The sequence below is a fragment of the Choloepus didactylus genome, chromosome X, assembly GCF_015220235.1.
Source record: "Choloepus didactylus isolate mChoDid1 chromosome X, mChoDid1.pri, whole genome shotgun sequence".
Classification (NCBI taxonomy): Eukaryota; Metazoa; Chordata; class Mammalia; order Pilosa; family Megalonychidae; genus Choloepus; species Choloepus didactylus.
In genome coordinates, this window is record NC_051334.1 from 159,543,932 (window position 1) to 159,674,133 (window position 130,202).

Consider the following 130,202-nt stretch of genomic DNA (forward strand, 5'->3'; position numbering starts at 1 on the left):
TAGGCCCTGTATTATATGGTCTAAATTACTACCTCTGAAGCCCCATCTCCTACTACTCTCCCCTCCCATCAAGTACATGAGTCTTGTTGCTGTTCCTTGAGCTAGGTATGATCCCAATTCGGGGCTTTTTTTTCTGTCTCATTATGAGGTTAGCTGTATATTTTTATTAGGTTAGGTTAAGGACGTTTCCTTCATACTATTTTTTAATTGAGATTCATGTAAAACCACCATTTTAAAACAATTCAGTGGCATTTAGTGCATTCACAATGTTGTGCAACCACCACCTCTTTCTAGTTCCAGAACATTTTCATTATCCCCAAAGGAAACCCCATTCCCATTAAGCAGTTGCTGTCCACCTCCTCTTCCCAGTCCCTGGGAAGATCAGACTGACAAACTAAAAATTGTTAGTAACAACCAATCTGCATTGTCTCTATGGATTTACTTATTCTGAATACTTACTATAAGTGGAGTCATGTAATACGTGACCTTTAGTGTCTGGCTTCTTTCACTTAGCATAATGTTGAGGTTCATCCAGGTTGTAGCCTGTATCAGCACTTCGCTTCTATTTATGACTGACTATTCCATTGTATGTATATACCACAATTTGGTGACAAATTCATCCATCGATGGACATTTGGGTTGTTTCCACCTTTTGGCTATTGTGAACAATGCTGTTATGGATGTGCATGTGTATGTATTTGTTTGAGTACCTGTTTTCAATTCTTTGGGGTACATACCTAGAAGTGAGATTGCCGAATCATATGGTAGTTCTATGTTTAACTTTTTGAGGAACCATCAAACTGTTTTCCACAGTGGCTGCACCATTTTATGTTCCCACCAGCAATACATGAGGGTTCAAATTTCCCACTTCAGGGCTTTTGCACTTGTTCCCTCTCCCTGGAATGCCGCTCTGATAGATATCCAAGTGGCTCACTTCCTCATCTTCAGATCTATATTCAAATGTCATCTTCTCAATGAGGCCTACCCTGACCACACTTTAAATGGCAAACCCCCAATCCCATACTCACTATCCTTCTTCCCTGATTTATTTTCCTCCATAGTATTGATCACCACCAGGCATAATGTGCCAGTTTGAATGTATTGTGTCCCCCAAATGCCATTATCTTTGTGGTCTTGTGTGGGGCAGACGTTTTGGTGCTGGTTGGATTTGCTTGGAATGTGCCCCACCCAGCTGTGGGAGATGATTCTGATGAGATGTTCCCATGGAGGCGTGGCCCCACCCATTCGGGGTGGGCCTTGATCAGTGGAGCTATATAAATGAGCTGACTCGGGGGGGGGGGAGGAGAGTGCAGCTGGGAGTGATGTTTTGAAGAGAAGCAGGCTTGCTAGAAAGGAACGTCCTGGGAGAAAGCCGTTTTGAGGCCGGAGCTTTGGAGCAGACGCCAGCTGCCTTCCTAGCTAACAGAGGTTTTCCGGACACCACTGGCCGTCCTCCGGTGAAAGTACCCGATTGCTGATGTGTTGCCTTGGACGCTTTGTGGCCTTAAGACTGTAATTGTGTAGTGAAATAAACCCCCGTTTTATGAAAGCCTATCCATCTCTGGTGTTTTGCATTCTCCAGCATTAGCAAACTAAGACACATACTATATAATGTTCTTATTTGTTTTCTATTGTCTGTCTCCCACCACTAAAATGTAAGCTCGCCGAAGGCAGAGATTTCAGCGTTTTCCTAGCACCTAAAACAGTGTCAGGTACATAGTAGATGCTCAATAAGTATTTGCTGAATAAACAAATGGGGCCCAAAGTGGGGTCTTGCAAAGATGTGACAAAAAAGGGGCAAGAATCTAAGTTCTGTAGTTTAGTGGTTATTTTTCTAATAATGTTCACAAACTGAGACTGAACCAATCACACCTTTTATTCAGCTGTAACCAAAAACACACATGCATGAGATGGGTACTTCTGAATTAGGTGAATGAACTATTTAGAATAGCTTGAAGGTAAAGGGGGATCAGACTGACAAACTAAAAATCATTAGCAACCAAATCCAACCAACTGCCTACAATAAGCAAGTTTAGTATAGACAGTCTGAAATATTTTATTTAAACTAAATTTAAAAATTATGTTACAGGAGACAGAACTTTAAGAGTAAAATACTTTAAGAAAATGAACTTGATGCATACTATAATAGAATCCTATGAAGAACCCAAAGATTACCCCTACCTAAAATATTGCTATAGCAAGAAAATACCTGTAAACTGAAAAGAATGAATTTTTAAAATGACAAGGAGTTATTTATGGGCAAAAGACTGAAACTTAAAAAAAAAAAAAAACCAAAACAAAAAAACCTGCAGAAAGAGGGTGGATGACAAAATATCCTAGAGACAGATAAAATGAACTTGTCTCTATCTTTCAAGGGATGATTATGTGCTATCAGTATTTGGCCACTGGCATTTAAGTCCATGGTAGAAAGAAAATAAAGAATAGATTATCACCAATTTACCAATTTCACTTCTAAGAAACAAAACCCTTTTGGAGATTTTGTAAATCAGTTTAGAAAATGAAAACTAATGGACTCAACTCTTTTGAATATGAACTGCAAAAAGCATGCTACAAAACAAAGTGGTCATTGAAACTGGCTTTCAATCTACTTCTAAGTACAATTCAAGAGGTTCTGATTTTAGAGTAAAAAAGCACTAATGATTGAGTCATAACAACTTCAGAGCCTGCCTGTCTTCATGGCTATTACGATCAAAAAGGAAATTTTGCTACTCTTTAAAAGTCAAGAAATTGTAAAACATAAATGGTGAGCTTTTAATTGCATTAGAGGAAAAAGTGCAAAATGCACTAAGCAGATGAAGCTCTTAGTCTGATCAGGCCTCTGTGCAATAAGCAATGCAATGCTCCTATTTATATGATAAAATCTACAGCTTTTATATGAAGTTATTTATTAGAAAATAATTCCCGAGTCACTTCAACAATACAAATTTTATTAAAAAAATAAGTAATAACATCAAAACCGGTCAGCAAATCTATATTCAATGTAACCAAAATAAACAAACACCAAATTAAAAAAAATATACATCTATACATATGGGCAAGAAACAAGTGCATTTTTGGTCCCAATATTTTTGAATATATTATCTTTATCCAAATAATGGCTAAGAAGATATTATGTATCAGATGTACAGAGACATAACTTTAAAACTTGTTTTAAGGTCTGCAGAAGTTTTTTTTTGCTAATTCTTTATAACTTTGAACTTACAATCATTAAGATAATGTTAATGATGATAGTCCCAAGACAGATGGAGGATGTAAAAATGTCTAACGGTCTGAATGATTGCCAAATTAAGAAGCTACCAATAGGAAGCTACATGAAATCTGTAGAGGATTGTAAGGACCCAGAGTTTTTAACAAAACAAAACAAAACAAAAGTTTTTAAAGAAAAATGTATAAAATAGACATAACAAAATGGACATCAATAAATCTGGAGAAGAATAACAAAACCAAACTACCAAAATTAAATTAAATTAAAAAAAAAATCTGAATACTAGTATTGCTGAAAATTCCTAGGGTTAATACTGGATAAAAGTTTAAATGACAGTACAAATAACTATGACTTTGGAACTGAATTTTTAGAAACTTGTTTCAAGAACATGGACGTAACCTTGGTTCCCTACACAACCAGAGCTTTTATATTCCTTGGACTGCATGCATGCTAGAGGAAAGTTAAAGGGCAACAGCCAAAGTGATTAAACTGCAACTCAGATGTTAAAGTATTGATCTGATGGGCTTTCTTGGTCAGAATTGACCATTAAACTTAAGATAAAAAACCAAAGCCCCCAGTGGGAAGTTGTGCTCAATTTGGTGGGCCTTGAGGTCATCTCTGGCCAAATCAGCATCAGCATTATGGGAGGCCAGTCATGTAGGGAGGGACTCTCCCCAAGATCTGATTTCTTGAGGCCACACCTTAGAGGAGGTCTCACAGTCAAATTATTCACATTCCTTGGAAAGAGAGAACAGGCATCACTTGTGTCCACTGAAGGGGGACACTTTCCAGGAGTACCCTGGACATTTTTTGAAATTTCTGTGTTGCTTCTGCACCTGAAAAATACGAAAAATAGAACAATGACAGACAGGGAATGAGGAAAACAACAGCTATCTGACCTAAAATGTAAGACAAGAAATTCACTAAGAAAGCAGATAAAACAGACAAAAAAAGATGAACAGCCATATTGTTTGGAATGTAATATTCTGAAGGCAAGTATAGCAGAAAAAAACACAAATTATTTTAAGCAAAGAAAAGACCATAGCAACAAAAGTTATTTTTGGAGAGCCAACTGGAGAAAAAAAACAAATGTTAAGATATGTTAACCTGACACAAAGATAAGGTGGAATAAGAATCTAGTGCCATCTGAAAGCTGAAATGAGCTGAATAATGAGCGCTAGTGTCATGGTCTTGGCTGTTTAATTGCCTTCGTGTAAGGAAACACTTCAGAACTTTGAACTTAGGAAATTCCAACTTGTCTTGCACCAGGTTGCACGAGCTCCATAGAGCAGGAATCTATTTCAACAAGCAGCTTTAAAAAAAAAAAACAAAAACAAAATACTTTAATATTTTTCATTTCTATTAATGATACATTTAAAAAAATGCAACAGTGCTAAAATCCATCAAAGTAAAATGCACTGAATGAAAATTAAACTTACTCAGAAGTGGATTCAGATGAGGTACTATCAGAAACTGAAATTAGAAGAAAAGTTTTACATTTAAACAGCATATATGATGAGTGAGACTGTAGATTTAACATATAAAGATCCCATATTGTGGCTGATCAAACATATTGGAGTAAATATCAAAAATCTAAAGTAGCACAATTATATATACATACCATTCTCTGTTATAATTTGGCAAGTATGAGTTTTACGTTGACTTAAGTGTTTAGCCATCTGATCTAAGCCAGAAGAATTAGTTAGGAAATCACACTTAAGGCAAACTAGAGTCATGCCCCTATGGAAAAAAAAAAGAAAACAGTAAGCAACAAATGGTTTTAATCTTTTATGAAAATCCATACCAAAATTCAATAATTAATTTTCCATGTAATAATTCTTGATTTGCTTATGTGTCATGACCATTATTTTTCAATGTTACTATATAAATATGATATAACTGAAATGATTCTCTAGAAAATGGCATAGCCATGTTCAGATTATACTACCATTTATTTACAGAAAGTTATTTGTGCCTTGTAAACTGCTACCTCTCATTCAGATTGCTAAAAGCTAGTAGACAAGAAACCTACAAGTCCAACTTGGCTCCTCTAACAACTTGCATAACTTGGGCAAGTCACAGTCTTTCTGTGCCTTTGCCTATCTGCAAAGCAAGAACATTCATTCATTCAATATACATTTACTGAGGAAACGTTTTTATATACACTGTTCTAAGAGGTATTGTGGATACAGTGGTAAACAAAAAAAGGTACAGCCTGTGCTCTAATGGAGCCTACAATTTAGTATCTTATTTAACTGAGAATAAAATGAGAAAAGAAATGGGAAGTCTTTAAAAATAGATCATATGTGCTATTGTTATTATTAGTTTATTAACAAAGAACAAATACACTTTTGAAGTTCATCACATACTTTAAATTTAAGTATTTTACCTGTATAGAAAGAAAAACAAGCAGCATACCTTAAACTGACTTCTCCCCTGAAGCTCCGTGTATTTACACCTTGATATCACATTGGTCCATCAAAAATGACCTCATAAAACTGAAATCATGTGCTTTCTCCCCAAAAATCAACTCCTGACTGATCTCTCCTATGATGTCATTTCCCCTGATGCTAGGGCTCAAAGTTGTAGTTATTTCTGATTCTTTACTTCCTTAAAACATTTGTTATTTCACATTGTATAACATTAACAATTTATTGAGCATTTACTCTGTGCCAGGCTGAGGGTTTTAGACATATTATCTCACCTAAATCTTACAAGAACCCAAAGAGGTAGGTGCTGTAATTATCACCTTTTTATAGAGGACAGAGTCAGGTTTAGTTTTCCACCAAGGCCAGGACCAGGTTTCAAACTGAGTCTTGATTCCACAAAGTTATATGAACTTCATGCTCTATCCAAACTTGACTACCAGCCATTCCCCATGTATGCCTATTTTTTTCCATTTCTGCACCTTTATTCATGCTATTTCTTCAACTAGAATGTCCCTATGCCTCTGCTTATCAGTAGAAACCTTTCTCCCCTTTGAAATCAATAACATTCATTGCACTTATTACAAACCTCCTTGTATTACTGCAGTTATTTATGTTCACAGCTTATCTCCCTCCAATATACTGTACATTCCTTGAAGGTTAATACCAAGCCTTCTTCATCACTGTCATCTTTACAGGACCTGCTACATTATGCTATAAATGATAGGTGCACAATGAAAAGCTAAAGAATGAACATGATTTCAACAAAATAGTAATTACCAAAAATTATCATTCTATAGAATTATAAATATGCTAAAATTGACCGATTTTCAATTTAAGTTTGAGACCTACCCAAGCTGAGAAAAAAGCAAAGCAGATGTCTAAAATCAGTTAATTAAAAAACCAAGCACACAACTGAGCTTGACAACAGTGAGGTAAAAATCAAGTTAAAGTCTCACTTTTAGGGACTTTTCATTCTTTATAAAAATTTTCAGTGAAGGCAACATCTAATATAGCTTAATCTTTTCTAATTACTTTACTTCACTAATGTTTTGAAAATAGCACTAACATATTTTAAAGATGGAATCAAACGTTTCTCTGCCTGTGAGCTGTTTGTCCAATATTGATGATGGGGCCCATCATCCACATGTCATTTTCAACATATACATTAATTTATTCAACAAATATTTACTAAGTCCCTACTACTCAGGGCCTGGCAAATGTCTGGCATAGGTAAATATACAAACCTCACACGTTCTAGTGAGAAGACAGAGACAATAAACTAAAGAACAGAATATGGAGCATGCCAGATGATAAAAAGTTGGTATGAAGAAAACTAAGAGAGAAGAAATACTGAGAGTGGAGCATAGAGGGAAAGGATACTATTTTAAATGGAGTGGTCAAGGAAAGCCTCACTCACTGGAGTGGAGACCTGAAGGAGGTGAGAGAGCTAGCCACGTAGATATCTGGGGAAGAGCAAACTAGGCAGAGGGAATAATAAATACACAGGTTCTGAGATATGGTATCAACCCTTCTTTCACCTTGTTCACTAACCCAAAGCATTAAAACAAATCTTGCCATTGTTATTTCAAATAGCAATGACAACATGAGAAAATAATTAAAGGAAGATGGAATCAAAAGGAACCAGAAGAATGTGGATTCTGAGCTAAATGTGGATTCTAAGCTAAATGTGGATTCTGAGCTAAATGTGTGGTGTAACCAAAATTATCAATACTTTTAGAAATATTCATCAATAATTCTTTCTGCACAGTAAACAAGTTGTGTACTTTTCTTTGTTTCTATAAGAAAAAACACCTTAAAGAATTATGAAGGCTATATATTGATGTTGAGAATTACAGTGGTTTAACAAATTTACTTAAAATTGAAGAAGTGTTAGTCACTTTACTAGGTATCTTAAACATCTTTTAAATATTCTAATATTGTTGGAAAGCCTTATTTTTTTTTCTTATTTTACAATGCAAAGGCATGAAGGTTTCCTCTTAACGCCTGACACCCCAATGTAGAGTAAGAGAAGACAGGCTCTCCCAACTTTGGTCTAAGGATATACCAAACAGAACTCTGTCATTGTCCAGTAGCAATTATTTAGATTTTTAAACTAGGTACCCTAACAACAGGTTAAAAAAGCTATTATAATTTTTCAATAGAAAGAATGAAAAAAGATCAACTAGTTACCTGAGACTTCCTGAATGCTTCTTAAAAATACAAAACCGTTTACTTGGATGGTTGCTATGAGAGCTGGAGAGATAAGAGACAAAAGAGATTTTATTAATTTTATTATACACTAAGTCACATTAATCTTATGACCACATTTCAATTCTTTGTTTAGGTTTCTCAGTTTTGAATAGAGCATGATCTAGATGACAAAATCATGTTGTTCATCCCTGTTTAATGCAAAATTTTACCTTATATTTCATTTTACCTGTGTATTTTCTAATGACAGCTATTTCCCTGAGAATATTCTTAGGAGACCGGTATCCAACCATCATAAAAAATACTCAATAGTTAAAAATGCACAGAGCATCAAATGTTTTCAAACTATTAACAGTTGAAAACAATTTAAAATATGTGCTAATCATGCATTTTGCTATAATGTAAACTGTTATGAATAATAATTATTTGTCTCTTTCTAAATCTTAATATGCTTGGCAGAGTGGGGAGAATCTGAATGATCCTGGAAGTAAACACTACTTAAGCTAAATGTCATTGCTTACCATCTGTAAAATCAAACATTTAAAGAGTTCTTTGCAATTACTAGGAGAGCTGTGAAAGAAAGCACATTAAAGGAAGCAAAGCTTGTGAGTTAAAACAATGCTTCCCCTAAGAACAGAACATAAAACCACCAATCAAATTTTGCAGTCAACGGTAATAGCTTTTATACTGCCTTTAAACTGGTAAGAAAAGCTTTCCTGTATTAGAAAGTCCAGCAGGATTAGCCAGGATTTGCCTAGCGCTGTATTACTAAAAGTATGGTCCACAGATTGGCAGCATCAGCACAGTATGAGAACTTATGGGAAATGCAAAGTCTCAGGCCCTACCACAAACTTACTGAATCAGTCTCTGGAAGTGGGGCCCAGGAATCTGTTTTAACAAGCTTTTCAGGTTATTCTTATGCAACCTAAAGTTTGAGAGGCACTAGCCTTGGGTCTGCACTGACAGACCCAAACTAGCTAGCACACCAGGTCAACAGTTACCCTCAGACACAAGATAACCATAAACAGCACAGACCATGTATGCACGGGAACAGAAACATTCTGGCTGGGTATAATCTCCAGAAAATATCCTCAGAATATTTATAATGGTCATTTCTCCAATCTAGAGATAAATACCATTGAAAATTTACAAATTTAAGACTACATCCCAAGAAAAATTCATTTTTTTTTTATTTAGAAGAGAGCATCAGGGAGTTAAAAAGCCTTGAAATTATATGCAAACTTTTATGTTTTTGAAAAAGCACATACATTTTTCCTCAGAGGAATGAATTTAAGATTTTATCTGATTCCCCTCAAAACGTAAAAAAAATCTGTTTTTTAAAAAGTGAGATTTAAAAGGTCTTTCTTCTCTCCCATCAAATCAGCACACTATTTTTGGTTTATTAGCCCATTCAGAAAGGGGAAATATTGGTAATTTAAAATTTGTAGTGACTTGAATCCAGTTTTAATTTTGAGTTCACTATAAAAATAAATTTAAATTGCCTCTTTGATTTCTCTTTATTTAATACATAGATTCCATACTTGGTAGTTTTGTATATATAGGAACACAAATATAAGAATATAGCAACTCACCATGTGAGTGTGAAAACCTTGTGGCTCACATTCCCTTTATTCATTGTATGGGACAGATGAGTAGAAAAAATAGGGAAAAAAGTAAATGAATAGTAGGGAGGGGTGGGGAAGAATGGGATGATGGGATGTTTGGGGTGCTCTTTTTTTCTTTAATTTTTATTCTTTTTTTTTGCGGTAATGAAAATGTTCAAAAATTAATTGTGGTGATGAGTGCACAAGTATATAATGGTAATGTGAACAATTGACTGTACACTTTGGATGACTGTATGGTATGTGAATATATCTCAATAAAATTGAATTTAGAAAAAAGACTCCTCTGTGGAAAAAAAATATATAGCAAATCACAAAAAAAGGGGAAACTACCCAGCAAAGAATAGAAAACAGGTAACAATTAGGAGTCCATTTCAAGTTAAGTTCCTATTGCTTCACTGTAAGCAGAGAAAAGAGCAAGTGCAAAGATAACAGAGTAAAAGCACCTGGTATTTTCAAGAAGATAAAAATAATTTTATATAGTGAAGCATGTGTGTGAATAAGTTGAAAAAGTAATTAGGAATCAGATATCATAAGTCTTATATTGTCCAGAAAATTTGAATTTCATCCTTTCAACGCTAGGAAGTTAAAGAACTTTAGACCAAAGGATCCTAAACCTCACCAGATATGCCTACTTTAGCAGCAGTAGAAAGGAAGAACTGGAAAAGGGGGAAAAACTGTAGACAGGGACGTCTATTATAATGCTATTGCAATAATTTTACTGTTCTTCTCATGACTGCTATTTAGTGCCAATAAATCTATATAAAATATATAAGAAACTCAAGCAGATCTTATAAAAAATAATTCAGTACCCTGTCCTGTCCAGTGTGTAGGAATAAACTTTTATACCAGCTTTCTATTTTCTTAGAAAAATTTAACTCATCCTTCAAAGCCTAAGTGAAATGTCATTTCTGTAATGTCTTCCCTTGTTTCTCACTTAAAGATTTTACCCTTCTCTCCTCTATGCTTTTATAATCATTTGTTTGCCACACATTAAACTAGGTAAATATATTTCCCCTACTGATTGTGAAATATTAAAGGCAAGGACGCTATCCCCAATACATCTAAATAATAGCAGATTAGAAGCAATAATAGCTATCATTACTTGAATATCTCATGTGTAAGACATTCTATTAAGAACTTTAAGTGCATTTTCTCTAATAATCACAATAACTTTCTCTTCTAAAAGAAACTGGGAGTCAAGCAAATTGCCCAAATTTGCACAGCTAAAAGATGGTGAAGCTTGCATTCAAATCTAGAACTGTTTAATTCCTCCCCACCAGCCTGTCTCCATACATAATTCTCAGCAAATAGTACCTTCCTACTAGGTACTCAAAAAAATATTGGTTGACTTGAACCTAACTGAAACTCTGCTAGAAATAGAGATATCAAATAGCTCAGGGTCAGTTAATTCAATTCTATTGTCTTGTAGTAAAAGCAAACCTATACCACTCTTTCACATTTTTTCAGCTGCTTAAAAGCTATAAGCAAAAGATGTGCAATAATTTTAAACAACTGAATCCAAAATAATGCTACTTTTAAAAAAATCACGTTATATGTATAAAGAGATGTTCTCCTTCAAAAGAAGTCTTACTTTTAACAATGTTCCAACTCTTTCAAGATCTTTGAATATCCTCTCTTGAGATTATGTTTAGAGCCTTTTGTAATTACAACAAATAATGACATAACCTGCAATCTGGAAGTTCTTATAGTAGGTGCCATAGTGAAAATACAAAGAGCTCTTCTCTCATGGAGATAATACAAGACACCAATAAATATAAGACAGAATAGCTGAATAGTACAGAGCTCAAAGAAAGCAATGATTCCAGTGAGCAGTGTGGTAATCATATACTTCCCAGAAGGTAAACTTAGAGGGAAGGAGAGGGGCAACAGAGGGAATAACAAAGAACAAGGGAAAGCCACTTTAGATACTGCATACAGGGAAAACACTGTGTTGGGAAAGATGAAACAATTTATCAATTCTGGGGGATGGGAGTCTTGATAGAAGGGTTGGGGCAAGAATGAGACCAGAGGGAAGACCCATTAAGAGGCTACAGAGTTGGTATGGGCTGGGGTGAAAGGTACTCAACCTTGAGAGAAAACGAAGCTTCTGTATGTACGGAGTTCAAACCTATGACAAGAGCCCATACTGGGTAGGAGTGAGGGTGGGTAGCTAAGGCAGCAAGGGCACAATTGGAGTAGGGGAAAAGCAAAGGTACCTACCAGGCCTTTAGAAGAATAGTAATGGAATATTTCAGTTCCAAATGAGGCTAACAATGTGTAAGAGCTCAGTGTGTATGATGACAATGCAGCGCAGGGTTGGGGCTCATAGGAAATTAAAAAAAGGGTGTGAAAGGAGTCTTGGACCAATCGGGAATGTTTTGGGATAGAATGAGATCAGAGAGTTAGGAAGCCCATGGAAAATGGAACAGGGGAGGGCAGAATGAACCGTGGGTTTAAGAAACACAAAAAATATTTTCTAATTTAATCTCCTATAAATTACAGGAAGAAATAAAGCCCCCTTGGGGGCAGCCATGTGTTTGGCACAGAACAAGAGGCCAGCATTCCTCCCCGCAGTCCACTGAGGGAAGGGTCAAGAGGAGTTGAAGGAAGAAAAGGTAATGAAAAAGAGGAGTAGCCAAAAAGGAAGAAGAAAAATGGTGGTAACAGTTTAACAGAAGTTCAGATGAGTTTTAAAACCGAGTGACCAACAATGTCAAATACACTGAAGAAGTCACAGAGGCGTAAGAATGAAAAACAGTGAATACTTTTAGTGATTAAGGCATGACTAATAACCTTTAAAGGCACAGTTCTGGTTGATAAGTGGGGGTGATACTCAAATTACAAAGGGTAAAGAAATGACAAATATGCTAGAAAAGAATACTGTTTAAAATGTTAATGGTAGAAGAAGACAAGAAAATAAGTTGGTAGTAAAGGCAAATCTCTCTCACCCCTCAAAAATACCTGAAAATGTTTGTAAGCAGAAAGAATGTGGTAGAGAGCAAGAGATGAAATGAAATAAAGGATAGGGTTAACTCTGAAAAAGTGTGACATGTTTGTTTTCTGAGATTGTTTGGATGAAGGATACAGGAAAAAATAAACTTTGAGGTAAAAAGGTTAATTTTGAGAAAAACACAAAAGATGACCTCTGAGTAATTAGTAGGCAAGGTTAACGACTGAGAGATTAGAACAAAATCTTGAGGATAGTAAAAAAGGTTAAAACAGATGTTGTAGATAAAAATAAAGAAGCATTTTCAAAAAGATAGGACAAAACCAAAGTTAAAGATCATGAATTCAGAGCTGACCGAAGCAAGCACAGTTTTGTAGTCTAGGAATGAGCACAGAGAAAGATTAAAAAGGATAAGAGGTTCAACACTAGCAAGGTGAGCATGACTGAAGATGAAAAGGATTTTAGAACAAAAACAAAATAGCATTTAGAACAGACGACCTTGAGGGTGAGGTTGACTATAAAGTTGTATAGATGCTGCCGAACTGTTAACGGGTCAAGGTTCTAAAAGTCATGGGGTATGAGAACTCAAAATGAACAAACAGTGTGTATGATGATGTTAAAATGGGATGGTGGTAAGAAAGGGGGTACTGAAAGTTAGAGATGGGAACTAGACGCGAAGTTCTGGCACTAAAGAAGTCAATGCACTATGAGGTTAGATTGATGAAGAGTTAAAAAAACAAAACAAAACAAAAAAAAACCCTTTAGCTAGGTGCTGAAACAAGGTGGGGCGAATCCTCAAAAAGTGGTGGCTGATTATGACCAGAAAGTAACACAGAAGTCCTGTTATGATCTGCAAGAAAATCACTTTTGTTGGTTATACTTTATTTCTGATTTAAAATAAATGAAGAACCCCGATTTAAATAATAAACAGATTTATATCTGCACAATTTTTGCCTATTAAAAAAATCTGTCCTGAAGTGCAAAGTAAGCCCCTTCTTCTGAGATACAAATTAATGCGGATTCTGAAGGCTTTCCTTAGCATAGAATACATGGGAAATGCTCAAATAATGTAAGTTAAATTGATGTATAAAAAGAAATTCCAACAGCAGCATGATGACTGGAATATCCCTATAGTCTCTCATTTCACTCAATGAATGAAAAGATGGATGGCTTGAAAGACAAATGGTTGGATGAATGGATAGACAGAAGGGAAAGGGATGAGTGAATAGACAGATGAGAAAAAGAGCAAGAGAGAGAGAGAGGGAGTGCCTCAATAGTGCTCTTAATATCACTGACAAACCTGGAGTCTCATAAAGTGACTACTTTGAAGAGGATAACACCCATATGATTACATGTATTTATTTGATAAATATATTGAAAATACTTAAAATTTTACCTTTGAAAAATAACTAGTTTTGAAAGACCTATAAAAAATTACAACAGAAAAATTTCCCTACCCAAACTATCATTATTTCATCATTCTACCTGTTCTCATAATTTTTGTCCCAGCAATTTCATGAATTACTAGGCTGGAAAATACTACTGGGCAATTTCCTAGAAGTTCCCTATTACTATAACCTTTCTGCCCCTTGATGAGACAAACTGACTTACAACAGTTGCTGAATGCTGATTCTGACTGGCAATTTACATGTTTAACTCACCTCATCAAATGATTTACAAAGGCTTTGCTACAGTTCGAGTTGTATTTGCAAAAATTACAGCGGACAAATGTAGAAAAGTGGCTTGCAAAATCTTTTATTTTGGAACGACACTCAATGCACTTGTGAATTCCCCGACAATACCTTAAGGAGACAGAAAAAAATGGTAAAAATATATTTTAAACCAAAAACAATTAGGGAAAGGCCTTTTTAATGTTTAATTAATTGAAGCCAAGATGTTTAAATTAATATTGTTAAATAGATTATATTTTGAAAATTTGCTGTGGAATAACAAGCTAGAATAAGTATAAAATGTCTAACATCAGTTAATGTTTCCCTGGAATAAAAGGATCAAATCAACCAATTCAAATATCACAAGATATAAGCAAAAGATATAAGATTAGTGTAATAGATGAAAATTACAGAATAAACAAAGCAATTCAAATTCTGCTCAGCAGTTGTAAAAAAATACCTTTTCATTATTTTCTTGGCCTTTATACCAGACAAGTTATATCATGTAAATGTGCAAGGGGATTCTGTGATATGACAAATTTATATTAAAATGAACTTTCAATATTTAAGATTAAATTAGTAATGTATATCAGAAATAAAAGATATTACCTTAAGTTCTTTAAAGCGGTACTGATTTGATCTTTTCGGTTGCGCTGTTTCTTTTGCTTGTAACAGGTTTTTGATTTGTATTTAGATCTACTTGCATTTGACTTATTTGCATTAGGTTTACTTGCAATGGATGTAGTTGCATGACGTTTACTTGCAATGGATGTAGTTGCATGACGTTTACTTGCAGTGGATGTAGTTGCATGATGTTTATTTGCATGAGGTTTATTGGCAGTGGATGTAGTTGCATGACGTTTACCAGCAGTGGATGTAGTTGCATGAGGTTTGTTTGCATGAGGTTTACCAGCAGTGGATGGAGTTGCATGAGGTTTACCAGCAGTGGATGTGGTTAAATGAGGTTTACTTGCATGAGATTTACCAGCAGTGGATGTAACTGCATGAGGTTTATTTGTCTTAGATTTGCTTGCATTAGATTTTGTGGAATTTTTAGCAGTGTTATTCTTAGACTTTGGAGGTGAAACCTGAAGGGTGGAAGTGCTTGGAGTACTACTGGAAGGTGTAGTTGATGATTTTGATTGAAGAGGTCCAATTGAAGCTCGAATAGTAACCTATAAAAATGAAGGTAATACATGTTTTTAGAAAATTAATCATCACATCAGTATTAAGAATATCACTTACATTTGATTATTGACAAGAGTGCCAAAACAATTCAATGAAGGTAAAGAAGAGTCTTTTCAACAAATGATGCTGGACCAATTGGAAAACATGCAAAAGAATGAATTTGGACCCCTACTTCATACCATACACAAAAATTAATTCAAAATGGATAAAAGGCCAAATTGTAAGAGCTAAAACTGTAAGACTCTTAGAAGAAAACATAAGAGTAAGTAACCTTGGGTTAAGCAATGGTTTCTTAGATATGACACCTAAAGCACAGAAATAATAGGAAAAATAAATTGGGCTTCATCAAAATGAAAAACATTGAGTTTCAAAGGATATCATTAAGAAAGTGAAAAAGACAACCCACAGAATGAGAAAATATTTGCAAATCAATCCCTGAAGCACACTTGTAATTCAATTAATAAAAAGACAATTCACCCAATTAAAAAAAATGGATAAAGGATCTGAATAGGCATTTCTTCATAGATATACAAATGGCCAATAAGCACAAGAAAATATGTTCAACATCATTAGTCATCAAGAAATGCAAATCAAAACCCCAATGAGATATCAGTTGGCACTTACTAGGATGGTCATAAAAAAAAAAAAAAGACAGATAATAACAAGTGTTGGCAAAGATGTGGAAAAATTAGAACCCCCTATTCATTGCTGGTGGGAATATAAAATAGTACAGTCACTTTGGAAAACAGTTTGGCAGTTCCTCAAAAAGTTAAACATAACCATATGACCCAGCAATTCCACCCCTAGGTATGTACCCAAGAGAAATGAAAACCTATATCCATGTAAAAAACTGGTATAAGAATGTTCATAGCAGCATTATTTATAATAGCCCCAAAGTGGAAACAACCCAAATGTCCATCAGCTGATGAATGGATAAATTAAAATGTGGTATATCCATACAGTGGAATATTATTTGACCATACAAAGAATGAAGAACTGATACCTATGTTACAATATGGAGGAACCTTGAAAACACGCTAAGTGAAAGAAGCCAGCCCCTCAAAGACCACATATTGCATAATTCCATTTATATGAAATGTTCAGGATAAACAAATCCATAGAGACAGAAAGTACATTAATAGCTGCCAGGGGCTGGGGGAAGAGGAAATGTGGAGTGACTGCTAATGGTCTAAAATTGATTGTAATGATGTTTGCATAATTCTTTCAATATGTTAAAAATGATTTATTTGTAGATTTTAAAGGGGTGAATTGTATAACATGTTAATTATATCTCAATAAAGCTGTTACAAAAAATCACAGCAATACAAGAAGCTAAACACCATTATTTTGAAAACAGCAAGTGTAAACTATAATCAGACAAGTCTTTCATTTATTCTAAATGGGCATGCCAATCAAATGAAATTTACCTTCATATTTATTTACTGTTGTAATATTCCCGTTTGTATTGATAGCATTTATATATTACACACATATTAATGGATAATTAGGAGTTAATGCAAATTATATGGCTATCAATAGAGCACATTCCATGGAGATTTGCATGGTCTGATATAACTAAAAAACTTACACAAGTATAGAGGTCAAAATTAAATCTCAAAGCCAGAAAAAGAATTCTGTAAAGGCCTGCATTATCCTTTGATAACTATAAAACAAACAGATCTCCAACAAATGTGACCTTTTCTCTCTAGGGGATCGTTAGGCAGGATTTATGTATCCAATCCAAAGTTTTTTTTTTTGGGGGGGGGGAGGGTTCCATCAATTCATCATACAGCAATGGAGAATTTAATAATATTCAGAATTTCCTTAAAGGGAATATAAAATTTATCATTTATTTAGAAAAAGAAAATGTTCAATTATATCTATTGGTTGCTAGTGGAAAACACAGTTGCCTACCAACATTCTCTTTAATCGTTTGATTAGATCCCTCCACCCCACCCCCATATTTGAAGAACACCCTATGAGGAAGTCCAATGAAATACAGGTTGTTATCAAAAAGCACTGGACTAGGAGTCAAAAGACCGGAGGTTAAATTTCAGTTCTACCTGTTCCTAGCCATGTGACCTTAAGTAACTTAACTTCTCTAAGTCTCCTCATCTATAATATGGGGATAATACATGCCTTGCCTACTTCACTGAATTGCTTCATGGATTAAATAACAGAATGTATGAAAAAGCACACTGAAATCTTAATTCTGACATGTTGAAAAGCCCACTTAATATCATTATTGTTGCTACTATTATCATTATTAAGGGAATAGAGTTGATTGTACTACCTATGTCAAGGTTCTGCATGTCTAGTCCTAGCATGGAATGAATGCAGGGAAAGATACTGGACAGCTTCCTCTCCCTCTAGGTCTTCAGAACATGGCTTTACATTATTTTAATTAATTCAAACAGCAGACATACCCATTTTCAAAGGTAAGAACGCAAAGCCAAATATAATGCTTCGAATTATTTCATTTTGTATTATCCATGCCTTTGCTTCCCTCCACTGGAGAAAATATTCAAGATCTGACTTTATATATAGAAAGAAGTCAGAGAAAACAAGGCAAACAGGGGAAAGGAAACTGTAATCATCAGGAGGTAGTCAGACATGTGTTTGCTCACTTAAAACAGCAAGGTTTCCAGGAGCAGAACTTGCTTCTCCGAGAATAGACCCGGTAATGCCAACTTAAACAAACATTTGAGAACCTGTGGGCAAGTCAAGACACTATGCCAGATGATGGGGACACGGAAATAAATTAAATGTGATTCCTGATCTCAGACACATTATATAGTCTAGCAGCAGAAAGAGACATATATGCTATATTAACTGGAATAGCCCCCAAACAGACAATATAATATTGAAACAACTCTTTGGCACAGATCACAGTTAATCTAGTTGCACTTGGTACAAAGGAATACTGCTCCAATATACTCCATGCCAATGGACTAAAAACAATGATTAGAACTTTTTCTTTCCAAGTATAAGAATGATAAAACTTAAAATGAAAGTCATAAAAAAACTGGAACTCAATTTTTAATATTATTTTCAATAGATAAAACCAAGCAGGATATTATTTCTATTATCATATAAAATAGTAAAATACAATATATTTAAAACTCACTTTTGTTCCAGGAGGCAATCCCTCTAGTGCTTTAGGCTTTATAAATGTCCGATGCTGTATCTTGTGCTCTATTTTCTCCTTGCATGTCAAAAATTGTAATCTGCATTTTGAACAACGATGTATTCCTTTTTTCTGGTAAAGGAAAAGAGAAATTTCACCACTGCAAACCCTGGAGCCTGAAACTGCTCTTAATACTATTACCTAAATAATTTAAAAACCAGTATTTTACTATTTCCCACCATAAATAATACCAAAATACTATTTTATTTTTTAAAAAACATTCCTTGCATTAGTATTTGGATTTCAAAAGTATTTGTTACCATCTAGGCTTCCAACATGAAAATTCTATCAATTAGCTTCTAATGGCAAAAGTTCTATACCAATTGTAGCTCTTTTAATTAGAGATTTGAAGGATAAACTATTCAAACACTTGATACTGTGAAAGTGAACTACATGAACTATACTACATTTTTATACTTAAGAAAAGTAAATTCTTTTTAATTTTTGCTATTTCTATTTGTTTCAAACGTTGGTAAAATAAGTTGAACTTTCAAAAAACGAAACGAATCTAACCAGACACTCCTAAGGGAAGGCATGTTGTTAAAAAAAATGGTTCTATAAAGCAGTGCCTTCCCATACAGCTTTGTGCAATGACAGAAATGTTCTATAGCTGTGCGGTCCAATACAGTAGCCACTATCCACAAGTGGTTATTGAGCACCTGAAATGTGGTCAGAGAAGCTGAGGAACTGAATTTCTAATTTTAATTAATTTAAATTTAAATAGACACATGTGGCTAGTGGTTCTGTTACTGGACAGCATGGGTATAAAGGTATAAATCACAACTAATCCCAATTTACTGTTTGAGAACCCCTTGACTGAGTCCCTCCCCAAACCCAGTCCCATTATTATTTTACAGATGGGAAACAGGACCCAAGAAAAACTGAAGTCACTTGCCCATAACTGGTTACTAACTGTTCCAGTGTTTTGTTTTGTTTTACCATATATTACCAACTGCAATCTTTATGTACATACTCTCATTAATTTAAAATATATATTACATATTTATATGTAAATTTAAACAACATATAGATAGAAAATAATGCTTTCTCTAAAGCTGTATCTCCACAGGACCATCACTATTTCCATATAAAACATAACCAATCCTTTACAAAAATCAGATGAGATAAAATATATGAAAGTACCTATCACAGTTTCTGATGCACAGCAGGCACCTGATAAATAAAAATTCTTTACAAAGCTTAAAGCAGTACATAAATATAATGCATTTGTATTACCTACCATTCTAGTTTTGTCTTAAGACTATTTTAGAAGTGTGGTGCATTGGATCATATCATAGGCAAATGCAACATAAACAGATTCACCCATATGTGCTCAAGAGAGAGGGTGGAGGTGGAACCCAGGCACAAAACAGACAGCAAAACAACAGGACAGAAAGTTCTCCAGAATAGTTCCCAGAAATCTTTTTTTCTACCTATACCTCAGCCAGTTTCACGGCTTTAAATAGCATATTGATGTCTAATAGGCATTTCAAATCAACATGGACAAAACTGAACTCTAAATCTCTGACCCCTCTCCTGGGGGAAACAAACACCAAAAACCTGTTTCTACCCTCGTTATCCCTATATCTCAATATATGGGGATGCCATTGTTGCAGCTACTCAGGACAAAAAAACTTGGTCACTCTTAACTCCTCTCTCACTCTCACACCCCACACATCCAAACCATTAATAAAACCTGTAGCTCTACCTTCAAAGAACATGCATAATCTTTCTACTTCTCATTACCTCTAACCACTGCTACCATACTGGCCACCAATCCGCTCACCTGGACTACTGCAATAGCCCGTCTTCTCCTTGTTTTCACTCTTTCCTTGCTATGGTCTATTCTCCCCATAGATACCAGAGTGATCTTAAAACACTGCAGATCTTTCACGTTAAAACCCTCCAATAGCTTTCTACAACATTCTGGCCTGCATTCTATTGCTACGACCTCATCTTCTACTCTTCTTACTTGTTTACTGTGCTCCAGCCACACTGGCCTTGCTTTTCCTTGAACATCCTACACATATATTCACCTACTTACTGTTTCCTCTGCCTGGAACACTCTCTTTCAGATACTCACATGGCTTAATCCCTTATTTCCTTTAACAGAAACCGCTCCTAATTCCCAGCACTCCTTATCCTGTATTTTCCTTCCATGGTACTTACAACGAGTTGGTATACATATATATTTAAACACACACATACACACAAATTATCTTTCTCCTCTATAATGCAAATTCAACAGGGCAAAAACTGTGTGTTTTGTTCACTTCTGTATCCCCAATATGTGAAACAGTCCCTGGCATACAGTAGGCACTCAACAAATAAATACTTGTTTTAAAAAAAAAGTGACTAGTGAGACAGATAGCAAGAGAATTGACAGACAGCATACACATGAGCAGGAGGCACAATTTAACCAGTTCAAAATGTCTGCCATTCCATTGCTCAGAGTCCTGAGATAGGAGACAACAATCCACTATTCCCTTAGTTGGATATCTCTTATGCATGTATGTTTGCATTGTGCTAAATGTGATGATGACACATAGCATTTTTTTTTTTTTTTTTAAACTGTATATAACTCAAATGAAAAATAGGTCTTTATTAATTCCCTCAAAGGGAAAGACTGTGTCTTATTCACTTTTAAATTCCAAACATTTATACATAGCATACGAAGGATACTGGAATAAATAATCATTACGCCAATGTCCCATGCCTAATAGAAAACAAGGGTTAAAAAATAACCATGAATATATATATATAGTCATACTTTAAGTGAATATATAGTAGACTGTTAGCATGTGTCATATCCCTTATCTTAAGAAGCTCTCAGCAATAATAATATTTGTATGTCACTTTAGAATTTTTTTTTTTTTTTTTAAATCATCATTTTATTGAGATATATTCACATACCACGCAGTCATACAAAACAAATTGTACTTTCGATTGTTTACAGTACCATTACATAGTTGTACATTCATCACCTAAATCAATCCCTGACACCTTCATTAGCACACACACAAAAATAACAAGAATAATAATTAGAGTGAAAAAGAGCAATTGAAGTAAAAAAGAACACTGGGTACCTTTGTCTGTCTGTTTCCCTCCCCTACTTTTCTACACATCCATCCATAAACTAGACAAAGTGGTGTTTGGTCCTTATGGCTTTCCCAATCCCATTGTCACCCCTCATAAGCTACATTTTTATACAACTGTCTTCGAGATTCATGGGTTCTGGGTTGTAGTTTGATAGTTTCAGGTATCCACCACCAGCTACCCCAATTCTTTAGAACCTAAAAAGGGTTGTCTAAAGTGTGCATAAGAGTGCCCACCAGAGTGACCTCTCGGCTCCTTTTGGAATCTCTCTGCCACTGAAGCTTATTTCATTTCTTTTCACATCCCCCTTTTGGTCAAGAAGATGTTCTCCGTCCCACGGTGCCAGGTCTACATTCCTCCCTGGGAGTCATATTCCACGTTGCCAGGGAGATTCACTTCCCTGGGTGTCTGATCCCACGTAGGGGGGAGGGCAGTGATTTCACCTTTCAAGTTGGCTTAGCCAGAGAGAGACAGGGCCACATCTGAGCAACAAAGAGGCATTCAGGAGGAGACTCTTAGGCACAAATACAGGGAGGCCTAGCCTCTCCTTTGCAGCAACCGTCTTCCCAAGGGTAAAACTTATGGTAGAGGGCTCAACCCATCAAACCACCAGTCCCCTATGTCTGTGGTCATGTTAGCAACCATGGAGGTGGGGTAGGCGAATACCCCTGCATTCTCCACAGGCTCCTCAAGGGGGCACTACATCTTTTTTTTTTTTTTTTTTTCCCCTTGTTTGTCTTTTTTCTTTTTTTTTTTTTTTTTTTTTTTAACTTTCCCTTCTTTTTTCAAATCACCTGTATGAAAAAAAAGTTAAAAGAAAACAAACATACAATAAAAGAGCATTTCAAAGAGACCATAGCAAGGGAGTAAGAAAAAGACAACTAACCTAAGATAACTGCTTAACTTCCAACATGTTCCTACTTTACCCCAAGAAAGTTACATAATATAGCAACATTTCAGTGAACTTGTTCCTACTACAACCATCAGAAATTAACAGACCATAGTCATTTCTGGGCATCCCCAGAACGTTAAATAGCTTATCTGTTCTTCCTGGATTATTGTTCCCCCTTCCTTAATTGCTCTCTACTGCTAGTTCCCCTACATTCTACATTATAAACCATTTGTTTTACATTTTTCAAAGTTCACATTAGTGGTAGCATATAATATTTCTCTTTTTGTGCCTGGCTTATTTCGCTCAGCATTATGTCTTCAAGGTTCATCCATGTTGTCATATGTTTCACCAGATCGTTCCTTCTTACTGCCGCGTAGTATTCCATCGTGTGTATATACCACATTTTATTTATCCACTCATCTGTTGAAGGACATTTGGGTTGTTTCCATCTCTTGGCAATTGTGAATAATGCTGCTATGAACATTGGCGTGCAGATATCTGTTCGTGTCACTGCTTTCCGATCTTCCGGGTATATACCAAGGAGTGCAATCGCTGGATCGAATGGTAGCTCTATATCTAGTTTTCTAAGGAACTGCCAGACTGACTTCCAGAGTGGCTGAACCATTATACAGTCCCACCAACAATGAATAAGAGTTCCAATTTCTCCACATCCCCTCCAGCATTTGTAGTTTCCTGTTTGTTTAATGGCAGCCATTCTAACCGGTGTTAGATGGTATCTCATTGTGGTCTTAATTTGCATCTCTCTAATAGCCAGTGAAGCTGAACATTTTTTCATGTGTTTCTTGGTCATTTGTATTTCCTCTTCAGAGAACTGTCTTTTCATATCTTTTGCCCATTTTATAATTGGGCTGTCTGTACTATTGTCATTGAGTTGTAGGATTTCTTTGTATATGCAAGATATCAGTCTTTTGTCAGATACATGGTTTCCAAAAATTTTTTCCCATTGAGTTGGCTGCCTCTTTACCTTTTTGAGAAATTCCTTTGAGGTGCAGAAACTTCTAAGCTTGAGGAGTTCCCATTTATCTATTTTCTCTTTTGTTGCTTGTGCTTTGGGTGTAAAGTCTAGGAAGTGGCCTCCTAATACAAGGTCTTGAAGATGTTTTCCTACATTATCTTCTAGGAGTTTTATGGTACTTTCTTTTATATTGAGATCTTTGGTCCATTTTGAGTTAATTTTTGTGTAGGGGGTGAGGTAGGGGTCCTCTTTCATTCTTTTGGATATGGATATCCAACTCTCCCAGCCCCATTTGTTGAAAAGACCATTATGGCTCAGTTCGGTGACTTTGGGGGCCTTATCAAAGATCAGTCGGCCATAGATCTGAGGGTCTATCTCTGAATTCTCAATTCGATTCCATTGATCTATATGTCTATCTTTGTGCCAGTACCATGCTGTCTTGGCAACTGTGGCTTTATAATAAGCTTCAAAGTCAGGGAGTGTAAGTCCTCCCACTTCGTTTTTCTTTTTTAGAGTGTCTTTAGCAATTCGAGGCATCTTCCCTTTCCAAATAAATTTGATAACTAGCTTTTCCAAGTCTGCAAAGTAGGTTGTTGGAATTTTGATTGGGATTGCATTGAATCTGTAGATGAGTTTGGGTAGAATTGACATCTTAATGACATTTAGCCTTCCTATCCATGAACATGGAATATTTTTCCATCTTTTAAGGTCCCCTTCTATTTCTTTTAGTAGAGTTATGTAGTTTTCTTTGTATAGGTCTTTTACATCTTTGGTTAAGTTGATTCCTAGGTACTTGATTTTTTTAGTTGCTATTGAAAATGGTATCTTTTTCTTGAGTGTCTCTTCAGTTTGTTCATTTCTAGCATATAGAAACATTACTGACTTATGTGCATTAATCTTGTATCCCGCTACTTTGCTAAATTTGTTTATTAGCTCTAGTAGGTGTATCGTTGATTTCTCAGGGTTTTCTAGATATAAGATCATATCATCTGCAAACAATGACAGTTTTACTTCTTCTTTTCCAATTTGGATGCCTTTTATTTCTTTGTCTTGCCGGATTGCCCTGGCTAGCACTTCCAGCACAATGTTGAATAACAGTGGTGACAGCGGGCATCCTTGTCTTGTTCCTGATCTTAGAGGGAAGGCTTTCAGTCTCTCACCATTGAGTACTATGCTGGCTGTGGGTTTTTCATATATGCTCTTTATCATGTTGAGGAAGTTTCCTTCAATTCCTACCTTTTGAAGTGTTTTTATCAAAAAGGGATGTTGGATTTTGTCAAATGCTTTTTCAGCATCTATTGAGATGATCAATTGATTTTTCCCTTTCGAGTTTTTAATGTGTTGTAATACATTGATTGTTTTTCTGATGTTGAACCATCCTTGCATGCCTGGAATGAACCCCACTTGGTCATGGTGTATGATTTTTTTAATGTGTCTTTGGATTCGATTTGCAAGTATTTTGTTGAGGATTTTTGCATCTATATTCATTAGGGAGATTGGCCGGTAGTTTTCCTTTTTTGTAGCATCTTTGCCTGGTTTTGGTATTAGATTGATGTTAGCTTCATAAAATGAGTTAGGTAGTGTTCCATTTTTTTCAATGTTTTGAAAGAGTTTGAGTAAGATTGGTGTCAGTTCTTTCTGGAAAGTTTGGTAGAATTCCCCTGTGAAGCCATCTGGCCCTGGGCATTTATTTGTGGGAAGATTTTTGATGACTGATTGGATCTCTTTGCTTGTGATGGGTTGGTTGAGGTCTTCTATTTCTTCTCTGGTCAGTCTAGGTTGTTCATATGTTTCCAGGAAATTGTCCATTTCTTCTACATTATCCAGTTTGTTGCCATACAGTTGTTCATAATATCCTCTTATAATTTTTTTAATTTCTTCAGGATCTGCAGTTATGTCACCTTTTTCATTCATTATTTTGTTGATATGGGTCTTCTCTCTTTTTGATTTTGTCAGTCTAGCTAGGGGCTTGTCAATCTTGTTGATCTTCTCAAAGAACCAACTTTTGGTGATATTTATCCTTTCTATTGTTTTTTTGTTCTCTATGTCATTTATTTCTGCTTTAATCCTTGTTATTTCTTTTCTTCTACTTGGTTTAGGATTGGTTTGCTGTTCATTTTCTAGCTTCTTCAGTTGATCCATTAGTTCTTTGATTTTGGCTCTTTCTTCCTTTTTAATATATGCGTTTAGTGCTATAAATTTCCCCCTTAGCACTGCTTTTGCTGCATCCCATAGGTTTTGGTATGTTGTGTTCTCATTTTCATTCGTCTCTATATATTTAGCAATTTCTCTTGCTATTTCTTCTTTAACCCACTGATTGTTTAGGAGTGTGTTGTTTAACCTCCAGGTATTTGTGAATTTTCTAAGTCTCTGATGGTTATTGACTTCTAATTGTATTCCATTGTGGTCAGAGAATGTGCTTTGAATGATTTCAATCTTTTTAAATTTATTGAGGCTTGTTTTATGTCCCAGCATATGATCTATTCTGGAGAAAGTTCCGTGAGCACTAGAAAAGTATGTGTATCCTGGTGATTTGGGATGTAATGTCCTGTAGATGTCTGTTAAATCTAATTCATTTATCAGATTGTTTAGGTTTTCAATTTCCTTATTGGTCTTCTGTCTGGTTGATCTATCTATAGGAGAGAGTGATGTGTTGAAGTCTCCCACAATTATTGTGGAAACATCAATTGCTTCCTTTAGTTTTGCCAATGTTTCTCTCATGTATTTTGTGGCACCTTGATTGGGTGCATAGACATTTACGATTGTTATTTCTTCTTGCTGAATTGCCCCTTTTATTAGTACGTAGTGGCCTTCTTTGTCTCTCAAAACATCCCTGCATTTGAAGTCTATTTTATCTGAGATTAATATTGCTACACCTGCTTTCTTTTGGCTGTAGCTTGCATGAAATATTTTTTTCCATCCTTTCACTTTCAATTTCTTTGTGTCCCTGTGTCTAAGATGAGTCTCTTGTATGCAACATATTGATGGTTCATTTTTTTTTGATCCATTCTGCGAATCTATATCTTTTAATTGGGGAGTTTAATCCATTTACATTCAACGTTAAAACCGTGAAGGCATTTCTTGAATCGGCCATCTTATCCTTTGGATTATGTTTGCCATATTTTTCCCTCTCTCTATTAATATCCTTTATTGTACCCATACCGAATCTCTTTAGTACTGAACCTTTCTCCAAGTCTCTCTGTCCTGTCTTTGTTTCTCTGTCTGTAGGGCTCCCTTTAGTATCTCCAGTAGGGCAGGTCTCTTGTTAGCAAATTCTCTCAGCATTTCTTTGTCTGTGAAAAATTTAAGCTCTCCCTCAAATTTGAAGGAGAGCTTTGCTGGATAAAGTATTCTTGGCTGGAAATTCCTCTCTCTCAGAATTTTAAATATATCGTGCCATTGCCTTCTCGCCTCTATGGTGGCTGCTGAGTAGTCACTACTTAGTCTTATGCTGTTTCCTTTGTATGTGGTGAATTGCTTTTCTCTTGCTGCTTTCAGAACTTGCTCCTTCTCTTCTATGTTTGACAGTGTGATCAGTATATGTCTCGGAGTGGGTTTTTTTGGATTTATTCTATTTGGAGTTCGCTGAGCATTTATGATTTGTGTATTTATGTTGTTTAGAAGATTTGGGAAGTTTTCCCCAACAATTTCTTTGAATACTCTTCCTAGACCTTTACCCTTTTCTTCCCCTTCTGGGACACCAATGAGTCTTATATTCGGACGTTTCATATTATCTATCATATCCCTGAGGTCCATTTCGAGTTTTTCAATTTTTTTCCCCATTCTTTCTTTTATGCTTTCATTTTCCATTCTGTCATCTTCCAGGTCACTGATTCGTTGTTCAACTTCCTCTAGTCTTGTACTATGAGTGTCCAGAATCTTTTTAATTTGGTCAACAGTTTCTTTAATTTCCATAAGATCATCCATTTTTTTATTTAGTCTTGCAATGTCTTCTTTATGCTCTTCTAGGGTCTTCTTGATTTCCTTCATATCCCGTACTAGGGTCTCATTGTTCATCTTTAGTTCTTTGAGTAGCTGCTCTAGGTGTGTCTCTTCTGGTCTTTTGATTTGGGTGCTTGGGCTTGGGTTATCCATATCGTCTGGTTTTTTCATATGCTTTATAATTTTCTGTTGTTTTTGGCCTCGTGGCATTTGCTGTCCTTGATAGGGTTCTTTTAGGGTTTGTAGACCAGTTGAAGTCCTTATCTCTAATTTATCAGATCTACAGCTTCGTGGAGTACACTTTCTCTAACTAACCAGCAGGTGGCGTCCACGAGCCACCTGTTCTCCACAAGCCAGATCTCCCCTGCTTAGCCTTTTTGGTGAGTGGGGGAGTGAGTCTTGTGGGGCCCAATTGGTGTCCCAAGCTTGCGTGTGTAGTTGGTGTTGCCTGCCCTGTATGTAGGGCGTGTTTCTGGGCAGTCGGGGAGGGGGGGGTGGCCCTAACAATCAAATCTCCCTGATGATCCTAGAGTTTTAAAGCTACTGCAATAGTCTAATCCTTCAGTTCAGTCCTGCCACAGTTTGTCTCTGCCACTGACCCACAAGTCTTTGGTATTGGCGTATGGCTCCTGAGACTTGCAAGTGGGCCCCTCTTCCAGGCTGTGCACCCCGGGTCCTCTGTTGAGGGATGACTGTGCTATGTCACAGGTGAGTGCCGTCCCCCCAGGGCAGTTCTGGGCTGCTGGGCTGTGTTGGGAGGCTCCCAGTCTGCTCAAATGATGGCTGAATGGGGCTCTGTTAATTCACACTGCTCCCCCTTCCCAGCTCTGGGACATTCAGCTGAGGTTGCAGGGAAGGCTAATGTCCACGCCCAGTTTTGTGGTGTGTGCCTGTTATTTGAAGCACTTCCGTCACACTGGGTTGTCTGGGGCAGCTCTGGGCTATGGGGCTGGCGATGGGCAGGAGTGTTTCCTGTCCACCAGGATGGTGGCTGTGAGCGGACACCCCCCTTTTCTTGGGAAGTTGTGTTGTTTAGTGAATTTTCTCAGCCACTGGATTATTGCCTTTTGTCTCAGAGCTCTCTTATTTCTGCTCTTGACTTGACGTGCCCAAATTTCAATTCTTTGAAGCTTTCTGTATTGAGCTTCTTAGAGTAATTGTTTTAGAAAAAGCAAAAAGGATTTAAAAAAAAAAAAAAAAAAAAAAAAAACGGCCCTCCTCAGAGATCTAATGGGTTATTGAAATGCTAATAGACAAAGCAACCAGGGCCATTAAGGAAAGGTGCCCTGGGCAGAGAGATCAGCCTTGCTTCGGGATTTGCATATGCGCCTCAAGGCCTGATCTCCGCCCTTCCCCTTTCTGTGTTCACCAGAACTCCAAAAATCCTCTGCTTTTACTTTGGAGCTTCTCGTGTTGTTTTCCTTCTATGCCCGTCTCCTCTCTGCTGGGCTGGCTGCTCTCAGAGTCTCTGGTGTCTGGCCTCAGTCTATCTATGGTTGGAGTTTGAATCAGTAGAATGAGTTTCTGATGAGAGCAGCCACTGCAATTCTCCCTTCTCCTTCCTGGAGCTGACAGCCCCTCCTCCCCCGGGACTGAGCCTGGCAGGGAGGGGCGCGGGTCCCCTGGCCGCAAAAACTTACAGATTTCGGTGATCTCAACAGTTCCACGTTTTCATGAGTGTTGTATGAAGTATGCCCAAAGACAGATTGCTCTGTGGTGTCCAGTCCACGCAGTTCCTGGCTTTTTACCTACTTTCCTGGAGGAGTAACTAAAACATACAGCTCACCAGTCTGCCATCTTGCCCCGCCCGGCAGCATTTTTAAAATAACATGGTGGTCAACCAAAGAAACAGTGATCTGTTTCAAGGGTAGAGAAAAAATTGTGTTGAACTTTTCGACAAGCATATTATATTGTTTGGGTAATTTGAGAGATTTTCAAGGCGAATTCTGACTATCCTTCATTTCTACCCCTAGACCTAATGCCAGCATGAAATATGAATCTGTGGTAGAAGCTTGGGCCCTGAAGTCAAGTTTTGGCACTGCGATTCATTAGATAATGTGACACCAGGCAAGTTACTCAGTCTCTCTAAAGCATTGTTTCTCACCCATAAGATGGAAATAATATACCTGCTTTGTAGGGTGGTTGTGAGGATAAACAAAAAAATGCACGTAAAGCACCAATGGCTGTCATATGGTAGGTGATTAGCATAGTAACTGCTTATTGTTATTATTAAAGATTTAATGAGCATATTTAACACACCTGAAATATTTTATCCTTTCTTAAAAGTAGCTCTAACTGGATTGCTTGTTCTAAAATTGCTTTTAAATTTCAAGTTACAACTGAAGACTTCAAAGAAAATAAAGTGAGCCATAGATTCAACAATTTTTATTGTCTAATATCTCACTAACAGGGCCACCTCAATGACAAGTTTATAATCCTGCTCAGCTATGGTTTTTGAGTCTTTTGTGACTAATTACACAAACTATGAATACCTTAAAAGATACCTGATAATCCTTCTTATTAATAGATTGCTTCCTCTTTACTGCTGGCTGCCTACTTCACCTCCTAGCTACTCCAAACTTACCAAAAAAATTGGGAACCCATGGTGTGTCAGTGGTCCCCAAGACCACTCCTAGTGTGATGATTTGCGAGGACTTAAGGGCTCAGAAGTTGTTATATTTTCATACAGCTTTGATTTATTAGAGTGAAAGGATACAGAGCAGGATTAATAAAGGAAAAAAAGTGTATTGGGTGGAGTCTGGATGATATCAGGCATAAGCTTCTAGAGACTCCTCCCAAAGGAGTTGCAGAGGACATGCTTAATTAATCCCTCAGTAACTAACTGTAGCAACATGTGTGAAATGATTTTGCCAAGGAAAATCTTTTGTGTCTAAGAGCCCAGGGTTTTTATGGGAGCCAGCCACCAAATCTTCAGACCCCCAGAAGAAAAGCAGGCATTCACCATAAATCATATTGTTTGCACAAATTATCTAGACAAGCCAGTACAACATGGATCAAGGCTCCAGGGATGTAAATCACTCTTATCAGTTAATAACACAACAGGGAAAATTTCAAGAGCTCAATTCCCAGGAGTTAGCCAAGAGCCAATTACACAAGCAAACCCTTCTGAAAATGTGCAAGATTTGAGCAACTCAGAACTGCTGGGTTAACTCTTCTACACACATGGCAAATAAAGACATACAACTCAAGGCATGAAGATTGACTACAGATTATGTAAACTACTTAAAAGACACACCCCACATAGTGAGCCCACCCATTCCTTTCTAAGCATAGATCATTCTCCCCACATCTACCTTCTTACTCTAGAGGTTAGTGAAGCATAGGAGAAAGAATCATGTTAAAAGCCTCATAATGAAACAGACAGAGCTACTGCTTTATATCTCATTCTCCTTTTCAAAATCAAAGGCCAGAAGACGAAACAGAATACCAAGAACAGTATTTTTCAAACCCTGTTCCTCAAGAAGTGTTAATAGGTATTGTACAAATAAAGGGTTTGATGGCCAAATAGGTTTGGGGACTAATATATACTATACACATTGCTTGGTGATTTACAATGTCTGTTAGCATATTAAAAGCACTGAGAAGTCCTGTTTAAAAAAATAAAGAAAAATTTATAAATCTAGTCATTTACCAAATTTATTCTGCCAGGAAAAATTTTTGAGGGGAACACCTATTACTATCTGGAGGAATACTTTTGGGGAAACCCTCAAATAGAAATATTTTGCCAGATGTTCAAGGACAAGGTAGCATACCAGAATAAAAAGGAACTATGTTCATACTATCCCAGTCATAGCATAGGTGATCCTCAATGTATTTGGAAATTCTTTTATTATCTTTCCCAATTAAGAACCACACATCAATTTCATGATTATTTAATGACTAGAATGATAGCAACACTGGCATCAATGCTGAGGAAACTGGCGATGACAATGCAATCAATAATAAGAAAATGTAATGAGCTGACCAGTGAAAAGGCAAAAACCTGACTGCAAGGTCAGATTTAATAAATGTATTGATTTTTGATTTTGGCAAGAGACAAGGCTGTCATCAAAGATTTTAGCCCAAACAAAGGATGGCCTAATTATTTTGTGAAAATAACCAGTATGTATAAAATCAGTATTCAAGGGAAAGGTGCAAGCACTAATACTGGCATCCCAGAAATTATGTAGCAGAACTGGCAAAAGTCATCCAGGAAAGAAGTCAAAACCTAAATACGGTTCACATATCTAGTAATAAGTGTTCTTTGTCACTGACTGCTATAAAAACACCTCTCTGGGTCACTGATGACAACCACAGGTCTTCTCATAATAAAATGGGGGCTGGAAAGTAGAAATAAAGTTTGAAGAGAAAGAGGAAAACAGAAGATTATAAGTTCCTCAAACTTATTTTCCTCAGTCCAAACTTATCCTTTTCCTTGCTCCTGATAACTACCTTCAAAATCATTCCTATTCCCATTACTCTTAAGACTGTGAAATGCCCAACCTCATCTTTCCCTTTCTGCTCCACTCTAGGGCTCCTATTTCTAAATATGCTTCAGAATGTTCACTATTTATGAGCCCCATCATCACCAGAAAGGAGGCAAGGAAAAGAAGTAGAAGTTTCACAAGTAATTCAACATAAATCATAAATTGCGTCATTTGGAACAACTTTGCTTTACTTCCAGAATAAATCTAACCGGTGTTCTAAGTTATATAATCAGTCTTTTCACAAAGAAAACATGAACAAAGAAGAACTGGTAAATCTTACCTGATGCTTCATGTAATGATTCATGTAAGGTGTTGCCATTTTGCTAACTTTGAGGCAAAATGGACATAACAAGTTCTTAGTGTTTTCGTGGGATGCTCTAAAATGAGTTTCCACATCAGAAAATGATGATGATCTATACTGGCAAACCTAGAAATATAAAGAAGGTTTAGTTTAATTTGAACATTTATAATAGACATGCAATTAAATCAAAGTAGCAATGATGAGTCATTTGCTTAGAAGAACATTAGGTATGTACTAGAACTAATTCAGCTCTGCTGCCTATACAAGCAAGACTCCTGTTACTGCAAATAATAAAGATAATCTTTGAGACAGAAAAATTATGTCTTAAAGTTTAGGGATATATTCCAAAACATAACTAGATCCCCTTCTTCTTTTCATCCCCTATTATCTTGACTTCAATTTTCAAGCTCTTACACCTTTTGTCCTATTAAGATATTCCTGCTATATAAAGCAGAATATTCTCTTCTTTGGATGTTAAATGTCATCTAGGCTATGCCAGCAGCAATTTATTTTTATCTTGCTTGACTATTATTGGGAGCCACTTTAAATTCTGGTAAAATATTGGTCACAAAGCATTTATTTGGGCTCTCTATAATTAACAGCATGTCCTATTTCTCTGGCATGCCTATAGTCTTCCCTATATGGTAATGTAAGTTCCAGCAGGGCTTTTCTTTGTTTATACAGGGGTCAGCAAACTATGGTTCACAGGCCAAATCCAACCCACCACCGCCACATAAAATGCAAGAGTTGATACATACAATTCCGCTAATGAATTATTTATTAGAGGCAGTTCAGTTCAGTAACTTAAAAAAACAATATTATTTTGTGATACATGAAAATTAAACAAACACCTAAGTACACAATAAAATGTGTGTGTACCTGGCAAATATATGGCATTTCACCGGGTTTATGAGTGTCCTTCATATGTTGTAAAAGAATATGTTCTGATTCAAATGATAATTCACAGATTTTACAAATGGCTGAAAGTGGAAAAAAAGACATTACACCATTTTAAGGATAAGTAGAAATAAGTAACTCATTTTGTATAGCCATAAGAACAGCGACAACAGTAATAATAGTAATACTAGTAGTGGTGATGGTGGTTCTAACAATTCTACAGTTGCTAACGCTGCAGCACTGTTCTAAGCACTTTACTTAATTCTCAAAATATCACTGAAGAAAGTACTACTATTATCCCCATTTTTTCAGACAAGGAACCGGAGGCACAAAAAGATTAAGTAACTTGCCTGAGATCTCACTGGCAAGAGGTACAGCTGGGATTTGAATTCAAGCTCTGTGATTTTAACTACTATTGTAGTTATTTTTCTTATTAAAGTTTAAATCAAAGCCATTGATGTCATATTTGGAAACCATGGAATCTGAATTTTCTAATTTAGCCCCCTAAATACAATGCATGAGTTATGTCAAGGGAGTTTGCATTAATGTTTACAAGAGGGACTTCAATATTAGTAATTAATTTTATTTAAAAGTTTATGAAACTTAAAACTTGTCATTTTCAATTTTGCTTTCAAATTACAAAAAAGTTTATCCTTATTCTTATTTTTCTATCAGAAGGTTTGAGGTTTCCTTGTCAAAATCAAGAATATTCAGCACTTAAGTGAAATTGTAACTTACTAGAAAATTCATGGGGTGTGTGCGTACTTTCAATGTGACACTGCAATTGGAATGGTGTGGGATACTGACGGTAGCAGTGCTGGCAGGTGGTATGGTTTTCCCAGCTCTCACTGTTCTGCTTCTCAAGTTCCAAATGGTGTTTCATGTGGTTCATAAACCTACAAAAGATAACAGGTACAAAAATTCAGATTCAAAAAAAAAATCCCACAAATATCTGGACCTAAATTTTTAAAATATAGTTGCACTACTTAAATTAAAATTTCTAAGGGACCTGCCTCAATCAAGATGGCAGAGTGAGACACTCCAAGGCTGCCTGCAAACAGAAGCTTTGACCAGTAAGAAGTGGCAGAAACACCTTTCTCAAAGTTTCAGATAAAAGAATTCCAGTAACAGCGCGAGTATCAAATTAAGAAAAAGGCAACTTAGAAGCAGTAGGATCTCCTGGTGCCCCTGCTGGCCCCTCCCCTATTCCTTCACTGCTGCATACAGAGCTGGCCCATGCTCCCAGTGTGAGTCCCTGGTTCCAGTTCTGGAGGGAGCAGAGTAACCCTCATGCACATACTGAGAGTATGTAAGTCTGACCAAATCTGTCTGTTGATAGCCTGAAGGACTGAGCCAGGACACTTGTCACAGGCTTGCCATCCCAGAGCTCGCCCTGTATGTAGAAGGTAGCTCACAGAACTCTCCTACAGAACACTGTGGGAGATCACTCAATTTGCAGCTGCCTAGGGCAAGGGGAGCTGGTGAGGGACATTTAGTGCAGTGCCTGAGGCCTTGAAGAAATGCTGTTTCCTAGGGAAGAGGGAATATTTGTATTCATGTAAATGGGAGAATTCCTAAGTTATGCACGCATGCCCAGAAAGGATGGGGAGGACCCTATGATTTTGCCTATAGCTATTTTCTAAACTCATTGTATAGCTAAGCTCTTAAGGAGAGCACTTGTAAAAGTCAATCTGCAAAGACTTTGAGAAGGATGTTTTCTTTTTTTCCTTATTTCTGTAAGCTCCTGGCATTCAAGAAATCTCTGTCAAAACACTAGCTGAATACAAGCTTAAGTAAAAGAGGACTAGGGGTGTAAATTCCAGTGATAACACATTAAAATATAAACATGTCCAGATTTCAACAAAAGATTACAAAACATATAAACAAGCAAACAAAACGGTAGCAATGGCTGAAGCAAATTAGAAGGTTAAAGTATTAAAAATCATCACAGAGGAGGACCAGACTTGGGACATACCAGATAAAGACTTTTAAAAAATGCTCTTAAACATGCTTAAAGAGCTAAAGGAAAACATGGATAAAGAACTAAGGGATATTAGGAAAACAAGAGATGAACACAAAGAGAATATCAACAGAGATGAAAAATTATGAAAATGAACCAAACAGAGCTGAATATCCAAGTAACAAGAAATGTAAAATTCCCTAGAGGGGTACAACAGTATATTGGAGTGGCAGAAGAAAGAATCAGTGAACTTGAAGATAAGATGATTGAAATCAACCAATCTGAGGAACAAAGGAAAAAAGATGACGTGAACAGAGCCTGAGGAACGTGTAGGACACCATCACATGTACCAATATACACATTGTGCGAGTACCAGAAGGAGAAGAAAGGACAGAGAGAGAAAAAAATCTCTTAGGCCTTAAAGCCCTCTAGATAAGTGTGCACTTTAAATAATCATTTTCATTAAGTGGCTCAGTAAATATTTTTCTTTTCATCTTTGTTTTAAAACCACTGATATAGTTAACATGAAATATCAGTAATTTACTATAATTCAATCATTATCTCTGGTTTTAAACATGTTTTTCATAAGGAAAAACAGCAGGTTTCTTTTCCATACATGAAATATTATTCACAACTTAAAATAAAAAACTTGAAGGAAACCATACCATCAAAAGCAGCTAGTCACGAGAGAAACCTTTTAAAGGCCTTGAAGAAACACAATAGGTTCCAGTGGTTTAAAAGGCTAATTACTGGTATTTGTACTTGTGTCTTGGTTTCTAAATGGATGTAGTAGCAATTTTAATGCCTAAAATTACAAGAAACTATTGGTTATTTAATAATGACTTACTGTGAGTCCCTAAAGGAAATAACCTTGTTACTAAGTGACATCATCAAATCTAGACAGCAACCATCACGAAGGCTTTAATATTTATCTCTTTTTCATATCTGCAAAGCTCTACTTCTCTTTAGAGCTGGTTATGATATACCTTAAAATATCTTTTTTCCTCCTTTGATTCTAACTTTAGCTCTACTAAAAGTTACTATTAGCAGCTCACATTTTCAAAATGGTAGATGGATATGGGAAAAAAGCAAACTTCTTGCAAGGCTGTTCTCAAAATAAAATAACTAATTGTTTAGGACAACATTCAATGTAGGAAAAAAATATATCCTACAATATGTTGACATGGCAGAGTAGAATTCTCGAGTGATCAATTTCTACCATCCTCTAAAGCATTCAATTTGCCAACCCAGGTTTTACCTAAAGGTAAAATATTACTCAATATATCTAACTTCTTTGGTTATCCAGTGCTTACTGTTCAGATTTCATTTATTAAATAATCAATATTTCAAAAATGATACCAAATGTGGCCAGCTGAAAATTTCCAGAGATTCTGATAAACTAGAAATATATAACCAGTCTTTTGAAACAAAAAACAAAAAGGAATTTTCATTATGTTTAATATTAAATGGAATAACCTTAAGAGAAAAGCCAAAAATTTTCTAAACCATACATAGTATTTGTGAGTAACAAGAAACTAAATCAGCAAGCCACTTTTATTTGCTAACATGATTTTGTGACGTATTTTACTATAAAAAATGGCAAAAAAAAAAATATGGAAACAGGTGACAGAGTTCTATTGTAACACTGTTTCAGTGTTATTTCTCAAAGCACAATTTCCCTTCTATTAAGCTATTGGTACCATTAGCAATTGATGACTGTTAAGGCTTGATAAAAAGAGGTAAAGAAGTGTGAAAACTCAAATAAAAGACACGTGAAAGAGATCTGAAAACTACAAAGCACTACCATAAATGCAGCCTTCATAACTGTTAAAGGTTTATATTACAGTGTATTTCAGGATATTTCTTTGTACTTCATTTTGGACCCAAGAGCTCACCAGAAAATAAAATAAATGTTGGGCCCAGAACCAAACGTACTTAAGAATGCTAGTTACAAATGACGGTTATCAAGAATAAACATAAAAAGATATACACACACACACGTGCACAAGAACACACACACATACACACATGTATGTATATACACCTCACCCAAGTGAAGTATACAGATATCTACAATTTACTTTGAAAAGTATCCAAAAAATCAGATGGTTTTATGGATGAATAGATACATGATAAAGTACAGTAAATGTTAATGGTAGAATTGAGGTGGTAAATACATAGGTGTTCACTGTAAAAGATCATCAATTTTGCTGAATGCTTGAAAATTTTCATAATAAAATGCTGGAAAACGACACTGAATATAAATATAAGGCTATATAACCAATGGGAAAAACCAATCAATATGTCTTGTTACTTTCTTCTTATGACTTCTCTGAGGACGATAGCTATGTAGTATGCCATAAAACTCAAAGAATGCTAAGTATAGGTTCCTAAAATTTAAGGCATACGTGCATAAAATCTTAAAAAATTTCCATTGAGAATTAAATCTGTATTTTAAAATGTGTTAAAATTTAAAATCAGAGTCAAAGACATGTTTCCTAGAACTGGTACTTCTCTAGAGATCAATGCAAAGATCACTCTCTACAAGGTAAATGCGCTAAATAGTATAAATTTAAAAATTTGAGTTTTAAATAAGACTAGTATGGGGGAAGTCAAACTGGATAAAGTGGTTCTTCTCATGATATGAAGAAAAGTAAGATTCAAAAGCAGCTAGTAAATAAAAAATTCTCATGAAAAGACCTAGTACAATGAAAATATAGGGCAAAGAGGTAATATCCCCATAAGTTAAAATAATTTTTGTGGATCTAAGAGTCAAACTCCTAAATACAAGAAAGGACAAAAGCTTTCCAATAAGATAATAATCTGCCTTTGTTCTTACGAGAAAGTGTTAAAATCACTTGTCTAGGATGGCAGGAAATGTTAGGTTGTATAAAGTGATAGAACAAAAATTAAAAAAAAAAAAATCCATGGAACTGCACTACCTGAACAGTGAACCCTAAGTTAAACCATAGACTATAGTTAATAGCACAATTATAAAAATGTGCTTTCATCAATTGTAACAAATGTACCACACCAAGTTAAGGTGTGAATAACAGGGTGGTACATGGGAATCCTGTATTTCATGTGTGATTGTTCTGTAAACCCACAACTTCTCTAATAAAAAAGATATGCTTGCAGCATTCTAATTTTCAAATAGAAATAAAATATTTACATACCTAATATTATTTTTAAGAACTTTCAAGCAACTGAAGCATTTAAAGGTTGTGTAAGTCTTCTGTTCTTCCTCGACATTTCCTTCATGTCTTCCATAATAAAAGTCACTAACCAACATGATCAACTTTCCTTTCTCTGCACCAGTATTTTGATTTTCAGTATTTGAAACTTCTGTTTTAATCATTTCCAGGAAGTTATTTATCATTTCTGGACAACAATGCTGAAAGAGAAAAATATATAAGCCTTATTGGTATCTCCTTATAAAATAAGATACCAAGAAATGATTTTGGGTTTACAACTATGCTTGGAGCTATATCTTGAAAGATATTCACGAAACTGTTGGCTTCCATCTTTTTATATTCTAAAAAAATTCAATCAATAAACACCTATTGTTTTAATAGACACACAAATAATTTCAAAAACATTAAAAACCTTAGGATTAGGGCTTGCTATACCTTTTCTAATAACAACAACAACAATAATTTGTTACTTGACAAAAACTCATTCATTTCATATCTGTTTTAAGATATAGTTTAAAGGAAAAGGCAGTTTTATATGTCCTTATGTATATGTTTAATTATCAAATAATATACATTTCAGTAAAACCTGGTTGGAACTGGATTTTGAGCACAGCCAACCTGCCATTTCCAAGACTTGAGGTGCTAGAAAATGTATAGGACACAAAGAGAGAAGCATCTGTTACATCCTGAAAACTTCAACATTTTTCTCTCTAGAATGATTATATGTCTGAAGGGGAAATTTACCTCATGAGTTAAATCAACACTTCACATAAACTGATTCTAATGTGGAATAAGCACTTGTAGAAGATACTTTTTCTTACATAAAACAAAACACAGTCCGGTTATCAGGGGACACATTCTGGGAGGTGGAAATAGTGATAAACCAAATATAGTTCTGCCCAAGAATAAAGAGAATGCATTTGGAAATGTAGGACTCTCCTGTTTTTTCCTGCCTTTTTTGCAAAATGCTGAATTTCAATAAAAATTGCCAATCTTTGCAACAGTAAGCAGTAATTTTTGTAAGTTATTTCTTTGTCTTGCACCCTTTCTTATCATATAATCTACATTGCCTTTTTTCCTTTGCCTCTTTCTCCCTTCCTGTCATTTATACTGGGCATGCAAGGAGATTATACACTATCTTTACACTGACTCATCAGGACACTGTAAATCTAAAATATTTTAAGGAGTGTTACCTAAACCTCATACTTCATCAAGTACTTTGAAAATTACCTAAAAGCTAATTTCAAAGGCTTCTTGCACCAATATAAAGCTAGAAATATTTTGTAACAACTGTATAAACTGTATTCTGGACTGAGTTAAAACTATCATTTCACACGAAATATTCCACCATTGTTAGGAATTTATGTCTATGTGTTGAAAATTTAAAGGTAAAACTAAGATATCCATTGAGTAGTATGACAGGCATATGTTACCATGGACAAAAAAATAAACAGAATTTTTAAGTCATGTATAAGATTAAGCCTAGTAAAATGCCTAATTTACAGGAAGTTTGAAGAATTGTATGATCTATTAAATAAAATATTCCAATAAATACATTATTTCATTTAATATTAGAATGCAATATGCACAGACTACAGTGTATATGAATGTAACTTTGAAAATCTGATGACTGAGAAGGATTTTTAAAGTCTTGTATAAAGATAATCATTATGAATGTAATTTTTTACTTAGGCTACATAGAAATACCAATATGAGAAGATTTCTTATCCAAATATCTGGAGAAACCAGTATTTACTGCATATTAATTATTAATATTTTGGGGGATTGATAAACATTTTTAATATTAAATTTTGAAAAAGTTTTACCTTCATGTGATATTTCAAAGGATCCAAAAGATGGAACTTAACATTGCACTTTGGACAAGCTCTTAGACAAGTTGGTTCAGTTTTACATTGAGTTGATGAGGTATTTGTACCTAAAATAAATTAAGGACTTTTATGATTCAAATTCATCGTTTTAAATCTTAAACAACCACTAATAATAGTTTTAAAACTCAATACCACTCTGGTGGGCACTCTTACGCAATTTAGACAACCCTTTTCAGGTTCTAATGAATTGGGGTAGCTGGTGGTAGATACCTGAAACTATCAAACTACAACCCAGAACCCATGAATCTCGAAGACAATTGTATAAAAATGTAGCTTATGAGGGGTGACAATGGGATTGGGAAAGCCATAAGGACCACACTCCCCTTTGTCTAGTTTATGGATGGATGCGTAGAAAAATAGGGGAAGGAAACAAACAAACAAACAGACAAAGGCACCGAGTGTTCTTTTTTACTTTAATTGCTCTTTTTCACTTTAATTATTATTCTTGTTATTTTTGTGTGTGTGCTAATGAAGGTGGCAGGGATTGATTTAGGTGATGAATGTACAACTATGTAATGGTACTGTGAACAATCGAATGTACGATTTGTTTTGTATGACTGCGTGGTATGTGAATATATCTCAATAAAATGAAGATAAAAAAACAAAAAAAAACTCAATACCAATTTCTAAACTTTGTGTAAAAACAATTTCTTTTTTACATACCAAATCTCATATTTACCTTTTGTTTGAACATCCTTGAGAAATGACACTGAAGATTTAACTAAAGTCTTTGGCTTTTTTGGATTAACACTGTTTGCTTCAGAAGTAGAAGGACGTTTTAATGCAGATGAACTTTGATCCATATCTACAATGATTTAAATAGTGGGAAAGATAATTGTAAATCCCTTAGTATAGAATATTATTTACAACTGCTACTAAAGTATTACACTAGCGCACTAAAATATTACACTAGCGCACTAAGCGCACTAAAGTATTACACTAGCGCACTAATGAGCTCCTCTGTCAAATCTGTTCAATTCTTTTAGATAACAATAGAAACGATTTTTTTTTCCGTCTTCAAAGCACACAATTACTGATAGATATACTAGAGGCACTTGGGATGGATTTTGTAATCACATTAACATTCTTCTGGGATGCTCAGGCAACGTGAACAACCAATGAGTGCTGTTATTCTAGACTAGGCAAATAATTATATAACAGGCTGGATAGTACAAATAAACTGTTGTGTGTGTGTGTGTGTGTGTATATATATATATATATATACATAAAGCATGAACTTGAATAAAATCACTCTGAGTTTAATAGTTTTACATTATGACTTTTTAACCTATTTATCTCTGTAGCCTTTGGCTTGTGCTATTACCTAACCTCAACAGTTTTTCTCTGTGCCACTAAAAATCTTATTCTCATTCATCAAGATCAAGCTTAAATCCAACCTTCTCTCCAAGAACCTTCTTCCGTGGATTCTTCCATGATTACCCTAATAGGAGTCAATCATACTTCTTAACACATAGCACATATTATCATTCATAACTGTTATTCTAACAACTCTTTTGTGTCAAGTCCTTTCAAGCTTACAATGCATTTTCACTTTTCACTTATCTTATCTGGGTCAAAAAAAGCCCTGAGGTAAGTGGAGTAAGAATTAAAATTGTATTTCCAAATGGCCAATTCCAGGTTTGGGAGAATGAATACATTATGTGAGAAAGATAAAAGTCTCTAGTTTAATAATATAAGAAAATCAAGATTAGGTGACCTGATAAAGGCCGCAAATATTTTTAGAATAGAGGCTTGAACCTTTATCTTCCAAATCAATTATAACTTTATTTAGCATTCAGGGCAAAGTCCCACTCTCTATAGTAAAAAACTTACAGAAGGAAAGTAGAAGTCATTGTTTTTTCCCCCTAGGAGTTTCAAGAATTCAGACACTTATTAATAAAATCCATATGTACTTTGTAAAATCATACTTCAGATAACTATTTTACCTACCTGTTCTTTTGGTTCTTGGCTATTTTACTAACTAGATAAGTGACACCTAGATGGGTGAATATCAAACAAAGTATTATTGAAATGGAAAACATTTTTGGCACTCTATTGCTATAAATTATTTTGTTTTGGTTTGGTAGGTGCTGCATACTGATTTGATGGCAAACGATTTAAAAGTTCAAAAATTCTTATATCTCTCTCCCTATTTACTGGAATATATTAACATTTAATATAGAAACAATGGTTGCTTTGATCACAGGGAATTTTTCAACTAGATAAAACTACATAGCATAGGTTAATGAAGAACTTTGTTATGGTATACAATCAAAGAACTGTAAACTCTTCTTCAATTGGAAAATTTCATTATTTCTTCAATGGGCATTGACTGAGTACTTACTATGTGCAAATTACTAATTCTTTGGTACTGCCATTTTATAGTAGCACTCCCTCATCATATTTAATTATCATATCTACATCATTTATTTGCCTAGAAAGACATTAACCTAATAAGGAATCAACTATAACAATACACTTGTGTTCCTACTAATGGCCTTCCCAATAATACTCAGGGCATCAGGGGCCTTTCCTGACTCACAGAAATTATATTAAGATTTCTCAGCCTATGGCCAGTTCTAAGTGAGAATAAGCTCAAAGAATATATGTTAACCAAGTTAACAGAAATAAATAAAATAGTCTACTATTAAATAAGACTTTATATAAAATCATCCAAGAAAGACATCCAAGAAATATTAGCTCTATTCCATTGTACAATATCTGAAAAACTTAACATGAAGTTATGGGCTTCAAAACAGAAAGTCAATTCCATATGCATATCATTAAGTTTACTTTTATAATTTCTATGAAAATGTGCTAAAACAAACCTTCCATAGTAACTGCTGGTGCCTCTTGGGACTGTGATAATGGTGTTTCCTGGGTCAAGTCAAACAGTAAGTCTGAAGAATCATCTGATTCCATGTGTGATGAATTTTTTGTATAATCCTGTAATAAATATTTCACAGGAAGAATATTGTATTTACTCAACAGTGTTATAATTATTTTGTTTCATAAACGTTTATAAAGGTAAGTAACTTTTATAAAGGCCAATATTATAGAGATATCCTTGATGACTCAATTACTAGTAAGTTATAAAATGCAAAATTACTTCTCTCTGCCAAAATTAGCATCTACTCAAACTGAAAGCCAGCTATTACTTAGAACTGGCTTATTCCTGAAAAGCTAATTAAAATGCTGGTCTAATTTTTTCAAGCTAAAAGAAACATATAGACCCACTGTAAATCAATTAGGTATTAACAGACTTTAGAGGGCTACTAAAAATGCAGCTTTTCCATCAAAAAACAAATTATAGAACCTCAGTGTAATTCTTGGACAAAAGCAAACAGAAAAATAGGAGAACATACCAACATGAATACTAAAACTAAAAGCATCTATACCTCTAAAAACCATACTCACAAAATGTCACAGCAAACAAACTGGGAATTAATTTGCAGTATTGTGCATCAGGGCTAGGTATGAATTTCATAGTATCACGTGGTATGGGTTTTGGAATCATCTTTAGTGAAGAAACTTATGTCAGGGGTCAGAAAGAGAAAGAATAGATCTCTCACTCTTCCCATCATCCCACAGAAACCTGTGTAGGGCGAGGCAATTTCCCATCTTAAGAGTACAAGATGAAAGCAACTTAGTAGGGGAAACAAATAAGACTACTTGAAGAACTAGGGAGTCCAAGGGAAGTTTCAGCCCTTCTACCAGGAGAGAGGGTGGTCCCAGCTAGCAGGCAGATCTCAAGAAAAGAGTGGGCTGAAAAGCATGAGATAAACCATAAAGTGATCAAGTATAAGGTAGAATAATTTAGTAATTTAGGGAAATTGTTCAAAATTTACTAAATATATAACTAAACATACAGGTGATTATTTATTATAAATAATTATGAGGGGGATTCTGGGAAGATGGCGGCATAGAAAGAATTGGAAGACTTAGTCTCCCCCAGAACAATTCATAAATGAACAAAAAACCAGTAAATAACCTGGAATGGCAGCGGGGAGACAAACGTGGCTATACACTCAACATTCACCGACATGAATTGGGAGGAATGCCCGAGATCACAGCATAAAATCTGTAAGTAAAATTGCGGACCCGCGCTGAGAGCAGAGAACCTAGAGCCGGGAGCCCCTCCCTCACGGAAGCTGCCCCGTGCACTTTTTCAGCCCAGCTCCAAGTGAGGTTTTAATAATAACTGCTCAATACAGACAGCGAATCCTCAACAAGCAGACAGAGGCTTTTGGTGACAACTGACCTTGGGAGAATCGGGGGAAATATTCTGTCTCTAGCTCTCTCTCTGTGGAGAAAACCTCAGCTGCTCTCAGCCCACAAGGCGTTGCAGTAAAGACAGCCTCACACATTCTGCATTCTGAAACGAGCTGAGAGCCCCGCAGCACAGCCAAGCGGCCCAGGGCTTCCCTAGAGGGATGGTGCACACTGATGACGTAGTACAGCATCCCCCTCGGCTGAGGGAGGATCGCGGCTGGGAGGGGGGATCCGCTCGGAGAACCCAGGGGCACTACGCCAAGTCCGGTGGTTTATGGGACACTGAGAGAGAGCTGCCCTTCCTCCCTGGCCACCCGTGTGCGCGCCCCACATTCAGGGTGGGCGACTCTAGAGGCGCGCCCAGGCTGAGCTCTCCAACTGAACACACAAGAATCATTTCCCCACACTACGCGGGAAAAAAGGTTGACAACTGACTGGAGGGATATAGGTGGCTCACAGACGCCATCTGCTGGTTAGTTAGAGAAAGTGTACGTCACCAAACTGTCTCTGAAAAATTAGATCGATATCCTTCTTTTTTGATACAACTTAAAAGAACCCTAACAAGCAAAACAAATGCCAAGAGGCCAAAAACAACAGAAAATCTTAATGCATATGATAAAACCAGATGATATGGAGAATCCAGCTCCAAACACACAAATCAAGATTTCGGAAGAAACGTTATACCTCACAAAATTAATTAAAGAACTACAATCAAAGAATGAAAACATGGCAAAGGATTTACAGGACATCAAGAGGACCATGGCCCAGGATATAAGCACCATAAAAAAGACCCTAGAAGAGCATAAAGAAGACATTGGAAGAGTAAATAAAAAAATAGAAGATCTTATGGAAATAAAAGAAACTGTTGGCCAAATTAAAAAGACTCTGGATATTCACAATACAAGACTAGAGGAAGCTGAACAACATCTCAGTGTCCTAGAAATCCACAGAACAGAAAATGAAAGAACAAAAGAAAGAATGGACAAAAAAATTGAAAAAATCGCAATGGATCTCAGGGATACGATAGATAAAATAAAACGTCCAAACTTAAGACTCATTGGTGTCCCAGAAGGGGAAGAGAAGGGTAAAGGTCTAGAAAGAGTATTCAAAGAAATTGTTGGGGAAAACTTCCCAAACCTTCTACACAATATAAACCCACAAAGCATAAATGCCCAGCGAACTCCAAATAGAATAAATCCAAATAAACCCACCCCAAGACATATTCTGATCAGACTCTCAAATACTGAAGAGAAGGAGCAAGTTTTGAAAGCAGCAAGAGAAAAGCAATTCACCACATACAAAGGAAACAATATAAGACTAAGTAGTGACTACTCAGTGGCCACTATGGAGGCAAGAAGGCAGTGGCATGACATATTTAAAATTCTGAGAGAGAAAAATTTCCAGCCAAGAATACTTTATCCAGCAAAACTCTCCTTCAAATTTGAGGGAGAGCTTAAATTTTTGACAAACAAATGCTGAGAGACTTTGCCAATAAAAGACCTGCCCTACTTCAGATTCTAAAGGAAGCCCTACCAACAGAGAGACAAAGAAAGGAGAAAGAGATATAGAGAATTTTAACAGACATATATAGTACCTTACATCCCAAATCACCAGGACACTCATTTTTCTCTAGTGATCACAGATCTTTCTCCAGAAGGGACCATAAGCTGGGACATAAAACAAGCCTCAAGAAATTAAAAAAAAAAAATTGAATATACTCAAAGAACATTCTCCAAACACAATGGAATACAAATAGCAGTCAATAATTTTTGAACTATAACTCCACTATTTACTTCCTACATGATAAAAAATACACAAACTCTAAGGACAAATCAATGGTTTTGAACTCAATGTAAAATATGTAATTTTAGACAACTATATAAAGGTGGGGGAATGAAGGAGTATAGGAACATAGTTTATGTGCCCTATTGAAGTGAAGGTGGTATCAAAGAAAAACAAGATTGATAGGGATTTAAGAGGTTAATTTTAAGCCCCACAGTAAACACAAAGAAATTATCAGAGAATATAACCATAGAGATGAAAAGTAGAGTTTGGGTTAAGAGAAATGGGGGAAGGGGCAATGGGAAGTTAAGAAAGGAGTGTAGGGTTGCTGTTTGAGGTGAAGGGAAATTTCTAGTAATGGATGGTGGGAAAGAGCATAACATCATTCTAAATGTGATTAATCCCACTAATGGAAGGCTAGGAAAGGGGTGGAATGGGAAGATTTAGGCTGTATATATGTTTCCACAATTGAAAAAAGAAAAAAAAAAAAAAAAAGACAGTCTAACTAGACGACAATTGAATGCTAAGGATGAGCTTGGATGGGATTGGAGGGTGGAGGACAGGAGGCTTGAAGGGACACAGTTGAGACATAAGGAAAAGGAAATATAGAATGTAAGCATTGTATCATTGTTGAATCTCTTATACTTGTTAGCTGTGCTTAATGGAATTACATAAAAGAATGTTCTTGTTCATGGGAAGTACATACGTGAATTATAGTGTATGTTCAAGGATGTGTGCAGCTAACTCTCATACATTCAGAAGACAGAGAAATATATGATGGATGATAGATAGGGAGGGAGGGAGGGAAGGAAAGAAATAGTGATGTGACAGCATGTTAAAGTTGGTGGATTGAGCTATCGGGAGAGGGGGGTCAGGGTATGATGGAATTCTGTGTAAGGGGCTAGTATTGTTTTTGCAACTATTCATGTAACTTTGAATTTATTTCAAAATAAAAAAAATTATGAAAGTATGAGATGATCAGTAGTATGGTCAAATATAAGAAAATATAATATAGGGATATATACCCCAAAACTATCATATACTGATATATATATATATATATATATATATATATATATATCAATATAAATAAATTATACTATTTATAAAAAACAGTCATCGTGAAGAGTAAGCTCTCAGAGTGACTTCTGGATCATTCTATGTGCCATAACACATAACAAGCGAAAAACTTTAAGATTAAAATACAAGATTAAAAATCAAAAGGGAAAACAGACAGCCTTAAAAAAAAAAAAACAGGCAAAGAACCTAACTGAGGCACTTCACAAATGAAATAAAAATGACCAAAAACCCAACAAAAAACTTTTTCCCAAGTTACTTGTCAAAGAAATGCAAATAAAAACAATGAGATACAATTTTTAACTACTGAATTGGCATGGGTTTAGAAATAATAATACCTTTATAAAATAGAAATAACTAACCAGTACATTTCTAAATGTCAAAATCATGAAGAACAAAGAAAGAATGATCTGAAGAAACTAAGAAGTAACAACTAAATGCAAGGTGGGATCCTGGAAGAGAAAATGAACATTAATGGAAAATCTGGTGAAATGAGAACAAGATCTGCAGTTTAGTTAATAGCACTGTGCCAATGTTAATTTCCTGATTTTATTAGGTAAGATTTTTGATATGCAAGACATTAACGAGAAACTGGGCAAGGGTGATACGGGAATTCTCTGTATTATATTTGCAATTCTGCTGCAAATCTAGAATTGGTTTGAAACCAAAAGTTAAAAAGTAATAATATTAACTATTGGGAAAGTAGTAGTTAAATTCTGGAAAAATTTTTCTACAAAAAAATATTGGCAATATCCATCAAGGGCTTTAAAAAGTTCATATTCCTTGATCCAATTATTTTCCTTCCAAGAATTTATGCTAAAGAAATGAAAATATTTAATGAGGAATTACCTATAATAGGTATGTCCAATAATGGAGGAATGGTTAAATAAATTAAATGACAGACTATCATGCAACATCCTATTTTTGAGAAGTACCCAATGACAAAGATGTTCAATGAAAAAAGAAGAATATGTATCTGTGTATAAAATATGGTACTAATTGATTTACTCTACACACCATAGTAATCATCTGCAGAAAACAAGATCAAAATACTGTATGGATTCTTCTCTGCCTTTTTCCTACACATCTTCCCCCAAAATACCCATTATTTTTATAGTGGGAATAATAGGGTTTTGCTTGGTGTTTTGTGTTTACAAATTGAGAGAGAATTCAGTTTTAAGAATTTTGCTATGTTACTAAGTATTCCAATACACGGATATGTTAAGAAATTATAGAGATAGACATTGAAGTGACAAACTATTCCTAGAATTTGAGGTGTAACAGGCAGATTTCTACCTTTGAGTTTCAATGTATATTATATTAAATCAATAATAGCTATACGACTTAATTGTAACCAAGTACAATCTAATTTCAAGGTAAATATTTTCTCCAAATATTTAATTTAAAAATGGAAAATATTCACCTGCAATTTCCAGAATAGTTCTTTAACAGAAGCTCCTCCAAATAGTTAAAATACTTTCCTAGGTAACAACTCTGTTCAATTAAGTGCTCCAATTTCAGAAACTAGACATGTTATTCAATAAATAACCTGTTAAAATAATTCTCTAGTTGGGAATTTTTTATGACTCATAAAATAGTTCAGAAAGATATCAGACTATGATTCAGAAGACCTGTCCATTTATTTAACTATGTAACCTTGGGGCAGTCACTTCTGAGTTTCAAGTTCCCAGCTTTCAACCTTTCCAACTGAAATAATGGCCACCCAATTATTGTATATTTAAAATGTACTTGATCCTTTCATGGTACATGTATTGTGTAAATTAGCTGTGACGACAGTGCTAATAAAGACCTAATATTATCGCCCATTTTTTTAATAGGTTAACTAAGGTTAAGTGTGGTTAAGTAAGGCTCCCAATACAACTCAGTTTGTTACTAATGATAGAGATGGGATTAGAAATCAGGTCTGCCTGATTATGTACCCTGTGCCCTTAAGCTATATTACACTTACTTTAAATGGATAATAATAACTATCTCCCTGCCTACTTGAAAGAGTTGTTGAGGTAAAGGGATTTTACACAAAAAAGTTTTTAAAACGTAAAATAAAATGAAAAAAAATTATTATAATTTACTAGCAACAATGTGTTCTAAAATTCAGAGAAAATAACCTTAAATAGGATTCTCAATTCATTCAAGAATATGTATTTGTCATTCTTGACTCTGGCTGCACATTTAGTGTCACCCGGAGAGTTTTTAAAATGTATCATGCTCAGGCCCCACTCCAGACCAATTGACAAAATATATTTTTTAAAAGCTCCCTAGGATTAGGACCCACTGATTGATGAGTTTTGAGTTTAAAAAACTATGCCCACAGAAACAAAAAATATTCTGAGTTTGAATGAGCTGTACTTTTAAACTTTTCTAACACCAAAGATACCAACCACCCTTTGTTATTCTTTCTCCATGGGTCCAATGTAGAAAAGATTTTCATTTCTCAAATGTTTTTAAATAATGAAGCTTTTTTCCAATTTTTCCTCTAAATGCCAAACAGTTTATGATAGCATAAGAAAACATGAGAAAGCATGAGAAATTTAATTTGATTCCAGCTGAAATAAAATAATCTTTGCATTTTAGGTTCCTGCCATTTTACAAGTCCATTTATTAAGTTTTTGGAAACATCAGAAATAGCCTGTGGACACTTAGTAGGTTTGAGAGTCAGTGGTCTGGGTAAAGGCCTTCACTTTAGAAAAGAAGAAAATGAGGCCTAGAAAGTTATGACAATGCTCTAGTTAGGAACAGGAACAAAGGCAGAATCAGTACATGCATCTCATTTTCAGACAAGGTTTCTTTAACCGCTAGTCCAGGGCTTATATTGTTATTGAATATTGTTTCAGAATGCAGATACAAGTTTTTCCAAACTCTAATTTTTGCTTGAGAACTCAAATTTTATCACTGGTAAGAAATACTATCAATTTCTCTCCTTGAAGTGACTTTGTACATTTTTTAAGAAATGTCTGCCAAATATCCAAGACTAAATAACTGTGTGTGTGTGTAAGGGGTGGGAGGTGGGGGGACTGACTCTGACTGATTCTAATTTGATCCCCATGGTCCACTCCTGATATTTACCCTCTTGTGTGACTCCTTCCCCTTGTGTGAGGGCAGGACTTGCAATTGCTTGTAACTAACAGAATATGGCAAAGATGATGGGATGTACATGATTGTGTGTAGATGATTATGTTACATAGCCTGTCTAGTTGAGGATGCTCTCTCCCTTGCTGGCTTTGAGGAAGCACCAGCCACATTAGGAAAGCCCACATGGCAATGAACTAAGGGCAGCCCCAAGACGATACCAGCCAGAAACTGAGGCCCTTGGTCCAACACACAAAGAACTAAATGTTGCCAACAATCACGTGAGTTTGGAAGCAGATCCCTCAAATGACACATGGTACTACACAACCTTGGCTGATACCCTGATCGCAGCCTTGTGAGACCCTAAAGCAGAGGACCCAGCTAAACCATGCCCTGACTCCTGACCCACAGAAACTGTGAGATAATTAGTGTGCACTGCCTTAAGCTGCTAAATTTGTAATATTCTTATGCAGCAATAAGTAATTAACACACCCAAGAGTTTTAAAAATATTTATATACTCATATCTATCCATCCATCCATATATGTATAAATATAAATATAGACTTTTAAAAAAATGGAAGTATTGCCTTAGAGCCACGGTTCCCCAAGTGCGGTTCGCAAACTCTTGGGGGGTTTCCAGGACTCTTTCAGGGGCCTGTGAGGTCAAAATTACTGTCACAGTAACTCTAAGACATTTGCCTTTTGTGCTGATGATGCAAAAGCAACAATGTGTAAAATTACTGGAGCTTAGTATGAATCAAAGCAGTGGCCCCAAATGGTACTAGTAGCAGTCACAGTAAAAAAAAAAAAAAAAAAAAAATTCAGTTTCACTTAAGAATATCCTTGAAGTAGTAAATTACTATTAATTTTATTAACTCTCAACCCTTAAATACACATCTTTTTAAATGTGTGATGAAATGGGTAGTATGCATAAAGCATTTCAGTATCTGAAATATGATGGTTTTCTTGAGGAAAAGCACTTGCGTGATCGATTTGGGAGCTGAACTCATCACTTTTTGTAATGGAATGCCATTTTTACTCATGTTTAGATAGCATGGTTTTCAATACCATGCCTATTTAATCTAAGCATATTACCTGATTTATTAACAGGTTGAGTACTTAGTTCCTGCAGTTATTACTTTGGGTACTGTTTGAACTATCATAAAGATGGTGATATTTTCTGATGCTCATTATGCTTCTACTAGAATGGTGGCTAGCTATGATAGTCCAGAATTCTAACTGGGTATTATACTATCCAGTGTATCCCTGAGTTAACACTGTAGTTTCAGAAACACTTACAGGTTTAGACAGGCTCTGAACAATAATGGTACTATGTGAAGATTTAGAGTCATGATGAAATCTAGGTGAGGCAGCCACTGGATTTGATGTTGAGTTCGTGGGTTGTTGACTTGTAGGCTTGGATGTATCAGGAGCACCTGTATTTTTAAATTATACAATATATTGAATGTATTTTTATATAATCAATTGCATCAAAATATCTCATTTTAAAATTAAATATAGTACAACAATATTGTACCTTGACTGAGTGTCTCATTCTTTATTCCCTTTGAAGATGAGCTGGAGTTACCTCTGTTTAAGATATCTATAAAAATTACACTCATTTTAAAATTCAATTTTGGAATGAAATATGTATTAAGATAATAGAAAAAACTTTCCAAAAATATATCCACACACAACCTATAACTGAAGCATATTTCTTTCCCTTGATGGTGAAAGGGTTGTATATAGACTTGGGTTCCTGTGACTTGAAATCAAACCCTTTCACAACACCTATGTCTCATTCACACCTTTAAAAACTTGGAAGTTTCATTATGGGCAAACTGATTAGATAATCTGTACCATTCCTCTTAAGTTCTCAAAGGCAAACTATCAGAGATTGCAAACTAAACTGATTCTCCTTAAGGGGTTTCAAATCTACCACTAAACCAGAAGTCAATCTGAGCCTGACAAGACCCTCTGGATCAGTGTCAAGTTCCTCACTATCACAACCATGTGAACTCCATAACTTCTAGGTTATTGAGAAATCAAACCAAAATTTTGAAGACTAGAGATATGGCTAAAATTGCTGGTCAGAGAAAGGAAAAAGCATACCCACCCCCTGCCTCCCCCCAAAAAAACTTCAAAAAATTTCCTTGTTCTCCTCCTAGTAGAAAAGAACCAGATCATAATTCTATAAAGTAAAGGGTCACAAGAGTGGGGTCGTTCTCTGGTAACAGAAAAGCAGAGTTCTATGACTAAGCACTACAGAAATCTTCTAGGAGAAAAATCTGCTCAAATAACTTGATAATGTTTTCATTCAGAAATTCCAGTATTTATTTGTCATTAAAGAGCTACTCCTCAAGTACTTTTTGGTGACTGTAGTCTACCAAACACAAGTTTTTACTCCACTTCTGGTGGTAAATGCTTACTTGAAATGGCTGGTTTTGAACTTGATATCTCTCCAACAAAGATCAGCTCATCATCATCTTCATCTTCAATTTCTTCTGCTTTCTTCTGCCATGGTTCCAGCTCTTCTTCTTCACATTCCATAAAGAGTTCTGCCATTTTAAAATTACCTGATTTTCAAAAGGTGAGAAGCAAACCTTACTTTCAAAAAGAAAAATAAATAATAATGCTAATAGCAGTCACTGAAATAATATTTGTAGTTAGTACATGGTAGCAACAATAAAAACTCAGAGGTCACTCTCTAAAATCAGAACTAATAAAATTTAGCTAGCTAGCTAACTAGTAGATGAGTGTAGTTATTTAAAATGGCCAATAAATTTTAGGAACATTCAAATTCAATCAAAGTGTGTTTCAGTTATATGACTGGAACATGATTGTATCTATAAAAAAGATCTTATCTAATCATTATCTGAAAAACAAAAAAAAAACTACAATAACGAAAGGATAAACTAAGAAAAAGAAGCAACAGATGAAAGATATACCAGAAAAATGAAACTAGATTAGGGATACCAGGCACAGAGCAAAGCAGGGATGAGGTGCTGGACTGAAAATAGGGGAAAATGAGGTTTATTTCCTCCCAGGGAAAAGGAGATGTTTCTTACCTGAAGAAATGAATCAAAACAACATACTGTGAATACCACCAGCCTACAAGTTCTGACCAAGCACAAAGAGCTTAGGAAGCATTTTAGTGCCTCACTCTTAAAATATGGAGGGACAACCAATCAGCACCAGAAATTAGGAAAATCTCCAACGTGAAAGAACAAAGCAATGAAGCAAACTAAAGGATCCTTAAGAAAACAGACATCATACAGGGGGCAGGAAAAAATATTAGAGAAAAATAAATTAGCATCTTTAGAGAGAGACAACAAGAATGTTATAGTAAAGACAAGATTGTTAGAAAATCAATTCCAAAGGTACAACATTCACCTAATAAAAGTCCCAAGAAAGAACAGAGAAAAAGGAGAGGAAAGGTTATCAAAGGAATAATACAAGAAAATTCCCCAGTTCTAGATGACACATTGAAAAGGCCTACCAGCACAATGATCCAGAAAAACCTGGACCTATCAGAAATTTCAGAATGCTGGAGATAAAGAGAATATCCTAAACTCTGCTACAGAGAAAAAGAGAAGGGAGGGGGATAGGTAAGGAAGGGAGGAGGGAGAGAGAGAGGGGGAGAGAAAAGAAAGCAGAATAATGCTTTCAAAATTCTTAGCAAAAATAATTTTCAACCTAGAATTCTACACCCAGCCAAGCTTTTCATCAAGCATCAGGATAAAATAAAAACCATCAGCACCCCACAAGATTTACCTGCCATTCACCCTTTCTCAGGAAGCTACTACAGAATTCACCAAAATATAAGCCTTAATCAAGAAGGAGGAATACACAGGATGCAGAAAACATGGCATTCAACACAATACAAAGACAAAGGAGAGTCCCAGGACAATAGCTGTTCAGTAGGTCTAGAGAGCAACCAGCCAGAGCACAGCAGTACACTACTCCCAGGAGGAATGTCTCCAGGAGACCAAAAGGAAAAAATTAAAAATTAAATTGTCAGATTACCTGACAAGTTGACAAGTTTTACTAAGTAGAAATTGAATTAAGGGGCTACAGGATGGTGTGAGAAGATTTGGCTATAGATTTTAATAAATTTTAGCAAATTTTTAAAAAAAGAAAGTTATTATTTGCAGGAAATCTTAAAAAAAAAAAAAAAAACAGAAAAAAGGAAATGTATCCATAGCATATTAATATCACAGTACCATATTCATTAGTAACAATATTGTGGTCACCATGAGAAATTCAAATATGATTTAACCAAAAATTGAGATATGACTATATTGGGAGATGCATGGAGGGAGGGTAAGTGTAAGAAAGCTAAAATCCTCATTTTCCTTGATAGAAATCATTAGATAATGGCTAAAAATGATGTTTCAAGAGATAATGTAGGTATATGTGTGTATAAAAATATAGAAACATAGGAATAATTAAACACACGTGCACATGCACACATTTTGGCACCCTTCAAGAAAGTATGGTTATGCAAATTAAAGCCTTTTCAGATTGTTTGACACTTTATATGAGTATTGTTTTGGTTAAAAAGAATAGGTATTGAGGGAGGACTTAAACTAAAGCAATCGCAAAGGGACACATACAAGCAGTATTAGATTATACAAAGCGAGATGGTGGCGGTGGGGTGGGTGGGCAACTAAAAAACCAAACCAAAACAATTTAATTATGTTCTGGCTTAGACAATGATATCCTTAATTTATCATTTAAATGCAGCAATTTCTAAAGGTAATTTTACTATATTAAAATAATGCCACATCTATTTTTTGTCTCAAAATTAAGACAATGCTCTGTCATGGTCTTAAAAGGTAGCAATCGAAAACAATGTTTTGGGAATGGCATCCAAAGGAAATACCAAAAAAATCTGGTACCATGCTTTTTAAAATTAATTCCCTGTCTATAAAGGTATGTCACAAATCATTTCTTTCTTGGCATAATGCTGTTTAATGTTTAGTAGTCTAACTACCAAAAAAAAAAGAAAGCAACCTTTCCCTTTCCATATGTAACTAATATCATGAACTGATCAACCCCTTTCATTTTCAACTATATTTAAAAAATTATATAGAAAGCTCTAAGTCAAATAATTTAAAAATCCTAATTATAACGGGCAATTCATAGTTTAACATTTGCATATTCTGAGTACTTTAAACCACCATCTTCACCACGTCCCTCAAAGCCATCATCTGTACTGCTTCTTCCACCTAGCATATCCTTTCTCCTCACCTTATAATGTCCATATCATTCCAGTACATGCAGTACAGTACAGAGCATGGATTTGACATCAAATTGAATAGTTCAGATTTTCATTGCACCATTTCTAATCATGTGACTGGAGAAATTACTGGAACCTGTTTTCCTCACCTATAATATGAGTACAATATCTACCTAATAGAAGTGTTAACATAGATTCAGGAAAATGCCTTAATGAAGTATCTAACTTCAAGCAGACGCACAACAAAATATTAGTTCTCTGCCCACTCCCAACTCTTGGGTCATATAACATCCTCAAAAACCCAATAGGAAAAAAAAACCACTAGGAATAATTAAGATAAACACCACTAGAGGTATTTATCTTTCACCTCTTATGGCATTGAAGTTATGCCATGCAATTTGAGATTTAATATATATGATTTCAAACTGTTCAATATTTCTTTATGTGTCTTAATTGTGTAAGTCCAATTCCAAAATAAGCCTCTTGAGAGTGAAGAATATGTTTTCTTCTTCCTTTGTGTTTCCTCCTCCATAGAGTAGGCACTTAACATATGATAATCTACAAGCTAGGAAACTAGGCAAAGTCAGGCAATGCCTAATTTTTAAAAATGGGGAGACCCATGTATACTGATAACAAAAATATCATTTATATCCATGTTGGTATACACAGGTCTTCCTTGTGTTTTTTAACTGAATACTGCTACAGTAAATATATTCAAAGATATACTGTTGAGTAAAAAATTTTAAAAGGCACATAATATCATATATAGTATGATCTTATTTTGAAATAATTTTTTGTCTATGCATAAAAAAGTATGATTATGCATATCAAACTGATAATAGTAGTTACCTCAGAGAATGAGGAGTAAACACTTCATTTCTACTTTACTGACATTTTTATTGTTTATTATTTGTTTTTTTTACTATAAAATGTGTTACTAAAATGATTTCAAGTATTTTTGTTTTTAGGAAAATGTGTCCAACTCTGTCCCTCTCACCTTTTCTCTTGAAGCAAAGCTGTCAGTACAAAAGCCACACATACTAATATCAATTGAGGCAGCAATACTTACTCTTTGGTTGAAGGTTATCGTCATCCATCAAGTTGCAGAGATGACTTTCTTTAAATTGTCACCTAAGTACCAACACATGGTATCAGTCAGTTTTATGAGTCACTTTAAGTAGAACCAAATATTGAAACATGAAACTTGGAATTTAGAAATCCTTGGGTCTAATTTTGATCTCTAACAAACTCACCATGGGACCACAAGGTAGCAAGTTAGGTCTCAGTTTTCCCCCTATAAAATAAAGATACTATTAGGGTGTATTTCATTAAATTAAATGAACACACATTTAATTTAATCTTCTCCTACAAAAAGCTCGCTTTTTGATTACGATAGGTTTGATATACACATATAACTCACTTTCCATAATTAAATTGTAAGAAAACACCTAAGTTATAATAAATTTTTAGTTTATATTTTTCTGGTTTCTTATAAAATCTTACTGAAAAGGACCAGAAAATTAGTCGGATATATTTCACCATAGATTAATTCATTCAAAAAATAACTACTGATTGCCTTCTATGCACAAGGTAATGTGCTAACTTCTAGGGAAAAAACAAAGATGAATAAGACATGGTCCTTGCCTTCAGAAGTTTATAACAGAGTTAAGTCTACAGTTCTTTGGACTTTATTAAGAAAAACATTTAAATTGCTTTATTTAAAACAGGAATTATTTAAAATAGGAATTTGTATTACAGATTTTTCATATACACACAAAAGCCATATATTTTACAAAATAAATATACTTTTAAAAAACTATTTCAGCTATAAAACAAAAAATGTCAAAAATCAGACATCAGAAATTTAAATTAGGACACACAGAGCTAATTCACATTTGTCTTTATCCTCACACTGGCAAAAGCAAGTTCTTCTGCTTTTTCCAATTCCAAATCATTTGGACTCAATTAGTCCAAAGGAAAAAAAAAATTATTAAACTCCATAAGTTACTGGTATTTTGGATTACTATTATAAGAGGCTCTAGTGAATTTTGGGTTTCAGTAAATTTCTCTAGTTCTGTGGTATAACTATACAAGTCTCTTTAACTCAGTTATTTGAATAGTTATGGCCTGTTCCTAAACTAGAATTAGTGTAATATGTATGTCAAGTAGATAAATACATGAGAATTCTTGTCCAGCATTGAGGATCTACTGCTACCAAAAATACAGAATATTTTTTGAGCCACAATTGCACAGCTTGAGACTCATTATATAACACTTCTACTAAACGATCATATATTTATTGGCACAAGCATCCTAAAGGTAATACTAAATTTACAAACAGCTTATATAAACAAGTCATATACACTGCCTATGACTGGCTTTTGAGGCTTGCAGCAGCCACCAAGGAGCCTCAATTAGTACATGTATACACAATGGAAAAATTAGAAATCTTCAGAAGCCATTAGAACTATAACTTCAGTCTAAAGCTGTGTTTATCCAATAAAGGAGCCACTAGCCACATGAAGCTACCTAAATTTAAACCGACGAAAATTAAAAATTCAGCTCCTCAGTCACGCTAGCCACATTTCAAGTGCTCAAAAGCCGTAAGTGGCTAGTGGCTATTTTATTGGATAGTAAAGCTACAGACTATTTCTGTTGGACAATACTGGTCTAATGAATCACTACCATATTTAGCTAGAGTTTAGAAAATAAATAAACAAAATTTAATCTATTTCTTTAGAGTCTCAGCCTTTGGAACCCTCCAAAATTATCACCACAAAAAGCCCTCAAGTCACCACTTCAGAGTTTTGGTGGCAAGGCAAGGAATTCTATGGGGGATTAAAGCAGCTGTCAGAGAAGTGGACTATCTAGCAGAGATAGGCAGTGGGGATCTTAGAGCTCTGATAATGGCAACTCCAGAGGTCTCTAGGTTTGGCAACTCAGAGTTGGCTCCAAAATAGGCAGAAGAGGAAAGAACTCTCCACTTGAGCTATTGATTCAGGTAGAGATACTATGCCCATGTATAATATACTGTTCCTAAGAGGAAAAAATGAATTCCAAGTAATTGACTTATGAAAGACCCTTGGAACACAACCCATTCATTTTTTGAAGACTGCATGCATAAATAGTATGATTACTATTTTGTAAATTTTGTTTTCAGCTTTTATATATCTAAAATTCAGCTATCTTTTAAAAGATTTCATTCTATTAAAAACCCTTTTTAAAAATGAATAGATTAACATAGAATGTTACTTGCAAGAAGTCTGAAAAACATGGTGTACACAAGCAGAGTTTTGTGAAGGAGCTTCTTAGTTTTTGTAATGCACCATTTTCTCAAAGTTTGTGTTTTTGTTAATAAAACATTTTATAATGTAAAAAAGAGAATAGATTAAAATGTTAAAAACTTTAAATTTTGTTATGTGTATTTTACCACAATAAAGACATATATATATATTTTTAAATGGACATCACTTCATACTGACCAGGATGGCTGAAATAAAAAAGAGTTAAATTTTGGCAAGGATGTGGAGAAATTGGAACCCTCATACACTGATGGAGGGAACTTGTAAAATGGTGCAGTCACTTTGGACAAGTCTGTCAGTTCCTAAGAAGTTAAATATAGGTACCATATGACCCAAAAATTCCACACCTAGATACATACCAAGAAAATTGAAAACATATGCCCCCACAAAAAACGGTCCACAAGTGTGCACAGCACTATTATAGACAATAGCCAAAAAGTGGAAAACCAAATGCCCATTAAGTGATAAACAGATAAACAAAATACAATATATCCATACAATGGACATTCAGCCATAAACAGTAGTAGGGAAGTGATACATGCTAAAATATGGATGAACCTTGAGAACTTTATCAAGTGAAAGAAGCCAGACAAAAAGATCCCATACTGTATGATTTCCTTTACATGAAATGTCCAGAAAAGGCAAATATCAAATATATAGTCACAAACTATAGCAGTGGTTGCCTAGGGCTAGAGGTGTGGAGGGTAATGGAGAGTGAGTACTAATGAGTATGGGGTTTCTTTTTGGGATGATGAAAATGTTCTAAAATTGAGTATAGTGATGGTTGTACAACTATGAATATACTAAAAACCATTGACTACTACACTTTAAATGGGTGAATTATATTGTATGTGAAGTATATCTCAATAAAGCTGTTAAAAAATAAAATATTTTAATTTTTTTTTTTGGTAGGATATAAAACTAGGAGTTATGAAGTCACTAAGTGGAGAAAGACTGCCTAAGAAGCCAACAAAGAGAAAAACAAGCCACAAGATTTCTGGGGTAGGGAAAGAAGGTGGATAGGGGTAATGAGACATTCAAGTCCTAATACCATTTAAGCACCCAAAGTAGCCACGCTTGAAGCAAATCATACACCAAGGCTTTTCAGTTAAGAGAGCACAGTACAAACCAGAAAACAATAAAGCCCAAATTTTAAGTTCACAGATATTTTTAAAAACTAACAAATTGCTGCAAACAAAGAGAAATCCCCTGGATGAAGGTCTCCCGTGATTGCAAAAGCTGATTCACTTTGACGTTTTTCCTCTCAGATTTCTCCTTAAAAGCATTAAAACTTAAGATAAGTTGAGAGGAACTCCCTCCATCTCTAGAGTAGACTAAAACCTCAGAATGAGATAATTTTTTCCATCTCATTAAGTAAAACCTGCAAAGCTCACTGTTAGAAAATTGTCTGTCCAACTCTACTTTTCTCCTCAGGGGTCTTCTCCTCTAGACAATAACGGGATGAAGCACGATTTCTAAGACAGAGTAGGTATGTCCCTTTGGTAAGAACGAGGGTATGAGCATGGAATTACCGGTCACCTAGGTGGGGGAAACCTGGGCAAAGGAGGGGCCCCCTAGGGGCCCGGATGCCTCAAAGTTCGGAACCCCTCAGGTCTGAGACTTGGGGGTGGGCGGGTTTCAGTCAAATATCACATCAAACGTACAAAAAAAGAGAAAAAACAAAAAAAGCCAAAACCACGCTGGGGATAGAAAGGCGCAAAGGCCCGGGGAGGTGAGGTGAGGTGAGGAGAGGTGGGCAGTGGCCCGCGCGGCCCCGGCCCACCGCTGGTCGCCGAAAGGCTACAGCGCTTTGATCCCTCCCCCGCTTGGACTGGCTCAAGATGGAGGCCCACCCTTCGCCGCACCGCGAATCCGTTCCCCTCCCCCGCCCCCTGGGCGCTCCCGACCACCCGCGCCGGCATCAAAATCCTCAGCTCGCCGCCCTCGGAGCAGGGAGGTGGTGGCTGCCTTTCAGATCGAGGCGATTGCCTTCAGATCGAGGCAGCTGCCCGCACATCGAAGCGGCTGCCCTCAGATCGAGGCGGCTGCCTTCAAGATCGAGGCGGCTGCCGTCAGATCGAGGCAGCTGCTTTCAGATCGCGGCGGCCGCGGCCACGCCGGAGAGCCGCTGCCCGTTTCCGCGCGGCGCAGGCGGGGGCGGGGGCCGCTTACCGTCAGCAGAGCAGATCGGCCTGACTGGGAACCAGAGGAGGAGGAGAAAGAGGAGGAGGAAAGGGAGGAGCGCGAAAACGTAAGGCGGCGATCACAGAAACAACTACGCTCACGGCGGCTCCCAGCGCGTAATGAGCGCTTCGCGCATGGAGAGAGTATATAAGCCCGCGCGCTGCCTCATGGGTAGACGCCTGTCCACTCCCACACATCCGGGCTCCTTTTCTAACCGACGCCGGGGGCGGGGCCGGGGGCGCGGGCTCAGACATGTGCTCCTCCCTCACAGACCCTCGAAGGCAGCGGTGCTATAGCCGTTCGCCGTGTGCCGTTCGCCGTGGGCTGCGGACCGCGCGTGAGGGACCAGCACTGCTGCTGGTCTCCTCAGCTAGCGCGGGTTCCGACCCCAGGTTGCAGTTCCGAAATCAGAGGCTGCTCTCCATATCTGACGACATGGAAAAGTGAATTCTGGGTCCTCCCTATGTGTAACAGCTAAGGCACTTTTTTTTTTAATACTTAAAGCAACAACAACAACAAAAAACTGTACCGAAACATGAAGAGACAACCCAAATAGGTAAAAGGAATAATGTCAGGTTACTTAAATCATTAGTTAATTTCACCGAATTTGTTTGCTTGCATCCCTTTGTTATTCCTAACTGCCATATGGATGCCTATAATAATTTTTTAAATGTCAAGAAAAATACTTTTTAAAATACTTCTTGCATAAACATTTTCTAAACATTGCGCTCTGGGCTATAAAGTTTCCTCTCCCAATTTTCCTCACAAAGTTTATGTCACTATTGGTCCAGTTCTCAAAAGTTACCCAGACTTGAAATCTTGCCTCGCTCCATGGTTAATACACACATAAATCCAGTCAGCCACTGAATCTTACTAATCCTTCATTTTCGAACTAAGTTCCTCTTTCTCATCTAGACTGCCCCTGGCCTTTTTTTTTTTTTTTTTTTTTTTAGGTACTTATCATTGCAGTAACCTCCGTATTGATTGCCATTCCCAGATTAATTTTCCCCAAAAAGCCACTCGGATAACCCCTAGAGAAAGGTAATGTGTGTGTGTGTGAATGGAGTAGTCGACTCAATTTCCCCTTTGCTTCAGATTCTGAAAATGAGCTTTACTGGAAAAGAAGGAGAATAATAAAATAACAAACACAGAAAATTAAAAGTTCCAAAATCTTGGAGCATTCAAAGATTGTCCCTACTTCTGGACAAGCTGATAAGAAAGCCCACGCCGCCCCTCTTTTGGCGCCAGCGGGAAATTTAAAACTCGCAAATCGCCAGCCCGCGTGCGCCTTTTCCTTTGGCATGGGCAGAAAATTTAAAATTCTGCAACTGTTGCAGCCTACTCGCCTCCTCCTTTAGGTATGCGGGTAAGTTAAAACACTAGTCTCCAGGCCCTGCTGAGGAACTTTTCCCCAGTTCCACCTTAGACACTCTGAAGCCCAACTCACTCGCTCTGCTTCACTCAAGCCAATCCAGATCTGTTTGTGCCATCCTGCTCTCCATGGGAGTCCCTTGTATAACAAAATTTCACTCAAATTCTTTCGCTGTGTGGACTTCCCCTAGCCTCCACATCCGACCTTTAATTAGGAGGAAGGGGAGTTCATTTTGCCTCAGAGGGATTACCAGAAAACATGTATAAGCCAAAATTCCAATTTATTCTTTCTTCATGAAAATTATAACTGCCAAGAAGACAGGAAAATTCTGGTCAGCAAGTTTTCTCTCAAAGGAAAACCTACAGAAAAAGTCAAAATATAGCAAAAGGATGCCTTGTGAGAATGGAATCAGCATATGGGAAATTGTTTGGTTGATTTTTACTACTCTGTCCTTAAAATCCCTTTCCTAGCTTCTAGAAGACCACTCTTGGTTCTCTTGACTTACTGGCCATGTCTTCTCATATTTTTTTTTCAGGACAGGGATTAAAAGAGGGTTTATTCATGTATAGTCTTTTTTTTTTTTTCAATTTTTAAATTGGGATAAATTCACATAACACAAAATTTACCATTTTTATGGATGGATTGTATGGCATGTGACTATATCTCAATAAAACTGCATTTAAAAAATTACCATTTTAAAGTGGTTTTTGGTATACTCACAGTATTCTGCAAATATCAACACTAAACAATTGAAGATTTCCATCACTGCAAAAAGAAACCCTATACCTGTTAGTAGTCACTTCCAATTACCCCTCTTCCCATCCCCTGGCAACTGTTAATGTATTTTGTGTCTATGTGGATTTGCCTATTCTGAACAATTCATATAAATGGAATCATATAATATATGGCCTTTTATGTCTTCCTTCTTTCACCCAGCATAATGTTTTTGAGGTTCATCCAGATGGTAGCATGAATTAGTACTTCATTCCTTTTTATGACTGCATAATATTCTACTGTATGAATGTATCACATTTGTTTATCCATTCATAAGTTGATGGACATTTGGGTTGTTTTCACTTTTGACTATTATAAATAATGCTGCTATGAACATTGGTGTACAAGTTTTTGTGTGAACATATGTTTTTAATTCTCTTGGTATATACCTAGGAGTGGAATTGCTGGGAAACTGTTTGCCAGGGCATCTGTGCTATTTTTTTTTTTTATTAAATTCAGTTTTATTGAAATACATTCACACACCATACAATCATCCATGATATACAATCCACTGTCCACAGTATGATAACATAGTTATGCGTTCATCACCACAATCTATCTCTGAACATTTTCCTTACATCAGAAAGAACCAGAACAAGAATAAAAAATAAAAGTGAAAAAAGAACACCCAGATCATCCCCCCATCCCACCCCATTTGTCCTTTAGTTTTTATCCCCATTCCTCCACTCATCCATACACTAGATAAAGGGGGTGTGATCCACAAGGTCTTCACAATCACACTGTCACCCCTTGTAATCTACATTATTATATAATTGTCTTCAGGAGTCCAGACTGCTGGGTTGGAGTTTGGTAGTTCCAGGTATTTACTTCTAGCTATTCCAATACATTAAAGCCTAAGAGGTGTTATCTATATAGTGCATAAGAGTGTCCACCAGAGTGACCTCTCGACTCCATTTGGAATCTCTCAGCCACTGAAACTATTTCGTCTCATTTTGCATCCCCCTTTTGGTCAAGAAGATACTCTCAGTCCCACGATGCCGGGTCCACATTCATCCCCGGGAGTCATACTCTGCATTGCCAGGGAGATTTACACCCCTGGGAGTCGGGTCCCACGTAGGGGGGAGGGCAGCGAGTTCACCTGTCAAGATGGCTCAGTTAGAGAGAGAGAGGGCCACATCTGAGCAACAAAGAGGTACTCAGGGGGAGACTCTTAGGCACCATTACATGCAACTTTAGACTCTCCTTTGTGGTAATGAGCTTCATAAGGGCAAGTCCCATGCTCGAGGGCTCATGTGCTATTTTTTAAAAGCAATTTTATTGAGATATATTCACACACTATAGAAACCATCAGAAGAATAAAATCAATGGCTCACAGTATCATCCCATAGTTGTACATACATTCCTATGATCAATTTTAGAACATTTTCCAGAAAAGAAATAAAAATAAAAAAGAAAACCCAAATCCTCCCATACTCCTTATACTCCCTATTATTGACCCATAGTATTGGTGTGGTACGGTTACTGTTGATGAAATAATATTAAAATATTACTGTTAATTATAGTCCATAGTTTGCAATAGATATATTTTCCCCCATATACCCTTCTATTATTAACTCTTTGTAATAGTGTTGTACATTAGCTCTAGTTCATGAAAGAACATTTTAATATTTGTACAGTTAATCACAGACACTGTCCACCACAAAATTCACTATCCTATATTTCCATGTTTTAACTTCCAACTTTCCTTCTAGTGACATACATGACTCTAAAGTTCCCTTTTCCAAAATGTGCTACTGTACTTTCCCATCAGCAGTGTAGTGAAGTCCTTTCAAACTCAAATAATGACTCACCTTCCTCTTTACTGTGAAGAGCCAAGTGAACAGTTAAGGTTCTATTTCTATATAGGAGGGGCTTAATGGACAGCATCTAGTTGGAAATAGATCTTCAAGCTTGCCCTCTACATAAGAATGAGAAACTGAGTTATCCATACCAATGGGAGTTAGGGACCTAAAAGACAAGCTGATGGAGATATGTAAAAATTAAACATCACTCCACGCTAAGTTATCCCTTTGGCACCAATATTGTGAGAGAAGCCCTTATATCACTCTAAGAATGGTAGGTTGCAGAAAGTAGTTGAACAGAAAAGCAGGATAAGAAAACTAGTTTTTTACTTCTCCTGAGTCATGAAATTTACTTTGAAGAGAACTCTTACAGACTTATATTCAAAGAACAACAAAAAAATAATTCCAAAACCAAGTAGAAAACTATGTGGGTGTTACATATTTGAGGGGAGGGCACTCTTGGTCCCAATTCCCTCCACTGGCTAAAAAGGCAATTTCAAAGCAAAATGAAGACCTCATGAAAGAAGTTTGTCTGCTACTCTTCTACCTGAATCTTTTTTCCATGTCTCTTTCCTACCTGTAATAAACGAGTGCACAGGAAACTCCTGCCTCCCCTTGCCTGCCCATGGCATCTGCCAGAGCTTACCTTCTCTAGATAGTGCCTCCTTTTATGACCTTTTACTCTTATACCTTGCCCTAATTCTTCTCTCAAACCTTACCTACTCCTAGGCATAACACTCAGGACTTGCTCTTTATACGTGGCTATGGTGACTAGCTAATCTGGGCTAACAGAATAGTTCTGCTCTTAAAGAGTAACGTACACAGGAAAGTATGGTGATTCTTATTCCTTAAAGAATATCAGTTTGAAAGAAGCATTTTATTAATTCATCTGATGGAAATCTGCAACATAACCATCAAGCACTGCTGTCCATTCTTAGTCCTTTGTTCATGTATTTGCTAGATGTGGCCTAGGTGATCCAGGTGTTTGGTACCAGGCACCATTCTCACAATGGTGGCATGTACTTTTTTGGATTTTTGGTTATTCATTGTATTAATGGTGTTGATAGAATAAGTTTAAACTAGGAATGGGAACAAAGACATAGGAATGGAAATTCTAAAGTTGAATTCCACAAATAATATATGAATAATCATAGAAATGAAGATAATACATCCTACACTATAGTGGTTTGAGAGAAGTAATTAAGATTTATGCATCATTTTAAAAATGTTGTGCCTGTTTCCAATTTATTGCCTTTCAGTTCCAAATTTGCTTTTCAGTGAAGGGTTCTCTGTAATAATAGACTTGCTTTTTTTTTTTACATTATTTTATTTTATTGTGAAATATAACATATACACAGAAAAGTGATAACTTTCAAAGTACAATTTAACAAGTAGTTAGCAAATTTCAAAGAATATTTTTGGTTACAGTTCCACCATTTCAGTTATTTCCTTATTGTGAAGTATAACATATATGACAGTGTAGATTTGACTTTTTAAACATTTCTCCCTTACTGTGCGCACAATGTTAAGCTTTGTCATTAGAAAGTATCAGAGGGACATTGCAGAAGGAAGGGAACTCCTCTTCCTGTGCTGTGTTTTGATTTTTTTTCTTTTCCTTTCTTTTTTTTCCCTTTTTTTTTTCTTTTTTAATACAATGCCTCACAGTATCATCACATTGTATTTTGCTTTTTCTTGCAGCTGCTTCATAGTCCATCAGCAGTGCATGTGTATAGGGAGGACATCTGGTGCTGTTCTGCCCCAGTTGTGCACCTACAGCATGCAGTCCTTCAGTGACCTCACAGTCCCAACCCAGGCCCAGTGACCACCTCACCATGGTCCTCCCAATGTGAACAGCACACATTCTGAAACTCATGCTCACAGCAGGGCCTCAAATTCCTCTGAACACCTGCCCACAACTCTTAGCTCACCTGCACCAAAGTGAATCCAGTTACCTGTTAGGAAGTTCTTTCAGTAGACTAGGGAAGATATAACGGTGGCTTAAAGGAGGATTATTGAAGTGGAGATAATGAGAAATAATTGAATTCCAGATATAATTTGGAGTTAGAGTTTATAAAATCTACTGATGGTTTGGGTGTAGGATGTGAATTTAAAAAGTGGCTTTTCTCTTTTTTTTTCAACAACTACTCTGACCTTCCAGAGTCTCCACCCAAAAATTTCAGGAAGAGAATAACAACCCAATATGATTAAAGCTTAGTCCAATTTGATAATTTAAAGAGTCCCTTAAGCTAATGTTCAGCTCTGCCTTAGATAATGCTTAATTTCCATATAGTTTCCCCATCACTGAATTTCTTCCTAGGATACTGTCTGGATATATGAATGGAAGAATGGAGACCCATAGTAAGATACCCTCTGTCTCCTCTTTTCTTGGCAGTGACCCTTATCCATCTGGATGTGGTTGCCCTGGAGGGCATTTAAGGCTGAAGTCTGTGGCTGGTGAATCTGGTACTGTAGTCTGGGTTTATTCTGAGTCTGGTAGCAATACTTGGCTGACTTGGCCTCATCTTGGTTTCCACTTGCTCTAGACCTCAGAATTTCCACCAACATTCTACAGTCAGCCCACAGGCCTTGGGGGGTTCACCCCTGGATCTGCTGTGGTAGGATCTCCACTCAGCAGCCAAATCACACAGGAACTGAGAGTAGATCAGGGAATCTAAACCTCACACCTGCCATCTTCCTGACCCTGAGGGGCTCCCAAGTTCATTTGTTACCACTGTACTTTGGGTTGGTACAGGGCAGCTGAAGAAGCAGTCTCTTTCCACAGCAAGATAGCAGGGGGAAAGGAGGAGGAGAAAAAGGGGAAGAGGAGGAGGGAGAGGAAGAGAGGGGAGGAGGGAGTGGAGGAGGGAAGAAGGGGAATGGGAGAAGGGAGAAGAAGAGAAGAGAAGAGAAGAGAGGGGAAAGAGAGAGGTGAAGAAGGAGAAGGTAGAGATGGGGAGAGGGATATGAGGGGGAAGAGGAGGGGGTTAGAGGGGAGGAGGGGACAGGAGAGGGGAGGAGGAGGGGGAGAAGACAGGAGGGATAAAAGAGAAGGAAGAGGGGATGAAGGAAGAGAGGAGGAGGAAGAGAGGGGGATGAGGGATGAGAAAGGATTGGAATGAAGAGAGAATTATTCAAGGCCTGAAGAGGTTGAATCCTCTCCTCTAGCTCCATTTCCAGTTTCTTTCTTGGCCTGAATCGGTGCTGAATCTGATGATCAAGGTAGGTTTTCTATGTACATCTGTCAGCTGTAACGTTCCCAAGCACAGAGAAGGTTTGAGGCAGGTCACAGGAATATTTATTTGGCTGCCCAGCAACTTCATGTCATGGGCAGGCAAATTATCTGTGATTTCAATTTACTCTACTTATTAATAAAACTTGCATACAATTTTTCTTTTCTTTTCTTTTCTTTTTTATCTCTAGGATTATGGTTCCTTATGTTCCTCAATGGCTTTTGGTCAATTCATTCTCCTTCTGAATATGGAGAACATTTGGAGACAAATATATAAAACACTGAAATGCTAGTCCTATGCCCTCAAGCTGACATTGGCAAATTGTTAATGCTAGTGCGTTTTATCTAAATATCTCTCCCCATCTGGCAATCATGACCACACACCCCTGCCCAACATTCTGCCTGTCCATCCAAGCCCCAAGTTCCCTAAACTCTCCCTGGTCAAAACCTCAAAGTCCAAAAATGCTGGAGATAATTGAGTTCAGTGGTGTGCTAGAGTTGGCTCCTACTGGCTTTGGATAGCTGATTGTTAGCATCTCTTCTCAACTCACTCAATGATGTCATGTTTGTTGAAATTAGCCATAATGGAAGTATTAATACCATGGAAAATCAGCAAATGCTACCAGTCAGAGCTTACTTATTTGTTTTAGGAGAGCTGGTTTACTAACATATCACTGGTCGAATCCTATGGCTTCAACCTCTAGTGCTTAACCAAGAGATATCTGTGATGGTTGGGTTCATGTGTCAACTTGGCTAGGTGGCCTAGCTGTCTGGTCAAGCAGGCACTGGCTTGACGATTGCTGTGAGGCTATTTGAGGCTGGTTGGTTTGTCGGATCATCAGTCAATTGACTGCAGCTGACTGATGACTCATCAAGGGGCGTGCTTCCACAGTGAGAGAATGCAATTGGCTGGATTTGGTCCGGGTGATCAGTTGGAGGCTTATAAGCCGGACGGTTAGAGAACCTTCACTTCTTCTTCAGCTGCTCAGTGAAGCTTTTCCTGGGGAGCTCGTCGAAGTTGCCAGTTCGTTTCCTGAGGAGTTCGTCAAGGTTGCCAGTTCGTTTCCTGAGGAGTTCGTCAAAGTTGTCGGTTCGTTTCCCGAGGAGTTCGTCGGACGTCTTCCTTGGAGTTGACAGCTTGTTGACGGCTCTGCAGAATTTGGACTCGTGTGCTCCCGCAGTTGCGTGAGTCACTTTTACAATTTGATAATAAGAGACATCTCTCATTGATTCTGTTTCCAAGGAGAACCCTAACTAATACAATATCTAAGAAAGTTCCTCATCTTTTTAACTCAAAGGAGCAGAAACTTTGAGCTTCTTCCTAATATTTATTTAAAGAAAAGTTTCCACTGATATGAAATAAATAATAAACCTATGAAAACTATTGCTCTAGGCCAACTCACTAATTTTAAAGATGAGTCAGTGGAACCTAGAAAGGTTAAAAGAGTCATCCAATATCACACAAAGGAGAAGAGAAAAATGGCAGGTGTGAACCTAAGCAAAATACACTGATTTGTGTTAAGGTGCTGGTAGTTTTGCTCACCAATGTTTTTGCACCATCACTGAAAATGTTAAGGCAATGAAAAAGGCAAATAACATACTAGAATTATTATGAAAATAATTTTGATCTCATGGACTCTGAAAGTTCTCAAGGATTCCCAGGGGTCCATAGACCATACTTTGAGAATAGCTGTTTTGCAGCAATAAAAAAAGAATGAACTGGCACATACAACACACAGACGCATCTTACAAACATAATGCTGAATAAAAGAAGCCAGGCACAAAGTATGACATATCATATAATTCCATTTATATAAATTTCAAGAACAGGCAAAATTAATCTGGGGTGGGGAAGAAGGGATTGACTGAAAAAGGTCCTGTGGAGCCAACTTCGGGTTCTATGTCATGATCTGGGTGACAGTTTCACACTTCATATTTGTACATTTTACTAGATGGATGTTAACCCTCAATAGAAATATAAAAAGAAATAACATAAACAAGCCCCTCTTTAACAGTTTCATGTCTTTCTTTTTTCCCCTTAAACTTATATTGCTCTTCCACTTCTCTACAGAATTTTATCCTAATGAAGTATATTTCTATATTTGAAAGTCTTTTATTTATTTATTTAATTAATTAATTAATTTATTTATTTTTAATCTTCATTTTATTGAGATATATTCACATACCACGCAGTCATACAAAACAAATCGTACATTCGATTGTTCACAGTACCATTACATAGTTGTACATTCATCACCTAAATCAATCCCTGACACCTTCATTAGCACACACACAAAAATAACAAAAATAATAATTAAAATGAAAACAATTAAAGTAAAAAAGAACACTGGGTACCTTTGTCTGTTTGTTTGTTTCCTTCCCCTATTTTTCTACTCATCCAACCATAAACTAGACAAAGTGGAGTGTGGTCCTTATGGCTTTCCCAATCCCATTGTCACCCTTCATAAGCTACATTTTTATACAATTGTCTTCGAGATTCATGGGTTCTGGGTTGTAGTTTGATAGTTTCAGGTATCCACCACCAGCTACCCCAATTCTTTAGAACCTAAAAAGGGTTGTCTAAATTGTGCGTAAGAGTGCCCACCAGAGTGACCGCTCGGCTCCTTTTGGAATCTCTCTGCCACTCAAGCTTATTTCATTTCCTTTCACATCCCCCTTTTGGTCAAGAAGATGTTCTCCGTCCCACGATGCCAGGTCTACATTCCTCCCCGGGAGTCATATTCCACGTTGCCAGGGAGATTCACTCCCCTGGGTGTCTGATCCCACGTAGTGGGGAGGGCAGTGATTTCACCTTTCAAGTTGGCTTAGCTAGAGAGAGAGGGCCACATCTGAGCAACAAAGAGGCATTCGGGAGGAGGCTCTTAGGCACAAATATAGGGAGGCCTAGCCTCTCCTTTACAGCAACCGTCTTCCCGAGGGTAAAACCTATGATAGAGGGCTCAACCCATCAAACCACCAGTCCCCTATGTCTGTGGTCATGTTAGCAACCATCGAGGTGGGGTAGGCCAATACCCCTTCATTCTCCACAGGCTCCTCAAGGGGGCACTACATATTTTTTCCCCCTTTTTTTTTTTCCCTTTTTTTTCTTTTTTAAATCAACTGTATGAAAAAAAAAAAACATACAATAAAAGAACATTTCAAAGAGACCATAACAAGGGAGTAAGAAAAAGACAACTAACCTAAGATAACTGCTTTACTTCCAACCTGTTCCTACTTTACCCCAAGAAAGTTACCTAATATAACAACATTTCTGTGAACTTGTTCCTACTATATCCATCAGAAATTAACAGACCATAGTCATTCCTGGGCATCCCCAGAACGTTAAATAGCTTATCTGTTCTTCTTGGATTATTGTTCCCCCTTCCTTAATTGCTCTCTATCGCTAGTTCCCCTACATTCTACATTATAAACCATTTGTTTTACATTTTTCAAAGTTCACATTAGTGGTAGCATATAATATTTCTCTTTTCGTGCCTGGCTTATTTCGCTCAGCATTATGTCTTCAAGGTTCATCCATGTTGTCATATGTTTCACGAGATCGTTCCTTCTTACTGCCGCGTAGTATTCCATCGTGTGTATATACCACATTTTATTTATCCACTCATCTGTTGAAGGACATTTGGGTTGTTTCCATCTTTTGGCAATTGTGAATAATGCTGCTATGAACATTGGCGTGCAGATATCTGTTCGTGTCACTGCTTTCCGATCTTCCGGGTATATACCGAGAAGTGCAATCGCTGGATCGAATGGTAACTCTATTTCTAGTTTTCTAAGGAACTGCCAGACTGACTTCCAGAGTGGCTGAACCATTGTACAGTCCCACCAACAATGAATAAGAGTTCCAATTTCTCCACATCCTCTTCAGCGTTTGTAGTTTCCTGTTTGTTTAATGGCAGCCACTCTAATCGGTGTTAGATGGTATCTCATTGTGGTCTTAATTTGCATCTCTCTAATAGCTAGTGAAGCTGAACATTTTTTCATGTGTTTCTTGGCCATTTGTATTTCCTCTTCAGAGAACTGTCTTTTCATATCTTTTGCCCATTTTATAATTGGGCTGTCTGTACTATTGTCCTTGAGTTGTAGGATTTCTTTATATATGTAAGATATCAGTCTTTTGTCAGATACATGGTTTCCAAAAATTTTTTCCCATTGAGTTGGCTGCCTCTTTACCTTTTTGAGAAATTCCTTTGAGGTGCAGAAACTTCTAAGCTTGAGGAGTTCCCATTTATCTATTTTCTCTTTTGTTGCTTGTGCTTTGGGTGTAAAGTCTAGGAAGTGGCCGCCTAATACAAGGTCTTGAAGATGTTTTCCTACATGATCTTCTAGGAGTTTTATGGTACTTTCTTTTATATTGAGATCTTTCATCCATTTTGAGTTAATTTTTGTGTAGGGTGTGAGGTGGGGGTCCTCTTTCATTCTTTTGGATATGGATATCCAACTCTCCCAGCCCCATTTGTTGAAAAGACCATTATGACTCAGTTCGGTGACTTTGGGGGCCTTATCAAAGATCAGTCGGCCATAGATCTGAGGGTCTATCTCTGAATTCTCAATTCGATTCCATTGATCTATGTGTCTATCTTTGTGCCAGTACCATGCTGTTTTTTTTTTCTTTTTAAAATATATTTATCAGTTTTTTAATGAGAGAAATTGCAGGTTTACAGAAAAATCATGCAGAAAGTACTGAGTTCCCATCTTAACCTCCCTCCCATTATTTTTTTTCTATCTTCATTTTATTGAGATATATTCACATACCACGCAGTCATACAAAACAAATCGTACTTTCGATTGTTTACAGTACCATTACATAGTGGTACATTCATCACCCAAATCAATCCCTGACACCTTCATTAGCACACACACAAAAATAACAAGAATAATAATTAGAGTGAAAAAGAGCAATTGAAGTAAAAAAGAACACTGGGTACCTTTGTCTGTTTGTTTCCTTCCCCTATTTTTCTACTCATCCATCCGTAAACTAGACAAAGTGGAGTGTGGTCCTTATGGCTTTCCCAATCCCATTGTCACCCCTCATAAGCTACATTTTTATACAACTGTCTTCGAGATTCATGGGTTCTGGGTTATAGTTTGATAGTTTCAGGTATCCACCACCAGCTACCCCAATTCTTTGGAACCTAAAAAGGGTTGTCTAAAGTGTGCGTGAGTGCCCACCAGAGTGAACTCTCGGCTCCTTTTGGAATCTCTCTGCCACTGAAGCTTATTTCATTTCCTTTCACATCCCCCTTTTGGTCAAGAAGATGTTCTCCGTCCCACGATGCCGGGTCTACATTCCTCCCCGGGAGTCATATTCCACGTTGCCAGGGAGATTCACTCCCCTGGGTGTCTGATCCCACGTAGTGGGGAGGGCAGTGATTTTACCTTTCAGGTTGGCTTAGACAGAGAGAGAGGGCCACATCTGAGCAACAAAGAGGCATTCGGGAAGAGGCTCTTAGGCACAACCATAGGGAGGCCTAGCCTCTTCTTTGCAGCAACCGTCTTCCCAAGGGTAAAACTTATGGTAGAGGGCTCAACCCATCAAACCACCAGTCCCCTATGTCTGTGGTCATGTTAGCAACCATCGAGGTGGGGTAGGCCAATACCCCTGCATTCTCCACAGGACCATGCTGTTTTGACAACAGTGGCTTTATAATAAGCTTCAAAGTCAGGGAGTGTAAGTCCTCCCACTTCGTTTTTTTTTTTTAGAGTGTCTTTAGCAATTCGAGGCATCTTCCCTTTCCAAATAAATTTGATAACTAGGTTTTCCAAGTCTGCAAAGTTGGTTGTTGGAATTTTGATTGGGATTGCATTGAACCTGTAGATGAGTTTGGGTAGAATTGACATCTTAATGACATTTAGCCTTCCTGTCCATGAACATGGAATATTTTTCCATCTTTTAAGGTCCCCTTATCTTTCTTTTAGTAGAGTTATGTAGTTTTCTTTGTATAGGTCTTTTACATCTTTGGTTAAGTTTATTCCTAGGTACTTGATTTTTTTAGTTGCTATTGAAAATGGTATCTTTTTCTTGAGTGTCACTTCAGTTTGTTCATTTCTAGCATATAGAAACATTACTGACTTATGTGCATTAACCTTGTATCCCGCTACTTTGCTAAATTTGTTTATTAGCTCTAGTAGCTGTATCGTCGATTTCTCAGGGTTTTCCAGATATAAGATCATATCATCTGCAAACAATGACAGTTTTACTTCTTCTTTTCCAATTTGGATGCCTTTTATTTCTTTGTCTTGCCGGATTGCCCTGGCTAGCACTTCCAGCACAATGTTGAATAATAGTGGTGACAGCGGGCATCCTTGTCTTGTTCCTGATCTTAGAGGGAAGGCTTTCAGTCTCTCACCATTGAGTACTATGGTGGCTGTGGGTTTTTCATATATGCTCTTTATCATATTGAGGAAGTTTCCTTCAATTCCTACCTTTTGAAGTGTTTTTATCAAAAAGGGATGTTGGATTTTGTCAAATGCTTTTTCAGCATCTATTGAGATGATCATTTGATTTTTCCCTTTCGAGTTTTTAATGTGTTGTAATACATTGATTGTTTTTCTTATGTTGAACCATCCTTGCATACCTGGAATGAACCCCACTTGGTCATGGTGTATGATTTTTTTAATGTGTCTTTGGATTCGATTTGCAAGTATTTTGTTGAGGATTTTTGCATCTATATTCATTAGGGAGATTGGCCGGTAGTTTTCCTTTTTTGTAGCATCTTTGCCTGGTTTTCGTATTAGATTGATGTTAGCTTCATAAAATGAGTTAGGTAGTGTTCCATTTTCTTCAATGTTTTGAAAGAGTTTGAGTAAGATTGGTGTCAGTTCTTTCTGGAAAGTTTGGTAGAATTCCCCTGTGAAGCCATCTGGCCCTGGGCATTTATTTGTGGGAAGATTTTTGATGACTGATTGGATCTCTTTGCTTGTGATGGGTTGATTGAGGTCTTCTATTTCTTCTCTGGTCAGTCTAGGTTGTTCATATGTTTCCAGGAAATTGTCCATTTCCTCTACATTATCCAGTTTGTTGCCATACAGTTGTTCATAGTATCCTCTTATAATTTTTTAATTTCTTCAGGATCTGCAGTTATGTCACCTTTTTCATTCATTATTTTGTTTATATGGGTCTTCTCTCTTTTTGATTTTGTCAGTCTAGCTAGGGGCTTGTCAATCTTGTTGATCTTCTCAAAGAACCAACTTTTGGTGATATTTATCCTCTCTATTGTTTTTTTGTTCTCTATGTCATTTATTTCTGCTTTAATCCTTGTTATTTCTTTTCTTCTACTTGGTTTAAGATTGGTTTGCTGTTCATTTTCTAGCTTTTTCAGTTGATCCATTAGTTCTTTGATTTTGGCTCTTTCTTCCTTTTTAATATATGCGTTTAGTGCTATAAATTTCCCCCTCAGCACTGCTTTTGCTGCATTCCATATGTTTTGGTATGTTGTGTTCTTATTTTCATTCGCCTCTATATATTTAGCAATTTCTCTTGCTATTTCTTCTTTAACCCACTGATTGTTTAGGAGTGTGTTGTTTAACCTCCAGGTATTTGTGAATTTTCTAAGTCTCTGATGGTTATTTACTTCTAATTGTATTCCATTGTGGTCAGAGAATGTGCTTTGAATAATTTCAATCTTTTTAAATTTATTGAGGCTTGTTTTATGTCCCAGCATATGATCTATTCTGGAGAAAGTTCCGTGAGCACTAGAGAAGTATGTGTATCCTGGTGATTTGGGATGTAATGTTCTGTATATGTCTGTTAAATCTAATTCATTTATCAGATTGTTTAGGTTTTCAATTTCCTTATTGGTCTTCTGTCTGGTTGATCTATCTATAGGAGAGAGTGATGTGTTGAAGTCTCCCACAATTATTGTGGAAACATCAATTGCTTCCTTTAGTTTTGCCAGTGTTTCTCTCATGTATTTTGTGGCACCTTGATTGGGTGCATAGACATTTATGATTGTTATTTCTTCTTGTTGAATTGCCCCTTTTATTAGTATGTAGTGGCCTTCTTTGTCTCTCAAAACATCCCTGCATTTGAAGTCTATTTTATCTGAGATTAATATTGCTACACCTGCTTTCTTTTGGCTGTAGCTGGCATGAAATATTTTTTTCCATCCTTTCACTTTCAATTTCTTTGTGTCCCTGTGTCTAAGATGAGTCTCTTGTATGCAACATATTGATGGTTCATTTTTTTTGATCCATTCTGCGAATCTATATCTTTTAATTGGGGAGTTTAATCCATTTACATTCAACGTTATAACCGTGAAGGCATTTCTTGAATCAGCCATCTTATCCTTTGGTTTATGTTTGTCATATATATTTTTCCCCTCTCTCTATTAATATCCTTTATTGTACCCATACCGAATCTCTTTAGTACTAAACCTTTCTCCAAGTCTCTCTGTCCTTTCTTTGTTTCTCTGTCTGTAGGGCTGCCTTGAGTATCTCCAGTAGGGCAGGTCTCTTGTTAGCAAATTCTGTCAGCATTTGTTTGTCTGTGAAAAATTTAAGCTCTCCCTCAAATTTGAAGGAGAGCCTTGCTGGATAAAGAATTCTTGGTTGGAAATTTTTCTCACTCAGAATTTTAAATATATCGTGCCACTGCCTTCTTGTCTCCATGGTGGCTGCTGAGTAGTCACTACTTAGTCTTATGCTGTTTCCTTTGTATGTGGTGAATTGCTTTTCTCTTGCTGCTTTCAGAACTTGCTCCTTCTCTTTCGTGTTTGACAGTGTGATCAGAATATGTCTCGGGGTGGGTTTATTTGGATTTATTCTATTTGGAGTTCTCTGAGCATTTATGATTTGTGTATTTATGTTGTTTAGAAGATTTGGGAAGTTTTCCCCAACAATTTCTTTGAATACTCTTCCTAGACCTTTACCCTTTTCTTCCCCTTCTGGAACACCAACGAGTCGTATATTAGGATGTTTTATATTATCTATCATATCCCTGAGGTCCATTTCGATTTTTTCAATTTTTTTCCCCATTCTTTCTTTTGTTCTTTCATTTTCCATTCTGTCATCTTCCAGGTCACTGATTTGTTGTTCAACTTCCTCTAGTCTTGTACTATGAGTGTCCAGAATCTTTTTAATTTGGTCAACAGTTTCTTTAATTTCCATAAGATCATCCATTTTTTTATTTAGTCTTGCAATGTCTTCTTTATGCTCTTCTAGGGTCTTCTTGATATCCTTTGTATCCCGTACTATGGTCTCATTGTTCATCTTTAGTTCTTTGAGTAGCTGCTCTAGGTGCTGTGTCTCTTCTGATCTTTTGATTTGGGTTTTTGGGCTTGGGTTATCCATATCGTCTGGTTTTTGCATATGCTTTATAATTTTCTGTTGTTTTTGGCCTCGTGGCATTTGCTGAACTTGATAGGGTTCTTTTGGGATTTGCAGACCAATTGAAGTCCTTATCTCTAATTTATCAGATCTACAGCTTCGTGGAGTACACTTTCTCTAACTAACCAGCAGGTGGCGTCCACGAGCCACCTGTTCTCCACAAGCCAGTTCTCCCCTGCTTTGCCTTTGTGGTGAGTGGGGGAGTGAGTCTTGTGGGGTCCAATTGCTGTACCAAGCTTGCGTGTGTAGTTGGTGTTGCCCGCCCTGTATATGGGGCATGTTTCTGGGCAGTCAGGGAGGGGGGTGGCTCTAACAATCAAATCTCCCTGGTGATCCTGGAGTTTTAAAGCTGCTGCAATAGTCTAATCTGTCAGTTCAGTCCTGCCACAGTTTGTCTCTGCCACTGACCCACAAGTCCTTGGTATTGGAGTATGGCTCCTGAGACTTGCAAGTGGGTCCCTCTTCCAGGCCGTGCACCCCCTGGTCCTCTGTTGAGGGATGACTGTGCTATGTCACAGGTGAGTGCCGTCCCCCCAGGGCGGTTCTGGGCTGCTGGGCTGTGTAGGGAGGCTCCCAGTCTGCTGAAATGATGGCTGAATGGGGCTTTGTTAATTCACACTGCTCCACCTTCCCAACTCTGGGAGAATCAGCTGAGGTTGCAGGGAAGGCTAATGTCCACGCCCAGTTTTGTGGTGTGTGCCTGTTATCTGAAGCACTTCCGTCACACTGGGTTGTCTGGGGCAGCTCTGGGCTATGGGGCTGGCGATGGGCAGGAGTGTTTCCTGTCCACCAGGATGATGGCTGTGAGCGGACACCCCCCTTTTCTTGGGAAGTTGTGGTGTTTAGTGAATTTTCTCAGCCACTGGATTATTGCCTTTTGTCTCAGAGCTCTCTTAGTTCTGCTCTTGTCTTGACCTGCCCAAATTCCAAGTCTTTGAAGCTTTCTGTATTGGACTTCTTAGGGTAATTGTTTTAGAAAAAGAAAAAAGGATTAAAAAAAAAAAAAAAAACAAGAAGAAAAAAAAAAAGGGCCCTCCTCACAGATCTAATGGGTTATTGAAATGCTAAGAGACAAAGCAATTAGGGCCATTAAGGAAAGATCCACAGGGCAGAGAGATCAGGTTTTCTTCAGGATTTGCATATGAGCCTCAGGGCCTGAGCTCTGCCCTTCCCTTTTCTATGTTCACCAGAACTCCAAAAATCCTCTGCTTTTATTTTGGAGTTTTTCGTGCTGTTTTTTTTCTATGCCTGTCTCCTCTCTGCTGGGTTGGCTGCTCTCAGATTCTCTGGTGTCTGGTCTCAGTCTATCTATGGTTGGAGTTTGGATCAGTAGAATGAGTTTCCGATAAGAGCTGCCACTGCAGTTCTCTCTTCTCCTTCCCGGAGCTGACAGCCCCTCCTCCCACGGGACTGAGCCTGGCAGGGAGGGGTGCGGGTCCCCTGGCCACAAAAACTTACAGATTTTGCTGATCTCAGCAGTTCCACATTTTCATGAGTGTTGTATGAAGTATGCCCAAAGTCAGATTGCTCTGTGGTGTCCAGTCCACGCAGTTCCTGGCTTTCTACCTACTTTCTTGGAGGAGTAACTAAAACATACAGCTCACCAGTCTGCCATCTTGCCCTGCCTTCCTCCGAAAGTCTTTTATTAAACATCCTCTAATATATCTGTGCAATACAGCCATAGAAATATTTTTAAGCAGATCAGTTTTGGGGAAGAATTCATAATGAAGCTGAAAATCTGGAAATTATAGTTTGAAGACGATGGACCACAACATTTATGTGGCATTTACTACCTTCAATTGCTAACCAACTTACTTCAAGATTAATTCCTTGAAGGCAGGGATGCATCTCAGGTCTTCCATTGCAGGAGACCTGGCACACAGTAGGTGACTCATTCATTTATTTTCTCATTCATTCATGCAACAAAGATTTCTTGAGCAATTATGTGTACTTCCTAGGCTATGGGCATATAATGACAGGTAGATGAAGGCTCAATGAATGTCTCTTGATAATTGATAATCAGCAGGTGCATTTCAGAAAGAGTATAATTTTCTTTTCTCCTGAACTCCAAGTACAGGTGCACTAAAAGTTTATTACTCTGTTGTGAAAGCAGGAACACTAAGACACAGAGATTAATTTCCTGCTTTGCTTAGGTCATGTACTTCATTGTGAATGGAGTGAGGATTAAGAGCCTTACAGTTTTTTCCCTGAACTGAGGTGCTAAGGGAATTCATTCAGATTAACTGAGGTTCATATTTCATTTAAATGGTCTCATTTCGCTTCTGCTACATCCACCTTCTTGGACTCATATTTCAGGATCTGCAGTATGAATTGGTTTACTTCCACTTCAGATACTGTCAGGATAAATTAGTCACCAAGGGTCCACAATACCATGTAAAGCAGAACTACTACTAGTAGAAAATATAAAAGCCATTTTTATTGAAAACAGGAATGATAAACTTGGGTTATTTTTGACACATAAAAAAAGAAATTAAAATTTTATTTTACTATGTATCCTCAAGTGAGTATAACCAAAGGAGGAAGGTAAATTTTTTATCTCCTAACAATGCATCTACAAACCACTCTGCTGAATAAGATCTGACAGATTCTTAACTGCAAGCAGAGAAAAGGTAAAAATGATGATATATAAACTTGCATCAGACCCAGACTCCATTTTTGCTGTAATCATCCATCCATGGCCTAGCTGGCTCAGCTGACAAGGCATATTATCAATAAAGTGTATTGTATCACAAGTACATTGCCCTTACATGGTGTTTATCTTGTTGGAGACTGTAATTGTCTGAAACAAGTGCTTCAGTGAAAAACGTGATATATGTGCTGTGTAAAGATCAAAATAATGTAGACTAATAATAGTAGCTGTTTGTGAAGGATTAAAACCTGGGTTATACTGTATAGAGTTAATAACAGCATTGCTGTTATGTTTTATTTTCATTCTGGTCCCTGTGAGAGAGACTTGAATTTCAAGCCAAGCATTATGGGAGAGATAAAGGACCCCCACCAGAATGTCAGCTCCATGAAGGTAGGGAACACTGACTTACTCACCAATGTTTCTCTAGCACCCAGCACAGTGCTTTGGAACAGAGTTTAACATTTATCGAATGAATAAATGAATGAATGGGACTGTAGGAAAGAAATGGAACAAGTTTCAGGGTTAAACTGATTCATTCTCAGAGTTCCTCCAGGACAGGGCACAGAAAATTAGAACAGAATCCAGTCTCCAGGGAATTGGGACTGGTGGGTGGGGAATGGAAGCAGACTCCAGCCAAATGGCTGAAGATACCATGTGGCAATCCCATATCCTAGAGCAGGGGAGAGAAACCTTGGGTATAGAATCCTGGTAGGAAACAGTAAGGCATGCTCTTAGTCCCTGCCTTCCCACCCCCACCCCACCTGATAGGATTCGTAAATGTTCTTGTATCTCTAAATCTGGATTCTCCAGGGACAAGAAAAGGGGCTTCAGATATCCTCTGATTCTCATTAATGGAGTGCCAGGTGGAGCAGGCTACAGGTAACTGCATGTGGTTCAGGGGCCACTGTGAGGTGTTGGGACAAGAGCAAGAACAAGGATCTATCAGATAGACAGGAGGGCCAGGTCTTGAAACAGAGGTGGGAGGGTTACTGCTCCCATTGAAATAGTAAAGAAAGAATATGGGTGAAGATAGAAGAATTTAGAGGCGATGAAGAGAAGTAGATAAAGAAGTGCTTTGCAGGAGAGGGTAGTATGTAGAAACATTTTGAAGTGGGGAGCAGGAAGGGGAAGGAAGTTGTTGGGGCCTAAGCCACAGCCACCTTTCCTTATTTCTTTCTGGCAAGATCTGATGTTGTTTGGTGCATACCTTGCCACATGTTCTGGGAGGGCAGTTTGCCTCCCCAACATGAGGGGTGGATTATGATTAGTCTCATTCTCCTTACAAGAAATTAGTTTACAATGGGCATGTGACACTATTCTACTCAACAGGACCCAAGGGAAATTCTGCTATAGGTCTTTGGAAAGGGTTTTCCTTCTTTGTTTGAGAGATACAGAAAACAGCAGGTATGGAAGGTGTTGGATTCCTAGGCTGCTCAAGCAAATACCATGAAATGGGTCAGGTTAAACAATGGGAATTTATTAGCTCATGTTTTTGAGGCTGGGAAAATGTCCATATCAAGGCATCATCAAGGCAAAGCTTTCTCCCCAAAGACTGGTGTTCTGGGGCTGGCTACCAGCATCCTTGGTTCTTAGTTCCTTTGTCACATGGCATCCTCTCTTGACCTCTCTGTTTCTCTCTGTTGAATATCAGTTATTGGTTGCTCTCTGTGGCTTTTTCTCTGTGTGTCTGAATTTCATTCTGCTTATAAAGGACTCCAGTAAGACGATTAAGATCCATCCTGATTGAGGTGGGCCACACCTTAACTGAAGAAACCTCATCAAAAAATCCTACTTACAATGGGTTCCCACCCACAGGAATGGATTAAGTTTAAGAACATGTTTTTCTGGGGTACATACAGCTTCAAACCACCACAGGAGGCAACATCTCTCTTCTTTGCTGGTGCCCCCTGTCTGCATCTGACTCCAAGGAATGATGAAGCCATGGTGTAGCCATGATGGGGGATGACAGAAGATATTTCCATCATACTAAAGATGGCAGCAGAAAGAAGAAACCCACTTGTGTCCTTGATGACATCACTGAGCTATTCAATGAACTTACCCCAGAGCCATCTTCTCCAAAACTTATTTTATGAGATAATAAATTTCTTATTTTTTAAAAAATCACCCCTAGTCAGGTGTTCTGATGCTTGCATTTGTGTTGATGCCTTGCTCTTTTCAAAGTAGGAAATGAGAGCATGTGTTATGAATGTGAAGTGTGTGATTTGAGAAGTTTGAAACAGATATTTCAGCTTTTACCTATAGTCCCCCTCATCTTCCTCTCCTTCATCCCCTTCCCACCCCCACTTCCCACTGGACTCACACAAGGGCCAGGAGACACAGGAGTGAACTTAGAAGGATCTCTCCCTTCTGATGACTCAGTCTTTGTTCCTGGACCAAGCTCATTGTGTTTGGTAATTTTTTCCCTGAAGACGCGGGTCCTAGACACTCGAGTAAATGGGCTTCTGTGGCACTGCCCCATCAGTTCCATATCTAGACATACTCCAGGCCACAGCTTAGGATCAAGTGAGGAGCCCCAGGTACAGCACCATTTTGTGCCTGTGCCTGTGCCTGTGCCTGTAATTAGCAATGCTCTGCAGGCTTTGAGCATGAATAGACAGAGAATGAAAATGGTCCAGACTCAAGATTGGAACTGGCATAGGCAAAAGAGAAGGTTAGAGTATGCAGGAGTTAGCATGACTCCACTAGATCATCACCTCTATGAATGCCTCATAGCACTCAGCACAGAACATTACATGTGCACAGTTAGTGCTCAACAGATATGTACTGAATTTAATTGAAATGGTTTGCTTCCAAGCTGAGGGTCAAATGGCTTCCTTTTACAGAATCTTCCATTCAGAGAGTGCTTTTCAACCACTGCCACTTTCTTCCCAAAGAACAAAACTTTCAATACTTTCTCTTTGTCAGTAAAAACAAATCTGTACTTAGATAAGGACAGACTATTCAGAAAGAGTATTGCGATGGGGAGAATGCTCGGAACCCAGGAACTGCAGGCATCTGAAAAGCAAATACAAAAGGCTCCCTATAAAGGGAAGGGTAAGCAGACCTTAGTAAAAGGGAAGTTAGGCAAGCAAGGGGACAGGATAGAGGGGTGGTCTGGCAGGAAATATGTGTTTCCACAGTCAGCAGATTCTCCAGACAAATTGATAATGGGGCATGTTCTGCATTTTAATACTTCCTTAGGCTTGGGGGCAAGCAGAGTTTGGGGGTCTGTGGGAATGAGAGAAGGCTGACGAAGTTTGGTCAAGACAAAGCCAAGAGTAAGAAATGGGCAATTATGAACATTTGATCAACCTCAATTATCTAAGTATTTTTATAACATACTTGTGAGATAGGGAGTGGTAAGAGTGGTTTTATTTCATTCAATTTATCTGAAGAAACAATGACACAAAGAGATGATCTTATTTAGCCAAGGTCTCAGAAGGTATCTGTGGCAGAGCTGGGATGGTCCGTTAAGTTCCTGGGCTCTTGAGCCATTGTTTTTTTGTTTTTTTTTTTAATTCATTTTTATTGAGATATATTCACATACCATGCAGTCATACACAGCGTACATTCAGTTGTTCACAGTACCATTATATAGTTGTGCGTTCATCACCAAAATTAATTTTTGAACATTTTCACCCCCCCCCACACAAAAATAATATGAATAAAAATTAAAGTGAAAAAGAACAATTAAAGTAAAAAAGAACACTGGGTGCTTTTTTTCCGCCCCCCATTTTTCTACTCATCCATCCATACACTGAACAAAGGGGAATGTAGTCCATATTGAGCCATTGTTTTAATGTCCCTTTATGTATTTGTTTTTTTTTGTTTGTTTGTTTTGTTTTTTTTTTTCAATGCTTTGATTTTTATTCTGGCTTGTGGCATCCTTCTTGTTTCTATGATCTTCTTAAAGTCAAGTTTAGGTTAAGTTTACCAACATATTTCTTTGCTCCTTAAGTCTTTTTTTTTAATTAAGATTTATTCACATACTATACAATCATCCAAAGTATATAATCAATTGATCACATTACCATCATATAGCTGTTCATTCATCACCGTGATCTATTTTTTTTAACATTTTCCTTGTACCAGAAAAAGTGAAAGTAAGAATAAAAAAATAACAGTAAAAAAAGAACACCCAAATTGCCCCCCCCCCCTTGTAGTTTTCCTTTAGTTTTTTTGCCCCCATTTTTCTACTCATCCAACCATAAACTAGACAAAGTGGAGTGTGGTCCTTATGGCTTTCCCAATCCCATTGTCACCCCTCATAAGCTACATTTTTATACAATTGCCTTCAAGATTCATGGGTTCTGGGTTGTAGTTTGATAGTTTCAGGTGTTTACTGCTAGCTATTCCAATTCACTAGAACCTAAAAAGGGTTGTCTAAATTGTGCGTAAGAGTGCCCACCAGAGTGACCTCTCAGCTCCTTTTGGAATCTCTCTGCCACTGAAGCTTATTTCATTTCCTTTCACATCCCCCTTTTGGTCAAGAAGATGTTCTCCATCCCACGATGCTGGGTCTAGTTTCCTCCCTGGGAGTTATATTCCACATTGCCAGGGAGATTTACACCCTTGGGTATCACATCCCTATGTATTTGTTTTGATAGCACTTTTTTTGTCTTCTCTTAGTAGCCTGATAATCATGCATGCCAATCATATTCAGGGATACTATGGGCCTAAAAGGGTCTGCCACATTAAGTCAAGCGACAAAACAAGGCACAATATAGCATTTTCTCCTTCAAGCATGTATATCCATTGTGACCTCGTATCTCTGTAAATGTGTGTAAGAGAGACTGGTGCTATTTTTTCCCCAGATAGAAAAATGGAAAGACATATCAAGTGTCCTGAATGGATCATAGCTGAATACCAAGTGAGAAATCCACCAGTTTCAGGATCCTTTTAATAGAGAACTCGCAAGACTGTTGAAAACAATCTCCATCCAATCTCTAAAGAATTAAGAGGGAGGTCCTCTTTCTACTAGTCTCCACTACATCACTCTACGTACAGTCTGTAACGAAAGTCTGGACGGTGATGGCACATTAGTATAAAACTTGACAAAAATGCTAATTACTACTTTCCCGGAAGAGTGCTTTGACTTTTTCCCTACTTCATTTTCACTTTTGAGAGCAACATCAAGGTGCTCAGAAGACAAGGTCCAGGCCGTGACCCTGAGGAAGCCCGAAACGCCTGGGAATGCCGAGTGGGAAGGGGAGAGTGCCTAGGTGCTAAGAAGGTTCCTGTGAGGTGTGAATTCTGGATTTACCCTTGGCTAATCTATTGCCATTTAGCCCTGCTGACAAAGGCTGAGGTTCCAGCATCCCTCACCACGAGTGGAGCGCGGAAGGACAAATAGTACCTCGTGGCGGGCTGCTGGACTGGCCTTAGGTTGCGGCAGCGGGAAGTCGGAGGGCAGAGAAGAGACTACCCACGCTACCCCTGGATCCCAGATCGTCTCTTCCCTGCCAGTCAGTGGACTGCACTCACCTGGGAAGAGCATTCAGTCTCTCACTTTAGGTATGATGATGAGGGTTTTTTTTTTTTTTTTTTTTTTAATCGTGAGTGAGGGTTTCCAAACGCCTTTTCTTTGTCTATTGATATGATTGTATGATTTTTCTTCTTTAGCTTGTTGATATGGTGGATTACAAAGAATGATTTTTTTTTAAATGAATGATTTTTGAATGGTGAACCAGCCTTTCATACCTGGAATAAATCCCACTTGGTCGTGGTGTAATATTCTTTTTATACTATTATTGGATTCGGTTTGCTAGTGTTTTCTTGCAGATTTCTGTGTCTAAGTTCATGGGAGATACTGGTCTGTAGTTTTCTCTTTTTGTACTGTCCTTGGTTTTGGTTTCAAGGTAATACTGGCCTCAAGATAAATTGGTTTTCTATTTTCTGGAGGAGATTGTTTAGAATTTTATATTATTTCTGTTTAAATGTTTGGTGGAATTATCCAGTGAAGCCATTTGGGCTTGGAGGTTTCTTTTTGAGAAGATTTTTAATTATAAATTAACTTTCTTTAATAGCTGTAGGAGTATTCACATTATCTTGGGTGAGTTTTATCTTGGGTGAGTTTTGTTAGTTTATGATTTTTGAGCAATTGGTCTGCTTCATCTAAATTCTAAAATGTATCTGCATAGAGCTGTCTGTATTATTCTCTTATTAACCTTTTGATGTCTGTTATAATATCCCGTTTCATTCCTAATATTGGTAATTTGTGTCTTCTCTCTTTTTCTTTGTTGTACTTGCTAGTGGTTTATCAATTTTATTGATCTTTCCAAAGATCCTGTTTTCAATATCATTGTTTTTGTTCTTAGACATAGGCCTTTTGGGAACTCACTGTATAGCAGGAAAAAAACTTGTGTAACAAATTGTATGATCCTACTTATTTGAAATATCCAGAAAAGGCAAATCTATAGAGACAGAAAGTAGATTAGTAGTTATCTGGGGCTGGGGGTGGGAATGGGGATTAATTGTAAATGGACCTGAGGGATCTTATTGGGTGATGGAAGTATTTCAAAACTGGATTATTATTATGGTTGCACAACTTGGTAACCTTACTAAAAGCCATTGAATTGTACCCTTGAAATAGGTGACTATTATTATATGTAATTTATATCTCAATAATGTAAAAAACCCCAAATAATTATAATATAATATGAATAGATGCAATAATAGAAGCATGTAGTCCTATCTCTCTTTAACAGCCAAGGAGACTGAGGCTAAGTGATTTTCTCAAAGTCACATAATTAGTTAGTAGTAGGGTTAGCATATGAATCTAGCCCTATTAAACCAAGACCATTATTACGAGAGGTAATAATAAAAGAGGAGATAATAGCAGTGTGTGCCAGGAAATAGATACCCTTCCCACAAGTGGAGGTTACCCCTCTTTCAGAATGGTCCTCACTCTGTGAGACAAAGATTACTTTGAGTGGTTACCTAGATAGTGTCCCACACACATACAGCCAGCTGATGGGCCGTGCAAGCTAGTTAACTTCTGACAGAGTTCTGACAGACATTTTAGCTTGATCAGACTTCTTGATTTCAAGCAACAAATATCAATTCTTAGTGACTTAAGTAGGAAAGGAATTGAGAAGCTCACAGAATTATCCTGAGGGTTGAGAACCACACTCAGAGCTGTGCAGCCAGGAACAATGCCCGAAACCATGCTGCAGAATCAGCCTGGTGAGAAGACTACTGTTACTGATGCTGCTGAGTGTGCTGCACTCTGCTCATTTCTCCACAAACCACCACTTCCCTGGGAACTCAGTTTGGCCATACCTGTGGCTGTTGCAAGAGAGAGAACTCAATTGCCTTCCTTCTTTTGTGTACTATTAGCCCTAACTCAAATTCCTATGCACGTGTTTCTGATTGTTTCAGTGTAGGTCACACACCTGAATCTAGGCTTCAAGGAAGGCTGGCAAAGTATTTGACAGCTTCTATCAGCTTCTGTAGTGGGAATCCAACTCTGCTTTCTTCCAAGACTCATATGTTGGTGAATTTCCTAAGTGCAGAAAGTGAATTCAGATGCTGAGCAGCCAAAAAAAGAACAAGTGTCCACTACAGCCTTTCCCAAACTGTGGTTTGCAGGCCAGCAGTATCAGTATCAACTGGAAGTTTGTTAGAAATGCAGAATCTCTGTTGCTGCTCCAGAACTTCAGAATCAGAATCTGCTTTTTAACAAGTACCCCAGGTAATTGGTATGTACATTAAAGTTTGAGAAGTGCTGCTTTACAATATACAATATGGGGTTCTTTTAATTTTGAAAGATCAGTCACCATTACTCTCTACTTATCCATGGTGTCGCCATATTTAGCAAATAGAAATACAAGATGCCCAGTTAAATTTGAATTTCGAGATAAACAGTGAATGATTTTTTAGTATATGTATGTCCTGTATTTTATCTGGCAACATTAATCATCCACGTACCCCTCTCTCACCACAATTATCAAAAAGAACAAAATGAAAGAAATTAACATAACTGTGTATACGAATGCATGTATGCCAGTTTTATACTTTGGCATGGGAAATTATAAACAGCATGAGAGCAAGACATGTAAACTCTCTAGTTTCAAGCACACAGTTCTGCTTAAACATCACGTGCTTGAGGGGCAAGTGGCTTCCCCTATCAATTGTTCTGTAGGATAAGGGATTAAAATATATATATATATGTATGTCTATGAATTGCAACTACTTAATGAATTTTGACCAACATCACCTTTACCTCACAGAACCTGATTTACACTCCTTTAAAATATGGATGAACTGAGTTTTAAAGTAAATAAAGGAAATCTGTGGCAACAATCCCTGATGGTTTCCCTTTGGAGATGGGTTCATTTTCTTCCTAAAGAAAAGGCCCATGTCCAGGAGTCTTAGAAAAATACCTTTCAATTATTCTGTCTGGGAAAGAGGCAGATTGTACAAAGTATCAATCAGAATTAGAAGCATGATGTTCAAAAATAAAACTTTTGGTACTTCAAGTTATGAAGCAATTGCATTTATTCATATGATAACTTAATTCACTCTAATATTTTAGCCAATCCAAATAATGCCTAGAACAAAATAGGGAATTTTGAGTGGTTGAGAGAGAGAATAACTTTCCTTTTATAATTCTAGGGAGTAAGAGAGTTGTTTTCAAGATAAAAATTTCTTGTGTAAGTGAACAAGATGAAGTTTACCAACAAAAGCCTTCCAGTTATCCTAATTCCACCAAGTCTTAACCTCTTGACTGTTGATGAAATGTCCAGGGACTGTCAGAGGGATTATAGTTCCAAGAAGCTGAATATCCTATGGGCAGATGAGTGTCAGGGACTAAATATACATACTTTTTCCCCAAGGGGTTTTATTACATATTTGCTGCTACCTTTTTTTTTTTTTTTTTTTTTAATCATCATTTTATTGAGATATATTCACATACCACGCAGTCATACAAAACAAATTGTACTTTCGATTGTTTACAGTACCATTACATAGTTGTACATTCATCACCTAAATCAATCCCTGACACCTTCATTAGCACACACACAAAAATAACAAGAATAATAATTAGAGTGAAAAAGAGCAATTGAAGTAAAAAAGAACACTAGGTACCTTTGTCTGTTTGTTTGCTTCCCCTACTTTTCTACACATCCATCCATAAACTAGACAAAGTGGAGTTTGGTCCTTATGGCATTCCCAATCCCACTGTCACCCCTCATAAGCTACATTTTTATACAACTGTCTTCGAGATTCATGGGTTCTGGGTTGTAGTTTAATAGTTTCAGGTATCCACCACCAGCTACCCCAATTCTTTAGAACCTAAAAAAGGTTGTCTAAAGTGTGCGTAAGAGTGCCCACCAGAGTGATCTCTCGGCTCGTTTTGGAATCTCTCTGCCACTGAAGCTTATTTCATTTCCTTTCACATCCCCCTTTTGGTCAAGAAGATGTTCTCCATCCCACGATGCCGGGTCTACATTCCTCCCCGGGAGTCATATTCCACGTTGCCAGGGAGATTCACTTCCCTGGGTGTCTGATCCCACGTAGGGGGGAGGGCAGTGATTTCACCTTTCAAGTTGGCTTAGCCAGAGAGAGAGGGCCACATCTGAGCAACAAAGAGGCATTCAGGAGGAGACTCTTAGGCACAAATACAGGGAGGCCTAGCCTCTCCTTTGCAGCAACCATCTTCCCAAGGGTAAAACTTATGGTAGAGGGCTCAACCCATCAAACCAACAGTCCCCTATGTCTGTGGTCATGTTAGCAACCATGGAGGTGGGGTAGGCGAATACCCCTGCATTCTCCACAGGCTCCTCAAGGGGGCACTACATCTTTTTTTTTTTTTTTCCTTGTTTGTCTTTTTTCTTTTCTTTTTTTTTTTTTTTTAACTTTCCCTTCTTTTTTCAAATCAACTGTATGAAAAAAACACTTAAAAAGAAAACAAACATACAATAAAAGAACATTTCAAAGAGACCATAGCAAGGGAGTAAGAAAAAGACAACTAACCTAAGATAACTGCTTAACTTCCAACATGTTCCTACTTTACCCCAAGAAAGTTAAATAATATAGCAACATTTCAGTGAACTTGTTCCTACTACATCCATCAGAAATTAACAGACCATAGTCATTTCTGGGCATCCCCAGAACGTTAAATAGCTTATCTGTTCTTCTTGGATTATTGTTCCCACTTCCTTAATTGCTCTCTACTGCTAGTTCCCCTACATTCTACATTATAAACCATTTGTTTTACATTTTTCAAAGTTCACATTAGTGGTAGCATATAATATTTCTCTTTTCGTGCCTGGCTTATTTCGCTCAGCATTATGTCTTCAAGGTTCATCCATGTTGTCATATGTTTCACCAGATCGTTCCTTCTTACTGCCGCGTAGTATTCCATCGTGTGTATATACCACATTTTATTTATCCACTCATCTGTTGAAGGACATTTGGGTTGTTTCCATCTCTTGGCAATTGTGAATAATGCTGCTATGAACATTGGCGTGCAGATATCTGTTCGTGTCACTGCTTTCCGATCTTCCGGGTATATACCGAGAAGTGCAATCGCTGGATCGCATGGTAGCTCTATATCTAGTTTTCTAAGGAACTGCCAGACTGACTTCCAGAGTGGCTGAACCATTATACAGTCCCACCAACAATGAATAAGAGTTCCAATTTCTCCACATCCCCTCCAGCATTTGTAGTTTCCTGTTTGTTTAATGGCAGCCATTCTAACCGGTGTTAGATGGTATCTCATTGTGGTCTTAATTTGCATCTCTCTAATAGCTAGTGAAGCTGAACATTTTTTCATGTGTTTCTTGGCCATTTGTATTTCCTCTTCAGAGAACTGTCTTTTCATATCTTTTGCCCATTTTATAATTGGGCTGTCTGTACTATTGTCATTGAGTTGTAGGATTTCTTTGTATATGCAAGATATCAGTCTTTTGTCAGATACATGGTTTCCAAAAATTTTTTCCCATTGAGTTGGCTGCCTCTTTACCTTTTTGAGAAATTCCTTTGAGGTGCAGAAACTTCTAAGCTTGAGGAGTTCCCATTTATCTATTTTCTCTTTTGTTGCTTGTGCTTTGGGTGTAAAGTCTAGGAAGTGGCCTCCTAATACAAGGTCTTGAAGATGTTTTCCTACATTATCTTCTAGGAGTTTTATGGTACTTTCTTTTATATTGAGATCTTTGGTCCATTTTGAGTTAATTTTTGTGTAGGGGGTGAGGTAGGGGTCCTCTTTCATTCTTTTGGTTATGGATATCCAACTCTCCCAGCCCCATTTGTTGAAAAGACCATTATGGCTCAGTTCGGTGACTTTGGGGGCCTTATCAAAGATCAGTCGGCCATAGATCTGAGGGTCTATCTCTGAATTCTCAATTCGATTCCATTGATCTATATGTCTATCTTTGTGCCAGTACCATGCTGTTTTGGCAACTGTGGCTTTATAATAAGCTTCAAAGTCAGGGAGTGTAAGTCCTCCCACTTCGTTTTTCTTTTTTAGAGTGTCTTTAGCAATTCGAGGCATCTTCCGTTTCCAAATAAATTTGATAACTAGCTTTTCCAAGTCTGCAAAGTAGGTTGTTGGAATTTTGATTGGGATTGCATTGAATCTGTAGATGAGTTTGGGTAGAATTGACATCTTAATGACATTTAGCCTTCCTATCCATGAACATGGAATATTTTTCCATCTTTTAAGGTCCCCTTCTATTTCTTTTAGTAGAGTTATGTAGTTTTCTTTGTATAGGTCTTTTACATCTTTGGTTAAGTTTATTCCTAGGTACTTGATTTTTTAGTTGCTATTGAAAATGGTATCTTTTTCTTGAGTGTCTCTTCAGTTTGTTCATTTCTAGCATATAGAAACATTACTGACTTATGTGCATTAATCTTGTATCCCGCTACTTTGCTAAATTTGTTTATTAGCTCTAGTAGGTGTATCGTTGATTTCTCAGGGTTTTCTAGATATAAGATCATATCATCTGCAAACAATGACAGTTTTACTTCTTCTTTTCCAATTTGGATGCCTTTTATTTCTTTGTCTTGCCGGATTGCCCTGGCTAGCACTTCCAGCACAATGTTGAATAACAGTGGTGACAGCGGGCATCCTTGTCTTGTTCCTGATCTTAGAGGGAAGGCTTTCAGTCTCTCACCATTGAGTACTATGCTGGCTGTGGGTTTTTCATATATGCTCTTTATCATGTTGAGGAAGTTTCCTTCAATTCCTACCTTTTGAAGTGTTTTTATCAAAAAGGGATGTTGGATTTTGTCAAATGCTTTTTCAGCATCTATTGAGATGATCAATTGATTTTTCCCTTTCGAGTTTTTAATGTGTTGTAATACATTGATTGTTTTTCTTATGTTGAACCATCCTTGCATGCCTGGAATGAACCCCACTTGGTCATGGTGTATGATTTTTTTTAATGTGTCTTTGGATTCGATTTGCAAGTATTTTGTTGAGGATTTTTGCATCTATATTCATTAGGGAGATTGGCCGGTAGTTTTCCTTTTTTGTAGCATCTTTGCCTGGTTTTGGTATTAGATTGATGTTAGCTTCATAAAATGAGTTAGGTAGTGTTCCATTTTTTTCAATGTTTTGAAAGAGTTTGAGTAAGATTGGTGTCAGTTCTTTCTGGAAAGTTTGGTAGAATTCCCCTGTGAAGCCATCTGGCCCTGGGCATTTATTTGTGGGAAGATTTTTGATGACTGATTGGATCTCTTTGCTTGTGATGGGTTGGTTGAGGTCTTCTATTTCTTCTCTGGTCAGTCTAGGTTGTTCATATGTTTCCAGGAAATTGTCCATTTCTTCTACATTGTCCAGTTTGTTGCCATACAGTTGTTCATAGTATCCTCTTATAATTTTTTTAATTTCTTCAGGATCTGCAGTTATGTCACCTTTTTCATTCATTATTTTGTTTATATGGGTCTTCTCTCTTTTTGATTTTGTCAGTCTAGCTAGGGGCTTGTCAATCTTGTTGATCTTCTCAAAGAACCAACTTTTGGTGATATTTATCCTTTCTATTGTTTTTTTGTTCTCTATGTCATTTATTTCTGCTTTAATCCTTGTTATTTCTTTTCTTGTACTTGGTTTAGGATTGGTTTGCTGTTCATTTTCTAGCTTCTTCAGTTGATCCATTAGTTCTTTGATTTTGGCTCTTTCTTCCTTTTTAATATATGCGTTTAGTGCTATAAATTTCCCCCTTAGCACTGCTTTTGCTGCATCCCATAGGTTTTGGTATGTTGTGTTCTCATTTTCATTCGTCTCTATATATTTAGCAATTTCTCTTGCTATTTCTTCTTTAACCCACTGATTGTTTAGGAGTGTGTTGTTTAACCTCCAGGTATTTGTGAATTTTCTAAGTCTCTGATGGTTATTGACTTCTAATTGTATTCCATTGTGGTCAGAGAATGTGCTTTGAATAATTTCAATCTTTTTAAATTTATTGAGGCTTGTTTTATGTCCCAGCATATGATCTATTCTGGAGAAAGTTCCGTGAGCACTAGAAAAGTATGTGTATCCTGGTGATTTGGGATGTAATGTCCTGTAGATGTCTGTTAAATCTAATTCATTTATCAGATTGTTTAGGTTTTCAATTTCCTTATTGGTCTTCTGTCTTGTTGATCTATCTATAGGAGAGAGTGATGTGTTGAAGTCTCCCACAATTATTGTGGAAACATCAATTGCTTCCTTTAGTTTTGCCAATGTTTCTCTCATGTATTTTGTGGCACCTTGATTGGGTGCATAGACATTTACGATTGTTATTTCTTCTTGCTGAATTGCCCCTTTTATTAGTATGTAGTGGCCTTCTTTGTCTCTCAAAACATCCCTGCATTTGAAGTCTATTTTATCTGAGATTAATATTGCTACACCTGCTTTCTTTTGGCTGTAGCTTGCATGAAATATTTTTTTCCATCCTTTCACTTTCAGTTTCTTTGTGTCCCTGTGTCTAAGATGAGTCTCTTGTATGCAACATATTGATGGTTCATTTTTTTTGATCCATTCTGCGAATCTATATCTTTTAATTGGGGAGTTTAATCCATTTACATTCAACGTTAAAACCGTGAAGGCATTTCTTGAATCGGCCGTCTTATCCTTTGGATTATGTTTGCCATATTTTTCCCTCTCTCTATTAATATCCTTTATTGTACCCATACCGAATCTCTTTAGTACTGAACCTTTCTCCAAGTCTCTCTGTCCTGTCTTTGTTTCTCTGTCTGTAGGGCTCCCTTTAGTATCTCCAGTAGGGCAGGTCTCTTGTTAGCAAATTCTCTCAGCATTTCTTTGTCTGTGAAAAATTTAAGCTCTCCCTCAAATTTGAAGGAGAGCTTTGCTGGATAAAGTATTCTTGGCTGGAAATTCCTCTCACTCAGAATTTTAAATATATCGTGCCACTGCCTTCTCGCCTCCATGGTGGCTGCTGAGTAGTCACTACTTAGTCTTATGCTGTTTCCTTTGTATGTGGTGAATTGCTTTTCTCTTGCTGCTTTCAGAACTTGCTCCTTCTCTTCTATGTTTGACAGTGTGATCAGTATATGTCTCGGAGTGGGTTTTTTTGGATTTATTCTATTTGGAGTTCGCTGAGCATTTATGATTTGTGTATTTATGTTGTTTAGAAGATTTGGGAAGTTTTCCTCAACAATTTCTTTGAATACTCTTCCTAGACCTTTACACTTTTCTTCCCCTTCTGGGACACCAATGAGTCTTATATTCGGACGTTTCATATTATCTATCATATCCCTGAGGTCCATTTCGAGTTTTTCAATTTTTTTCCCCATTCTTTCTTTTTTGCTTTCATTTTCCATTCTGTCATCTTCCAGGTCACTGATTCGTTGTTCAACTTCCTCTAGTCTTGTACTATGAGTGTCCAGAATCTTTTTAATTTGGTCAACAGTTTCTTTAATTTCCATAAGATCATCCATTTTTTTTATTTAGTCTTGCAATGTCTTCTTTATGCTCTTCTAGGGTCTTCTTGATTTCCTTCATATCCCGTACTATGGTCTCATTGTTCATCTTTAGTTCTTTGAGTAGCTGCTCTAGGTGTGTCTCTTCTGGTCTTTTGATTTGGGTGCTTGGGCTTGGGTTATCCATATCGTCTGGTTTTTTCATATGCTTTATAATTTTCTGTTGTTTTTGGCCTCGTGGCATTTGCTGACCTTGATAGGGTTCTTTTAGGGTTTGTAGACCAGTTGAAGTCCTTATCTCTAATTTATCAGATCTACAGCTTCGTGGAGTACACTTTCTCTAACTAACCAGCAGGTGGCGTCCACGAGCCACCTGTTCTCCACAAGCCAGATCTCCCCTGCTTAGCCTTTTTGGTGAGTGGGGGAGTGAGTCTTGTGGGGCCCAATTGGTGTCCCAAGCTTGCGTGTGTAGTTGGTGTTGCCTGCCCTGTATGTGGGGCATGTTTCTGGGCAGTTGGGGAGAGGGGGTGGCCCTAACAATCAAATCTCCCTGATGATCCTAGAGTTTTAAAGCTACTGCAATAGTCTAATCCTTCAGTTCAGTCCTGCCACAGTTTGTCTCTGCCACTGACCCACAAGTCTTTGGTATTGGCGTATGGCTCCTGAGACTTGCAAGTGGGCCCCTCTTCCAGGCTGTGCACCCCGGGTCCTCTGTTGAGGGATGACTGTGCTATGTCACAGGTGAGTGCCGTCCCCCCAGGGCAGTTCTGGGCTGCTGGGCTGTGTAGGGAGGCTCCCAGTCTGCTCAAATGATGGCTGAATGGGGCTCTGTTAATTCACACTGCTCCCCCTTCCCACCTCTGGGACATTCAGCTGAGGTTGCAGGGAAGGCTAATGTCCACGCCCAGTTTTGTGGTGTGTGCCTGTTATTTGAAGCACTTCCGTCACACTGGGTTGTCTGGGGCAGCACTGGGCTATGGGGCTGGCGATGGGCAGGAGTGTTTCCTGTCCACCAGGATGGTGGCTGTGAGCGGACACCCCCCTTTTCTTGGGAAGTTGTGTTGTTTAGTGAATTTTCTCAGCCACTGGATTATTGCCTTTTGTCTCAGAGCTCTCTTAGTTCTGCTCTTGACTTGACGTGCCCAGATTTCAATTCTTTGAAGCTTTCTGTATTGAGCTTCTTAGAGTAATTGTTTTAGAAAAAACAAGAAGGATTAAAAAAAAAAAAAAAAAACAAAAACAAAAACAAAAAAACAGCCCTCCTCAGAGATCTAATGGGTTATTGAAATGCTAATAGACAAAGCAACCAGGGCCATTAAGGAAAGGTGCACAGGGCAGAGAGATCAGCCTTGCTTCGGGATTTGCATATGCACCTCAAGGCCTGATCTCCGCCCTTCCCCTTTCTGTGTTCACCAGAACTCCAAAAATCCTCTGCTTTTATTTTGGAGTTTTACGTGTTGTTTTTTTTCTATGCCTGTCTCCGCTCTGCTGGGCTGGCTGTTCTCAGAGTCTCTGGTGTCTGGTCTCAGTCTATCTATGGTTGGAGTGTGAATCAGTAGAATGAGTTTCCGATAAGAGCAGCCACTGCAATTCTCCCTTCTCCTTCCTGGAGCTGACAGCCCCTCCTCCCCCGGGACTGAGCCTGGCAGGGAGGGGCGCGGGTCCCCTGGCCACAAAAACTTACAGATTTCGCTGATCTCAGCAGTTCCACGTTTTCATGAGTGTTGTATGAAGTATGCCCAAAGACAGATTGCTCTGTGGTGTCCAGTCCACGCAGTTCCTGGCTTTTTACCTACTTTCCTGGAGGAGTAACTAAAACATACAGCTCACCAGTCTGCCATCTTGCCCCGCCTCCTGGTGGACATCGCTGCTACCTTTTAATTCATTGTTTGTAAGACCCATCTAGAGGCAGAAAGAAGTCTCTACTATGTGAATGATGCACCCTGGCTTACAGGCCAGACCATAAATAGGCCAATTGACTAGGTTTTCTTTAAACATTCAATAATAGAGAAAACATTGGTAAGCACACCATCAGTCATTTATACTACTATTTCTATAAAATAGTTCAGTATTTAATTTATAATAGAACAGTTACAAAATAAATAAAAGCTCTTCCGCCATATAGCAGACTAGTTAAATATATAATAGTAAATCTGTAAGACGCAGGCATTAAAAATCATCCTTACCAGGGCTCCTTAGAGATATGGCTGATTTCAGGACTGGAGCAGGAAATTACAAGATGATCCTGGAACATCCTGTCAAAGCAGAAGGTAAGTATCAAAGATCACTGGATCATGTGAAAAAAAGACTCAGGAGACAATGTGAAGATGCTCCTGCTGGACAGAGGGGATAATTTGAGCATCAATTAGGATAATAACTGTAATGGATTGAAACATATAAACTCTGTTTCAATACTTTAGAACCGTTTTGGTAACTTTGGAAAATGCTGGGGAACTAACTGATGATTTTCGAAAATGGAAAAGAAAAGAAAATGAAGCAAATATTTATCCCACCTTTCATTGCATATTGTACCTTAGGGTAACCACATAGTTAATGAGAGAAGTTTCACTTTACAGAATTACAGCTAATGAGTGAATAAGAAATGATAGAATGTCATTTTATTATCCTAATGAAATAATGCAGTAGGCAGCAATCTTAAGTGGCTCTTAACTACACAAAAAGAGAAACAAGCAGACTTGTTTGCTTCCTAATGCCAAGTGTACACTACCACATATGAAGAATTCTTGTGAAAAATCAAACCAGAATCTGATCAAGACTCTGTATCTAAATAATCATCTACAGAAAATACAGAGGGTTAAGAACATTACTATAACACATTCAGAAAACCCAGGCAATGGAAAACTATGACAAATAACTCAAGATTGCTTCAACAAATAAATTGAAAGAGAAAGAGAGAGACGTTCTAGATTTAAAAACTCTTAAGACATATGAAACAATGCTATATGCAGAACTTATTGGATCCCAATTTGAATAAACTAACAAAAACACTAATGAGATGATTGGAGGAAATCTGAACACTGACTGACTCTTTGATGATATGAAAAATTATGAAAATTGTAGGGGTGATAATGGTATTATTGTTACATATTTTTAGATGTGCCCTTATTTTTTAGATATGTATGATGAAATGTTTATGGATGAAATGATTTGTTTATGGGATTGGCTTCAATTAATCAGGAGTAGAGATAAAGCAAAATTGGCCATGAGTTGAATAATTGTTGAATCTGAGTGTAGGTACATGGGAGTTAATTATACTATTGTGTCCACTTTTCTATGTGTTTGAAATTTTTCAAAAGTATAATTAGTTTATAAAATTGTATTTAGAGTATGAACAAACTTTTTTTTAAGAAATTTTATTTTGAAATAAATTCAAACTTACAGGAACAGTTGCAAAAACAGTACAAACCCCATACATAGAACTCCAGCATACCCCGACCCCCCTCCCCTGATACCCCAATCCACCACCTTTAACATCCTGTCACACCACCATTTCTTTCTTTCCCTCCCTCTCTCCCTCCCTCCCTATCATCCATCATCTATTGCTCTGTCCTCTCAACATATGAGAGCAAGCTGCACACATCTTTGAACAAACACTATAATTCACATATACCTTTCCCGTGGACAAGAACATTCTTTTATGTAATCCCATTAAGCACAGCTAAGAAGTTCAAGAAATTCAACATTGATACAAAGCTTACATTCTATATTTCCTTTTTTTTTTCTTATGTCCCAGCTGTGTCCCTTTGAGCCTCCTCTCCTCCATCCTCAGATCCCATCCAGGATCATCCTTGGCATTTAATTGTCATTATCTATTTAGATTGTCTTTTTTTTTCCAATTGTGGAAACATATACACAGCCTAAATCTTCCCATTCCATCCCCTCCCTAGCATTCCATTAGTGGGATTAATCACATTTAGAATGTTGCAGTGCTATCGTGTTCCCACCATCCATTTCTAGAAGTTTCCCTTCACCCCAAACAGAAACCCTACACTCATTTCTTGACTTCCCATTGCCCCTTCCCCCACTTCTCGGAACCCCTACTCTACTTTTCATCTCTATGGTCATATTCTCTGATACTTTCTTTGTGTTTACCGTGGGGCTTAAATTTAACATCTTAAATCTATAACAATCTTGTTTTTCTTTGATACCAACTTAACTTCAATATGACACATAAACTATGTTCCTTTACTCCCTCATTCCCCCACCTTTATGTAGTTCTTGTCAAAAATTACATATTTTACATTGAGTCCAAAACCACTGGTTAATCATTACAGTTTATGTATTTTAGATCCTGTAGGAAGTAAATAGTGGAGTTACAAATCAAAAATACAGTAGTATTGGTATTTATATTTACCATGTGATCTTTACTGGTAATCTTTATTTCTTCAGGTAGTTTCAGTCAATTGTTTAGTGTCCCTTCCTTTCAGCCTGCTCAACTCCCTTTAGCTTTTCTTATAGGACTGATCTACTGGTGGCAAAGTCCCTCAGCTTTTGATTATCTGGGAATGTTTTCATCTCCCCCTCATTTTTACCCTTCAGGTGTTTGTGATTTCTCCAAGTCTCTGATGATTATTGACTTCTATTTGTATTCCATTGTGGTCAGAGAATGTGCTTTGAACCAATTCATTTTTTTTTGAATTTATTGAGGCTTGTTTTTATGTCCCAGAATATGGTCCATTCTGGAGAAAGAACCATGATCACTAGAGAAGAATGTGTGTCCTGGTGACCTGGGATGTAATATTCTATATATGTCTGTTAAAATTCTCTATATCTCTCTATCCTTTCTTTGTTTCTCTGTCAGTAGGGCTCCTTTAGTATCTGAAGTAGGGCAGGTCTTTTATTAGCAAAATCTCTCAGCATTTGTTTGTCTGAAAAATTTAAGCTCTCCCTCAAATTTGAAGGAGAGTTTTGCTGGATAAAGTATTCTTGGTTGGAATTTTTCTCTCTCAGAATTTTAAATAGGTCATGCCACTGTCTTCTCGCCTCCATGGTGGCCACTGAGTAGTCACAACTTAGTCTTATGTTGTTTCCTTTGTATGTGGTGAATTGCTTTTCTCTTGCTGCTTTCAGAACTTGCTCCTTCTCTTCAGTATTTGACAGTCTGATCAGACTATGTCTTGGAGTGGGTTTATTTGTATTTATTCTATTTGGAGTTCGCTGGGCATTTATGCTTTGTGTATTTATATTGTGTAGAAGGTTTGAGAAGTTTTCCCCAACAATTTCTTTGAATACTCTTTCTAGACCTTTACCCTTCTCTTCCCTTCTGGGACACCAATGAGTCTTAAATTTGGATGTTTTATTTTATCTATCATATCCCTGAGATCCATTTCAATTTCTTTGATTTTTTTCCCCATTCTTTCTTTTGTTCTTTCATTTTCTGTTCTGTGGTCCTCAAGGAGGCTGAGTTGTTGTTCAACTTCCTCTAATATAGTATTATGAGTATCCAGAGTCTTTTTAATTTGGCCTACAGTTTCTTTTATTTCCATAAGATCTTCTATTTTTTTATTTACTCTTGCAATTTCTTCTTTATGCTCTTCTAGGGTCTTTTTTTATGTCCTTTATATCCTGTGCCATGCTCTTCTTCATGTCCTTTATATCCTGTACCATGCTCTTGTTGCCTGTCTGTAATTCTTTGATTAATTGTGCCAACTACTGTGTGTCTTCTGGTCTTTTGATTTGGGTGTTTGGTTTTGGGTTCTCCATATCGTCTGGTTTTATCATATGCTTTAAGATTTTCTGTTGTTTTTGGCCTCTTGGCATTTGCTTTACTTGATCCCTAATTTGTCAGAACTGCAGCTTGGTGGCGTACACTTTCTCTAACTAACCAGCAGATGGCGTCCATGAGTCACCTATTCCCCTCAAGTCAGTTTTCCCCAACTTTGTCTTTGTGGTGTGTGGGGATCCGATTCTTGTTGGGTTCAATTGGTGTACCAAGTTTGAGTGTGTTGTTGGTGCTGTCTGCCCTGAATGTGGGGCATGTGTCTAAGTGGTTAGGGAGGCAGGGCAGCTTTAATAATCAAACCTCCCAGGTGTTCCTGGAGATTTAAGGCTGTTGCAGGAGCCTAAGCCTTCATTTCAGTCTCGCCACAGATTGTCTCTGCCACTGACCCACAAGTCCTTGGTATTCGCGTAGGGTCCCTGGGGTTTCCGAGTGGTCCCCCTTCCCAGCTGTGGTCTTCCAGGACCTCTGCTGAGGGAGGGTTGTGCCACCTCAGAAGTGCGCGCCAGCCTCCAGGGAAGCCGTGGGTCGCTGGGCCATGCAGGAGCATTCCCAGCCCGCTTCAAAGATTGTTGAATGGGACGTGTTAACTTCCCCCTTTTCGCACAGCTCCACCCTCCCAGCTCCAGGACAATCAGCTGTGGGTGCACTAAAGGCCACTGTCCACAGCCAATACTGTGGCGTGTGTGCAGTGCTGTGGGAAAGACTCCCCATCGCACTGGGTTTCTTGGTGTGGCTCTGAGCTGTGCGTCTGGTCCTGGGCAGGAGCGTCCCTTGCCCGCTGGGGAGATGGCTGCAAGGAATGTGGTTTTTTTCTCCTTTTGGCTCCCCTCTGCTCCCCTGGTCTTGAGACAATCAACAGTGGGTGTGGGAAGGGGTATCCTCCATGCCAGACACCGAGGCGTTAACCCAGCCCGCTCCCGCCATGCTTCACTGTGCAACTCTCCCCGTCATATCTGCAGCACTCCTGGGCTTTTTTTTTTTTAAAGAACTAGTCCATCTCCAAATGCCAGCCCACCATTTCCCCACACCGCAGCGTGGCCACTGGACTTTCAGCTGGCTTACTCACTCGTTTCAAAATGCAGGCTCCTGGTTTCACCAAATGCACATTCCCTGTGGATTTAGCAGACGTCTGGCTGGTGCTACACCGGAAGTGGTGTTCTGGGTCACTTTCTGGTTTTTATCTAGTGTTTTTCACGGAGGTGTTTTTTTGCCCTGTCTCACCTAGCTGCCATCTTAGGTTCTCCTGAACTCACTTTTAATTCTGAAATATGTATTATATGTGTATGCAAACACACATATAAGATTAGAAGAGAAAGGAAACATACCAAAAAGTCCTTAGTGACTATCTAGATTTGGTGATATTAGAAATGAAATAAAATTTGTTATTGGTTTTTGTATTAAATTTTTGGGAAAACATTTTTATTGGGATATAATTCACATACAACAAAATTCACCATTTTGAAGTGTAAAATACGAGGTTTTTAGTATATTCACAATGTTGTGCAAACATCACCAGTATTTAATGCCAGAACATTTTCATCATGCTGAAAAGGAACACTATACATATTAAGAAGTCATTCACTATACCCCGATCCCCAGTCCTATGAAACCACACTTCTACTTGCTTTCTCTATAGATGTGACTATACTGGACACTTAATATGAACAGATTCATGCATTATGTGACCTTTTGTGTCTGCCTTCTGTCACTTAGCATAATTTAAAAGTTCATCCATGTGGAAGCATGTATCAGTACTTCATTCCCTTTTATGACTGTATAATAGTCCATCATATGGGTATACTACATTTTCTGTATCCACTCATTATTGATGGACAGTTGACTTGTTTCCACTTTTTGGCTATTATAAAATATGCTCTTATGAACATTGGTGTACAAAGTTTTGCGTGAACATATGTTTTACTTCTCTTGGGTATATACCTAGGAGTGGAATTTCTGGGACATAAGTTAAACTAACTGTTTAACTTTGTGAAGAGTTCATAAAGTGTTTTCCACAGTGGCTGCACCATTTCATATTCCCATCCAGTGATGTGTTAGGGTTCCAATTTCTCCACATCCTCCCCACACTTGTTATTTTCAGTTATTTTTTATAGCAATCCTAGTGAGTATGAAGTGGTATCTCATTGTTATTGTAATTTGCATTTCCCTAATGACTGATGATGTTGAGCATCTTTTCAGGTGATTATTGGCCATTTGTATACCTTTGGAGGACTGTCTGTTCAAGTTGGTTTTAATTTCTTAGGCTGCTTAAACCAAATACCATGAAATGGGTTGGCTTAAACAATGAGATTTTTTTAGTTTATAGTGTGAAGCTGAGAAAATGTTCAAATCAAGGCATCATCAAGATGATACTTTCTTTTCAAAGACCAGCTGCTGGCAATCCTTGACTCCTCTGCCACATAGCAAGGTACATGGTGGCATCTGCTTATCTCTCCCTTTTCTTCTGGGTTTCTTTGCTTTCAGCTTCTTGATTCCATGGCTTTTTCTCTCTCCCTCCCTCCCCCCCACCTCTCTCTGAACATGACCATTGTGCAAGCACTTGGAAGGGGTGGGGCTACTGCTCCATCAGGCCCGAGGACAAAACATTGACCCATACATGATTCTCAGACCTTGAAATCTAATGGAGTTTGCCTTACTGGGTTTCAGAATTGTTTGGGACCCATGGCCCCTGTTTTCCTTCCAATTTCTCCCTTCTCATATATAAATGTTTATCCTATTTCTGTCCCTCCATGGTATATTGTAAGGAGATAACTTGTTTTCTATTTTTCACAGGTTCATAGACAGAGAGGAATTGTGCCCCAGGATGGACCACTCCCATAACCAATTGTGATGAGATATTGTACTTAGTATTGTTACTGAAATGACTTAAGGCTTTTGGGATGTTGAGATGGAATGAATGTATTATGCATGTAGAAAGAACATGTCTTTTTGGGGTTCAAAGGGTGGAGTGTGGTGGTTTGGAGCTTTGTACCCCAGAAAAACATGTTCTTCAACTTAATTCATTCCTGTGAGTATAAACCCATTGTAAGTAGGACCTTTTGATGAGTTCACTTCAGTTAAGGTGTGGCCCAACTCAATCAGGATCGGTCTTAATCTTATTACTGGGGCCCTTTATAAGCAGAATGAAATTCAGACAGAGAGAGAGAAAAAAGCCACTGGAAGTAAGAAGATGAAGGTCAATAGAACCTGGAAGAGAAAGGAGAGGCCACCATGTGCACTGCCATGTGACAGAAGAGCCAACAACCAAGGATCACTAGCAGCCAGCCCGAGAACACCAGTCTTCAGGAAGAAAGCATAGCCTTGATGATGCCTTGATTTGGATTTTTCCTAGCCTCAATACTGTGAGCTAATGAATTCCCCTTGTTTAAGCCAACCAATTGCATGGTATTTGCTTGAGCAGCCAAGGAAACTAGAACACCAAACAATTCACTCATTGAAAGCATACAATTCAGTGGTTTTTTAGTATATTCACAGATATGGGCAACCATCACCATAATCAATTTTACAACATTATCATCTCCTTAGAGAGAAACTCCATACACTTTAGCTATGAACCCCCATGCCCCGTTTCCTACTGCCTACTTGCTGTCTGTATAGATTTGCCTCTTCCGGATATTTCATATCAATGGAATCATACAATTTGTGGCCTTTTGTGTCTGGCTTCTTTCACTTAGCATAATGTATTCATTGTTAATCCATGTGTTAGCATATATCAGTATTTCATTCCATTTTATGGCTGTTTTAATATTCCATCATATTTTGTTTATCCATGTATGTGTTGTTGTCCATGTATGTGTTGATGGCCATTTAGGTTGTTTCCGCTTTTTGGCTCTCTGAAAATGCCACCATGAAGATGAGTTTAAAAGTTTTTGGGTATCCCATGGGTGTAAATCTCCCTGACAATGTGGGACATGACTCCAGCAGATGAGCCTGGCCCTGGCATCGTGGGAGTGAGAAAGCCTTCTTGGGCCAAAACGGGGAAGAGAAATGAACAAAAAATAGTTTCAGTGGCTGAGAGATTTCAAATAGTTGGAAGTCAATCTGGAGGTTATTCTTATGCATTATATAGATATCCCTTTTTAGTTTTTAGTGTATTAGAAAAGCTAGAAGGAAATACCTGAAACTGTTGAACAGTAATCTTGATTCTTTTTTCTTTTCTTTTCTTTTTTTTTTGTGTGTGTTTCTTTTTAAAAAATTCTTGAAGATGATTGCATAACTATGTAGCTTTTATGGTGTGATTGTGTAATCATGAAAACCTTGTGACTGACACTCCCTTTATTCAGTGTATGGACAGATGAGTAAGAAAATAAAAATGCAATAAATAAATAAATAATGGGGGGAATGCTGGGTATGGATGTTTGGGTGTTCTTTTTTATTTAATGATCGTGGTGATGAATGTGCAACTATATGATGATACTTTGAACCATTGATTGTACACTTTGGTGATTATCTGGTATGTGACTGTCTCAGTAAAATTGCATAAAAAGTTTTTGTGTAAACATGTTTCTAATACTCTTGGATATATACCTAGGGTTGAAATTGCCTGGTAATAAGGTTAACTCTTTGCATATCATTGTGAGAAACTGATAAAGTGTTTTCCACAGCAATGCATGAGGGTTCCAGTTTCTCCACATTGTCACTAACCCTTGTTATTTTCTGTTATTTATTTGTTTGTTTGTTTATTAATGCAATCCTGGTTGATGTGAAGTGGTAAATCATTGTTGTTTTTGATTTGCATTTCCTTAATGATTAACGATGTTGTTCTTCTTTTCATGGCCTTATTGGCTCTTTTAATATCTTCCTGGAGAAATGCCTATTCAAGTCCACTGCCATTTTTTTATTAGAGAAGTTGTGGGTTTACAAAAAAATCATGCATAAAATATAGGATTCCCATACACCATCCCACCCCCAACATCTTGCACTGGTGTGGATCATTTGTTAAAATTGATGAAAGCATTTAAAAAAATAATTGTACTATTTTTTTCAACAGTAGTTACCTTTGTTACAATTGATGAAAGATTATTAAAATCGAGCTATTATCTATCATCCATAATTTATATTAGGTGTATTTTCCCCATACACTACCCTATCATTGACATCTTGCATCAGTATCATACATTTGTTATAATTCATGAAAGATCATTCTTATACTTGTATTGTTAACCATAGTCCATCATCTATAATAAGGTTCACTGTGCTGTACAGTCATGTGTTTTATCTTTTAATTTTTGTTCTAGTAATATATACATCCTAAAGTTTCCCTTTCAACCACATTCACCTCTGTAATTCAGTGCTGTTGATTATACTCACAGTAATGTGCTACCATCACCAACATCCATTTCTACACCATTACTGTCAACCAAAATAGAACTTCTGTACAAGTTAAGCATCAAGTCCCCATCCTCTAACCCCAATCTATGTCCTGTAACTTATATTCTAGATTATAACTCCTTGAGTTTGATTATTGCAATTAGTTCATAACTAATGAGTTCATACAATATTTGTTCTTTTGTGTCTGGCTTATTTCACCCAACATAATGTCCTCAAGGTTCATCCATGTTATCACATGCATCAGGACTTCGCTGCTTTTTACAGCTGAATAGTATTTGATTGTTTATAAATACCACATTTTGTTTATGCATTCTTCGGGTGATGGACACTTGGGTTGCTTCCATCTTTTGGCAATTGTGAATGATGCCGCTATGGACATTGCTGTGCAAATATCTGAGTCTCTGCTTTCAATTCTTTTGGGTATACACGAGTAGTGGGATTGCTGGATCATATAGCAATTCTGTACTTTGCTTCCTGAGGAACCGCCAAATGGTCTTGCACAAGTGGCTGCATCATTTTACATTCCTATCAGCAATGCATGAGAGTTCTTATTTCTCCACATTCTCTCCAATACTTGAAGTTTTCTGATTTTTTAATAGTAGCCATTCTAGTTGGTGTGAAATGGTATCTCGTGGTTTTGATTTGCATTTCCCTAATCGCTAGTGATGTTGAGCATCTTTTCATGTACTTTTTAGCCATTTGGAGAAATGTCTATTCACTTTGAAGAAATGTCTATTCAAGTCTTTTGCCCATTTTTGAGTTGTTTGTCTTTTTATTGTTGAGTTGTAGGATTTCTTTATATATTTTGAATATTAAACCCTTATCAGATACGTGTTTTCCCAATATTTTCTTCCATTGAGTAGGTTGTCTTTTCACTTTCACGAGAAATTCCTTTTACGCATGAAAATTTTTAATTTTGAAGAGTTCCCATTTATATATTTTGGGTAGAATTGACATCTTGACAATAGTCTTCCACTCCATGAACACAAAATGTCCTTCCATTTATTTAGGTCTTCTTTGATTTCTTTTAACAATGTTTTGTAGTTTTTTGTGTGTAAAAGTCCTTTACATACTTAAATTTATTCAAGTAATTGATTCTTTTTATTGCCATTGAAAATGGAATTTTTTTTCTTGATTTCCTCCTCAGTTTGCTCATTACTAATGTATACAAACACTACAGATTTTTGTGGGTTGATCTTTTATCCTGCCACTTTGCTGAACTCATTTATTAGCTCTAACAGCTTTGTTGTAGATTGTTGTGACTTTCTGTGTAGTGAAAGTTTTACTTCTTCCTTTCCAATTTGGATGACTTTTATTTCTTTTTATTCCCTGACTGCTCTAGCTAGAACTTTTAGCACAATGTTGAGTAACAGTTGTGTCAGTGGGCATCCTTGTTTTACTCCAAATCTTAAAGGGAAAGCTTTCAGTCTTTCACCATTGAATACGAATTAGCTATGGGTTTTTCATATATGTCCTTTATCATGTTGAGGAAGTTTTCTTCTATTCCTATCTTTGAAAGTCTTTTTATAGTCCTTCAACAGATGAGTGGATAAACAAAATGTGGTATATACACATGATGGAATACTATGCAGAAGTAAGAAGGAATGAGGTTGTGAAACATGTGGCAACATGGAAGAACCTTGAAGACGTAATGCTGAGTGAAATAAGCCAGACACAAAAGGAGAGATATTGTATGTTACCACTAATGCAAACTCTGCAAAAAATGTAAAATAATTGTCTTATAATGTAGAATATAGGGGACCTAGAGATAGACAGAAGCTAGTGAAGGGGGAATGATAATCTAATATGTACAAATATGATAAAGAGAGTGATCTTTATGGTATGGAAATGGTCAGGTGTGACAATGGTTCATTAGTGGGATTAGAAGTATCAGTGATACATTAAAGGCAAACATGTTTGTAAATGGTTGTTTAAAGGTATGTAACCCACAGAGTAGTAACACAAACCTAAATAAGTGTTCACATGATATAGTTATAAGGTATGACACTGGTACAAAGAGTTAACAACAGAGTGGTATGGAAAAACTACCCATTACATATTAATGACTAAATTTAATAGGAAAATCTTACCAACTATACACTAATACTAGGCATGAATAATTAGCAGCTGATAAGAGCTCTGGGATGTATTATGTTATGATAATTGTTTAAAGTTGAAAGTGATGGTGATTGTACAACTAAGTGAAGATAATGTAAGAAACTGACCATATATCTTGGGATAGAATATAGACTAAATGAAGTTAGGAACCCACTACTTAATAAATCAAGCCCTTGACTTGAGGCTTGCTTTGTGAAATTTAGGGTTGTAAATAGGAGGCTGAGCCCTCCTATAATTATGCCTGAGAGGCACCTCCAGGGAACCTCTTTTGTTGCTCAGATATGGCCTTTCTTTCTCAATGCCCAACTTGGGCAAAATAACCTCCCCCCAATGAGGGACATGACTCCCAGGGGAATGAATCCCTGGTGACATGGGACATGACTCCCAGGAATGAGCCTGGCCCTGGCAGTGAGGAATTGAAAATGCCTACTTGGCCTAAAGGCGGGATGAAATGAAAGGTAACAAGCTGAAGTCACAGTGGCTGAGAGATCCCAAATGGAATCTAGAGGCTATCCTGGAGGTTTCTCTTATGCAAGCTCCAGCTAGACATCCCAAATGGCAACCGTATGCCAAGCCCTAACTAACAGTAGTCCCAAAATACCTGGGCCCCTATCTGAGACTCTATAAAAAGTTTCACTCACTAAGTTTGTTTTTCAGAAACTTAAATCCACTGAAGTGTTCCCATGCCAGACAAGTCCTAAAACCCAGAGGCAACAGACTATTTAAGAACAACCACCAGATGCAGCCCCTTTCCCCATACTGTCGACACCCCCTTTAATATGAATAAGTTAGGATGCTCACTGCTTAGACACCCCTGAAGGTGAAGAAAGATTAAGTGAGAGGAAGGGGTAGCAGCAAACAAGATAAGATTTAACAAAAGTCTATGAATATGTATATTTGGATTCTGGGGTGTTGGAAGGACTGGAAGGAATAAATGACTTGGTGGAATTGTATAGCATCCTTTGGGATTTTCTCTAGCTGCTCATTGATTTGTGCCTTGAAGGTCTTTGCCTTTCTGTATATACCTTCTATCGCATAATAGGGAAGGGACTGAGACTGTGGAACTCTAACCCATAACAATTTTTGAAATTACCCATATAACTGCTTGTTGAGCTGTACATCGAGAGTTGACACCTTTCTATATGTATGTTATATTTTACAATAATGGAAATGGCTGAAGTTGTGGGACTGTGACCCATGACATTCTTTGAAGTTTGCTCTCTAACAACTTGTGAAAGTGTACTTCAAAAGTTATCACTGTTATGTATATATGTTAAAGTTCACAATAAAAACAAAACAAAACAAAAAAAACCATGGCTTTTGTGGGGGACATAAGCAATTCAAACCAGCACAATGTTTGAACAGAATCCTCAGCTCAACTGAAGGGTAAATCACCTCAAATCAAACAAGATCCTCTTAAGGATGGATCACCCCTGACTTTAATTTTTTTCTTATATATTTGATTTTGTCAAGGTGCATGTATTATTGGCATAAAAAATAAAAAAGTGTTTTTATCAAGAAAGGATGCTGAATTTTGTCAGATGCTTTCTCTGCATCAATAGAGATGATTATGTGGTTTTCCCCCTTCATTTTGTTAATGTGGTGTGCTACATTAATTGATTTTCTTATATTGAACCACTCTTGCATACCTGAGATAAAACCCACTTGGTCATGGTGTATAATTCATTTAATGTGCTGTTGGATTCAATTTGCAAGTTTGCTGTTGAGGATTTTTACATCTATATTCTTAAGAGAAATTGGTCTGTAATTTTCTTTTCTTGTAGTATCTTTATCTGGCTTTGTTATTAGACCGATGTTGGCCTGATAGAACGAGATAGGTAGTGTTCCCTCCTCTTCAATATTTTGGAAGAGTTTGAGCAGGATTCATATAAATTTTTCTTGGAATGATTGGTAGAATTCATCTGTTAAGCCATCTGATCCTGGGCTTTTCTTTATTTGGAGGGTTTTGATGACTGATTCAGTCTATTTGTAATTGATCTGTTGAAGTCTTCAATTTCTTTTAGAGTCAGTGTAAGTTGTTTGTGTGTTTCTAGGAATTTGTCTGTTTCATCTAGGTTGTCTAATTTGTTAGCATATAGTTGTTCACAGTATCTTCTTATGATCCTTTTTATTTCTGTGGGGTCTTTAGTAATGTTCTCCCTCATATCTGATTTTTTAAAATTTGCATCTTCTCTCTTTGACAATCTAGCTAAGGGTTTGTCAATTTTGTTGATCTCAAAGAACTAACTTTTGATTTTGTTAATTGTCCCTATTGCTTTTTATTCTCAATTTCATTTATTTCTGCTCTAGTATTTGTTATTTCTTTCCTTCTGCTTGCTTTGGGGTAAGTTTGCTGTTCTTTTTGTAGTTCCTCCAGGTGTGCAGTTAGGACTTTGGTTTTAGCTCTTCTTTTTTAATGTAAGTGTTTAGGACTATAAATTTCCCTCTCAGCACTGCCTTCACTGCATTCCATAAGTTTTGATATGTTGTGTTCTCGTTTTCATTAGTCTTGAGATATTTACTGATTTCCCTTGCAGTTTCTTCTCTGACCCATTGATTGTTTGACATCCAAATATTTGTAGATTTCACAGTTGCCCACCTGTACATGATTTCTAGCTTCATTCCATTATGGTCAGGGAAAGTTCTCTGTATGATTTCAATCTTTTAAAATTTGTTGAGACCTGTTCTGTACCCAACATGTAGTCGCTCCTGGAGAACGAACCATGCACACTTGAGAAGGATGTGTACCCTGCCATTTTGGGGGTACAGTGTTCTGTATCTGTATGCTAATTGTAGTGCATTTTATCATATTATTCAAGTTCTCTTTTTCCTTATTGATCCTCTGTCTAGATGTTCTATCTATTGGTGAGAGTGGTGTGTTGAAGTCTCCAATTATTATTGTAGAGATGTCTATTTCTTCCTTCAGTTTTGCCAAGTGTTTTTTATGTATTTTGGGGCACCACAATTATGTACATAAATATTTATGGTTGTTATTCTTTCTTGTTGGATTGCCCCTTTGATTAATATATAGTGTCCTTCTTTGTCTCTTATATCAGTTTTGCATTTAAAGTCTGTTTTGTCTGATATTAATATAGCTACCCCAGCTCTTTTTTGATATCTTTCACTTTCAAACTATTTGTGTCTGAGTCTAAGGTGAGTCTCTTGTGGACAGCATATATTTCATTTATGCTTTTTAAACTCCATTCTGGCTATCTGTGTCTTTGGAATAGGGAGTTTAATCCATTAACATTCAATGTTATTACTGTAAAAGCAGTACTTACTCTAGCCATTTTATCCTTTGGTTTTTGTGTGTCATATTTTTTTTCTCTCTTTTTACCCTTTTAATTACCCTTACTGATAAGCTTCATTTCTCACATTACCCCAAGCTACTCTCTCTTGTCTTTTCCTTTTACCCTGCAGAACTCCCTTTTGCATTTCCTATAGGGAAGGTTTCTTGCTGAAAAACTCAGTTTATCTGTGAATATTTAAAACTCTCCCTCATTTTTTTGACATTTAACAAATGTTTATTTATTTGTAAATAAAGGGCACTGCTTAAATTTAGTCACTGGAAGCCATCATGAGGAGAAAAATAGCGATTTGAAGAGGGAAATCTATTCTGAAAAAAATGTGATAATGACAGGAATAAATGTTTGATCTTTGGGGAGGAGGATAATGATTCCTGTTCTCCATTACATTCTTTTTTTTTTTTTTTACACAAATGTTCATTGCAGCTTCATTCTTCTTCCTTTTTTTTTTCCTTATGTCTCAACTGTGTCCCTTTGAGCCTCCTGTCCTCCATCCTCAGATCCCATCCAGGGTCATCCTTGGCAGTCAATTGTCATCTATTTAGACTTTTTTTTTTCTCAATTGTGGAAACATATATACAGCCTAAATCTTCCCATTCCACCCCCTCCCTAGCATTCCATTAGTGGGATTAATCACATTTAGAATGTTGTAATGCTATCTCCTTCCCACCATCCATTACTAGAAATTTCCCTTCACCTCAAACAGCAACCCTACACTCATTTCTTAACTCCCCATTGCCCCTTCCCCCATTTCTCTTAACCCATGCTCTACTTTTCATCTCTGTAGTCATATTCTCTGATAATTTCTTTGTGTTTACTGTGGGGCTTAAAATTAACCTCTTAAATCCATAACAATCTTGTTTGTCTTTGATACCAACTTAACTTCAATAGGACACATAAACTATGTTCCTATACTCCTCCATTCCCCCACCTTTATATAGTTCTTGTCAAAAATTACATATTTTACATTGAGTTCAAAACCACCGATTTGTCATTAGAGTTTGTGTATTTTATATCATGTAGGAAGTAAATAGTGGAGTTACAATTCAAAAATTATTGACTTCTATTTGTATTCCATTGTGGTCAGAGAATGTGCTTTGAATATATTCAATTTTTTTTTTAATTTATTGCGGCTTGTTTTACGTCCCAGAATATGGTCCATTATGGAGAAAGATCCGTGATCACTAGAGAAAAATGAGTGTCCTGGTGATTTGGGATGTAAGGTTCTATATATGTCTGTTAAAATTCTCTATATCTCTTTCTCCTTTCTTTGTTTCTCTTTCGGTAGGGCTCCCTTTAGTATCTGAAGTAGGGCAGGTCTTTTATTGGCAAAATCTCTGAGCATTTGTTTGTCTGAAAAATTTAAGCTCTCCCTCAAATTTGAAGGAGAGTTTTGCTGGATAAAGTATTCTTGGCTGGAAATTTTTCTCTCTCAGAATTTTAAATATGTCATGCCACTGCCTTCTCGCCTCCATGGTGGCTGCTGAATAGTCACTACTTAGTCTTATGTTGTTTCCTTTGTATGTGGTGAATTGCTTTTCTCTTGCTGCTTTCAGAACTTGCTCCTTCTCTTCAGTATTTGACAGTCTGATCAGAATGTCTCGGAGTGGGTTTGTTTGGATTTATTCTATTTGGAGTTCGCTGGGTATTTATGCTTTGTGTATTTATATTGTGTAGAAGGTTGGGGAAGTTTTCCCCAACAATTTCTTTGAATACTCTTTCTAGACCTTTACCCTTCTCTTCCCCTTCTGGGACACCAATGAGTCTTAAATTTGGATGTTTTATTTTATCTATCGTATCCCTGAGATCCATTTAGATTTTTTCAATTTTTTTCTCCATTCTTTCTTTTGTTCTTTCATTTTCTGTTCTGTAGACTTCTAGGACACTAAGTCGTTGTTCAACTTCCTCTAATCTTGTATTATGAGTATCCAGAGTCTTTTTAATTTGGCCAATGGTTTCTTTTATTTCCGTAAGATCTTCTGTTTTTTAATTTACTCTTGCAATTTCTTCTTTATGCTCGTCTAGGGTCTTCTTTACATCCCTTATATCCTGTGCCGTGGTCTTCTTCATGTCCTTTATATCCTTTGCCATGTTTTCATTCCTCGCTTGTAGTTCTTTGATTAATTGTGTGAGGTACTGTGTCTCTTCTGATATTTTGATTTGGGTGTTTGGGATTGGGTTCTCCATATTGTCTGGTTTTATCATATGCATTAAGATTTTCTGTTGTTTTTGGCCTCTTGGCATTTGCTTTGCTTGATAGGGTTCTTTCAAGTTGTAAAAAGTTCTCCTCAACTTTGTCTTTGTGGTGTGTGGGGAAATGATTCTTGTGGGGTTCAGTTGGTGAACTCAGTTTGGGTGTGTTGTTGGAGCTGTCCACCCTGAATGTGGGGCATGTGTCTGGGTGGTTAGGGAGGCAGGGCAGCTTTAATATTCAAACCTCCCAGGTGTTCCCGGAGACTCAAGGCTGTTGCAAGAGTCTAAGCCTTCGTTTCAGTTTTTGCCCCAGATTTTCTCTGTGGCTGACCCACAAACCATTGGCATTGACGTAGCATCCCTGGGTTTTCTGAGTGGGCCCCCTTCTCAGCTGTGATCTTCCAGGACCTCTGCTGAGGGAAGGCTGTGCTACGTCACAAGTGCGCGCCATCCCTCAAGGGAAGCCCCGGGCCGCCGGGCCTTTCAGGGGCACTCTCAGCCTGATACAAAGATGGCTGAATGGGGCATCTCAAACCCCCCCCCTCTTTTTGCACAGTTCCTCCTTCCCAGCTCCAGGACAACTGGTGCGGCTCTGGGCTGTGGGCACGGCCCTGGGAAGGAGTGTCTCCAGTCTGCCAGGGAGCCAGCTGCAAGCCACGGGGTTTCTTTCAGCTTCTGGCTCTCCCCTCCGCTCCCCTGGCCCTGAGGGAATCTGCAGCAGGCTATCCTCCATGCCAGACACCAAGAGGTTGGCTCAGCCTGCTCCTGCCATGCTTCACTGCGTGGTTCCCACCACCACAACTGCAGCCACTCCTGGGTTTTTCCCTTTTTTTTTTTTAAAGAACCGGTCTGTCTCCAAACGCCAACCCTTGGCTTCCCCACACTGCAGCGCAGCCGCGGATCTTTCAGCCAGCTTACTCACTCGTTTCAGAATGCAGACTCCCAGTTTCACCAAGTGCACGGCCCCTGTGGTTCTAGCAGACCTTGTCCAGCTGGTGCATCACTGAAACTGGTATTCTGGATCACCTTCTGGTTTTTATCTAGTATTTTTCACGGAGGTGTTTTTTTTGCCCTGTCTCACCTAGCTGACATCTTAGGTTCTCGCAGCTTCATTCTTAATAGTCAGAAACTGGGAACAACACATATGTCCATCAACTGATGAATGGGCAAACAGATTGTGTAATATTCATTACAAGGGAACACAGCTCAGCAGGACAGTTTAAAGAACTGTTGGTACACACACAAACAAGGATGAAACAACATAAATATGCTGAGTGAAAGATGACAAAAATATAGTACATATTGTATGTTTTCACATATATAAAATCTAGAAAATACAAACATATGAGATAGAAAGTGTACAACATTTGTAAACAGAATGGAAATGAAGGAGAGTAGGGACAGGAAGGAGTGATTACAATGGGGCATGAGGAAACTTTTGGAGTATTGGTTATATTCATGTTCTTGATTGTGTTGATGGTTTCTCAGAACACACACACACATATATATGTATAAATATACACATACACACATATACACACACATATATTTACACACATATAAACACATATATCAAGACATCGAACAATGTGCAGTTTGTTAAATGTCAATTAAACCTCAATAAAGCTGTTATAAAAATATTAAATCTCTAATGAGGTCATTTATCCCTATCTGACTGGCAAAGCATTTATAATGCATTAACCAACTGGTGAGGTCATGGGGAAATAGAGTTTAATATTTCTTAAAGTTGTATGAAGCCCTACATATTTTGTAGAGCTCAAATTAAAATATATTTCAAATATATGTTTCTACTTATAGTATTTATTCAACAGATACACTTGAGTCAGAGGAAATGAAAATGGATAATATTTATTTCTCAGTTTTGGCTAAGTTTCCAAAGACTGGGTACACTCTAATTGGTGTTAGGCACCTCCATATCCAAACTAAATGTTTTTTTCCATGCATGTCTTTATTTTATTACTCATCTAACCATTTACTTGATAACGGGGATGTCAGTCACAAGGTTTTTACAAGATAAAAGCTATATAGTTATACAGTCATTATCAAAGATCAAAGCTATTGGATTACAGTTCAACAATTTCAGCTATTTCCTTCTGGCTATTCTAATACAATAGAAACTAAAAAGAAATATCTATATATTGAGTCAGTAGTCATAATCATTTGTTAAATCCTAACTTCTCTGTTGCAACTCCTCCCTCTCATTTGATCATTTTCTCAATCTTCAGGGATATCTGGGCAATGACCATTCTAACATCTTCATGCTGAAAAGGAGTGTTTACATTACAGGGTGAAAGGAATGAAACTGTTTGATGTTCTTGGAGAGACTAGTACCTCTGGGTTTCAGGGCTTATCTGGCATAAGAACATTCTGGAGGCTTTAGCTTTCTGAAAAAATAAACTTAAGTAAAACTTTTATAGAGTCTTAGATACTTCCCAGGGTATTCTTTAAGGTTTTTAGGAATACTGTTGGTTGGGGCTTTGCATACTGTGGCAATTTTCAATATCTGGCTGAAGCTTGTGTAAGAGTAACCTCCAGAATGACCTCTGAACTCTATTTGAAATCTCTTAGCCACTAAAAATTTATTTTGTTTCATTTCTCTTCCCCCTTTTGGTCAAGAAGGCATTGTCAATCTCACAATGCGAGGGCCAGGCTCATCCCTGGAAGTCATGCCCCACATTGCCAGGGAGACTTACACCCCTTCTCCCTCATTTTTGAAGGACAGTTTTGCCAGATAAAGAATCTTTTGTTGGCAGTTTTTCTCTTTCGGTAACTTAAATATATCATAGCCTTCTCGCTTCCATGGTTTCTGATGGAAATTGGCACATGGTTTTATTGCAGATCTCTTTTTATGTGATGAATTGCTTTTCTCTGGCACCTTTCAGAATTCTCTCTTTATATCTCAAATATTCTTTTTGCCCCTTTTCCCTTCTCTTCTCCTGGGATACCTATGGCACGTATGCTGGTGTGCTTCATGGTGTCATTCAAATCCCTCAGACAGTGCTCAATTTTTTCCATTCTTTCCTCTTTCTGTTATTTTGTCTGTAACCTTTCAAGTGTCCTGTCTTCCAGTTCATTGATTCTTCCTCCTGCCTGTTCAAATCTGCTGTTGTATGCCTCTAATGTATTTTAATCTCTTTTATCATGCCTTTCATCCCCATAAATTCTGTTATGTTTCTTTTATACTTTCAAATTTTTCTTTATGCTCACATATTGCCTTCTTAATATCATTTATCTCTTTAGCCACACTTTCCTTCATCTCTTTGAATTGATTTAGGAGATTGGTTTGAGCATCTTTGATTAGTTGCTCCAAATTCTATGTCTCCTCTGATGTTTTAATTTGTCCCCTTGACTGGGCCATTTCTTCCCATTTCTTAGTATGGCTAAAGAGAGAGGGGAGAGAAGACACCATGAAGGAGTCCTTGAGCAAGGACAGTTAATCAAGGTCAGGAGGGCCTGTCCTGGACAGACAACCTGCCTGGGGCTACCCACCTAGGCAAAACACCCGTGGCAGCTGACCTGCCCAAATGTACTATCTACCACCGATCACCACCCTGGAGAAAAGGGAGGGAAAGAGAAAGCCCCAGACAAGGAAGGGGGAGGGGAAGTCAGTAAAGCTAATCTATAAAAGCAAATGGTCCCACATTGGCAGGGCCTCTTGCCTTTCTCACCTCTGTCTTTGCGAGAGTGCCCACATGTCCTCTCACATGCACACCTAATAAATTTTCTGCCTGCTTACTCTATGCTGTGCTGTGCCCTTGAATTCTTTCTCACAGCATTGCCAAGAACCTGAAAGCCAAAATCTGGTAACACTAGTACTTTTTCAGATTTTTGTTTGCAAATATCTTCTACCTTTATGTAAGATGTTTTTCCCTCTATTGATAGTTTCTTTGCAGGCACAAATGTTTTTACTATTCTTTCTGAAGTCCAGTTTATCTACTTTTTCTTTTTTTGCATGTGCTTTTGTTATATTTACCAAATTGTTGCCTAATCCAAAGTCATGAAGATTTACATCTTTGTTTCCTTGGAAGAGTTTATAGATTTGAACTTATATTTAGGTATTTGATCCATTTTGAATGAGTTCTGTATAGATATGGGGTAAGGGTCCAAATTAATTCTTTTGCATGTGGATATTCAATAGTCCCAGCACAATTTATTGCAAAGATTTCTTTCCCCATTGAATGGTATTGGCACTGTTGTTGTAAATCAATTGATCATAGCTGTCTGGGTTTATTTCTGTACTCTACTTCTGTTCCACTGAAGTATATTTCTAATCTTCTGACTGTACCAGATGGTTTTGATTACTGTATCTTTGTAGTATGTTTTCAAATTGGGAAGGGAGCATTCTCCAACTTTGTTCTTCTTTTTCAAGATTGTGTTGGCTATTTGGGATCCTTTACATTTCTATATGAATTTTGGGATTAGCTTGTCCATTTCTGCAAAAATAGCATTGGTACTTTGATAGGCCTCTGTTTGAATCTGTAATTCTATTTGAAAGATATGGCTATCTTAACAATATTAACTCTTCTAATCCATTTAAACTTCTTGCCTTATATTTAGGTCTTCTTTAACTTTTTCAACACTATTTTGTAGTTTTCAGTGTACAAGTTATATGCTTCCTTAGTTAAAATTATTCCTAAATGTTTTGGTAAGCGATGGTGGTGATGGTAGCACAACATTGTGAAATATAGATCTGAATGTGATTAAAAGGGGAAATATTAAATTATAACATAATAAAAATTAAAAAAAATCCATGGAACTACACCACACAGTGAACCCTAAGTTAAACTATCTACTATATTTAATAGTACAATTATGAAAATTTGTTTTCAATTGTAACAAATGTTCCACACCAATTCAAGGTGTTAATAATAGGGTGGTATATGGAATCCTGTATTTTATGCATAATTGTTCTGTAAACCCACAACTTTTCTGGAAGAAAAAAACTATTCCTAAGTATTTTATCTTTCTGATGCTGGATTAAATGGAATTGTTTTCCTCATTTTGGTTTCCATTTGCTCAGTGCTAATATATGGAAATGCAAGTGATTTGTTTAGCAGCTATATTAAGACATAATTCACATACCATACATTTAAGTTGTTTTAATATATTCAGAGATATGTGTAACCACGACCACCATCAATTTTAGAATATTGTCATCATCTCAAAGAGAAACCCTGTATGCTTTACCAATCAACTTTTATATCCCTATTCACTGATAACCTAAGGAATGCAGAATCTACTTGCTCTCTCTACAGATTTCCCTATTCTAGACATTTCAAAAAATGGAATCATACAGTATGTGCCAGTTTATATCTGGTTTCTTTCACTCAGCATAATGTCTTCAAGGTTCATCCATGTGGTAGTATGCATCATTACTGTGAGAATGAGATTAAGTTTAGCTTTCATACAGGGTGGGGGCAGCTTGGGGGGGATGGTAGAGGTTCAAGAAGTCAAGCCATAGTTGGCATCTAGTCCACCTGTTTATCTGCCCACTGTCCTTACAAGGTGGAGACTCAGGAGTGGAGGCTCCTAAGATATCCTCATAATTTGTTACCAACTGGCTCTGCAGTTAAGGAGCAAAGGAAAGAGGCCACATAAGCATAGGAGTGGTGTCAGTGCCTTATATGGGCATAACAGTTACAGCCAGGGGTGGAGACTTGTTTCAAATGTTTCAAATTTGCACAGGTTTGTTAGGCCTGTCAAATAGGTTGTAACCTCTGGAGTATCCAGCCAATGGAGAAACAATGGAGAAATGGAGGGACTTGCATGTTAGGCTTAGGGCATAAATAGTACTATATTCTATTGTTCTGGGTGTCAGCCACCACAATTTGGTTGCCCATCCGTTCTTGCAAGATCGTGAATAAATTTCTTCTCCACAATTGGATGAGCATTTATTCCTTTTTAGGTATAGTGCTTGTTTCTCACAATTACTCCATTATTTTTTTTTTACAGCTGTAAAATATCCATCATATGGATATGCAACATTTTGTTGATCCATTCATCAGTTGATGGACATTTGCATTGTTTCTACTTTTTGGCTATTCTGAAAATGCTGCTGGAAACATTTTTTACTAGTTTTTTATGAACATAAATTTTCAATTTTCTTGAGTATATATCTAGGGATGGAATTGTTGTGTCATTAGGTAACTCTATGCTTAACTTTGTGAGGAATGGATAAAACATTTTTCACAAGGACTTCACCATTTCGCATTTCCTTCAGCAACTTATGAGAGTTCCAATTTCTCTACACCCTAATTAATTACTTTCTGTTTGTTTTCTCTTTTATAGTGATCATGGTATGTATGAAGTGGTATCTGGTACAAGGACAGGGATACACTCCAAAGAAATAGAATTGAGAAGGCAGAAATAAACCCACACATATATGTCCAAATGATTTTTGACAGGGGTGACAATTCAATTCAATGGGGAAAGAATAGCCTCTTCAACAAATGGTGCTGGGAAAACTGGGTCTCCGCATGCCAAAGAATGAAAGTGGGCCCCTACCTCATACCATATACAAAATTTATCAATGACCTAAATATAAGAACTAAAGCTATGAGACTCTCAGAAGAAAATATAGGGCTATACTTTCAGAACCTTGTATTAGGCAATGGATATTTAGATTTTACACCAAAAATATAAGCAACAAAAGAAAAATAGAAATAAATTGAACTTCATCTAAATGAAATCCTTGTGTATCAAAGGACATTATTAAGAAAGTGAAAAGACAACAAAGAGAATGGGATAAAATATTTAGAAACCATATATCTGATAAGGCTTTAATATCCAGGATATATAAAGAAATCCTACAGCTCAACAGCAAACACCTCAATTAAAAAAATAGGTAAAGGACTTGAATAGACATTTCTCTAAAGATATACAAATGGCCAATGAGCACATGAAAAGATGCCATTAGGGAAATGATAATCAATACCACGAGATTTCCACTTTACACTCACTAGAATGGCTATTATTTTTAAAATGGAAAATAACAAGTACTGGCAAAGATGAGGTGAAATAGGAACCAAAATATGGTATATACATACAATGTGATATATACATTCCTTAAAAAGGAATGAAGTTCTGATACATAGATGAACCTTGAAAGCATCATGTTGAATGAAATGTTGGAAACAAAGGGACAAATTTTATATGATTCCATTTTTTACGAAAATCTAGAATATGAGTTCATAGAGACAGAAAGTAGAATACATTACCAGGGACAGGGAGTAGGGGGAATTGGAATTAATGCATCATGAGTGTTGGGTTTCTGTTTGGAGTGATGGGAAAGAAAGTTCTGGTAATGAATGGTGGTGAGGGTAGCACAACATTGTGAATGTGATTAATCCCACCGAGTTGTATGCTTAGGAGTGGTTGAGATGGGAAAGTTTATGTTGTATGTATGTTTTCACAGTTTAAAAGAACAGAGACTTAAGAGCTAATGACAATTAAATTCAATATATGATCCTGGACTGGATCTAAGAATGGATGAGAAAATGCCCAAAAGGGCATTTTGGGGACATATGAACAAATTAGAATATGGACTAGAAAATATATTGGTGTTAAAATTCTTGAACTTTATAACTGTATTTAAGGTGATTACATAAGTGAATATCCCTGTTCCTAAGAAGTATACATGGAAGTATTAGGTGTTTAAACAGCATGATATATACAACTTATTCTCAAATGTTTATAAGATAGATAGATAGATAGATAGATAGATAGATAGATAGATAGATAGATAGAATGATATGGCAAATGTGACAAAATATTGAAAGTTGGTGGATCTGGATATCTGTGTGTGGGGTATGTTGGAGTTATCTGTATAGATTTTGTATTATTTTTCAACTATCCTGCAAGTTTGAAAGTATTTCAAAATAAAAAAGTTTTTTAAAAAAAGAAACCAGGTACACTTTTGCTATCAATCCCCTCTACTCCCATACCCCATGGCCCTAAGCAATCAATAATCTACTTGCTGTCTCTATAAATTTGTTTATTCTAGACTTTTCATTCAGCGTTTTTAGCATATTCATAGATGTATGCAACCAGTGCCATCTTCAGTTTTAAAACATTGTCATCACCTAACAGAGAAACCCCTTACATTTTAGCTATGAACTTCCTATGCTCTCATTCTCCACTGCCTTAAGCAACCAATATTCTACTTGACTTTTCATATCAATGAAATCATACAATATGTGACCTTTTGTGTTTGCTTCCTTTCATTTAGCATAATGATTTCAAAGTTCATCCATGTGCCAGCATGTATCCGTACTTCATTCCTTCTTATGGCTGTTTAATATTGCATTGTACAGGTATACCACGTTTTGTTTATCCAGTCATCATTTAATAAACATTTGGATTGTTTCCACTTATTGACCATTATATAAAATTTTGCTATGAACATTTCTGTACTAGTTTTTGCTTGAACATGTATTTTAAAATCTCTTGGATATATACCTAGAATGGAATTGTCAGGTCATAAATTAACTCTAAGCTTAACTTTGTGAGGAACTGATAAAGTGCTTTTCACCACAGCTGTACCATTTCACATTTTCACTAGTAATGTATAAGGGTTTTATTTTATCCACATTCTCATCAACTTTCCTTTTATTCATTTTTAAATTATAGCCATCCTAGTGGTGTAAGTGGTATCTCATTGTGGTTTTGTTTGGCATTTATTTGCTAAGCAATGATGTTGAGCACCTTTTCTTGTGCTTGTTGGTCTTTGGTACACTTTAGAGAAGTATCTGTTCAAATCATTTACCCATTTTTTAACTAGGTTTTTTTTTTTAATCTTCATTTTATTGAGATATATTCACATACCACGCAGTCATACATAACAAATCGTACATTCGATTGTTCACAGTACCATTACATAGTTGTACATTCGTCACCTAAATCAATCCCTGACACCTTCGTTAGCACACACCCAAAAATAACAAGAATAATAAAGTGAAAAAGAGCAATTGAAGTAAAAAAGAACACTGGGTACCTTTGTCTGTTTGTTTGTTTGTTTCCTTCCCCTATTTTTCTACTCATCCATCCATAAACTAGACAAAGTGGAGTGTGGTCCTTATGGCTTTCCCAATCCCATTGTCACCCCTCATAAGCTACATTTTTATACAATTGTCTTCGAGATTCATGGGTTCTGGGTTGTAGTTTGATAGTTTCAGGTATCCACCACCAGCTACCCCAATTCTTTAGAACCTAAAAAGGGTTGTCTAAATTGTGCATAAGAGTGCCCACCAGAGTGACCTCTCGGCTCCTTTTGGAATCTCTCTGCCACTGTTAACTAGGTTTTGTTGACCTTTTTTTTGTTGTCTTGGGAAAGTTCTTTATATATTCTAGACACTAGCCTCACCAGTTATATCAGTTGTAAAAACTATCTTTCATTCCATTGATTTTCTTTTCACTTTAATGATGTTGTTGTTTTAGGCACAAATGATTTTTTTTCTGAAATCCAGTATTTCTATTTTTTCTTTTGTGCTGATGGTTTGGTATCATTTTAAAAACAGCATTGCCTGATATTCTGTCATGAAGATTTTCATCTACGAGTTTTATAGTTTTTTAGTTATTACATTTATGTCTTTGATACATTTTAAATGAATTTTTGTATGTGATATGGCTGGGTGTCCAAATCCATTATTTTGCATATGAATATTCTGTTGTCCCAGCACCATTCATTGCAAAGACTATTTTTTTCCCCACTTATTGGCCTTGCAACCTTGCTGAAAATCAATTGACCATAGATTTGTGGGTTTATTTATGGAATATAATTCTGTTCTACTGAACTATATTTCTATTTTTATGGTTATTCCTGACTGTTTTTATTATTGTCAGTCTGTTAGTAAGTTTTGAAATGGGAAGTGTGTGTCCTCCGACTTTGTTCTTTTTTTCCAGATTTTTTTTTGGTAATTGAGGAATTCCATATAAAGTTGAGGTCCAGCTCATCCATTTTGTGGAAAAGGCAGGTAGTATTTTGGTAGGTCTTGCCTGAATCTGTAGTTTGATTTGTGGAGTATTACCATTTTAATATTAAGTGTTCTAATCCATTTAACTTAGATGTCTTTCAATTTATTGAATTGATTTCAATTTATTTAGGTCTTTAAAATTTTCTTTCACCAGTATTTGTAGTTAGTGTAGAAATCTTGTACCACTCTGGTTAAATATTTTCCTAGGAATTTAATTTTTTAAGCTATATTAAATGGAATTATTTTCTTCATTTTGGTTTCAGTTTGTTCAGTTCTAGTATATAGAAATACAACTGTTTTTATTAACTTTATTGACAAATAAATTGCATACCATCAATTTCATTCATTGAAAGTATACAGTTAAATGGTTTTTAGTACATTCACAGATTTGTTCAACCATCACCACTGTCAATTTTAAAACACTATCCTCACCTTGTAAGAAACCACATACAGCTACCAAACTCCCATTCCTGCAGTCCTAAGCATCCAGTAATCTACTTGCTATCTCTTTTATTTGCCTTATTCTGGACTTTTCATGTAAGTGGAGTCATGCAATATTTTGGATTTTGAATCTGGCTTTTTTCACGTGGCATAACGTTTTCATGGTTCATGCATGTGGCAGCATGCATCAGTACTTCGTTCCTTTTTATGGTTGTATAATATTCCATCTTATGGGTACCACATTTTGTTTATCCAGAGATCAGTTGATGGGCATTTGAGTGTTTTCCACTCTTTGGATATTACGTATAATGCTGCTTTGAATACTTGTGTACTAATTTTTAATGAACATATGTTTTCAGTTTTTTGATGTATATTTCAGGGAATAAGTTAACTGTATCTTTGACTTTGTTAGGAACTGATAAAGTGTTTTCCACAATGGCTGCACCATTTCACATCCCTACCAGCAATGTATTAGCGAACATTTTCTCCACATCCTTGCCAATACTTATTATTTTCCTTTTTTTTTCTTTCTTTTAAAAAATATAGTGCTCCTACTGGATGTGAAGTGGTATCTCATGGTACTTTTGATTTGCGTTTTCCTAATGAGTAATGATGCTGAGGATTTTTTCATGTTCTTATTGGCCATTTGTATATCTTCTTTGGAGAAATGTCTTTTTAAGTTCTTTGACCATTTTAACTGGGTTTGTTATATTTTTGTTGTGCTATGGAGTTCTTCCTTAATTTTTTTCTTCAATACATTGTAGTTTTCAGTGTCCAAGGCTTTTACTTCTCTCTGTTTTTAATTTTCCACCCCCATCCCCTTCCTTCCTTTGCCTGGCAACTTAAAATCTAATTTCTAATCTGCTAATTTGGTATTTATAGTTATTTATTTTTCTTTTTTTTAAATTCAGTTTTATTGAGATATAGTCACATACCATATAATCATCCATGATGTATGTGCTGGTTTGTATTTATTATGTCCCCCAGAAAAAGCCATATTCTTTAATGCAATCTTGTGGGGGCAGACATATTAGTGTTGATTAGGTTGGAACCTTCTGATTGAGTGTTTCCATGGAGATGTAACCCACCCAACTTTGAGTGACACCTTTGATTAGGGTGTGACTTCTTGATTGAATGTTTCCGTGGAAATATGGCCCTGCCCATTCAGAGTAGGTCTTGATTAGTTCACTGGAGTCCTATAAAAAGAGCTCACAAACAGAGGGACCTCAGAGCAACTGAGAGTGACATTTTGAAGAGGAGCTGCAGCTAAGAGAGGACAAAATGCCCCAAGAGCAACATTTTAACACCATTTTGAAAGGCAGTCTGGGAGCAAGCGGACACCAGCCACATGCCTTCTGAGCTAACAGAGGTTTTCTGGATGCCAATGGCCATCCTTCAGTGAAGGTACCCTATTGTTAATGCTTTACCTTGGACACTTTATGGCCTTAAGACTGTAACTTTGTAACCAAATAAACCCTCTTTATAAAAACCAATCCATTTCTGGTATTTTGCAATCCAGCAGCATTAGCAAACTGGAAGACTGTACAATCAACTGTCCACTGTACCATCATATGGTTGTGCGTTCATCACCCCAATCCATTTTTGAACATTTTCCTTACACCAGAAAGAATAAAAATAAGAATAAAAAATAAAAATAAAAACAAACACCAAAATCATCCCCCTCATCCCACCCTATTTTTCATTTAGTTTTTGTCCCCATTTTTCTACTCATCCATCCATATACTGGATAAAGGGAGTGTGATCCACAAGGCTTTCACAATCACACTGTCACCCCTTGTAAGCTACATAGTTATGTAGTTGTCTTCAAGAATCACTGCTACTGGGTTGCAGTTTGTAGTTTCAGGTATTTACATCTAGCTACACCAATATACTAAAGCCTAAAAAGGGATATCTATATAGTGGCTAAGAATGCCCACCAGAGTGACCTCTCAACTCCATTTGGAATCTCTCAGCCACTGAAACTTTATTTTGTTTCATTTCTCTTCCCCCTTTTGGTCAAGAAGATGTTCTCAATCCCATGATGTTGGGTCCGGGTTCATCCCCAGGAGTCACATCCTACGTTGCCAGGGAGATTTACACCCCTGGGAGTCAGGTCCCACAATGGGGGGAGTATTTCTTTTCTTTTCTTTTTTTTTAACAATATGCAAAATTTTATTTCTAAACACTTTCTTTTTTATAATGTTTTTAATTGTAGAATATAACATATATACATAGAAGTGATAACTTTCCAAGTGAAATTTAACAAGTAGTTAGAGAAAAAATTTCAAAGAATATTACAGGTTACAGTTCCACAGTTTCAGTTATTTCCTTATTGTGAAATAACATATATACAAAAAAGGCAATATCTTTCAAAGTATGTTTTAACAATTAGTTATATAGGAAATTTCCAAAGTTGTTATGAGTTATAGTACCATAGTTTCAGTTATTTCCTTATTGTGAAATATAACATATATAAAAAAGGTGATAACTATAGAACAAATTTCAAAGGATGCTGTGTTACAGTTCCACCATTTCAATTCTTTCCTTCTAGCTATTCTAATACCCCAGCAACTAAGAAAAAGAAAATTATATAAAGATTCAGTATTCATAATCCTTTGTTAAATTCTATCTTGTTTGTTGCTACCCTTTCCTCTAGTTTAATCACTTTCCTGATCTTCAGGGATGTCTAGGCAGTGACCACCCTAAGTTGTTCATGTTAAAAAGGGGTATCAACTTTATGGGAAATGGGGACACATCTAGTTGATGTTCTTGAAGAGGCTATTGCCTCTGGGTTTTGGGACTTAGCTGGTATAGGAGCACTCTGAAGGATTTAAGTTTCTGATGAATAAACTTAGTGAGTGAAACTTTTATAGAGTCTCAGATAGGGAACCAGGTGTTCTTTAGGGTTTTTGGGACTACTTTTGTCTTGGGCTTATTATACTGTGGTCATTTGGCATATCTAGGTGAAGCTTGCATAGGAGTAACCTCCAGGACAGCCTCATGACTCTATCTGAATTCTCTTAGCCACTGAAACATTTTGTTGCCTTTCCTTTCCCCCTTTTGGTCAAAAAGGTATTCTCAGTCCCTCGATGCCAGGGTCAGGTTCATTCATGGAATTCATGTCCCACATTGCCAGGAAGACTCATTCATCTGGGAGTCCTGTCCCATGTTGGGGGAAGGGTGACGAATTTATTTGCAGAGTTGGGCTTAGAGAGAGAAAGTCCACATTTGAGCAACAAAAGAGGTTCTCTGGAGGTGACTCCTAGGCATAACTATAGGTGTGAGTCATTTCTTTTAAATAATATCATATAATATTTGTCCTTATATGCCATGCTTATTGCATTGAGTGTTATGTTTTCAAGGTACTTCCATGTTGTGGAATGTCTCATAACTTCATTCTTATGGCAGAATAATATTCCACTGTGTGTATGTACCACATTTTGTTGATTCATTCGTTGATGAACACTTGGATTGTTTTCCCCTTCTGGCTATTGTGAGTAATGCTGCTATAAACATTGGTGTACAAGAATCTGTTTGAGACCCTGTTTTCACTTTCTTTGGGTATATACCTAGAAATGAATTTGCTGGTTCATATGATAATTCTCTGTTAAACTTTTTGAGGACCCACCATATTGCTTCACACAGTGACTACACCATTCTACATTCCTACCAGCAATGCACTAGAGTACCAGTTTCTCTGCATCTTCTCCAAGGTCTGTTATTTTCTGTTTTTTTTTTTTTTTTTTTTTTTTTAAATACTAGGCATCCTTGTGGGTGTGAAGACTTGTACTTCCTTGGTTAAATTTATCCCTTTGTATGCTTTTTAAAATTGATCCTTTTTCTTCATTTTAATTTTGGTTTGTTTAAATCTATTACATAAAAATATAATTAGTTTATTTAACAATTTTATTAAGGTATAGTTCTCATACCATAGAGTTCAACCATTAGAAGTGTACATTTCAGTGTTTTTAAGTATATTCAGATATGTGCAACCATTGTCCCAGTCAATTTTAGAAAATTTTCATTACCATAAAAGAAGTTACGTTCAATTTAGCTGTTAACCCCTATATCCCCATGTTCTCAACCATAATCAGTAATGTACTTTGTGTTTCAAGATTTGCCTATCTGGACATTTCATATGATGCAGTCATAAAATATGTGGACTTCTCTGTGTGGCTTCTTTCACTTAGCATAATATTTTCAAGGTTCATCCGTGTGGTAGCATGTATCAGTACTTCGTTCTTTTTCATGACTGTATAATATTTTATCCTATGGATTACCAAATTTTGTTTTTCCATTCATCTCTTGATGGACATTTAAGTTGTTTCTACTTTTTGACTATAATGAAAAATGTTGGTATGTACAATCGTGTACAAGTTTTTGCTTGACTGTGTTTTTTCACTTATTGTGGGTATATTCTTAGGAATTGTTTAACTTTGTAAGGAACTGAGAAAGAATTTTTTACAGATTTCACATTCCCACCCACAATGAATGAAGGTTTAAATTTCTCCATGTATTTGCCCACATTTGTTATATGTTATTTTATGTTTTTAAAAGTTATTATAGCTTTACTAATGTGGTACTTCATTCTGGTTTTGATTTACACTTCTTTAATGAGTAAGGATGTTGAGCATTTTGAGTGTGTGTGCTTATTGGCATTTCGTATATCTTCTTTGGAGAAATGTCTGTGTAAGTCCTTAGTCTACTTTTTAACTAGGTTGTTTATCACTTTGTTGTTGAGTTGCAAGAGCCCTTTTTTATTGTGGGTACTATTCCCTTATCTGATATATGACTTGCAAATATTTTCTCCCATTCTGTGAGTTTTCTTCTGACTTCCTTGATCATGTCCTTGGGAGACACTAAAGTTGTAATTTTGATGAAGTACAATCTTTCTTTTTTTTTCTTTTGCTTTTGATTACTGTGGTGTTTTGGAGCTATGTACCCCCCAAAAATATGTTCGTAAACTTAATCCATTCCTGTGTGTGAACCCTTGTAAATAGAACCTTTTGATGACATTACCTTAGTTGAGGTGTGGCCCAGCTGAATCAGGATGGCTGTTAATCCTATTATTGAAGACCTTATAGGGAAGGCCACACAGAAAGAGAAAGCCAGAGGGAGCAGCCAGAAACTGAATGTCAATGGAACCCAGAAGAGAAGGGAGAAGCCAGGAGAGGCCATCCTGTGCATTGCCATGTGACAGAAAAGCTAACAACCAAGGATCACCAGCAGCCAGCCCCAGAATGCCACAGTCTTCTGGGAGAAAGCATCACCTCAATGACACCTTGATTTTGAACTTCTCCTAGCCTCAAAACTGTGAGCCAATAAATTCCTGTTGCTTAAGCCAACCCGTTGCATATATGTTTTGGCAACCAGGAAACTAAAATAGTAACATATTTAAGAAACCATCCCCTAAGCATCACCTCAGTCAACTTGAGAACATTTTCATCTCCTCAAAAGGAAGCTCTGTATACTTTAGCTATCAACCCTCCATGCTCCCATTCACCACTCTCCTAAGTAACCAGTAGTCTATTTCTTATATCTATTGATTTGTCTATTCTGGCCATTTCATATAAATGGAATTATACATTTTGTGGCCTTTTTTTGACCTGATTCTTTCACTTAGCATAATGCTTTCCAGGTTCATCTATGTGTTAGCTTGTGTCAGTACTTTTTATATGGTTGTATAATATTCCATCATATGTGTATACCACATTTTCTTTATTCATTCATCACTTTCTAGACATTTGGGTTGTTTCCGTTTTTTGGGTATTATGACCTTGCACCAGGTAGGGGCTGCATGACAGAATTCTCTAACACTGCTCTGTAAAACGAAAGGACTTGCTTGATCCATTTCCAGGGACTCATCCTGCTGTGCAATTCTGTGGTCCTGAGAAGGATTCAGGTGGGAGGAAGTGATTGTAGACTTACGGGATAGAGTGAGTGGAGTGTTTGGAAACCTG

The 130,202-nt window shown here is 37.1% G+C and overlaps 1 protein-coding gene across 4 annotated transcripts; it reads right to left on the bottom strand.

Annotated features, from left to right (window-relative positions):
- Positions 1 to 2,983: 2,983 nt before the first annotated feature.
- LOC119523003 (zinc finger protein 280C-like) lies at positions 2,984 to 61,169 on the bottom strand. Of its 4 annotated transcripts, XM_037821747.1 has the most exons (21): positions 61,050 to 61,169; positions 56,829 to 56,869; positions 56,645 to 56,706; positions 52,763 to 52,909; positions 51,871 to 51,936; positions 51,633 to 51,769; positions 42,943 to 43,060; positions 40,794 to 40,919; positions 40,052 to 40,161; positions 38,208 to 38,425; positions 33,810 to 33,967; positions 33,054 to 33,154; positions 32,154 to 32,300; positions 18,421 to 18,552; positions 14,715 to 15,280; positions 14,097 to 14,237; positions 7,846 to 7,908; positions 4,848 to 4,966; positions 4,666 to 4,699; positions 4,334 to 4,538; positions 2,984 to 4,062 (listed from the first exon to the last, which is right to left on the bottom strand). In XM_037821747.1, the coding sequence occupies exons 3-20, from the start codon at positions 56,670 to 56,672 to the stop codon at positions 4,523 to 4,525; spliced, it is 2,427 nt and encodes an 808-aa protein (XP_037677675.1). In that variant the 5' UTR covers positions 56,673 to 56,706; positions 56,829 to 56,869; positions 61,050 to 61,169; the 3' UTR covers positions 2,984 to 4,062; positions 4,334 to 4,522. The 4 variants fall into 4 exon arrangements, with proteins under 4 accessions (XP_037677675.1, XP_037677676.1, XP_037677674.1 ...); XM_037821748.1 differs by having other exon boundaries at positions 2,984 to 4,538; positions 33,837 to 33,967; XM_037821746.1 differs by having other exon boundaries at positions 2,984 to 4,538.
- Positions 61,170 to 130,202: the final 69,033 nt, after the last annotated feature.

Coding starts and splice junctions, on each gene's coding strand:
- LOC119523003 (XM_037821747.1), bottom strand. CDS start 56,672: ATGGATGACGATAACCTTCAACCAAAGA. Junction 52,910..56,644: donor CGATAACCTTCAACCAAAGA/GTAAGTATTGCT, acceptor TTTGAAAATCAG/GTAATTTTAAAATGGCAGAA. Junction 18,553..32,153: donor ATCATTACATGAAGCATCAG/GTAAGATTTACC, acceptor TTCCTTTACCAG/AAAAAAGGAATACATCGTTG.